This window comes from Populus trichocarpa, chromosome 10, assembly GCF_000002775.5.
Source record: "Populus trichocarpa isolate Nisqually-1 chromosome 10, P.trichocarpa_v4.1, whole genome shotgun sequence".
In the NCBI taxonomy this organism is placed as follows: domain Eukaryota; kingdom Viridiplantae; phylum Streptophyta; class Magnoliopsida; order Malpighiales; family Salicaceae; genus Populus; species Populus trichocarpa.
In genome coordinates, this window is record NC_037294.2 from 14,479,069 (window position 1) to 14,622,027 (window position 142,959).

Sequence of the window (142,959 nt, forward strand, 5' to 3'; positions counted from 1 at the left end):
ATTTGATAAAAACAAAGTAAGAAACATCGAACATCAATCAAACGTGAATTTTGAAATCACTGCCTCGTTATTTAAGATCACGAAATTGAAAATTACACTGTTGTAGAGAGAGAGAGGAAATTGGAGAGTTGGATGAAAAGAGAACCTGATCGATGGCAGCCTTGGAGGCGGAATCGAAGGAGGAACTATGAGAGTCGTTCATGGCGTTTTTTTGATAAAGAGAGTGGTTTGAAGGATGAGTTGAATGGTTAAAGCATGGTTAATGGAGAAGGTCAAATTGAAAACAGTTTTGTCAAAGTAAATGGAGAGGGTGGGGAGACTCGAAACGTGAGAGACAAGGGAAGAGGGGAAGGTCAATGGAGAGTGTGTGAGACTAAATAATGGCAGTGTTTATTTTGAGGAACGTTGCGCGAAATGGAGGGGAAACTGAAACTCAACGGCTAGAGAGAGAGAAAATTTGGAGTTAACGGAAATGTTTGAGGAACTCGCTTTGATTCGCCAACATGGTGCTTATTGTGTGTTTTGGACCGTCTTGCGACTTGCGAGAAGGAAATGCACTGCCGCCACGCGCTATTATTTGTCAAATTCTGCACCGAAATGAGTTTAATTTTTAATCCAACAGAGTTTAGTTTTTAACTGGCTATTATAACTACAGTCTACCAACGATCAGATATTTTTTCCTATAAAAAAAATTATATATATTAAATTTTTTGACGTCCTTTTATATGTAAAAAAATTTTATAAATTAAAAATTTATGTGAACATGTAATTAAATAAATTTAAAAATCATAAATGAGAAAAAAATTACTAAAAAACAATTAAAAAAATCAAAAATCAAGATATTTAATATTACTAAACAGAATATTTACTCGGTTATACTTGCTGAATTTATTTATTAAAATTAATTGTTTATTCAATTAGACAATAATATAAATAGACACACGTTAGATTGATTGAAAAAATATATATAATGCATGACAATACATATTAGAAATATTATTTATTATAAAAATAAAGTTTATTTATATTAAATATTAAAAAATTATAAATGAATAAGAATATTTTTTTCAAAAAACAAATACACATGACTCCCTTAAAAAACATCTTTATCAAAAAAAAGTTAAATAGAAAAAGTCACATATGATAGATGTTAATTGAAACATGAATTTAAAAATTATTTAAGAACAAATATACCAAATAAATAAAGCAATATTAAATAGAAAAAAATAGTATAGATGTTATGGCTCAACACGTCAAACATGTACTCCGGGCTATGAATTCAATCGGGATCACTAATTTTTTTTCTTGGATTTATATTTAACCTTTAAAAAAACAAAACAAAAGAGAGCCAAAACTCAGCTAAAGCTCTCAAGCATATGGCCTAATGTGTCTGGGTCATTGCAAGGAAAAGCGCAGGCACGTGGGTAGACCTTTAAGCTAGACCCGCACACTTGGACTTTATTTTATGTTTTATATATTGTAAAGGGGTCGGTGTCCACCCTTATTTTAAAAAAAAAAATACATAGACGACATGTCATCTACGAGCCTAAATTCAAGCCACCCAATGGTGGTCGGAAAGTCAAGGCAGACCTTTTTTGTCCAAAAAATAAAAAAGTTTTAAGTTATTTTAACCAAAAAACACACCCCCAACACCTTTGAAACATCCATTAACAAATCCATCAACTCAAAATACCAAAAAATATCCAAATTCACGAAATCAAACCGGGTTAGATTTATCTTTCTCGATTTATATTTGTTCTTTTAGGTGACATTGAGGTTTTAAACAACCACCATAAAAAACCCTTTCATCTCATGAAACTCGTGAACATAAAAAAAATCTATTTTGGTGGACGGAAACGGCTTGAACAGTGATATTCTCTCTTATCGACGGAATCTAGCAACCCCTCTTACCTCATGGAACCCACGAACATAAAAAAAATCCATTTTGGTGGTTGAAAATGGCTTGAACGACGACCTTTTCTCTCGTCTCCGAAACCTGACAACCCTTCTCTTTAACAAAAAACTGAAAAAAATACTATAAATAAATTTTTATACCAAAACTAATTTTCTTGAAATCTAAAGGGATCTAAATTATCTAATTTGTGTTGTTTTTAAAGTTTGAGAATTTAAGTGTATTATTTTAAAAAACTATAGCACGTTAGTTATGTTTAGTGTCTTTTTCATTTCAGTCCTTCTTCTTTTAATTTTACTCTTGTTCAAGAAATAAAAAGCAATTAGTTTTTAATTAGAATTAAATTATCCAAAATAAAATTTTAAAAATGAGAATAAATTATTGAAAAATACATAATAAGTCAACAATGAGTTGTGAATGTATGAACAGTATCGGCTCAGCAATGTTTAACCATTACCCTATCGTTCTTTACTTTAATTGGATTGTCTTTGCTGTCGACATCAGTGTTGGTGTAATTAATCTCCTACGACCTAATTAAAACCCATCCATAATAATAATAATAATTTTTTTTTTTTTGAAAATCTCACCTATATGATTGGCGATTCATTTTTTTAACGATAAAGGATGTATTAGTATCATTAATCGAAACTACAATTATCTTTTAGAATAACCTTACAGATGCATCCCTTGTTTTAATATAATAATTTTAAAAAAATAATTTCTCATTAAAAACTCAATAAATTGAGTAAACCTCCACGATCATTAAACCTGTTCTTAGATTTACAATTGATAAATCATGAATTATACTCTAATTACGTTAATAACAAATAATTTCTCGGTAATTTTTGCGTGATTATGATTAGATTAAAATTAAACTACACGTACCATTTGAAACCTCTTTTGATACATCAATATCAATAATCTAATCTAATAATATTTTTATTTTTATGTTTTAAAAGTATTTTTATTTTGAATCAATATTTTTTTTATGTTTTTAGAATATTTTAATATATTAATATCAAAAATAATATTTTAATATATTTTTAAATAAAAAATATTTAAAAAAAGCACTTTAAAATTTTATAATAAAAGATGAATAGTGGCGTTAGTTCTAGCCTTTTATGACGGGATGGGATAGAGAGAGATCTCGGCTTGGGCAATGCATTCATCATGTTATCATATAAATGACGGAGGCGCACTGCATATATAACCCGTGTCAAGTGATAGTGAGTCGGAAGTACTTATTACACTGGGCACGTGACATGTACGAGCCTTTCCTTTAAATTCTTACTCATGATCACTCTCCAGTCTCCACACCAGCACAAATCATGATGGTCGCGCAGCATGAACATGCATTGTCTTCGCCTATGTACGCAGCGCTCCAAGCTTGAGGAAGTGTGTGTTTGGTATTGCGGTAGCTGTTGTGGTTGTGGTTTGAAAAAAGTTGTTTTATAAAAAGTACTTTTAATTGAGATTGGTTCGAAAAAATAGGTGTTTGGTTAAAACTGTGATTGAAATTGAGGTTGAAATAATTTAATATGTTTGGTTAAGAATGCTTTTGAAATTAAGGTTATAAAATAATTTACAAATATATATTAATATTGATGGTTTACATTTAAATATTGTAGAATTAATTATTCCTATTACATCATGAAATAAATAATACTTTATATAAATTTTTTTTTATTATTCTATTAAATAATTTATAATTCTATTACGTACAAAATTCATTCGATAAGAACTATAGTTTTTATACGTGTAATAAAATTAGATAAAATATTATCTGGTATAAAATTGATATTACAGTGCGAGTAAATTTAATTCACTTTACACTAATTTTTTGAAAAAAAAATATTGTTAACATCATAGTGCAAGTGAATTTAATTTAATCTAAACTAGTTTTTTTTTTTAAAAAAAAATATTAAAAAACTTAACACAATTGAAAAAAAAAAAAAAAAACTGTCCACGTGAACAGTGCAATTCACGAACAATGCAGTGAATTGCTGCTAATTGCACTGTACAGTACAGTGCAATTAGCATGCACAGTAAACACAAAGCAGCAAAATGCTGCTTCTTCTTTTCTGCGTCACAGACGCAAAAAACATGTGGGGTCCATACACAGTAAACTGTGTATGAATTGTTACCAAACGGCTGCAGACTGCGTTTTAATTAAAACGCAGCTGCAGCCGCGTAAACAAACGGACCCGAAAGCAGATGCTTATCAGTACAGATGCAACATGTCTGTATGAAAAGAAAGGAGGTCCAAACTATGTTATACCCAAACTATATTAACCTCTTTAAGGTTGTCTTCAACACGATTGGATTGTTCGAGGTTTCTGCTGGTTACTCATGAGATTGTTTGCAATAAAATAAAGTTACAGTGATTTTGTGCATCTGGGAACCATAAGAGGTCTTTCAATTTCATAAAATTTTTGCTCCAACGCATTTCAACATTTTTGCCTCCTGCCATGGGCTGTTCGATCTAGGAACCTTATTAAGGATATTCCCTATACACTTTGTTCCTTCAAGAGAGTTCTATTGGTGTGTTGTATTCGTGCACAGCCAGGATGCTTGCTGCCTGCTGACTCTGTCCTTTGTTTTTTGTAAATCCAGTTTTTCCACCGAGCCTCTTTTTTAGCAGTTTTTCCTTGCTCTTCTTTTTCCATCGTACTGATATTTTTGGATTACCTTGCATATCAACTCAATTTAAAAATACATTTCCTCCATCATCGGCGCGTTTAAGATTTTCTTAATCATCCAAAAAATTAAAAGGAGAAAACAATCAGAGCTACTTTTGGGATACTTTCTTAATACATGCTCGGTAATGCAATGCAAGTCTTATACAGGGTAAACTGGAAAAAGCATCAACAAGTTTTGAAAAGCTATGTGTTTACTAAATATATTGAAAAAATTATATTTAGTATTTTATAATTTAGTTTATATTTTCAAGAATTAAGGAGACTAGGACTTTTTTTGGATTTTCTCCATCAGATTTGTTTGGGTTTTGGTGTTTTTTTTTTTTAAAGAACCAATTCAACCCAAAAATTTAAGCTATTAGGTGAAGTCCTAGAATATGATTTATATTATTCTCTAACATATCTCCTCAAGTGAAAGCTGTTTGAACTTGAAACTTGCACAGACTAATATTACTTGTATTTAATTTTTATCAAATAAATGGGGATGATGAGATTCGAACTCGTGACCGCTTGATCATCAAGACTCTAATACCATATCAAAAAACCATTTCAATCCAATAGTTTAAGTTTTTGAGTGAGATTCCAGGATATTATTTATATTATTCTTTTATATTTATGTCTTCGTGATGGCAAATGGGTTGCATCCACTCGAGCTTCCTTGAATTGTTCTGTTTTTGTTTTGGTGCCCTTGTTGGATATCTGTTATTCTTTGTGCCATTGATTTATTTTGGAAGGATTTCATCGCCTGCTGTCCTTGAATCTGCATATGTTTTAAGGCCCGATTCTTCTTCAGTGCCTATAAACCCCATTGCTAGTGCTATTTGTCTATCAAACCAGACAAAAAGTTAGTAACATCAACCTCATCCACATTGTTGACATCGTTGTCAAAGTCAATTCTTTGGTCACATTTTGCCTAAATGTATCTAGGTTAATGGGGAAAAAAAAGAGTCTTTGGAAGCTAGATGAAATTTCTGGTATGATGGATGAACCTTTTGACATATTGAAATCAACCAGTAACCAGTGATCCTTTAGGCTTTAACTTGCAACTCACTCCTTTACGGGTCAATCGCAAAATTATAACCCCCATTTATTGAAGCCTAGTCTTAAAATAATTATGATCTACAGAGAACCTCACAATCAATACCAAATCTTGTTGGAAACTTATTTTAATTAAATAAATTATACATCAATAAAAAATTAATCTCAAAAATTATTTGGTTTTACTACTCAAATAACTCTTGTTTTTTTAAATGTAATTGTTGATTTATAATAACTAATCAAAGATAGATAATAATGATAATTATTTTTTATTTTTTTAACTTTCAAAGCCCACTATACAAAGAAGAGATGAAAGAAGAGTTTTTAACTTAAATTTTTTATATTGTTACATGCTTCTCCTCACTTTATTTTTAGTGTTTCTTTTTTTATGCTTTGGTTTTTCTTTCAAATCTAAAACTTAGATTTATTTTGTTGAGAGATATTTGAATTACATAATATTTGATTCAAAAATCTTGTTTAGAAGTGCATATAAATTAAAGTGGTGGTGTTGGAATTTTGAAAGATATATTACAAATATCCTAATTATACAAGTAATGAGCAATAAAGTTTAAGAATAAAAAATTCATCATTGAGAATAACAAAAGATTTATTACTTTAAAATATTTCAACAAGTAATTATTCTTCTTATTTTAACTTAAACGTAATTAATTTTATTATCAACATGCATGCATGCTATGATTTTTTATTTTTTATTAATTGCCAGTTTAAATATATATTTAGTATGCATGCTAAAATTCTATTATTATGAATTTTTTAGTTGAAAGTATGTTTTTCTTTAGTTGTTCTTCTACGTACTTATAATTTTAAATATTCTATGTTTTTATTGAACATGTTTTATTTAGTATACTTTACGATAATAAATTAAATATTTTTTTAAGTAGTATCCAAAACTATAATTTACAAATCTCAATACTCCCTATTTTGCTTTACGATCTCAACACGTTCATCAACCACCGTTTAGAAAGAATAAATCCCGTGATTAATTGATTTTAGATGACTGAGTTGTCAATTGTACGTGTCTCAATTCTATCTATTTGACATGATAAATTACAGGTTGTTTGTGTCTCGTCCATTGTTAATATGACAAATATTCTGATGACTTGCTTGATTTATTTTTGTTTTTCCAAGTCATGCATGGTTGGAAGGCGGCTGGCAAGGGGTAAAAATGAAGGGAAGGTTGCAGCTATGTTTGGTGTTTAGGGGAAGACGATGGGTGGAATGATAGCTAAGGTTTTGTGGCCAATGTTTTTTTATTTAATGGGAAATTTATAATATTTAATATAATGATTTTTTAGTTATTAAATGAAAAATAATAGCAATTTTATAAATAATCAAATATTTTTTATTGATTTTTTTTTCTGAGTATGTGTTAGGATGCTTATAAAGTTTAAGATTTAAAGTGTGATTTTTCAAAAAGTAATTGTAAAATAGATTATGTTTTAAGTAATTTTCCAAAATATATTTATACACGGTTCAAAGTTCTAAAGAAGGCATTTCAGGCCCCACAAACTTCGGGCTAATCCTGCTAGACAAATTTAATATCATCCATGTTTAGGGTAAATTTCAACAAGCCTGGCCCAATAAATGGTTGCATTAGCACGGCGACAAGCAGTCGATTCGAGTCCGCTGCATGCGTTGCTCATTTTGTTTGATGTCAAGTCGTATCCTTTGAATTCTTCAAAATGTATGCCATAGAATATAAGCGCGTGAAAATTTAATTTATTTTTAAAAAACAATTTTTTATATTTTCAATCATTTTAATATACTAATATTAAAAATAACTTTTTAAAAATAATAAAAAATATTATTTTAATAAACTTATAAGTAAAACAGTGTTTTTAAAAAGCCGCCCCTATTATTCTCTCTCTTTTCATTTTGCCTTTCGGCAATACTAGTTGAACAGGCCTAGTTCTATCAAAGGACAGTAGGACACTGATGAGATCCTCCGAAGACATCCACGATGTAAACCAACGAAATCTGCTCAGTAAACCAGGGAACGCTTAACACTTAATATCACGGTTGCCATGGGACTTGAATTAAAACTTTACCTGCAATCAACCCTTACCGTTTGGCTTAGTGTTTACGGTAGTTTTTTTTTTTTTTAGTTAATAGTCCCAACATGTCGTTTGGTTATAAAATGAGCGGTAATTTTCATGCATGAGCCCCACTATTATCTACATTCAAAACTCAATTTTGTTGAAGCAAAAACTGCATGCTTTTCGCAATGCTACGTTTCTCTTGTTTATTGCAACTATGTTTATAAACACAGTATTTTACAGAGGCGTCGAAGAAGAAAAAGAAGAAGAAGGCAGCTGGAACATAAACAAAGCACGGTGGAGAGCAGCTTACCGTCAACCACTTCTCCTCTCCTTCTCCTTCTGCTTCGTATTTTGCATTCACCATTGTCCGAAGAAGAAGACCAGAAACAGAGCACAGTTCACGACAGCTCCCTCGTCTCACCACCGGCCTCCGCCGTTTCTACTGCCAACCATTACGCTTCCGCTTCCCCTTTTCTTTCTGCTTCGTATGCTGCATTCACCATTGTTCGAAGAAGAAGACCAAAAATAGAGCACAATTCATGGCAGCTCCCTCAGCTCACCACCGGCCTCCGCCGTTTCCACCGCCAGCCACTCCTCTTTCTCTTCCCCTTCTCCTTCTCCTTCACCTTCGTCTCCTGCAAGCTCTCCACTGTTCATGGTCGGACCGGGTCCGACCTAAACCTAAATGTTCGATGTCTGAGTCTGACCCAGTAAAATAAAAAAATCCAAAAAAAATCTCAAATATTGTGTTTTATTTGAGAAACTAGTGTTTACTACTATTCAATGACACTACATAATTATATTAGAAGAAGATCGCAATCTCAATTTTGTTTCTGATGATATTTTACCTGATGTTGTTGCGCGCTCAGGAAGCCATGAAAACTATAGTACTTGTCGGATGGATTTCGTAAGTGATGGAATTGTAAATAGTTTAATGGAATAATAAAAAATACTTTATATAAAATATTGTTTATTTCATGTTGTAATAGCAGTAATTAAATGTACAATATTTCAATTAAAATCTATCAATATATATATATATTTAGTTATTTTATAACTTCAATTTGAAAAACATTTTTAATCAGATATATTAAACTATTTTTTATTCAACCTCAATTTCAACTATTTTAACCAAACATATATTTTTCTAAACCAATTTTAATTAAAAATAATTTTTATAAAATAATTTTTTTCAAACTGCATTACCTACCTTAATAAATACACTCTTAATTTTGACGTGAAAACACCATATCAACTGCTAAACGCCCTTTTTCGCGTGGAAAGGTGTCATGGCTCGCGAGCTGATACGCATCTAATTACGCGCACACAAACAAAAATCCCAGGCCCCAGGTCAAAGACTCAAGTTTCCCTGTCAAATAAGGCACAAATGCCATGAAAAAGCATGTGAGCTGTTCCCCCACGGTCCCACCCAAATAATACTCGTCAATCAATAAAGTAGCACTGTAAAAAATATAATTATTTTTTAAAATATTTTTTATTTAAAAATATACTAAAATAATAATTTTTAATTTTTTAAAAATTATTTTTAACATCAAAACATTAAAATATCTAAAAATACTAAAAAAATTTAACTTAAAATAAAAAAAATTTAATTTTTTTTAAATATTTTAAAAAACAAAAATAAACAGGACATATAAAAAATCTCTTGCACCAAAACAAATAAATAAATAAAAATTCAAATGCACCCTGGATCAGATCACCCCCTCTAAAGAAAAATGAAAAAAGAAAATACAAGTGTAACAGCATATTTTATCAAGCCATGAAAATGAAAGAAACTTATAGCCATCGTTTTTTTAGTGTGGTTGGTGACAGTGTATAATGTTTTTTAAAGTATTTTTTAGTTAAAAATATATTAAAATATTTATATATATTAATATTAGTATATAAAAACTATAAAAATAACTAAAAAATATCAATAAAAAAAGCCCAGGCCCAGGCCCAGGCCAAAGACTCAAGTTTCCCTGTCACCTAAGGCACAAATGCCATGAAAAAGCACGTGAGCTGTTCCCCCACCCATATAATACTCGTCAATCAATAAAGTAGTACTATACTACGTGAACAATCCCTAAAAGCTGAAACAGAACGAAAACATCCCCTGCACCAAAACAAATAAATAAATAAAAATTCAAATGCACCATGGATCAGATCACCCTTAAAAAAAAAAAGGAAAAAGGAAACTACAAGTGCAACAGCATATTTTATCAAGCCATGAAAATGAAAGAAACTTACAGCCAACGTTTTTTTAGTGTGGTTGGTGACAGTGTATGATGTTTTTTAAAGTATTTTGCAATTAAAAATATATTAAAATATTTATTTATATTAATATTAGTATATAAAAACCATAAAAAATGACTAAAAAATATCACGAAAAAAACACTAAATTAATACTATATATCTCCTCATTGCATGATTCTTTCAAATAACACAAAATGACAAGAGGGCAACGGTCACCCATTGGTCATTAATTAACATCCTCTCACTCTATATCACTTTTTTTGTACCTTATGAAGCTTTCCCATCTCTCCAAAGCGGTAAAACCCCCTCTTGAACACTTACCACGGGTTAACTGAAACAGTAAGAAAAAAACCTCAACCATAAACATTAGTCAACACTGACATTGTCCATGACCTTCTTCCTTCAAGTTTCAAACTTCTCTAGCTGTTAAAAAAACTAGCATTTATTAGGCACGAACCCAACTAGATGGTTAACCAGATCATAAACGACACGTGTCCCCTGCTGCTGCACGTTCCCAATAATTGACAAAGACGAAGCCGTTGGTGCAAAAGCAAAACAAAACGTTCCTTCCGAGTCTAGCGGAACCAAGTAGTTTTTCGCCGGTAACGGTAACTCCTTTCCATCAGGAAAATGAAAAGACACCGTCGGCACCTCCACGTTCCCTTTAGAAGACAAATCATAACACGTGTCAAACAACGCTATCCCATTAGTCGACGGCAAGTCCCTCGTTCTCTTTACAAAGGCATCACGCAGAGAGTTGTAAACGTCCGTTTGCAACCGAGTAATGGCCGTTCCCGAGTCAACAATTACCCCTCCATTTCCCGACTCATCAATTTGAAACGCCGATTCAGGAATCGAAACCAACTCCCCACCTACACTCAGTCCCGTTAATCCAACGTAATAAAAGGTATCAAGATGGTGGTTCCGGAGCAACGGAGCAGAGACAGCGTTAGGAGGGAGAGTTGAGTTGAACTCGAGAGTTGAAGCAGACTCAGAATCACGATCCACGAGGCAATAAGAAAATGACGTCGCATTGATCTGAGAAGGGAAGGACAACGAGCCGCCGCCGAGCCCTAGCAAGCCAGCGGCTCCTACGAACAATCCTTCATTATTATGTCCACAGCCGATAGCCACGTTATCAACTGGGGCTGAGCCAAGAGTAATAGTCTCAGTAACAAAATCACCAACGGTGTAAGACCCGTCCCCATACGAAACCTCGTAGAGACACGTGTCATTCCGGCATTCTGATACGTCGAGGGACCTGCATTGCCTGGTGTTGCAAGATAGAGTTGAGAAGGAAGCCGATGAAGCCGGCTCAAAGATGGGGTCCGCTTGCTGATAACAATCAGCGCAGGGTGCGCATTGTACCCAGTTAACGTCACTACCAGTGTCGAGTATTAAATAAGCTTGACTTGGTGGTTTTCCGATTCCAACTCGGGAGAAGTACTCACCACTTCCTTGACTCGTGCCAGATATAATCGGGCTCTGTAGATCCTCAGGTTTGAATTCTGAATCAGTCTCAAGTGGTTTAAGATCTGACGAGGAAATGGAATTGATGGCTAGATCTAAACGAGTCACGAGAGATTTGACTCGGGCAGAGTCACGCTGGAGGCGAGATAAGGTTAGCGACTTGTAGCCAGTGTGCGTGGTTTTTTGAATGGAAGTTCTAGAAAGCAGCTCTACTGTAAGTTCTGACGAGGTAGTTTCTTTCTCTTGCTGGTTAAACGGTGACATTTTAGGGCCAGAAGAGAAAATGTTTTTCGTTCTTTGAATGGAGGCGGCGACATCAAGGACTGTCGTTTCGGAAGGATGTGGTGTTAGAATTCGAGAGCAGGAAACAGGTGGTGAAGCGAAAAACAAAGAGAAGAAAACGTAAAAGAGAAGCCCCATTTGGGACAGTAATGACAGAGAGCGGCAGGACAAGACAGCAAAGCGAGAGGAGTAAAGGAATGCTTGTGCTTGCTTGTGTGATGCATATAAAAAGGAAGGGGTTCACGTTTGGCTTGCTGAGGAAATTAAAGACAAGCAGGGAGAGAGAAGCTTTGAGTGAGATGGGGTTTCGAAGGATAAATTTTAAAGAGAGGAGTATTCTATGTTTTTTGTGTTGTCTTTGACAGGGTGTTTTGTTTCGTGGTTCCATTAGCTTTGCATTTTTTGTTAATATCTGTGGGTCCGGTGAAAGAGACATGTCTTTTAAGCCCAGTCTGTGCGCAAGAATTTGAGGATTTAATTATAGTAATTAGGGTTTCATTGCGATTAGCATGATTAATTGGTGTCTGTGACTCATCTATACGATGATGCTTTTTGATGTCCACTGCTTTACTCTTTTGACCACTAATGGGCTCTGTGATTTTGGTTCGCTGGACCACATCATTGAATGACCCGAAGGAAAACTTTTTGGGCCTACATTGTAGCTTTTGTGGGTCAAAAGGTTGTCTTCAAGTCGTCTCTCCCCCCTCTCTTTCGAAAAGAGAGTCCTGAAATTTTGCACTCCCTTCAATTATCATCTTTAGAAGCATAATATCCATGAAAACGTGATCCGATTGAGCATCGGTTCAATCATTCCGTGTCATTTAATTATTATTCAGTAACTTGGTGATTTGTTTCCTCAGGATCCCCAAAAAAATTTCTAAACAAAAGCCAGATCGGTTTTTGAAAAGTACTAACATGTTTGTTTTTTTTTTCCTCTGAGTGTTCTCATCTTATTTTTCTTACGTCTATCATTTTTTTCTCTTTCCTAAAGCAGATGCAGTATCGAGTTAGCGTGATTTTCAATGTCACAAACGCACCAAAGATTTTTTTTTTAATTCCAATATTATAAAAAAATTCTTTGAATTTTCTAGATTAATTCTGTTATTCAATAATGTATAGGGTTTTTCAATGAATAAGTTTGAGAAAATATTCATTAAATTTAATATGAAAGCTTTGTTTTTCAATTTAATCAAATGAGATTATATTTATACTCATTGATGTAATGGAAATCTTAGGGAATTAGTTTGATGATAAAGAGGTTTCTTTCCTTAATTTTTCATGTTCAAATCTTGAAATTATCATTAAAAAAAATATTTAATTTTTTTCTTAATATACCATGTCAACGTGGGATATACACCTTTAAAATAATTCGATAAAGAATTTATCTCAATTAACACACAAACATATCCAAAACAACCTTAGTATAGATAGAAGCCATGAGAATTACTATAAAGTAATTTTTTAAGAATTACTTTTTAAATTTTTTCATGTTTTTTTTATTATTAGAAAACCCAGTAAATAGAAATTATTTTTTAGATAAAGAAAACCTTGACTTGGTTTTCAGAAAAAATATTTTTATTTATTTATTTTGGACAGAATATATTTTTTCAGATTTAGATTTTATTCTTTTAATAAATTTGAAAATACAAATTAAAACATTAAAAAATTATTTTTCACCTTATTTTCTATGATATAACTAAATAATAAATGATATTTTTTAATTTATTTTTCATGATACTATCAAATATTATAAAATAATTTATTTTTTAAGAATCTATTTTCAACAAAAACCACTTTATAAAAAGAAATTATTTTCAACAAAAACAAATCTTGCCTAAGTTATCCTAAGCTACTTCTATTAATAATAGCATCCCTCCTTGCGCCGCGGTGTATCCATCACTATCGGAAAGCTACTTCTTCCATTAGACTAGGTAGTGATCGCTTTTAGTAACCACGTTGGGAGAGAACGAGAGGGGAGCATTGGTGTATGAAGAGTGAGGTAAGAGTTAATCCTTAATCAGTGAAGTGGTCTCAAGTTAAATCAAAAGTGTTTTCAGAGTCATCCAATGGGCTGGCTTAAGTGCAGGCAGGTCACTTCTACAACGACACGAGACCACTCATCAATGGGTGGACCGTGGACATGCACAATCGTTGGTCTCACTTTTCATAAATCCTTCTCCTGTGCCTTCAGTGGCAGGGCTGATTTGCTATAACTCTTCCTTCTCCTTCATTTAGTTAATCGGAAGAATGATGACGGGGTAAAATCAAGTCAATCGGATGCTACTTCTCCGGGTAAAAAAAAAAAATCCAGTCATAATTGTCAAAAAAACACGATGATGATGTTAAGAATCTAGGAGGAAATTACAGTCTGTTTGCTGAATATGACAACACAAAGCAGTACAGTAGTATTATGGTGGGCTTTGTTATTTAAATAGTTGCTTGCTTAGAGAGCGTGTCGCATGGATTTTGCTTGTACTTTTAGTTTGGAAAAACATTAAGCAGGGGTTTGGTATAGTTATAAAGAGTTTTTTAAAATGTTTTTTTTTAATTATATTAAAATAATATTTTTTTTAATTTTAAAAATTTATTTTTGACATTAAAACATCATAATGATAAAAAAACACTCATAACAAATAATTTAAAGCAAGATAAAAAAAATCATATTTTTTTGAGTGATGCATAACCGTAGTTCCAAACACTCGTTAAATTGATGATTTTTTAGTGTTTTTTAGATGATTTTAATATACTAATATAAAAAATTAAAAATTAAAATAAATTATTTTGATGTATTACAAAAAATAATCTCTCTGTAATCCGTAACACCCACTTAATATAACAAAGGGTATGATTGGATAACAAGCATGCCAACTTTTAATTTTTTTAATTAAGTTCATGAATTTTAATATATTTCATTTGAATATATTAACTTTTCAAAACTAGCAATCAAGTATTTTTCATCCATTATTTGTTGATGTGTCCTTTATCCCATGCTACTAAATTGTAGCTTTACCTTTTCATTCTTGGAGGGAACTTTCTTTACTCAAATTATTTTGCTCTTTCCTATTTTTATATATAGTAAATACTCAAATAGAGGACACATCATAAAAAAAAATGGAGCAATAAAAAAAACTGAACAAAAAAAATACTTGATTGAATTTTTTTAAAAAAAACTGGTATATTTATTAAAAGTTGGTGTACTTTATAGTGGCGATTATCCCACAACAAAGGCATCGCTAGCAAGCAGCTGATAAGTAAGAAAAATAAGTCTTGCAAACTCGTTCAGATACATTTTGCCATTATTTATGTATAGAACCTATAGGTGGAGGAATCGGTAACAATATTCCGGAACCCACCAATCGTGGATGCTATCATGATGAACACTCCGACGAATATGCAAGCCTGAAGACAAAAAGAATTACTGCTATTAATTAATAAATAATTCACTGGTCAATTTGTTGCTTTAATTAGGAAAGGCATGGCATGACATGACATTTTGGATTGTTCTGCCTACCCAATTTATAAACCATTTGGTGCTGAATCTCTTGGGTTTCTTGATTAGTAGCCACATCACGCAAGGGAGCTGCAAGAAAGCCCAGAATGGATAGATTATCTTGTCTGATTCTGAAAGTAATCTAGTGATTATCGCAATTACCCTAAGAGAGGCTTACAAAATATGAAGTGGGGGCAAAACCAAATCCACCAAAGAAACCAAGAAGATCTCCAAAGAATGGGAAGGTTACTCCAACAAATAGTGTAAATGCTGCCAAATATCAGGGACATGTATAGTTTGTAAATTCAACGGATAACAAAATTAAGAGTCAAGCAGCAGCAAACTTGAGATGATTGGAAGATGCATATGTTAATTTAATGCCAGAAAAATAACAAATCTCACCAACGTAAGTAGAGCGAGTTAGGAGTCTTAGTGCAATTCCTGGTGGGAAATTGAGTCTTTTCATCATCATCCTCTCTAGCATGTCAAAAACAGGCATAGCATAGACCTAGAAAAGGTTTCTGTTAGGTCCAGTAGAACATGTGCGTGTGTGTGTGTGTTTTTGAGAATGTGAACACATGTATGCTGTTAATTTCATGAATATAGTCTCTTATACCTGGTAGCTACCAATGACATGAACTACCACCATTAAATTAGCGGAGGCGATGAGCCATGCGGGTCTTTTGAGATCAGTAAGCACATTATCATCAACATCTTGTCCAAATGCCCAATACCCTATAATGGCAACAGGAAAATAGCAAATTGCATTGATAAAGTAAGCACCCAGTGCACCTTTCCACATTGGTATTTTGGAAGGCTTCTCAGGAGTTGATGGAATTGTAGCTTGGATTTCAAGAACAACTGCATGGCCAGCAAATGCAAAAGAAATTTCTCCCAGTGCATTGAAGACACGAAACATGTAGTCAGCTGCGCTGGTGCTTTTGTAAGCATAGCTCACATTATCAATCTGGCCATGAGCCAAAGAACCTGCCCATGCTATGGTTGAATAACTGCAATCAGAAACTCAATGGAGTAAGACAGCACTGCACAATGTTAATCAATCAACCAGTAGTTTTTTCATGATTGGTGCCCTTATGGTCAGAAATTAAAACTTTTTGTCCAAATTCAACATAAGAATAATAGGAATGAAAAGGTATACAAAGTTCATGTCTTGATGTCCACTAAGCATGTTTTCCTGTTTGGTTTCACCTTTTGACTTTGATAGTAATCTGTATGCGTTCACTATAAGTGTCTGCTTTACTTCAACATCGATCTGATTGTAAAATGTTGATGAACTAGCTTGCCTTTGCGTCATTTGTTTAGTTTTTTTGTCACCAAAGTTCCATCAAACGCATAAAAAAGCCTCCGAGTCTAAAGTCTAATTAAACCCATTTCCTTCCGCAAGATTGATTAACTTATCCTCATAATGGCTGTCACTCAAAAAGTAATCAGTGAGACTGATATATTCGATACAAAAAGGGATCCGAGTTACCCTACCAAAAGCAATGAATAGCAATGGCCCTTTTGAGGGACAAAGATCAGAAACGCGTGACTTTCTACTAGTCATTGTTCCATAGTAAATCGGCAAATGCTAATACAATAACGAGTGTGGCAATTGTCCAATTCTAGCCACAAATTTATTGCATGCTCGATAAGTTTCACAATCTGATGCAGGTGAGTCTGATAAGGCATGACTAGAATCGTCACAATTGTTCGAAGTCATGCTCCTCCAGTAAACCATGCAAAAACAATAGATCTCCTAGTCATATCTTGTGTATGGTAAACCATAGAGATACAATATCAGAATCAATGACTTATGGTTGAAACCACCACAGCTATTAATTTTAGAGTAAAATGAAATACTATCTAATACTACTGGGTCTAGATATTAGCTGAAAGAATTTCATATTTTTCCATTTTGTTTCAAATTCGTAGGCCGATGGCAGGTGGGCGAGGGGAGATCAGGCCTTTTAAATTAAGGTCAAAGATCAGGCCGATGGAAGTCGGGATGAGAAAAAAAAAAAAAAAAGGAAAGGAAAAGAGTGACATATAATCCTTTTTCAAATGTCTAGGTTAATTATGTATGATGAAAAAGGGAAAAAAAATGGTTGATTATCTATAGCTGTGTCATTTTTTAACCATTGTTAAGTTCTTTTTGTATCTTAATCTTTGGTCTCTTGAAACATTGCCAAATGACTACGGTTCAAGTTCTTGAAAATCTCTTCACATGAGGTCTTTTGGTGTGTTCATATTGCGCCAAAATGAAATTCTACTCACAGATTAGCTTACAAGCTAACCAAGTCAGCAGTGTGCAAGGCTTTTCAACTAGTATTTTATCTAATTTTTCTTCAATTTTGGGAAAGAATATTCTTGCTCGCTAATTGACAGTTATAGTTCAAGTAAAATTCCTTTATTTTAAATGGATGGTGCCTTTCATCTTTGTGTTAAGAAATTGTTTGTCACTCTAATTAATTCTAATTAACGAACAGTTGAACCAAAAAATTCTAATTGGAATGACACAGAGTCGATTAGCATGACACTGTGCAAGGCCGACGCACAAAACCTATCAAGAATATTCATATTTTAACCTGATTATTTAAAAAAATATATTTTTAAAAATTTTGAATTTTTTTATTTTAAATTATCTTTTTTTTATATCTATATCGTTTTAATATATTAATATCAAAAATAATTTTTTTTAAAATAACTTATATCACAGAATTACCACGGTTATGTTCTGGTTATAAGCAAGGCGTAAGGAGATAAAAAATTTAAACCAAGTACCTGAGTGACATGACTGCTGCAGCTAGTGAAACGCCAGCAACAGAATTGAAATTAGGAAGCTGGGACAAGAAGAAATGAATGCCACCAAAGATCAAAATCCAGTAAGACTGCCTTATTGGTGTGCAAGAGGCGCAGGTCATCTCCATGAACTTCTTTAAACACTTTCCTCCTGTGACCATGTACACAATATCACAACCAACTTGAACAATCAGTTGCTGAGGTAGGACAATCCATGGTCCCAATTTCGGCCCGAAGGCATGTCGACCTAGGTCGATGTAGCGATCAAAGCGAGTCCCGGGAACACATTCATGGAGTTGGATCATTTGCCACATTGTGTTCAAGGTCATGCACCAGGATAACGCTAAGACCATTATCCCTGGACCCCTGATCAAGAACAGAAATATAATTATTTGTCTTATTTACTGCGCGTATTAAATAAGAATCTGTTAAGCTGTGTTACAGTACTGACAAACATACCAGCCTAAGTAAGCCATGGCATAGGGCAGACTGAGAACACCTGCACCGATCATGGCTGTGACAGAGTGGAAAGTTGAGTACCACCATTTGGCTCGGCGAGCAGGGTCGCCTTCTGTCCATTTGCTCATGGACTGATCTTCCTGTTTAGATTTCAAGAATGGAAAAGAAAAATGGTTACATTTTTTCGCAATAATAAGCATGCAAGTATATGGGAAACAAGGGTATAACTGGTTCTGCTCACCTTGGAAGGAGAAGTTGAAACCATAGTCACAGCCAAGAATAGCTACCCCTTCAATATGGGAGTTGAGTGATCAAGATCATCAGCTATTTATTATAAGTAGTGGTTTGGTGACTCAAATATGATATATATTTTTTTTAATGTTTGGATTTTCTTTATATATGAATGTGTATTAATCGGGACAAAATTTTATTTTCAAATAATTTTAAAAATATACCTTCATACTGCCCTAGGCCACTCTTTAAAACAAATTTATCAGATTCCTTGGATTTTATATTTGAATTCATAGAATTAAAAGACAGATCAAATATCTATAAACAGCCGAGTGTATAGGCATAAATAAGAAAAAGAAATTTACTTGGGGTTTGATTAAGGAGCTTTCCCTTGGATTTTCTAGTCCTGTCAGTAAGTGTAAGACATTCAATTGTAATGGGGAACCTGTTTGTATATTTAAAGTGACATGAGACTATGAGAGCCCACCATCCACTGGTTAAAGTGTTAATGCCAACTTGGAAAGAGTAACTTGTCTGATAAACATAATGAGTCTGTAATCATGAAGAGACATTTTTTGGCTGAGTACATCGGGTGCTGTGATAAAAATACTCTCTAGGAATCAGAGAAGTTAACTATGCACAGCCCCAGTACCTTTCCTTTTCTCTTTGAAACTGGGACCATCTCAGGGATTGTGGGATTTGTAGACTTGGAGCCAATAACAGGGAGTTTTTGTTGGTTGTTGGTGATTTAGATCAATCCTAAAATCATTGCCTTTGAAGGAGTTTCTTTGTTAAAGGGCCATGGTTTCGGGTACAATGATTAAAGGGATAAGGCTACTTGCTATGCACAGTCTGCCCGTTGTCACGTTCTTCTCCTGTGAAGTGTCCCCGTTGGCTTTTGGAGACGGAAAGGTACATCGCATATCAATAAGAAAGTATATTGTTTTTTATTCTGGGCCTTTCCTTTGTGGGATGTTTTCCAAAGAAAATAGTTTTCATTAAAACAGGGCCTGAGGCCCAGTACAGATACAGATTCCGAGGATCGTCTAAGCTCCAAATGTGACTAATTAAGCGCAGGCTGAAAAAGAAACCCAACAGTATTTCTCACAAAAAAGAAAAGAAAAAAAGAGAGAGAAAGAAAGAACACATCGGCTTTACCTAGAAAGTTAAAATTCTCGATCGTCAGGAGCTGAGCTTGTATGTTTCCTTTTGATTTAAGGGAAAACCCACCATTTTTGTACTATACAATGACAGATAATCTTCTATTGCTCTCAAGTCTCCAGATGATTGAAAGGAAAGATTCGACTATACACATTAAACGAAAACTACTGTGATATATATCGTCGAAGATTATGCTAATTTTATGTAGATGTAGAAAAATAAATAAAGACTTCTGCTTCTTTATAAGGGTGCTCCCCTCGGAATTTTATGTCAGTCTTCCTCGCTCAAATTTCCTTGGGAAAAACGAAGCTTGCAAGTTGCAGACACCATCATAACAGATACAACCACAATAAATATTTTCTTTTACCATTAAAATTGGGTTCAGTGCTCAAGCTCTGTCGCACAGAAGTGATGGCAATTCTTCTTCTTCTTCTTTTTTTATTTTATTTTGAGAATTTAACGGAAGTGTTGACTTTCGTACATTAGACAACTTAAATACTACCATAATTTTTCATCCGAGAAAATAGGAAACTCGACGTGGGAACGTGTCATCTTTACTCTTCCATTCATCGATCCATTGCCTAGCTTACAGGATTTGAAGGACAAATTGGAAAATTATCATTCAAAATCAAAACAATATGTAAATTAATAAAAGAGCAAAAATTTGGATGAAATAGTATATTTTTATGTTATCATGCCTTAGAAGTTTGATATTTATTAAATGTAGTTATTTATAATCGCTTTAGAATAGGGATATTTAGTAAATGCCGCGCTTTTAAAGCGCGACAAGGTAAAACTCAAATTATCTAACTCAATTGGTCGACCGGTTCATGATAGTGAGTGAAATCGATCGACCAATTCTAAAACAATAAGGAAAATCTCAAAACTAATAAAACCCAAGGGCCTCAGCAAGATTTTTGATATCTAAATATCTGACGGTCCATATAGTGAAACAATGGTTACTATAGAGAAAAAAACATTCAAAAAATTACGTGAAAATTTAAGCGCGGTCCAGCTATCAGATCAAAAGTTATGGCTTTTTTGATATGTTATTCTGGTCTAATGGGACCAGAGCTCATCTTGGGCTTAAACATGTCCTACTTATCCATAAATATATTTGTTAAGTCATCCAAATAATTTGTGGTATGTTCTTATTTAGTTATGGCACAGCCACACCTAACTATAATTATTTGTTATCGCAGGTCGACTATATTATTAACATTGAAAAACATATGACAATTATTGTATAAACAATATCTTTTTGAGATTTTAATTGAAGTTTATTTTCTAGTTTACAAGCTTGAGAAAAGATGTATATTTTGACTCATAAAATATATTTGAAAGAAAAGGTTCATTAAATAATAATTTTTGTGTGAAATGATCGACTGGTTCGTACAATTAGATCTAATTGATCGACTGATTGAGTTAGATGATTAAAATTTTATTTTATCGTGTTTCAAAAACATGATATTTATTAATTCTAAAATGCAATAACTATTTTATCGCATTTAGGAATAATAGTCTGCTATTTCATCGCACATTTCTCGAATTGTGTTATTTGTTTAAAAAAAAAGGTGCTAATTTTTTTTAAAAAACCGGGTTTGAATGGAACAACTTGTTTTCACTTTGACAGACGCTTTGCCATAGTTACTCAAGCCATGTACTACAACGTCAGTTAACACAAGAAAAAAAAATCAAAGAATAAAAATAAAACTCAAATGACAAAAACAAAAACTTAAGTGCATGAATTCAAATACAATATAAAAGATGGATAATAATATAGTTTAATTTAATTTTTTTAAAAAAAATATTAATAAGCAATATATTATATCGATTCAAGCTATAACTTATATTAAAATATCAAATTTATAACTTGAATTACAAGATTGTATTAATTTTATAAAAAATAAATCAGAATAAATTAACTAAACACCAAAAATATATCAATAATAAAAATAAAATACCTATAAAATTAAACACTAATAACATAATCAAATAAGGGGCTGTCGGTACTTGTTGACCCCTCAGTCCAACTCTCTGTTGTGCAAGTCCTTTAATTTTACCAACTATCGTTAGTTGATCGAAATGAAGAAGGGTTTAAACCATTTCAAGCATGCAATTTATAATAAATGATCCAAATTCCTTAAAAATTACAATAACTAAGCTAAACTAATAAAACCGCTTGGCTCAGCTGAATAACTTAAATCATGAAAAATCAAATGATAAAAATTACCCAAAATTTTAAACTTTTATTCCCATGGGCTTTCTTCAAAATCCAAAATATTAAAGGAAAAAAAAAAGACTACCAAAAAAGTTAATGACGACCCTCCCCCTCCCTGAAATGAGCGATCAAAACTTTCAAAGCTTACAACAATGTTCCTGTTTGTTTGCTAGAAAATAGTTTTTTTTTAAAAAATAAATTTTAAAAAAATGAATTATTTTCCGATGTTTGGTATTGTAATGAAAAATAAGTTGGAAAACACTTTCTAGTGTTTGGTTATGTCATGAAAAATAAACTGGAAAATAACTTATTAATGTTTTTTTTCCAAGTTTATTAAAATAATGAGAAACAAATCTTACAAATTAAAAATTTGAATGAGAATGAAATTGAAAAAAAATAAAATTTCATAAATTATCTCAATTAGAATAAATAATAATCAAAATAATAGAAATTTAATCTAAAAAATAAAAAAATTGAAAGATGAAGAAATTAAAATAATAATAATTAATATTTCATGAATTATTTTAAATAAAATAAGTAACAATCAAAAGAATGAGGATCAAATTTAATAGATAAAAAATTTCAATTAAAAAATGATAAGGGAAAAGCAAATAATAATTATAAAAATGAGGATCAAAATTAATATAAAAATTAAATTCTAAGGGATCAAATTAAAAAACAAATATTTAAAACAAAATATATATAGCAATCAAAAGTTTGAGGACCAAATTTGATATAATCAGCAAATAATATGATATTTTTAAGTTTTTTACAACTTTCAGAAAATATTTTTCGTTCAAAATAAAAGAAAAATATTTTCTTAGAAACCAAGCTAATTTTTTTTTAATTAAAAAATGTTTTTTATTAATTAATTTTTCTAATAACAAATAAATACATGAAAATTTAAATAGTGATTTCAAAAACTATTTTTCAGGAATAAAACGCAGCCGAAGTTAAGAATATTGGGAAAACAATAATAACAGGAAATAATATGATATTTTTAAGTTTTTTATAACTTTCAGAAAATATTTTTCGTTTAAAATAAAAGAAAAATATTTTTTTAGAAACCAAGCTAATTTTTTTTAATTAAAAAATATTTTTTATTAATTAATTTTTCTAATAATAAATAAATACATGAAAACTTAAATAGTAATTTCAAAAACTATTTTTCAGTAATAAAACGCATTCGAAGTTAAGAATATTGGGAAAACAACAATAGCAGGATTCCAACCTGCGGTGGCAATTTAAGAACTTTTATTACTTGACCACTCGGTAGAATATGGACTTCCTTGTGAATCTCGCCAAGATACTATTTAATGATAATATTTTAAAATAGAAGCAGCCCTTACACCTTCTGCTGAGCTTCTGACCAACACGTCACTAGAAAAATTGAAAAAAATAAATTTTAAATACTATTTTTTTCACTTAAAAAATATAAAAAAACAAAATAAAAACCCAAATAAACCTGCTTGTAGCATAAAATCATCTTAGTTCAGAATTTATTTTATTTCGAAAAATATCTTTTGTGTTCATTAATCCTTTCATATTATCTATTTCTTCCTTTTCTACTTCTTAAAATAAAATAATAAATAAATTTAAAACAGACAAAAAAATAACTAATTAATTAGTTCTCAAGAGTAGAAAGATCATTTAATTTATCTTATAAAAATAAAGAGTGATTAATGATTGAGGTCACGCGCTGATTTCCGAAACTATAAATGCAACCCTAACATCCTCAAATACCAGATGTCCGTCCAATCACAACACAACAACAGCTGCCGCGTGTTAAAGCCCCAGACGAAAAGCATCTTTCCTTCTCAACAGGAACTGAAACTCACGCTCCTTATAGGCTTATAGTTATACTAACCAGAACTAACCCTTTACACGAAATTTCAACGACAACTGTGTCTTCGACGAAATTTCCCACAGCAGCTCAAGTTTCTCTCATTGTCAGGAAATCTTGTTATCTTTTACTGGAAAACATGACCTCGGTTGCTCAGGTAATTAGTCCGTGAAGTAAATATTAATCTCTGTTGATTTCGTTGTAACCTGGATTTAGAACTTGTTAATCACAGATCTTCTTTCATTCTTTCTTTTTGCTTTACCAAGGGTTTCACTAAGTCCCTTGCAATGACCGTGCTATCGGAGATCGGCGACAAGACTTTTTTTGCTGCTGCGGTTAGTGTTATTTATTTATTCTCTAAGGAATTTGGTGTATTTTCTTGATCTATTACCTAAATTAATTCTGAACCTGTATTTTTTTAAAGGATATAAATTACAGAAAGTTGCCCCTCTTTTTTTTCCTTATGGTCAAGTGGGAATTTCTTGAGAGAGAGATTAATTTTTGGGAAAAGCTTTATGCGTTGAATTTTATTAAACGATGATTAATGTGTGGAAAGTAATGCTGTTTTTTTTAATTAAAGAAAAAGGAATATGCTTATGATATAATTTAATATGGATAGTGGTTTTTAAATTTGATAAAGGGATAAATTCTCTTGAGTTTGAAAGGTTCTGTTGCTCACAGGACCGTTAGATCAGGGATTAATTCTTCTTTTGTTGTTTAGATTATCATTACCGTACCTTTCCCCTTCTTCTTTTTTGGTACGTTACTTTATAGGATCGGGTGGGTATTGTTTTCTCCACAAAGTACCTGCCTGGGTTGTTTATCGCCATGTTGAAATAACTGAGACTGTGTCTGTAAGATGGAGTTTCAGCAACTTATTTACGTTCGCTGTCGATGATGCTTTTCTGTTGAAAAACCGAAAAAACTTGCATGTTTTGTTTTCTTCATTACTCTTGCCCATCCCCATACACCTGCTTCTTCCTTGTCTCATTTAAACTTGGTAACCTTTAGTTGCTTTCAACCACTGGGATGGCCTTTGCAGTTATGGTCATAGAATTCTGAAAATACCAACAAAAAATAAAGAAAACGATAATGGTAAAGAAAATTTAAAATATATGCTTGATGGTACCAAAAGTACGAAGCAAGATTAAATCAAATTTACTAGCAAGTTACATAGTTTCAAGGACTTGCTGTATTTATGGACAAGTTGGAGTTTGGAAAATGAGTATCTTTGATAACTTTCTGGCAGTACGAATATAAAAAATCAATCCAATTTAACAGCCTTTATATTTGTAATTATTCATATATTTTTGAGCTCTCCAAAGCTTGTGTTTTGAACCGAGTGAGCACAAGAGAAGTTGAAAAAAGACAATGATTGTAGTTTACAGCCAATTTGCATCGTGCATACTGCCTTCACTTTTAGTAAAAGCTGCCACAAAAATTTTTGTGATGATAGATACACGGAGAAGGATTCAAAATCTCATTTGACTTGTTTCAAAATGACATTCTTTGCTTAAGTGGCCAATGATGGTGTTTTTTAAGTTTTCACTGCTCATTTCACTTGAGGATTTCATAGTTTCTGTTCGAGAGTGTCTTTTATGCTCCGTAGTTTACTTAGTATAGAGAATCAGGCATCATTCTGTCATGTATGCTTTCTCCAATAACCCTTTTGCATAGTCTTCTGATTAAAAGCTAGAATTTCTATCACAATTTCCCTATAACTAGTTATTTATAATTCTCTCGCATTTTGTACCTGCTTGCCTTACTTGTGCTGCTTGTTTCTAGATCTTGGCCATGCGTCACCCAAGAAGACTTGTTTTGTCAGGTTGCTTGGCAGCTTTGATTGTAAGTGTTTTCTCTTGTTTTTTTCATGCTTGATTGTAGATTTGACAAAATTGCCCTTTCCAAGTGCCCAATTGTTAATTATAATATTTGTTGATTTTTAGGTGATGACTATCCTTTCTGCTATCGTTGGCTGGGCTGCTCCAAATCTGGTAAGCAGTCTGTTTGAGGCCTGGATAGTTTTGTTTGTTGGTTAATTTTGTGTTTCTATTGGGGTGCCCTTTTTTGATGTTGTGGTGGAGCAATTACATTTCTGATAGATGCAATTGAACTTCTTAAACAAGTAATTGATATATTTTGCATCCTCGATGTCTTCCTTGGGACACAAATTTCCTGGTAGTACACAAGAAAAGCCTATGTATAGCCTGTTGTAAGCTGTAGTTCGTGTATAGTTAGCTCTCCAGGCTGTCTTTGGTTATGTTACTCGATAAGTCCATAGGTAGCATTGACAAACATAGCTTATTAACACCCCCTCCCCTACCGCTCACCTTTCTCTAGTCATCTATCCGTTCTGCAGTATTTGTTTAACTGCACGTATCTATTTAAAGTTGTTAAGTGAGACTGCCTTGTTACTTTCTTTTACATCTGTTCATTGAGTTTTCATCCATGTTTGCTGATCTAGATCTCTCGTACTTGGACTCATCACATAACAACAATACTGTTTTTTGGATTTGGGTTTTGGTCATTGTGGGATGGATTTAATGACAAAGGGTAAGGGTTTGATCTTCTTTCTTTGTTAGCTTTCCTTTTCACTCTTCTCCAGCTTCACAATTTGTTCTCATTGGAATTTATTTCTATTGTTTTGAACAGGGAGGCTGAAGAATTGGCAGAAGTTGAAGCTAAATTGGTTTGTTTCTTCCCTCTGATGATATTTACATTTAACTGGAATGGTAGTTCACTTTGCCTCTGTTTTATCATTAGGATGCTGATTGGAAAGCTAACACAGGAACCACCAAAGGTGGTAGCAAGGTATAATAACTGTGCTCTGTGTACTGGATAACTAGCACTTCTTACTTGCTTATCTGATCGTGAAGGCAATAGTCTTCTGTACTGACCTTGCTCTTTTCCCCCCCTTCTATTTGGGTTTGGGTTGACTCTTGATGTGGGGGCACTTTGTTCAATATTCTTGGCATAATAATGTTTATTGTATTATTTCCTAAATTGTTAAGATTTTCCAGGTTTTGAAGAGTTCTAGAAGAGTTCAGCACTCAGTCTAGTAAAAAAAACATAATTCTAAAGACCTTGTTGTCTATAAGGTTAAAATTTCATAGTCATCGAAGATCGGGAAGGCCTTTAAAGAAGGTTCGGGAGTTATTGTGCAAGATTGTCTTTATTTACTTTGTTGTATTTGGATTCTTTTTCCTATTTAGATTAGGACTTTCAATTTAATTAAGATTTTTACTAGTTAGGAATCTATGTTGGATGGATTCTATTAGTTAGGTAAGTTTTATATAGGAATCCTTTTTCTATAAAGGATTTTACATCTAGAACTAATAAAAATAAGGATGTCTAGTTTATTTTTGGAAGATTAAGATTATTATTCAGACTTCATAAAATACCAGAGTTTATTCTCTAAATTTCTCTATAGCTTGGGTTTGTAACTTTAGGGTTTAAGAATCCTAGCTTTTATCCACGCTATAGCGTCAACTCCACTTTATTGTTGTTTTTGGTTGCTGTCCTTTGGAAAGAATTTAGTCAAACAATTACAATATTTCCTTTCCTCAAAAAATGAACAGAAATGTGCAGTCAGTAAGAGAATATATGTCTTTTGTTGTTAGGTATCTTATTGTCCTAGAGCGGATTGGATTTATGTGTATTTAGCTGGTGGAGGTTTTTGTTTTTATTTTTTATTATTTCCTTTCTGTATTTAATGCAAGTAATTGCCCATTGTGTGGCATCTCTAAACATGGACCACAGAGCTGCTTATATCTGAATTTCAAAATAATAGTAGGCTGGGGTGCAGCTTATGTGCTATCAGGTGTTGGTACCAGAACGTGGCATGTCTAATGTACATTTTTCATTAATCTTCAAACATCTGGATTGATAATAAATGGAATCATTAACTGGACATTTCCTATATTTCATGAGACAAATGACTCAGTCATGAGTCATGCCTAGATTGGTTATGCGTACCAGCAATGTAGTTTCATAGCTGAATGTTTCTAACTTTGTTCCTTGAATATGCTATGCTTGTTGGTTTCAAACTTTTTAACTGTTTTATTTCCAGGACGATGATGAGTTGAAAAAGCGGAGGCGGCCATTTCTTTCACAGTTGTTCTCGCCAATACTCTTGAAAGTAATGCTTTTTTTTTTCTTTTTGAACTATTAGATTTGGAACTCTGAAGTACTACTGTTGGTCCAGGAAAAAAAAATCTTATTTGACCTTTGGGATAACTAGTTTTATCATGCGTGTTCTGCAGGCATTTTCCATTACATTCTTTGGTGAATGGGGTGACAAGAGCCAGGTAAGAATCACCTTCAGGACCGATACAACCTATTAATTTATTCTCATGGTGATGGTGCTTCATTCTTATTTTGCACCATGTTCGATTGCTTTTCAGATAGCCACCATTGGCTTGGCTGCTGATGAGAACCCATTAGGTGTAGTTCTTGGTGGAATTGTGTAAGTTATAGTGTTTTCTCCATGCATTTATTGGAGTCATGCTATTTTTCTTGTTTGAACTTACTATATATACCACCAAGTTTATTGTGATTGATTGTTTTTCCTTTTCTTCAGAGGGCAAGCATTGTGTACTACTGCCGCTGTTTTTGGTGGAAAGAGCTTGGCATCTCAAATATCTGAGAAAATAGTAATTATTGATCTTTGCATTTTTCTTCATAGCATATTCAGAATGTTTTTCTCTACATTATGTATGCAAGCAATCTTTGATGTCAATGCTGTGCCTTTTTGCCATTCAGGTTGCATTGTCAGGTGGAGTTCTTTTTATTATTTTTGGAATCCAATCCTTCCTATCAACGGTTGAGTAGACCCATCATCTAACTAGCAGTAAGTACTTTCAATTCACTTAGATACCTCATTCATGGTGTATAAGATGAGAAGAGGAGGGGTGGGAGCTGGGGTACATGGGCAAGCTCTATAATATATTTATTGGAAAAAAGAGAAGGAAATGTTGTCCAACAGAATATTAGGGTGTTTGGGAGTGAGTTTCAAACTGTTTTTCATCAAAATTTGATTTTGTTTTGCTTTAATTTTTTTTTTTTTGTGTTTTTAGATCGTTTTGATGTGCTGATATCAAAAATAAATTTTAAAAAATGAAAAAAACATTATTTTGATGTTTTTCTAAACGAAAAGTATTTTGAAAAGCAACCGCTACCATACTTGTAAACACCCTTTTAGAATTGGTTGGGTGGTAATATTTTCACTAGTGTGAGAAAATGTTTCCATTCCAGGAATCACCCTCACACAGAAATGTGCAGGCCCCTTGCTTGCACATGCACACACAGAGTCATGAAAAAAGACTGCAGCAAACGTAGATGCAAAATTTACCTGTCAGATCAGGATGCAAGAACTAGTTTATGATGGGCTTTGTCATTAAATTGGAATGCCTTTCTATCAATTAACAAATAGAACTGTGAGAACAATGGCTTCAAGTGGCTACACAGGCATGACACTGGTTAATAGGTGAAAAGAAATTTGCATTTTAATCTGTACTATTCAATACTCTAACAATGGATCTGTTTGTGACTGCTTGCATTCAGGGATTGAAACTGGTTAGGTATAACTTTCAAACATCAAGAAGGTGATCGTTCTCGAAGGACATGACAAGATTATTTACAAGAGCAATTGCTCAAAACAGAAATTCCTGATTCGAAGAGCAGTAGCATATTTGATTGTCAAAATCAATGGCGTGTTATATACTCTACTTAAATGATATTTTGTTGGATCTTGATATATCTTTACTTGAATGAAGTACGAGGCACCAAATCTTCCTGCTCGCAGTTGATTTTCTGCATGCAATTTTTGAGGTTTCCTGTTGATTTGTTAAAGCAGATAATATTTGGGAAATTTGTCTCATACAACCCAGGATGAATATAAGACAGGGAAGATTCTGTACTCGGTGCTGCAGCTAGTTGTGAAATAGTGCTGTGGCATGTGGGTGCCTTTGATCAAAAGGTTCAGTGACATCACTGCCACGATGGCTCTAATTAGAAGAGGTTCAAATTAGATTTCTGCAGCCAAAAAAATAATAAAGGATCCAAAAGGAGGAACAAGAGATGTTTTGTGAGTGCTCATTTGGTAACAATCAGGTTATTAAATGGAACGGGTCATGATATATTGAAAACAAAACAGTACTGCTAGTTCAATATAGTTCGAGAAAATCAAATGTGATAAAGCTTCGGGGAATCGTGTGTTCAGCACAACATCCTGTTTACGACATGGATGACAACCACAGATTGCAGTTAATGTAACAGCTGCAGATCAGTCTCTTTTTATTCAAAATTAGCGAATCCTGCCAGTTGCATCTGAACATGGACGAGACCGATACGTTAAATATGGGCACTGCTATGTTATATACATCTATTGCTTTAATGACACTTTTAACAGGAAACCATGTAATTTCATCAAGACAGCCCTCAGCATCCACCACTGGCAGGTTCGATTGAACTCAGAAGTCCATTGCCCCTCAGCTGCATGCAGTGCTCTTCAGCATCAGCCTGAGTGCAAATAATCACCACTGACAAGCCATTGTAGTGTGCTTCTTGCATAATGTTAACAGCATTGTCAAGGGTCATCCCGGGGATGACTTTCATCAGAACTTGAACAACATATTCACGTTTATTGTAATTGTCATTGTGCAGTATCACACGATAAGGTGGTGCCATTTTCTTTGATTTCCTGAAGATTATTTGAAGATAAACAATATTTACTCAAGTGAATGATTGGAGATCGATAGACAGTGCAAATAAGAAATAATAAATCAACACCACTGTGTTCACGTAAAGGGTAACCCTAATTTGTAATTAAATTTAAAATGATAAAAAAATAATATATATATTTTCCAACTTTCATCAACCTGAATTGTTTCCACAGGAATGCACCTGACTCGGGGTCATCAGATATCAAACTTATCTCTCCTCGTATGCTCGAAAAGGAAGCATTGAGTTGTTTAATCTAAGATCTCATAAAAAAAAAAAAAGAGGGGGGGAAGAAAAGTGGTGCTGGTACGTACCTCAAATCAAACTCAGATTCGCGACCAGGAGTGGTTCTCTCGATAACGGGTTTCTCCAATATCCCTCCTCCTCCTCCTTTGCCTGAGACTGTTGCTGATATAGACATGAGAATCCCACGGCTGGCACATGGTCCTCTACAAACAGAGTTCTTGTCACCTACTCAAAAAAAAAAACGGAAAAATAATAAATACTGGCAACCAAGTTTATGTCCTAAAGACATCCCACCCGAGACCCAACTACCACTCTACTCAATACCACCAGTTAAAACACGAACATCTCGCCGGAAACCAGGATTCATAAAAGAGATGAAATGAGATTTACGGAAATTTGAATTCAAAATCCCCACCAAAACTCAGAAAACTGATATCCTCTGTCCCTTCTTAATTAATTATTAATTATTCAACACGAAAGAAAACAAAAGCAGCTGGAGAGTAACAAACTGCAACGACCAGCTAGCTAGCATGGTGTTTGTTCTTGTACAAGTAGATAAACAAATAGCAGCAAGAAATACAGCTCGTAAACCGTAGCCAAAAGTAATAACTGATGGTCGTTATAAAATTGAATTTAGAGAAATAAATTCGAGTAAAATAAAAGTAGTTAAGGGAAGAAAGAGTAATAACTAATAAGTACCGGGTTTAGGGTTAAAGACGTGATTGGGTGAGAGAGCTATTCTCCCACAAATCGCAGTCTCCATTGTCGCCCCCTTCTCCCTCTCCCTTCCCGAAACGAGAAATGGACCCTGTTTTTTTGCCTTTCCTTTTCTTTGAAAAAAAAAATAGTAATTGTAAAAGATTTTTTTTTTCGTTTTGGAAAAAAAATGGGCAAAACAAACTGGTGGTGGAGTTGGGTTGTGACTTCTGCAGACAAAACATCTCAGAAAAATAAAAAGAAAAAGAAAAGAAAAAGAAAAACTCGTGTACGGAATGTATAAGCATGAAAACACGTCGTTTTGGCACTCTTATGAGCAAAAGTTTTGTTACATAGGTTTTACAACTAGTTCTTTTTATTTTTAGTATTGTTATTCTTTTCCATTTCTTCTAAGCTTCTCGGTTAAACATTATTTTGTTTTAATATTTTTTTGCTTCCTTTATGGTTTAATGGTTAGAGACGTAGGGTCTGTCTGATAATATAATATGGTATTTTTTTTTTAAAGTGTTTTTTTAGTTGAAAATATATCAAAATTTCTCATATGAAAATGATAAAAAAAATATAAAAAAATTAATTTAAAACTAAAATAATTCAAAACTATAATTAGATCGCAATGTCAAACAATACTTTAAAAGTACCTTCAAACCAACTATTTTTTTCTGTGAAATTAAATTTTGTCTATTTATTTTTCCATGTATAATAATAAGACAGATACATTTCACAAAATGATAAATGATAATGGCAATAAGTATCGTGAATCCAGTTATTAGCTAATTATATTATACCATATGTAAAAAAAAAAAAAAACAAAACACAGCGAGATGGGTACATTATGCAATTTGTATATACAAATAAAAAAATACATTAATGAAGTTTTAAGAATATTTGAGCAATCTTTAATGTTTAGTGTATAAAAAAAATCAACTTGGAGAAAAAAATAATTCAAAACAATTTCCGAGGATTTGTTATCTTGAAAAATATATATATATATATATATATATATAAAATGAAATTTTGAGGATTTTTGTGTTCTTTAATGTTTTGAAGATAAGAAAAAAATAACTTGGAAGGAAAATAAATGTTATCTCGACAACACCATTTGATGCAGTCCATAATGATGTTAATGCTAAAATTTGTAAAAATGTATTTCAAAAACAACTATCATAAAAATGTAAAAGTAAGGTAAAATAACCTAATTTTAGTCAAATATTTTACCTTTGATTTAAATAATATTATAAGGATATAAATGATAATAAAAGTTAAATAAACGAAATCAGCGAAACCATACTCGAATTTTAAAGGCCCCGTTTGTTTGCAGAAAAGTAGTTTCCTTTTGGAAAGTGAATTCCGGGAAAGTATTTTCCGATGTTTGGTAGTGTAATGGAAAATAAGTTGGAAAACACTTTCCAGTGTTTGGTTATGTTATGGAAAATGAGCTGGAAAATAACTTATTAATGTTTTATTTTTTCAAGTTTATTAAAATAATGAGGAACAAATCTTACAAATTAAAAAGTTGAATGAGAATGAAATTGAAAAAAAATATAATTTCATAAATTATCTCAAATAAAATAAATAATAATCAAAATAATAGAGATCAAATCTAAAAAATTAAAAAAAATGAAAGGTGAAGAAATTAAAATAATAATAATTAACATTTCATAAATTATTTCAAATAAAATAAGTAAAAATCAAAAGAATGAGGACCAAATTTGATAGATAAAAAATTTCAATAAAAAAATGATAAGGAAAAAGCAAATAGCAATTATAAAAATAAGGACCAAAATTAATATAAAAATTAAATTTTACGAGATGAAATTGAAAAATAAATATTCAAAACAAATTATATATAGCAATCAAAAGTTTGAGGATCAAATTTGATATAATCAGCAAATAATGACATTTCTAAATTTTTCACAACTTCCGGAAAGTGTTTTCCGCCCAAATTTTTCAGGAAAACACTTTCCTGAAAACCAAGCCAAATTTTCCTTTGACTGGAAAGTGTTTTCCGTTGACCAACTTTTCCAATGGCAAACAAACACAGGAAAGTTTGGAAAATGGTTTCCCGGAAACCACTTTCCGGAAAACAAACACAGCCAAAAAGGAAAACACTTTCCTAGAAACCAAACCAAATTTTTCTTTGACTGGAAAGTGTTTTCCGTTGACCGAAAAGTGTTTCCGTTGACCAGAAAATGTTTTCCGTTGACCGGAAAGTGTTTTCCATTGACCAACTTTCCTAATGGCAAACAAACACAGGAAAGTTTGGAAAGTTGTTTCCCGGAAAATGAATTCCGGGAAACAAACATGGCCCAAGTTACAATACCGGAAAAGTACAATTTGCGAGGTTAACCAGCTAACAAGGAGACCTTGAGTAAACATACCTCATGGGTTGAGAAGTAAATTTCTTTTGTATAGAGTACTGTCATAGAGGTCCAAGAGTTCTAACAATTAAATTTGGAAATGTTCGTGTCCATCCCATGAGGCATATGTTAATTGCTACTGATCAATTCACTTCAGTAACAACACGAAATAATCAGGAAGATCAATAAACATAATAGGAAAAAGAAGCTCCAAATTAAAACCTTAACAATAATTTACTTTCTAGAATAGCAGAAATGACTAGCAATGATGAAAATCTCGATCACATGAGAGCACAAGCGTGAAAACTTGCGTCATTATATGAAGTGGAAGCCAGGCAACTTTTTCAAAGATCAAGTTCATGAAGGTTTCTGCTACTACACATCAGCCTTGACAAAGAACATTATCAAAGAATTATCTATGTGAGTGATAGAATCGTTCTCTGTTACAAAGGTGCATTCTGCTCCCTACTGAATTGTAGTTCTTATTAACTCATAAAGCCTCCTCCAGGCATGTTTGCTGGCCCTTGTGAAGAAACTTGTCCTTGAGAAACTAATTGTGGACGACCTGGACCTTGAACATAAGTTTGACCCATTCCTGTTCCAGCCATTTGCTGTTGCTGCAATTGCGGAAGCTGCTGCTGCTGTTGCAGCAGCGACAGCTGCTGTTGTTGCAGCAGCGACAGCTGCTGCTGTTGCAATTGTGGAAGCTGCTGCTGATGTTGCTGCTGCTGCAGTTGTGGATGTTGTTGCTGTTGTTGTTGTTGTTGCATCTGCTGCTGCTGCTGCTGCTGCCGTTGCATTTGCATCTGCTGCTGCTGACTGGATATTTGTGGCTTAAACACAACCATATCCTGGTTCCACATAGTTTACATTAAGTTATAATGCAAGAGATACAGGTAAACGGTTGATTCATCACCTTATTTTGATGGCTTAATCATGTCTTAACAACAATTAAAAGGAAAAGGCACATTGACGTGCATGCCCCCAAAACAAATATGTAGCTAATTTTTGTGACTGGTAGTTCTAAAGAATTTCGAGGTACTGAGAAATAGAAGTGCAAATACATCTTACCCCAGGAAAAAGCATCCCTATCAAGCGGCAGGCTTTGTCAGAAACAGAGAGAAGCAATGTCTGAGATGGTAACTGGATTACTGCACACTAGGGAAATTAAGAACGATAAAATCAAAGTCAGAAAAAAACACATCAAATAGACATGTTTTTTCCATGAGAAATGAAGCACTATCCTGAACTAATTAAATCTAAAATAAAATAGAAATACAAGAATTTGTAACTAACTGTTTTTCATTCATTCATTTTTTTTTTTTTTGAAGAATTAGGACAGTCATCCTCTTAGAGTTGTTAACATGAGAGTTTTAGAAGGTTCGATTGAGCTAAAAATGTAATTAGTTATAAGAGTTTACAGAATTTCATTAAAGGAGCTTCATAGAGGTTTCTATTATTTCAATTAAAAAAAGGGTTTAAATTATTTGAACATTAATAAACTGCAAAATTCCATGCCTGTCAGACAACCAAGCTGACAAGATAAAAGGACTTTCAACCATGTGTAAGCAAGGAAATAGGTCCCCACATTCCTACGACTATATCCATTCTACAGTAGAATAATAACAACTTTCGATGACATCCATGCATTCGTGATTCACCCTCAAAAGTAGTGAGTGCAAAATTTCACTCAAGAGATCAGGTTGAAAACAATTAAAATATGTGAACATCCTAAGCTTGACTTGATAGCATTTGTGCAACTACTATCATACCCCTGATATGGCTTAACAAAATCAGAGTGCCTAAGCAGGCATTTTTTAAAGAACAATATGAAAGGGGAGAAATAGGAGAGGGTGGAAGAATGCAATGAAGGGTTGTTAAAAACAATACGTGAAGTATGGCATTGATTTGCTACTTGTTTCTCATGAACTAATTTGGCAACTCTGTTTAAAAAGGGCAACTTCTAATCCTGCGATTCCACTCTTTTAAGTTTCTGCTTAGAGAAAAAATAATATAGAGTGTCTTCATTATCTTTTTATCTTTGGTTCCAATTCACTTTAATACAAGCAAATTTCAACCAGGAAAGTAGTAGCATGCAATGAATGGTGAGCATCAAGATCCAAACAAAAAAGTCATATCACTGAAGTTAACATTGAATGCAGAAGGGAGAACTGATGGATGACATAAGAATTGACAGTAACTTTTCAAGAAAATATCAAATTGGAAAGCATTGGGCTACCTACTAATCCAGAAAAAGAAATTAATGAAACCAGACAACTTACAAGCTTCTTCTCTTGGAGTTGTCCAAGAAATCCATGCTGATTCATGGCCCGAAAAACTAGAAAATCAGCCTTTCCGACATATTGCCTTTGTCAAAATAAACCAAATTAAAAAAAAAAAAACATAAATACAACAAATAAATGCAAAAGAGACATGCTGAAAATCTCAAGTAAGACGCAATTACTTGTTATTCATGTGGTCCTGAGATATAAGCCGAACTATTTGCATTGTCGGTGGCCAGTTTGCTGCAAGCCTGAGAAGCACACAGAAAAACTAAACCAGTTTACCCCATCTTGACAAATATGTGTGCTAACAAGGGAATCTAAAAATATTAAACAATGCGAGAAAAAATCAAATGATCACACAAACACTCAAAAACTTCATAGTTTGAAAGGTCTAGATCAAAAGTTCAGAAGTTGGAGTCATCTATCTTAAACAATCGAATGAAATCTCACAAATATTCTGTCTATTCATGAATAAATAAAACATTCAATTTTAATACAACTTATCCAACTATAAGTTTTACTTAGAATACAGTTTTGATTTTAATACTAAAGTCTGATCCTTAGCACTTGAGCAATATGTACCCTGATCAATGAGGCTGAGATTTAGGTAACTCTCAAAACTAAACATGTCCCATTGCCAATAGTGTTTTTAACATGGTTGGATGATTAGATAGACAAAATACCCTCAAAACTAAACCTGTCAGTAACAAGATGCTGGAACATATAGCTAAAGGGCAGTGGTATGAAGGACCATCTACCTTCAGAGTAAAACTCGCAGTCCCAGACAAATCATCTGATGACCATGTGATGATTTTCTCAAATGTAAACCTGAATAGAATTAGTCCCATCGTGTTTTTGTAATTCTTTTTAGTTAGTTGATACAATTTTCTTTTATCTAAAAACTGTGTACAGTTAATTTGTGACACGTATTAATATACAGCCAACAAATATAAAATCAATGCATCTTCTGGAACAACCAAAGATAATTTAAAAGTTGTTCCCAAAAATGTAAATCGAAGATGTAAAAGACTTTAGGAAGTGGACAGTGTAGATTGTTTTTCTACTTAGACTATATTACTATGCCTGAACTTACGTCTCCGAGGCCGAAGCACTCCTATAACCCTGCATCAAAGGAAAAAAGTATAAGGTCCATGTGTAAAACTATGTCAAATGTACCAAGATTAGTTACTATTAAAAGGAGACTGAAACAGCATTATGTATTAAGTGGAGATTTCTAAGCCATTTCAAACATACTTCTAATCTGGTGATAAAGACAGGCTGCCCTTGCCGTTGCCCAGACAAGTTTCCCTGTATGAAGTTCAAATGTTCAAAAGAAATTACTAAATTAATGAGTTCATAAAGACACGTGTTTGACAGTTCAAGAAATCTACACTGATATTGATTAAAACTTTTTAAGTGAGTTAAATACAATAATTTTGAAGACAATAATAATAACAAAGAAGAAAGAAATTAAGCAAAATCTAATCGACTATTTTATCATCCAAAGGACAGTTAAGTGATTTCATACTTGCTATTCCATACATGATCAAACATTCCCATTACATTTTGGATTGTTTTAGCTGTCTCATTACCCACTCGAGGGTGTCAGCAAACTATTACCAAATCTAACAAGATGAGACTCAGGTAGTTGTGATTAATTAGAAACTATCAACAAATTTTAGTTTGAGGTGTTCAGCAAGAAAGGGGAAATCAAAGGGTTTATATGCCTTAACTGATAGTAGAGGTTATATCCTCAATGATGGCACTGGAACCATTTTTCTACTGGCTTTGGAGTATTAAGGTTATCGTGCTTTGACTTTCAGAATCAATATTAGTCAGCAAAAAGGGAAATGAAGAACTTTAAGAGTTATCCTCATCCTAAAAGGATGATACAAGTCTGATTTTTGTTTCACATAGAATAACAGCTGCGAAGGGCTCTAATGATTTTTCAACCATTCCCCATACCAAAAAAGAAGAAGAAGAAGCAAAGGGTAACGTATAAATTTTCATCAGATTAGTGACTTCTGAACATAGGTTACACCCCAACCCCACCCATGACCACCTGTTTCAAGGATCATGACAGATTTGTCCATCATTTGGTGAAAATTTGTGTGATGGGCAAACTTTCCAGAAGGCACTATTGTACATACTACAAACCAGTTCATGCCAAAAGTCCATATGCTTAGAATAAACAACTTTTTGACGAAAGGCAATAAAAATTATGTTCTTTACTTGAAAATAAGAGTGAAATACTTTCATCACTGGCTTGCAAATCCACTATAATCTTGAATAACAATTTATGTACACTTAGTTATCCCAAAGAAGCAAGCAAACTTACCTCCCAGACTTTGACATATTTTGATTGTGGTGGTTGCAAGCCCCCTGCTGTTTGTTGTGACATTGACAAATTATCTGCTGAGTTATTGTTTGCACCAAGAGGCTGCATCCCGGATTGTACTTGTTGAGACATTCCAGGGGTAGGAATCATCGTGTTCAAACCAGAAGAGACACCTGATGGACCCAGACCGCTCATTGTGTTTGGGTTTGCACCCATCCCACTTTGTACCATTTGTGCTCCTGAAATATTTCCTTGGCTCATGCCTGGTGCTGATTGGCCAATGCTAACACCTGCTTGAAGATTACCCATTGGTTGTGAAATCCTCCCAAGGTTTGAATTTCCAGACACATTAGAAGTAGCAGAAGTGAATGATCCAAGACCAGAGTTTGGCCCAATTTGCGTTGTCCCAGTAAGAGTCCCTGACCCTGTTATCGAAGAGACACCTGGTTGCCCAGATGAAAATACAGTTGGGGCAGCAGGCACAGAAGATGCCATTCCACTCGAAATCATATTTGACATATGCATGGCCACAGAAGTTTGATTTATTGATGGGAGACCTAAAGAAGTTCCTCCACTTAAGCCTGCAGAGTTCATCACTTGCCGTGCTTGAGAGATATTGTTCAGAATGCTCACATTTGCTGCAGCAGGAGGCCCAGGACGTGCAGACTGAGTCATCACACTGACATTTGGTTTCAAGTCCTGCACATCATCACCACTTGTTGCCATATCTTGAGTAGTAGTAGATGGTGAAGAAGTCTGCAAGATTGGAACTCCTTGAGATGCAGGGCGTGGAACAGAAGGATTATGGGGGAAAGTAGGTCCATTTGCCATGGAAGTTATAGTACTTGGCTCCTGCAAATATAAAATCACAAAAGCTATTAACCATGCCCATAATGCACAGAATCAATGCTATCATGGAAACAAATTTATTTCCCTTTAATAAGAGAGCAAAAACAAGATTAAAGGATTCACTAGACTTACAACTTTCACAGTTGCAGTGGGAACATTTCCAACTGAAATTGTTGGTCGATTTGTGATAGATCCATTCACTGAAGTTTTGAAAGAAAGTAAGTCTTCCACCAGGAAAAATATCAAACAACGAATTTAATATTGGAAGTAACCAAATAAGCCTAAATCAAGTGGTCAATACCTGAAATACCTAAATGCCTAAGGAAAAAACTGGCCATTTTCTTATGGTTTATTTCTGATGTTTCAAGTGCAATAAGAATCAATAAATTAGCACTAAGAAGATATCATCTTCCACAACAAATATCTCAGGACTTCATGGGAAAAAGCAGGTACAGGCTTGAATCTTGCCGAAATCCTAAGACCTGTGAGAGGAGATGTACTTGAAGCCTCTCATCACAACAATGTATCTTTAACATTAGGGAGATGAAAATTTTGAGGGATAACAAACTAAGAGCTTCTACATGAGAACCAATGTTACAGGGGGTTAAACATACACTGGGTAGAAAATGTTGATTGACGTGATTGTTATATCTTTCTTTCTCTCTTGTACAAAAATCATGTTAGGTGAGGTGCTTCAGAAGAGAAAAACACCAAGCAAAATAACTTAACAAGTCATGCCAATATTCAATCACACTCAATAATAAAAAAGCAGACCAGACAGCATGAACAACCTGACGGAATAGAAGTTGGAGCTGGCCCAGTTACAGAAGTAACTGAAGCAATATCCACTTTTACAGGAGTTTGATTAGAAGTCAAACTTGTAACTCCAGGAAGACTCAATGCAGCACGAGCCTCCATAAAGTTCTCTGAGATTAACACAAGAAAATGAGGATTTTTTACACTGTCAACAGGTGGATCTGCTGCTCGGCTGTTGCGCTTCCCCTACATTGTAAAGTGTGTGTTAAATAGCGTACCCCAGATAAACATTAGTGAATTCCACCAATTTCAGAAGAGCAAAGTATGCTGTGAAAGGGTATTCCAAACCCCATCCCCCAAATTATTTTTGTTATCTTCCCTCCATGCGAGAAGCAACAGTGCCATAAATGTGCTTTTGCTAGCATCAATACAAAAGAAAAGAGACCACACAAAAGCCTCATCCTTACAGCATTGTAGATTGACCTAAGTTTTGGAAGCTGTTTTGGACAAATGATTGAAAGAGAAACCGAGCACTGCAATGAAACCAGGGATCAGTTTTCACATACCAGTAAATTTCAAAAATATAGAGCACCAGTAGATTGGGTAAGAAAACAATATCAATGTACCTGAGGAAATGATTTAGCAACTGTCTCTGCATCAGATAGACGACTTTCATTCTGTGCATCAATATTTTCAATCTGCTCCAAATTTTGTATTTGTGGACGATATACTGGTGTGGGCAATGGGTGTGGGTTACTTGCAGCAATAAGAATACAGTTCCTTTGCTCGTCTATATTTGATTGAGTTTGGCTTCCATTTGGATCAATAGGGAACATCTGAATAAGACAATAAGGCATAAGCCTAGGGAATATACTTTGCAATTGAAGTAAAAAAAAATTCCTCAATGAGAGTAACAAAATAAACAGGTTTCATGAATAAACCTGTCACTGACTCCTTTGTGTGAACCAACATGAAGATTAACAGCAATAAGAGAAAATGCACTAGCCCAGGACTTGGGTCAGGTCTGCCTCATTTCATTGCACTAGCCATTGGCTCAACACAGTGAAAGTTTGGGTAAAGCCACAAATTTATGTTTATTACCAATCCTCTAAAGCAATTGGGACAAAGTAGGACTGTTGCACTACTTTAAACATTTGAATAAAAAAAATGTGCATATGAGAGGGTCCAGAGCAGAGCCTAACAAACCTCTTGGATAGTTTTTTTTCAAAAAAAAAATATTCCATTAAGAGAAAGTATAAATTAAATTCAATGCCATTGAAGATGGTTGTCAATACACTAATCACCCTTTTTTTTCCTCTTTTCACAATAGCCACCCTTATTTCATGCTATCTGGTTGCAAGGCAAACTTTTGGTTTTAAAATTTCATGGCTGCTGTCATCTATCTATTTGGGTGTGCTGTTGGGGGCTGACAAGTAGTTTCAAAAACAAGAAGATGCTCAGTACAAGTATAGCACTACAGGCACAGCCAATGCAATTTGCCAAAGGAAAAAAAAACATTGAGATTTCTTCAAGCAAAAGAGCACCATATTAAAGGGATGATAGTTCAACATGAAGATGCAACAAACAAAAGAAGAAATCCAAAACGAAAATTGGTTGAATCATATGATAATAACCATGGAAGTAAATCTGTTTTTTTTTTTTTTTTTTTTGATAAAAATGGCAGGAAAACAATGAATAGTGCCGGAAGTAAATAAGACATCTTCCTTTGAAAATCAACACAGTAGCATTCCACTCCCATCAACACTTACAAAAAGACTATTCTAAGAGCTCCTGCAGCTGTTCCCCGAAATATAAAAAAGATGTGATTTGACAAATACTGAAAAGAATGAAAATCAATAATAAATTCTATTAGAAGGGCAGAAAAAAGATAATAACAAGAGGGCATCCCCCTAAACAGAAAATGAAAAACAAGACAAGCATTCCAATTCCAATCCATTAAATGTCATCTAAAGAAACTCCTCTAGGAACCACTTTAACCATGCTCCATAATACATAACAGTATTGAATTAACAATAATATTTTCCTTTTTGAGAAGAAACATGACAAATTTTGATATAGCAAACCCACGTTTTTTTCCAACCCTTTGTATTGATGAAAGCCAAACCCAATCCATATTTATGTCTGTTAGATTGAGTAGCCATGCATGAAACCTTACATCAGTGTCAATCTCCCCACACCATGGCTTACATTATTAAATAAAATAGTAAAAAACTCAAATTTCTAATGAAAAGGGACCTCAAGCTTCTTCCGCGCTTTCCCTCTTACAGGGAAGGAAAAGGAAGCAGAACTATTATAATAATAAGCTTCTGTTCAGGGTATATCATGAAACACAATAACCATTAACTGGAAACAGAAGGTGTTAAACTTAAAAAACCAAAAAAAAAGAAAAGAGTAGAATAGGAGCACGGCATACCATTAGAGCTTCAGAAAGCCCTTCTGCAATTGCAGCATCATTGAAACCACCACCAGCAAAGGGAATTGCTGATAGCCACTGTAAGAAGATATCAACATCTCTTGTCCAGCCACTCCGTTGTACTAGGCAAGCTTCACAAAGAAGTGGATACTCTGTTAGTTATCCCGTTATAGTAGAATAGGAGAAGAAGAAAATCATGTTTCAAATTCATGTAGCCATATAACAGAGAAGAAATAACCACTGCTGCCATGCATATTGTGAGATTGGTGTAACTCAAGCTTTGAATATTTTGCAATAAACAACGGTAATACAAGAATCTCTTTACTAGATAGCTATATTTCCCAAATTAAACACATCTCAGACAGTTTTTATGACTTTTTGGATATAGAAAAAATTAAAGAGACTTAAAATAGTTCATATAAATTAAGTGCAGAGTAGAAGTTGGAAGGAAGTTTGATATACAAACATCAAGTACATGCATATGAATCTCTTTAGAAATTGGGCCTTCAAGTTTCAACTGCAACTCCAGAATTGCAGAACGGAATTAGTTCAAAGATTTCTAATTACTTGAAATTCAAATCAACAAAATCTCGTATAAGCTTCTTCTGCCAAAAAAATCCTCTCAGCAAATACAAGAAGAAGAAGCCAACAATAACATGAAATCAGCCTTGTTCCTCGAAAAAGTAGTCCAGCGTTAACATGGAAAAACCCATTGGCCAAGAAAAAGACCGCATAATATGAATCAATCAAGAAAAACACAAACCAGAATATGATCCATGAGAATTAAACGTGACAATTGAGAGCTCAACAATGGAAGTAGGGACCTTCTGTATTTGAACAGAAGAAAGACACAGAACAATTGTCAGTAAAATCTGAAATTTACACAAAAAAGAAAAAAAAAAAAAAAAACAATACAAGCATCAAAAGGAAACATAAGTTCAAACGAAGCATCCCGTCGGATTGATTGCCATTGCTCAGGCCTACAAAGTGATAACATTCTAAGATTCATTCAAACCAGTGTAAATTGAGCAAGGTAACTAGCCCTAAAACCGGAAGACACCTTTCCTATCTTTCGGAATCGAATCAGTAAGAAACCTTGTAATGTTCTTTCAATAATCAAATCACAAACCAGTGTTTACAATTAATTTAATTCTAAAGTTACAACTTACAACATTTATCACTGTCCAAGTCAATGAAGTTAAAATTTGACAAGATAAGATTTTTACTTACCTGCCCTAACAATTCGTTGCCACAATAACACCTGCACAGAGTGATTGGGCCGTTGAATAAAAAATTCAAAACAAAACCCTAATTCACAGTTTCAAACTTTTTTTTCAAAGAAAGTGCCGCACGTACCTGATGATCTTTTCAAGGTAATCAGAAACGATGATCGACCAGAAAGGGCCCATGGCAGCAGTGCCTTCAACGGCCACGATCAACTGTTTCTCCGCCATTCTAACGGTTGCGTATGAGAGCTTACAGTGTTTGTCTTAAAACGCAGACGTAACAATGTTTGGTAACCAAACAAAAACGTAGGTTACTGTTCATGAATCCCACGAAATTTTGCGTTTGAAACGCATGAAAAGGTAAGTAGATAGAAGCTGCTTCCTGCGGCTGCATCATGCTGCACTGTTCACTTGCCTCCCTTTACTGTCGCACTGTTAATTTTAGTGAACAGTACTAGTGAATTTTAATTCATACTCAATAATTCACGTTAACGTAAACAGAATTTTTTTTTTTGAAAAATCAATATAGTTAATTGATTTTACTAACTATTCACGTAAACATCAACAATAATTTTTTTAAAAAAAAAATTAATTTAAGATGAATTAAATTTATTCGTACTGTAATCTTAATTTTATTCTTAATAATATTTTACCTAATTTTATTACACGCTCAAAAAATCATGGAAACTGTAGTTCTTGTCGGGTGAATTTTGTATGTAATGGAATTGTAGATAGTTTAATGGAATAATAAAAAAAATTATATAAAGTATGATTTATTTCATGATGTAATAGCAATAGTTAAATCTACAATGTTTAAATTAAAAACCATAAATATTAACATGTATTTTTTAAAATTATTTTATAACCTCAATTTCAAAAGCATTCTTAACCAAACACAATAAACTACTTTTTGTTCAACCTCAATTTCAACCACAGTTTTAACCAAATATATATTTTTCCAAACTAACCTTAATTAAAAATACTTTTTTATAAAATAATTTTTTTAAATCATAACCACAATAATTACCGCAATACCAAACTTCGCGTTGCTGAACTGACTGAAGACTAAAGATTGGAGGGCTGAGTTGTCAGTGAATTGAAAGAGAAAAATTACAATTAATGAGTGGATTATTTATTAATATCTTGATTAATTTATTGATTTATTATTTTTTTTTTTTTTCAATTTAGTGACTCAACTACTATTTTTGTTTTTAGATATATTTTAAAAGTATTTTTAACTTTCAAAAATGCTAAATTAATAGTTTTTTATGTTTTTTTAAGGTTTTAAGTGTTGATATTAAAAATAAAAATTAAAAAAATATATATTTTTAAATGATAAGTTGTTTTAAAAATTATTATGCATTATAATCTCAAATACCCTTGTATATAGTGTTTGAAATTATGATAGTGGTTGTTTTTCAAAAAGCTTTTAAATTAAAAATATATTAAAATAATAATTTTTTAAAATCATATTTTTAATATTAATATATCAAAACATTCTAAAATTATTAAAAATTTATTTAAAAAAAATGAAAAACATTTTTTGAACTAGAAAATAAACACATTTTAAACGAAGAGTAGTTATGGCTAGTTGGACAAGGCAAGACTAGAGATGCCTTTGTGTCTTTGTTTTGTAGTTGATTTTAATCTATTTTTTTTTACAGTAAAATTTTGTTTGAAATTGCGTTTGTGTTTCAAACAGTATTTTATAACAAATTATTTTTTATGTTTTTTAATTGTTTTGGTATACTAGTATCATAAATAATTTTTTAAAATAAAAAAAAATATTTTAATATATTTCCGAATAAAAAACACTTTGAAAAGCAACTATTATCACACTTTCAAACACCCTCAAGTCAGAGCAATGGGAGGCCTAAAACCAATTCGTTTTGGTTCATGTTTTACATTTTATTCAAATCTAAAATTGAAATTCAAATCACAGACAAAATTGAATTCAATTATATTATCTTGAATACTCTTACAGGTTGAATTAGCAATCTTAACTATTTTGTTATTGATTCATAAATTATTTTTTTTGTTATAAAAATTTGTATTGTTGTTATAAGGATCCTTATATTTATTTTAAATGACATAAAACATATACATTTTTAAAATATAAATAGATCCATCTCATATTATTTTTTATCAAAAAATCTAAATTTAAATATATATTTGTTAAAAAAATATTCAATCAAATTAATCTTTTCGCTGGAATGTTGAAAAACAGTTCTAGAAATATCTCAATAAAAATTCTAACATTTTACTCAAATCAAACTTAAATAAAATAGATATCAAATCAACATAAATCATATTACTAAATAGACAAGTTAGTTACTAACATAATTTTGATAGTCTTAATAATTCATAAAGACACCACAATTTTTAGTTTTAATAATTTTAAAAATATCACTACACAAAATAAGTTTTTAACAATTACAAAAATAAGTTCATGGAAATTTTCTAAATATTAGTTCTAATTTTCATGCTTAACTTGAATTTTTTAATAACATATTATGAGTTTATTTCTTCACTAACCATTTAAAGCATAGCTATTCTGGATATTAAAAAAAAACATTTTAATAAGATTACGCTAATCTACAAGCAATTTAACTGCTTAAAAAAAAAAATCCCCTGATCCTTTTTTTTTTTTTTGCTTCAATTATCTCATACGGCTTTCAAACTTGATAGTTTGTATTAATAATATGCAATATTATTCATTGCACAGGTCTCTTTTTTTTTTTTTTTTTGATTTACGTGGGGTGTCCGGGCCAGCTTACGCGCACCACGACTATTCCCCACGGCCCACTGGACATCCTGCAAGCCCAGGAGCAGGTAAGGCACCGCGGGGGTGACAAGCGTGCACATAGAGGGTCGAACCCGGGACGGGGGCGGAACAAGTCACACGATTGACCACAGCAGCTAGACCCTCAAGTGCCAGGTCATCTCTTTTAATCTAGGCATTGCATGATACAAGGGCATTACATGCCCATTCGATACCCGGTTTGTGATCATTAAATGCTCTATCATGTAAGACTTGTAGCTAGAGTTTTAAAAACCGCATGGTGATCAACCTGATTTAATATTTGTTTAGAAGTGTGGTTGTGATTATTTTTTAAAATATTTTTTATTATTTAAAATTATTTTTGAGATCAGCGCATCAAAACGATCCAAAACATGAAAAATAAATTAATTTTTAGCAAAAAAAATATTTTTTTGGAAACGCAAGCCAACCCGCATTTCCAAACGTTCTCTTTAAAATCCGAGTCAACGTTAATTTTTTTTATATATTAAAATAATGTTGTTTTGGTTAAAAATAAATAAATAATTAACAGACTGCAACAGGATTTTTGACCGGGTCTTGCTAGGTCACCGGATCAACCTGTCAAATCAACCGGATTCTAACTTCCTTTAATTTTTTTAAATCCGGCTTGGTTCTAGCCCTAGATTAACTGGTTTCTAAATCAACCTATCAAATAAAATCAAGTTTTAAATTGAGTTTTAAAACTATTCGTGTATCACCTCCATCAGCAAAGCAAGTATAGTATGCCACAAAAATTAATGAACAAACAAAGGATATAGTCACAGTGTCAAGAGATTGACATATCTTTGTTGGATTATAACACTGATCATCCAAAACAAACATATTTGCCTTTTCCGTTTCAGTAGAAAGCAACCTCTGATGCAATCAGCATTAACAGGAACAATAAAGTCCTCTTTTCTACAGTAATGTAACTTGAGAAGAATTCTTAGAAACATCAGCACTGGGAAATTACACGCTGTATATGTTATGATTGAAAAATATTATATTTATAGCTATTTGGAATAGTATTTTTTTTCTATAAAATATAAAATAGGCACGAGAGAGGAGAGGAAAAAAAACATATTAAAGCTCTAATTACGATATTATTATTATCATATATTTTTTTTTCAGCAAGACAGATTCAACAATACAAAAAAAATCACTAATAATGACCCATGTGGCCTATATTTTTTACAAAAACAAGCGAGCCACCCGCTCACCATCCTTAGGCGGCAAGTGTGGTGCCCCGAGTTATCGTTGATGATTTTTTTTAATGTGATTTAATTCATCTCGCTGAGATCTTTCTAATGACACATGTGATATCGTAATTGAGACTTTAATATGCTTCAAGGGTATTTTTTCTTTTTTTCCTCTCTCCCAACCATTATAATTTTTTTTTATATATAAAAATTAATAGTAGTGACAAGTTATACACATCACATATCTCATTCACGACATTTGTAAAATATACTATCTTGTTATTTTTTTTTTTTTGACAATTCACCACCATTTTAAAAAGAAGGTGTTAATAAGCCAAAATTGCCGAAAATAGAAGAAAATAGCCGAGTTGAGATTAAAGTTGTGTTTGGTATTATTGTGCTTTCGGTACCATGCTGTGAAGCAACGGTGCCCTTAATTGGAAAGATGAATTGAAAAAATATCCTTTACTTGTAGACCAAACTGATACAATTAAAAAATTTAAAGATAATTATCTAGGTGGTATCTCAGTAGTAAGAGCTTGGGACTAAAAGATTTGTTCTCTCTGTCATCTCAGATTCAAGCCATGTGGTTGCTCATATGATGGCTACTGGAGACTTACATGGTCGTTAACTTCAGGGCCCGTGGGATTAGTCGAGGTGCGCGCAAGCTGGTCCAGATACCCACGTTAAACTAAAAAAAAAAAAATTTAAAGATAGATTTGCAACTTGCTTCTTCCTACAAGTACAGATTAAGTCATTTTATCTTAAAGAAATTAGTCTGGTTTCGATGTGTCTGGCCTGCTTAATTTCCAAGAAAATGGTTTTGGTGTAAAAAAGGCTGTTTAAAGATATTGATATTGTTAAAACAAAAAAAAAAAGTCTAAGGAATTGGATTATTAGATTAATGTTTCCACGCCATCATCAGGATCTTGTCAGAAAAAAAAACATAATAAAATAATGCAATGTGAATAGTAATAAGATCCTAGCGGTAGAGAATTGGTATAAAACCCGAGGATTTTATATGTTAATAACAATAATAATTATATTAAAAAAAAAAAAACAAGGTAGTTGTTATTAATAAGAGCCGAAGACTTTACAACTACAATTCCGCGGGAGACTTGGGGGCAGCCTCACCAGATTTTTTCCCAGATATTTCTTGTAATCTTAATAGGGAAGAAAACAAATATCAATAATAATAACAACGCCTTCCTTGACAACGACTCTTCAGTTATAAGTCCATCATGCTCTTTTCTATATAGAGAAGATGCTACAGTAATGCCTGTCGTAGCATAGCTGTTAAATCCCAAGCTGGTTTTTTGGGTAACGCACAAGAAAGATAATTTAAGTATTTGTGTCTTGTTTGTAGTCTTTTGTTTTTCCTTATCTCGGTTTTGTTTTCTTGAGTGCTTGCAAAGATGATGCTTCAATATCGAGACCTGGCCAAGCTTAAAACCAAAAAGGTACTCTCTTTCTTTCTTTCTCTTGATTGATCCTTTTTTTTTCCTTATTATATCACGTGGGTTTTTACTGGGATTTAGTTTTGGTTTGTTTCTTGGTTGGAATAAGTAAATGGGTTTCCTCTTTTTCAATTTTCATCATGTGAATCACTGGTGATGCCAATTATTGGTTCTCGATAACTTCATGTCAGGGTGGTTTTCCTTATTTCGTGGCTTGACTGGGGTAGAAAACTGAAATGCTAGTTTGATGCTTAGGGAGTGAAATGCAACTAGACTGGAAAGGGACTTGAATTAAATAACCGGACATTTTAGATTTTATGAAAATTGAATTTCATTGATTTCAGGAAAAATCAACTTGCTTTGATTCTGATGATGCTGCTTCAAGAAATGAAGAGGGTTCCCTGGAAATGATTTTAGCATAGAATAAATTTTTGTAGATGTATTTGCAGTTGTTTTATGCTATATTTTGCTTCTATATTTCTAGGTTTCTAGCCATTGCGATATATAATGGCTGCACAAAATGCGGTTTAAGTTATAATCTGTTTTTTAAAATGTGTTGGCAATGGAAACAGATTGTTTTTGAAGATGTAATCGCTGCACGTGATTCTGCTACACTAGAGCATCTGAAAGAGTTAAGCTCCAAGCGCAGGGTAATTGAGGAGTCTATTAATCAGACTAGTTACATCACCGAGGCTATTGCTAGAGAAATATCCGGTGGATTGACTTCTCGTTGCGAGCAGGTAATCTATTAATTTCTGAATGAGAGTCTGGCTAAGCAAAATGGACGTTTTTGTCTTCTGTATTGTGTGAAACTAGCCCTTCCTTTTGTGTGTTATCTAATTGCCAAACTTTCTTCAAAGTGATGACTGTTGTGTTCCCTGTGTCTTCGATGAATGAACTCAAGCTTAAAAGTAATCTTAATATCTCCTAGTGATATTGTAGTTAAGAGCCATATTGGAGATCCTGAATTTGTCAGTTTGGTTTCGAATCCGTGTGATGTTATATGATCCGGTAAAAATGTAGTTGTAATAGAATTAAATGATTCAATTTGCATGTATTTTACAGTTGTCGTAGTCTCTGTAGCATTTCACATATTATTCTGAGTTGATAACTTGTTGAAAATATCTCAGGAACGTCTCAGACTGGAACACTATTTACCATTACTGGAAAATTTCATTTCTCATGCTGATTTGATTAGCAGCAACAGCCAGATGGTTCAGTGGACTTCACAACTCAAGATACGATGGAGTAGTGCTACTAGCTCGTCATCTTTCTTTGACCTTAGAGGTCCAAAGTTTTTTCAAATCGATAATTTGCGATTTGAGCTTGTTATGATCCATTTCCTCTATGGAGCGACACTACGGGAGAGGGCTTCGGAGTTTCTGTCAACAGGTGGGTATTGCTGACCACTACTTATCACATCTGCATGACTCTGTTGATTGATATTCTATTCACTACCTTTTTTATTGTTGTAGATTTGAAGCAATCAGCCTTCATTTTCAGAGAAGCTGCTGGAGTTTTTCATTACCTGGCTCATGAGGTTATTCCATCTTTACAGTCACCAATATCTGCAGAAAGACCTTCAGAAGCTTCCTCGGCTTTGTCTGCTGCTATGAGTTTCATTTGTTTGGCTGAGGCCCAGGTTAGCTCTTTTTTTTTAGAGGTCATTTCACACGAATAACATGAGAATAGACTACAAGAAATCTTGAGCATCAGATCATGGGATTCAAGTGTGGCCCATTGATCCCACCAATCCATTGGTTTGCACTTTACTTGTCATCTATTCGTGGAGTTTTTCTTTATAATTAGTTTCATCAGTCGATAAAAGTTTGCATATTGATAACTGATTATATGACAATGTGATAGGCGGTGTATACAAGGAGGGCGGAGGAAAAAGGTAATACTGGTTTCGGTGTTCTGGCAAAGCTGCACTATGGTGTTGTGGAATTGCTCAGTGAAGCCACAAGTGCTATACACTCAGGGACTGGAGAAGGCAAGACTATTTCATCACGGTTTTTGGTATGTATGTAGTGCATGGTAGTGTCAAGATTGTTTGCATTGTTCGATGAGTATACATATGCATCTTGGTGGAAACCATAAACCTTTTTAGTCCTATATGGTCTCTTTTTCATCAAAAAGTAACTAGCTCGCACAGAAATATTGGCAAGTGGCTGGAGGAAGGAGACAAAATAGCCAAAGTTAACTGAAAATCCTCTTAAGGGGTATATTCCTGTTACATGGATTTGCTATTTGCTAAATGTTAATGGATGCTTTCTACGTGTTGTTTAGGAGTTTATATCATCTTGCAAAGCACTACATGAGTTACGAAGTAAAAAACACCTCGCAGAAGGTTTAAGGAACGACGGCCAAGTTGGTGTTTCTGTTGGAGTTCTTTGTGATGCACTGATCAGTTCAAAAAAGAAAACGCCAGGGGAGGATTCATGGAAAGCTGTTTTTAAGAATGAAATTGAAATTGTTGCAAATACACTTAGGAAATTTGAAAATGAGAACGAGTTTGTTTGGCATGAAAAGATTCCTCATGGGGATGAGCTGCCATCTCCCCAAGGTATCAAAATTGTGGAGATTGTGCCCTTTAAGCCTAAAAAATGGGAGAGAGAACTTGCTTTCAAATTGTAGTTAATGTGCAGAGAGTCATTGTATAGTACCTCTAAGACTGGTCTTCTTTTTTTGTGGATGCAAAGGTAAACAAATTTCTTGACGTCCTCACCTTTAATGAGTATAAGGCGAGAAGGGTGTTTTTTTTGTTTTGTTTGGTATGGGCTCAATGCCGAAGGTGGTTGAGTTGTTTGAACAAAGGTGTTTGTGTAGTGTTTATTATTGGTTATAAGATTGTCACTGGGCGGTTCTTTCTCTCTTAGATTAGAATTGTGCAAGTGTGCATGACCTTTATTTCCATTTTATCCGTGGGTTCAGAAATCAAAAGCTGTGTTATTGCTTGATTTTGCGTTGTGAGGTGCAAAGCTGTGTTCGCGTCTTTATGGAACAATCAGGGGCCACTGTTGGTTTTATCTTCGGAGTAGTATGTGAGATTCCGAGTAATGCAAGCAAAAAAAGAAGTCAATAAAGAACAGCAGCTCGCATAGGCTCGTCTGTAAAAACATTCGAGCTCAGGTTAGCCCTTCGCCACTAGTCTCTGCATGTGGTATTTCTTTCATCTGGAAACCAGATCATCTTTGGTTCCATGGAAGGGATGGTTGCCATACCCATTTGCATGGTGGCGAGCCTTCTTGGGCTTGAGTTGCTCACAGCCATTCTTTCTCACCACATTTTCCTCCTTTGAAAACCTAGCAGCAATTTTCTTGGATCAAGGAACTTGGTGCTTGTATGCATCGTGTTCTGAGTGTTTTAAATGAGTTTCCCCTGCCTTGACAATTGTTTGGGTGTTGATCCGTGCAGTAAATCATTGATGGCCTTATCTTCGAAAACGAAAAAACTAATAAGTAAATCTGTAAATGAATAAACTAATATTTAAAATCCAATATATCTGGGAGGAGCTAGGGCTTTGAACCGAATTGTCTGCCCTTCCTATAAAATCTAGGTTTCGAGTAATTTTAAACTCTCTCTCTCTTTTCTTTTAAATGAAAAGGAAAAAATAAATCATATGGTAATTTTAAATAAATATTTTTTTTTATAAAAGTGACTCTTAATTTCAAAAAACCAAAATAAAAGTTAAATAAAATGATAATATATATAAAGACATCATTTTAATAAAATCAATGGTATAACAAAAACATTGAAATATAATTACCTAAAACACTAGTATCTTTGATACGTGTAATTAAAAAAATTCAAAAAACAAATTGGCATTTTTTTTAAAGCATAACAATATCCTTTAAAGTAGCACATTTTTTTTTAAAAAAGGAAAATGACATTAATCAGACACATTTTTTTTTTTTAAAAAAGAAAGAAGATAACTATACTTTAAAAACGTAACAATGGCAAGCAAGCACCTGTTAAAAAATGATGGGTGATTGCTAGCCACGTGGCAGAAACAAACCCATGCGATTGAGAAGAGTCGTTAGCCATTCACGGAAGAAAGTAAATTTAATGGAAGAATTCGCGGGAAGAAACAGCTAAGCGGAGGGGAAACAAAAACTTCACTAATCTAAACAACACTCGTTACTCTGCCTTAACCTTCTTTAAATTCTCTTCTCATCGCTCTTCATCAACGCAATTGTTACTCTCTTTTCTATAATCCTTATAGAAGAACAGCCAGACCCCTTTATCCATTTAAGCTATTCTCACCCACCCGTCCTGATAAGATCATTCAAGTTACCCCGTCTCTGAAGAAGAGAGCACAGTTGGGTCCACTTCTGCTGCCACTGCCACTGCCACTGCCACTGCCACTGCCACTGATGTGTTCATGCTCACTTACTTGGAGGTGACATTTTCCGTCTCCTTCACCTGGTAATCCCTTACCTTCTGCATGATTGGTTTTTTTTTTCCAGTTTTATTCTTGTTAACAATATTATCCATCTCTTTCTTTTAATTTTAGGGGAATAGTTGTTTATGAGAGGTGGGTGAGGCTAATGTTTTGGTCGACCTCTTCCTGGTGGGTAACGTGGATTTTGGAATCCCCGGGCTTTATGATGCTGCCAAGGAGGTCCTTAAGAACTTCCAGGTACTACTCCTAATCTTTGAATTATTATGTTAAGTGCTTATTGCCTGCTTAATTTTGACCTCGTGCAGTTTGCCTTTTGGTCTCCAGTATACACATTTTGTAGTCCATTATCCATTAAGATTTATGTGGGATGGCATTTTACAATTGTTTTCCTCTGTAATTCATTGTGGGAATGATTGTGAGTGATGGAAATTGGTTACAATGTTAATGCAGCTCAGTGATCTTCCTGAAGTGGATTGCCTATAGATCTCTCAAAGTCTAGATAATCATTGCCACTTAAAGACACTTTCTCGATCATCCAAATGCTAAGCCTTTGCCGCATCCATTTTTAGCAATGTAAGTTTTTCTCGATTGCAAATTTTATCCCTCATTTCTGGCTGTATCTCTTGTACAAGCTTATATCTTGAGTACAAGCAATTTATTCAAATAGGACATGAACATTATCTGCTGTGTGATCAAGAGAGAAAAGGAGATCAGCACAGAGGCTTGCAAAGCATCTACATGGACTTAACTGATATCTGTTTTAAGTGACGTTTTTTGCCCTCTCCATAGGGGGTCTTCTATGAAATCTTTATGCCCATCCAAAGCATTACATCATTATGCCATTCTCATGGAAGAAAGTATGATTTTTCTTTGCTTGTAAGAAGAATGTCTTATTTCTAGTGCTTTAAAAATTGACCGTGCAAGAAGACAAGCTAGAGAATTGGAAAGTTACTCTTCGCTCTTTCAGTGAAAATAAATTCCAGGTTGTTTCTCTTTGTGTGCACGTCTTTGTGTATCGCATGCCTGCTTGCTAAGAGTGCCTTCATGCGTGCGTGCATTCCTGCATATATGCATGCTTGTCAATTGAGGCAGCCTAAACACTTGCCAAAAGCATAGAGTAACTTTTCTTGATTGGAGTCTTTTCTATTGTCAGATTAGCAGAGCATGGCTTATGGTTCCATTTTCAGATTAGAAAACTATGGTTATGTCGCATAAACAGGATGGTGTTTAGGCTTCTAAGTCTTGCCAGTGCATGTGTTCTCTCTACTCTGAACCTTCTTCTTGACATTGTTATGACCAAGCTATGCACTGTTACTTTTAAACTAGTTTGAAGCTTTGCAACCGGACATGCAATGCTATGATACAAAATAAGCTGTCTTTTCTTAGTGATGATGATTTAAGGCATCTCCACATTCAAACACAAACAAACCCCACATCTTTCAGGTCACATATCTAGAACCTGGTCAGAGTTTTGAAATTAAAGCTAAAAAAAGTTCTAAAGTCGGAGTTAAAGCTCCTGCAGGGCCAGTTTTAGGTCCTCCTTGGCAGCATCATGAGAAGGGGTTAGAGGTTTTCGTGCTTGAAGAGAACTACTAATTACTTGCATTGCCCCTGGTTTAGTATCTATTTTAGTATTTACTAACATTCTGGTGTTTTGTATGCTATGCACTCAGATACCTCATCAATTCTCCACAAGGTCAATTAACACTCTACTATGAGCCTCACTGTGTATACAACAAGGATTTTCTTGAGAAGGAACGTGCCAACATTGTTATCACACTCGTCATAAAACAGCTTCTGCCTAAATTTACTTTGGTTTCAGGACTAGAAGATGCAGTTCAGCTTGCAAAGTTGGTGCAGGCCAAGTATTCAACCTGTTCCTTGATTTTTGCTGCTTCATTTATATGCTTTCTGATAACATTTTTTTATCAACTTCTTGTCTTTATTTTCTAGGTTCATTGCACCAATGAAAAATGGAGACCTCGATAGCAAAGGGTTCTTGCCACAATCATTCAAGGTTTGCTTTCTTTTATCTAACCTCGTCAGTTTCCATTGAAATAAAATTACGATGGGGGTACATAAATTTGGATACTGCAAACACGATATGGGAATTACTGTAGTTAGCGCTCCTAAATTGAAATTCTTGCACAACACAGAGGAAGAATTTGAAAAGAACAACAAAAGGAGAGAGGGATGAACTATACGTGTAAAATCTATTGTATAGAATGTGATATAAAAAAATGTTATTTTATACGTGTAAACTTGTTCCCAATTGAGTTCTGGAAGTTCAGGAGCCTCTTCTTGAATCCATTTCTTGGTTTATCAAAGACAGCCTAATTATGCTGGAAAAAGTTGATTGTCATCAGTTCTCTGCCCATAAGCTGGTACCATTTCATATTAGGCAAGGCCGCGAAGGAAGAAAATGGAAAATGAAAATCTGTTCAACCAATTTACTCGAGTCAAGTTCTATTAGAAAACGAAAAAATTGATAAAATATTTTTTTTTTCTTGTTTTTAATTTGAAGAAAAAAGAAGGCAACATAAAATTCCTTATCTTTAATACACAAAATTTGAGCACCTTGAAATATTTAAAATTCACGCGGGGAATGTTTAGTAAATCGATTTTTGGTTTCTTTGTTGTGTATTGCGTCCTTGTTTCAGAATCCTGAATATTGTTTGTAAAGATGAAGAGAAAATGACTTGTGCAATGTATTCATTCTAAGAACATGCCAGATTAATGTACAATATCGCAATACTGCCAACCTAAGATGGTATAGAAACAGTTGTGATTATATCATACGGAAACTGGGTTTTTTCTTCCCAGTTCGTACTGTTCGTACGTTCGGATCACTGGTGTGTTTCAACTGGAAAGACTTTGATATGCTTTTGTACTTTCTTCTCTGAAATTGTGCTGTCTTGTCATTCATCAAAACATAAGTATTTTTTCAACGGCATGAAGAGATGTAATAAAATACCTACTGTTGTGCACAGCTGTTCATGATGGAAACCATTATAGATGGTACAGCTGTTCATAAGTATCTGATAACTAGACCCGCAACCTGTAAAAAAAAGAGAGAGGCATATTAGTTAGTGGTTTATTTTGTGCTAATTTCGTTCTTAGGGGATCAAATGCTGTGATAAATGCGGGAAAGCAGGGGGATTAAACAAATTGCAGGCCTCCTTGTTCGTTTTTCTTTCTGGTTTCAGATCTATTTATTAATTTTTTTTCATACATAGTCCGTCCTTAGGCTCACACGGAAAGGCCAATGGACCGACAAAAGGTGCTCACACGGAAAGGCCAATGGACCAACAAAAGGTGTCAACGGGAATGCCCATAAGCACAAGCGCATGCATCTTATATTAAAAGTAGGGAGCCTTTTCATTAAGATTTGAGACGTCTTCTAGCGCTTTGAATTTTCCAGATTTCCATTAGAAGAAGTCTCAGGTCCAATTCCAAGATCGAAAAAAGCATTTGGAGATGAGAATGTGAACTGTTCTATGTTATGCTACGCAGTCAGGAATTATCGGGTCCCTCGTATGGCAAAAAAAATAATATCCAAGCGACCAACCTTAATCAAAGTATAAAACAGAGCCATCTTTAGCCATGAAGCTTCGAGAATGATATACACGTATATATAAATGTCCAAATACACATCAACTATATTCCATTAATGCATGTTGATGCGATGGCTTTGCTCCATTTGTTAATAGTCAGCACCTGCCATTTTATTTGGCTCTTGCGATAAAAAATAAATAAAATAAAATCACCACTCATCACAGCGCAGGGCGCTGAGAACCCCGTAAAATTAACACACAACGGCCATCCAGTTTTAAAATTTACGGGGTTTTAGTATGTATAACTACCGCAGCAAAATTAACTTTTACTGGCATTGTCTAGAATTCAAGGCCATTTCAAAAGTTATCATTATTGACATCTTGCTTGTTGTGCCGCCACGTTGTATACAATAAAACTAGCTTTCATACCCGTGCGATGCCGCGGCTTATTTTTTTTTGCATAAAAAATATTAAAAAAATAAAAATTTAAAAATATTGGGTTTTTCTGCAAAGTTATACCTAAGAATCTTGAGTTTGACTACAACGTCTGACCTAAGAGTAATATTTATAATATTAATAATAAAATTAAACTTGTATGACCCAAGTTTAAGTGAGTCTGGCTGTAACACCGGACCCAAGAATACTGGATGTGGGTCTGGCTATAAAGTCGTGTCATAAAAGTATGATAATTAAATTGATTAAAAAAACAAAGAACAAAAATTAACAGGAAGGAAAAAACTAATGAAGAAAAGGAAAAAAAATTGAATTAATTGGGTCAACCTTTTAAACCAGGTTATCCCGTAAAACCTGGGATTTGCGTTATGAAAGTTTGATAACTAAATAGAAAAAAAAATGACGGGTTTACCTAGAATTAACCGAGTTAACCCGTCAAGCCCAGGATACGTGTCATGAAAGTATGAAAGTCTGATAATTAAATAGAAAGAAAATTAACTTTAACAAACTAAACTAAATGAAAAAAATAACTCGTCAAATCAGGTTAACCCATCAAACCCGAGATTCGTATCATGAAAATCTGATAACTAAATAAAAAAAAAATTAACATTAACAAACTAAATCAAAAAAAAATTCATAAAAAAATTAAAAAGAAAAAACAAAAGGAAAAAACAATTATATAATATAATACAATATAATTATTATTATTATTATAATTATAATGAAAAAACGTGGGGAAATTTTCAAAAAATGAAAAAAAAAAGTGAGGAAAGCTAAAGCTAAAGCTAAATTCTCAACCAACTCAATATTGAAAAAAATAAATTTAACAAAGATAATTTTTTGAAAAAAACATGTGGGGAAAACACCGTAGCCAAACGAAAATTATGTAAGGGAAACACTGTAGTAATCCATAGTGTTTTTTTTTTTTTAAAAAAAGCTACAAAGCTAATCTCTCAACCAGCTTAATATATAAAAAAAACCGACAAAGGCTATCTTAAAAAAAATGAAGAAGTCAATTTTGGGTAAAAGAAATGAAAAAAAAATGTACAAAAAAGGAAACAAAAGCGAAAAAAAAAACACGTGGGGAAAGCTACAGTGTTTTAAAGAAAAAGACAAAAAAATAATAATAATAATAATAAAATATGTAAAAAATGATAATTTTGGAAAAAAAGAAAAACTACAAAGCTAAATTATCAGCCAGCTCAATATTGAAAAAATAAATTCGATAAAGATAATTTTTTTAAAAATATATTGGGGAATTGTTTTTTTAAAAAAAACTACAAAGCTAAATTCTCAACCAACTTAATATAAAAAAAATAAAATCTACAAAGATCATTTTGAAAAAAAAAAGAATAAAGAAATCATTAAAAAAAAGAAAACAATAATCCATAATGTTTTAAAGAAGAAAACTACACAGTTAAATTTTCAACCAGCTCAATATTTAAAAAAATTTAGCAAAGATAATTTTGAAACAAAAAAATTAAGAAAAAAAAAGAAACAAAAAAAAGAAGAAGAAATCAATTTTGGGTAAAAAAAAAACCATAAAAAAACATGTTAAAAAAAAACAAAAGCAAAAAAAAAAAAAAAAACTGCTGCTACAGTGAAAAACCTACGCGTTTTAGAGTTCTTATTAATATATTTTTATCAGCATTTCTACAAACTTTAGTGCTGCACAGAAACTCTTGTTTGTAATAATGTTTTTTTAAAAGTTTTGATTTTTTTATTTTAAATTAATTTTTTGATATTTTTAACATTTTTATGTGTTGATGTAAAAAATAATTTTAAATAATAATAAAATATTATTTTGATGCATTTCTAAACAAAAAATATCTTATAAAATAACATCTATCACTGTCTCAAACACCCTTAAAAAAAAACATTTTAAAACGTGGCTGGCCATGCATTTTTAAAAGTTTAATTTTTTTGTTTAAAATTTATATATATATATATATTATTTTGATATGTTGATGTCTAAAATAATTTTTTTAAAAATTATTTAGACGCATTTCATAATAAATTAATATTTGTAAAAATATTATTCTTGACATTCAACAAGCAAGGAAGGATTGGGAGTTTAATATTTGAAAGTCCAATACAAATGCAGAATAATGAAAACTATTTTTTGTTTTGTTTTTGTACCCACTAAATCAACAGGAAGAGAATAATATTCAGCAGAAGGCAGTTTGACGTTCGAATGCCTCTATTGGCTAGGTGTTTCCGTCTATCTGCTTAAATATTCAGCCGTGTCGCTGTCTAAAAAGTAATCACCCAAAAAAAACACGAGCTTTTTAATGGCTCTTTTTTGTGCCATTATCCCCGTCCCTTTTCATTTCCTTTTCTTTCTAACAATGGAGGAGAGAGCATATCATATTTTTTTGAATCATGCAAGGAGAGAGCATGATAAGTACGTGAAAGACTATTCATTCTTTATGTTTTTAGTAAAATAATTAATTAATCCCTTTAATTTACGATACTTAAATCTTTTAATTTATTTATTTATTTTATTTGCAGCTTAATCTCCGGTTATTTTTTTATAACGATTTAATTGTTTTTGTTCAAATATCCTTTATTTTTCATCAAAAATTTTAGTCTCACCAATTAAATAAAAAAAACTAGAAATGCTCTTTCAAACGATAATTCAAACACTTTAAGAGAATTAATAATGAACTCTAACCAATAAACCAATTTACAGTTTTCAAAATCATAAAACTTAAATTATAAAACAATGAAAAACACATGGACAAACTATAATTTACTTTACTTAAAACATTCAAAAAAATCTAAGAGTAATGAGTAAAACATTGTTCACCAAAAAACTAGATATTGTGGATCTGAACAGTATTTTTACTATTTTGCCACTTATTATAGAAATCCATGCCCTAGTTGGAGGGGTATTATTGTTATTATCAAATGATTTATTAGTTATTACACTGAATTAATTAGATCAAGGTGGTCCTTTTTTATTTTTTGAAGTACAATATAATTATTGATTTAATATTGGTTGCAAAAAGAGAACTGGCACCTAGGTTTTAGGGGTATTTTAGTCTTTATAATTTGATTAATTTGTATTTCTCTAGTTTTTTTTAGGGGCAATAGGATCAATTGCTAGAAAAAAAATACTACAAAAAGGATGGGGGAGTATGAATAATTGTTGCGGGTTTCAGAAAGCGCATATGACACTGTCAGGTTACTGAAAGCATACTTTTAGAGGTGACGCGCGTGGTTTACATGTCTCTAGTTTGATACTAATGACATTTTCTTTTTATTTTTTGTTTCCTTTTCTTTTTCTCTCCTTTATTTTTTGTGTTGACTCTCTAAATTTTCACAGCAATCCTTAAATTATTTTTTTTTCTTAAGACCAAATTTGATTATGCTATTTTATTACTATTTATGTTATTTAAAATAATTTATAAAATTAGATTTTTTTCTCAATTTCACTTCCCATGAATATTTTCACTTATAAGATTTGGTGTCTACCTTTGGTTGCTATTTATTTTATTTATGATGATTTTTAAAATAGATTTTTTTTTACAATTTTATCATTGAGGATTTTATCCTAACAAATTTGATCCTTAGTTTTTTGTTTTTATTTTTTTTTACCTGATTTTTTTAGATTAATTTTTCTTTTACGATTTCATCTTTCAATATTAAATTGGTTAGATATTAAGTTTTTTAATTGAGTTTGAGTCAAAATTTTAACAGAATCGAGGATTTGAGAGGCTAACCCTAGGCTTGCTTTTTTTCTTTTCTTTTTTTAAAGTTTATTTTTTCAGTTTCATTCTCTAGTGTTTGTTTTTGCTTTCTATGAGATTTTTAACCTCAAGTTTTTTTCTCTATCTTTGTTAAATTTATTTTTTAAAAAAAAAAATTTTGTTTTTTAATTAAATTAATTGATTTTATCATTCAACGATAAATTGGTCGGGTGTTGAACTTTTCTATCGAGCTTGAGTATAAAATGTAATGACCGATAAGTTTGAGAGATTGACATAAGTTTAAGAGGTTCATCGAGTTTGCTTGTTTTTTTTTTTTTGTTTCATCCTCTAACATTATCTTGTTTTTTTTCTTTGTCAAATTTAGTTTTTTTTAAATAATTATTTTAGAATTAAATTAATTAAATATAAATATGAGATATTTATTTCATGGTTTGTTTTTGCAGTAACTGCTCTAATTAACAGCACATATAATTTCTTTCAATTATTCGAATCTTAGGTTTTTCACACTTCTTTTAAAACTCTATTGCTGGATAAACATATCTTTTTATGTTTGTAAACAATTTTATAGCCGGCAACAGAGCGTGCGTCACGTAGCTATTTCTAAAAGTATGAGCATGGAGTTTTTATTTTTTGTTTGTTTTTTATAGAGAGAGGTGACACAGGTGATAAAAATGCTTTTAATATGACTGATTAAGAAATGACATTGTTCTGATTTCTCAGTTAGGTCATTGGAATATTCCAAGGTCCCATTATAGCTCCACTTCGCCACATAAACCAAGAAATGACTTTATTAGTTTTAACAAACTGCAAGAGTCATTTGGCCTTAAGATTCACTGAAGAGACGCTTTCTGCCACAGACCATCCCCACCGCCTTCTCGGCATGTACTGTATATATTATTCTGCAGGTTCTAACTCCAAGTCCCAGGGTTTCACGTCTATCTTTATACAATATGCCCAGAATCGATCCACGCTCAAATAATAAGATATCACTACCCGTTGATTTAAACAGTGAACACTATACATGATCATACAGACCAATAAAGAGATGGAAATGGCCAAAAATGTACAGCAGGGAAGTTCTATCTGGGAAGAAATGTATGCTTGGTCGGTCCCGCGTGTACCTAATCCAACCTCTTTATTAAATTAACATTTGTTATTGTTGATTGACATGGAATCTTGGACAAGGTAAGATTCTTAGGTATCGGAATATCTTCACCTTGCCTGAAGATAATTTAAACAAACAGAGAATATACCGGGACAACAAGGTCATCATGAATTATAATATGCACATTTCAAGTTTTTATTTTAAACACCATCTCACGTAGATTTATTCATGCGAGGGCAGAGAAAACACAATTTCACATTAGAAATATTAACGTTGATAAGTCAATATCATATTCTAACCAGAAATCAAATTATTCTTTAGCCGTCGGATCTAAAATTAGTGTTCATATCACTATATATATCATGTAAGCAAGGACGTATTACAAAAAAAAGTTACCTTCTGATCTTGCGTTAGTCGTGGAATATGTTAGGACAAGTAGTATATATCCCCATAAAATATGCCCACATAGAGCACAAATCACACCATGCAATATTATTTTCTCCAATCAATCCTCAAGCAACCAAAAACACGTTTAATATTATAGTGGTACTGTGGTTGACTAAACTTGCAGAATTGTTTGAATAATACCACTGTGATTCACATCGCTAGCCGGCTTGGCAGGCAAGCAAGATCTTTTTGTAAGGCTTGACGAATCCTTGCATCTCACGACACTTTTCCGCTCCTTTATGTTTCTCGTTTTCATGCCAATCCCAATTCGAGCAATGCTGGAAAGTGGAAACCTTTTCTTGAATAGTTATCTCATTGTGCGCCCCTTGCTTTCGGTTGAAGAATAAAATATTCTTCCATGACACTAATTTTGGATAAGTTAGGATTACTCTCTCCTTAGACCTAAAACTCTTGCGTGGAACCTTTCAATATCGATTCAATTTTCTTCTGTTCGTTTTTTTTTTATATATATAAAAATTGTTATTCGAATACAAGACCTGGAGACATGGATGCAATTTGAACTGCAAATTTGTTTAACAAATTACGGCTTTACAATCAAAAGTTGGATCTCTATCATAATTACCTTCGGTTCTATATTTGAACGTATATATTTAGCACTTGCTTTTATATAATAAGGTAAAATTTTGCGCAAATGATGCAGAAAGCATGGCACTGTGCTTATCACATTCTCTTCTTTTCACATTTTACCCCTCTAGTATGAAAGAGAGGGGAAAAAACTACGTAATGTGGGCAGTGCTGCATTTTCCTGTTACTGTTGGAGGAAGAACTGGCATTTACGCATGCACAACAATCAGAGATATTATTATTATTATTGCGCATCCAACTTGTAATTACTGGTGTTTCTTGAAAGGGAAGACTTCTTACAAGTCAATATATATTCCTTTTCTTGTGCCGAGGACCTCCCTACGTTTTTCAATTAGTGAAAAAATTGAAAGAAAATTGTTTCATTTCCGCCATTAAGCTTGAACTTGTAGCGAGAGGAATTAATTAAAGAGATCCTCATTGTCTTCTTCGTAAAACAAAGTGGTCCTCACAACATAAGTTGACCATCCTGTTAATTACCAAGCATTATCATGGAAGAATCAGGCTGTTTTTAGAGACAGGTACAGATAGAGAAAATCATTCAGCGTTTCGAAGAAAACTTGTAAAAAATTGGCTTCGTTATGTATTGGCTTTGTGAAGATGGTAATTTTTAAATTGTTTTTTTTTGCATGAAAAATCATTAAATTAATAATTATTTTTTTGTGTTTTTAATGATTTTAACATGTTGGTGTAAAAACTAAAACTAAAAATACAAAAATATCATTTCAATATATTTTTCATTCAAAATTATTTATAAAAACCACCGAAATTCGTATGGTGAAGTGAAATGCTTAAACATGCATGTGTTCAGCCTTTGCGTTGTGTTTTCCATGCCTGCTGCATTGCCTTCTGAGCTCTAAATTACAGATGTGGCTTATTTGTCTGCGTCTCCGATATTTTGGAAACCTCAGTGTGGTAAAGTACACGGATCATTATTCAAAATTTGGGCTGACGAGTTGCCAAAAAAAATAAAAAAATGGCAAGGAAAATACAATCCAGAAAAACAAGTTGCACAACAAAACTCCGAACGATGTCTATGTCACATATAGAGGCCTTTGATCTAGTCTTTGGTTACAAAAATTTTACACCTCTCATCTTATTTTTATTTTAACTTTACACCATTCACGCTATGATACTCAAAACACTGGGGATGTCGTGGTAGTATGCGTGGAGGAAGATGTAGCGGGGGAATTATTAGAATGAGCACCCCCCCTTTCACCATGACTGCCCCTACCTTCTGACTGCGAGTGCTCAGATTGTTTATGCTGTCGATTTTGTGGGACAGCGGGTGGTGGTGCGGCTATTGGTGCATAAATTCCATTGGCCGCGGAAATAGTGGAAGTTTCTCCTGCTGTTGTTGTGGCAGCCACTGCTGCATACTCAGTCGGTGGAACCCAGATGCCACCAACAACTACAAATTGTGGTGCCTGTTGACTGCTGTTAGTGTGGATTGTAGGGCTTGGTCTTCTTGTATGCAAACGGTATTTCTGAAACAAATGAAACATAACAAGGATCAATACTTTGTTTGATTTCACATACATCATACAAATATAACCGAAATTGGCTGGCCTTCATATAGCTGCCATAACCAAGGGGTATATTGTTAAAGAAGTTTTGTGTTAGACATATACGTACTTCATTCTAATTCTGTGTATGGATATCCTTATCTTGAAACTGTTGGGACAAATTTATACTTTACCAAATTCAGAATTCATACGCAAATAATAGACAATCTCGTCAATGAACCCAATTACAAGTTCACTTTTACCACTAGCATTCAGACATGCTTTCTGTCCAACTCCAACTTTTTTTCTAATGTTGTAAGCGGAAACAGCCTGTATCATAAACTAAGCTATGGTGATTCAGATTGTAAACCTAACAGATTTTGATAACCGTATGCCATTTTTCTAATTGAAGATTAATTTCATAAATAACAGTACATGCGTAATCATAGGTATCAACCTGTAAATGACTCTTAACTTCATCATTAGTAAGTCCATCCACCTTCATGAGCTCCCTTATTTGCTTTGGAGTTGCAGCTACATTGCATTAAATCGAAACCACTTATCAAAACACAATTCAATTCCATACCACAATAAAACAACAAAACCATAATCTCCCCTAAAAAAGAACCATTCACTCACCATGTGAGCCACCAAGCTGTTGAAGAGAATGTAAGAACCTTCTATGCAGCTCAGGTGACCAACATCTTCTTTGCTTTCTTTGATTTCCCTTTTCTTTGTCTTCCTTTTTATTGCCTCCACCACCAGTTCCTCCTGTCACAGCACCCGCTATTGAACTTGTTGCAGAAGCCGGCACTGAAGGCGGTGCCTTAGAGATTGCCTGATTACTACTCTTCCCAACACTTTTCTCTCTGTGAAATGGTTGGAATGCACCTCCAGCCCCATTTCTTTTCACTTCTGTCACCGCTGCCTTTCTTGGCAAATCCTGCAAGAATCAAACACACAAAATAAAACCCTCTTCTTTTTTCGTATCATTCTCCTAACTCAAAAGGGTGGTGGTCATTATATTACCTGTTTTTGAGGTGGATCTGGGGATTGATTCCACAACTGGACAGATCTAAGCCAATCGGATTTCTTCTTGTGATCGTTGTTGCTGATGCTGCTGTTACTCTTGTTTCTCTTATTATCATTCTGTGATTGTTGTTCTTGATGATCATCATCATCATGATTATTATCATTCTCTTCGTCATCGGAAGAGTGAGTTCTCTTAATAGGAATAAATTCCTCCAAAACAGGCCCTTCACTCGATGTCTGCTCAGAGCATTCCGATTGTCCATGCATATTATGATCCTCAGTTGTCCCTGATAACTCCCTCTTACATGCCTCGATCGCTACAGCAAACATACAAACTTCAAATTTCCAATCTTTCTCTAACCCACCAAGAAATGTTCAAGAGAAATTGAGTTAAAAGAAGCACAAACCTTGAGTAACAAGCTCTAGACACAAAGGAAGCTCGCGTTCAAACACTTGAATCTTGCGTCTTTCTTCTTCTAATGCTTCTACATATTCATGACACCGTTGCATTTTCTCTGCAAAATCCATTATTTTTAATCTGTTCAAATATCTATCTATCCAGTCTTGAGAAAAGGCAGTTCCTTTTTTACTTCCCGTTATTATTCCTGTTAAGGCTGATGATGATGGAGGTAGTGGGGTAGATAGATTATAAGTAGATGTACAGGTGGGGTGATCTGGTTACAGAGCATAGATAGATCCGAAAAAAACAAGAAGAAAGGGAGAGAAGAACACTGAGACAAGAATATGGGATCTAAGTAGAATCACAAAATGGAATCAAAATGACAGCCAAGAAAAAGAAAAATACACTCCTTTTTATACACACACACAGACACGCAGTAGAGCGTAGCGAGAGAAAGAAGGGTAATACTGGTATCGAGACTAACAGAGAAAGATTGATGGATGATTAAAAGATACATAATACGGGATTAGCTAGGTTGTTGTAAGGAATTAAGGTTGCAATAAGAGAGAAGGAGGGGAGGGGAAAAAAGTTACGAAGGTAGGGAGATCGAGGTCGGGGCGTCGCGTACCGAACGAATCTTGGATATGCGATGTATAAATATATTTATTTTCCTTGTTTAGAGAGAGAGAAATTAAGATAAGGGGAGGGAGGGAGGGGTTGAATATTCGAGGGTGCGATTCCGTTTTCGTCTCCATTGCTGGCAATTATGTCAGCTTTTTTGTCCTTTCTATATGTTCTGATAAGATCAAAACGGACCTGTCTTTTCCTTCTTTCTGTCCCATTTTCTTCCTAAATTGGCTCTTCCATGAAATATACGTATATTGTAGTTTTTGCGTATGTATAACAGTATAAGATTATAGTTAGGAAAGATCCTTTTTTTTTTTACAATTCAACCACTGGAAAAAAAAAAAACTAAATTTAGTGATAGAAATACAATCCATCGTTTTATTCACACTTCATTAATAATGCAACCAACAGTGCTGCAACCATCGTTTTACACATGGAACGAAAAAGAGAAATGTATTATATATGGTATAATCGACGAGAAGAAATTTGCCTCTCATACCCATTTTATGCATGAGTAAGCGTGCCTTTTTATGTACCTTCTTGTTATTATTAATTAATATGACACTGTATTTTTGTACCGTCGCACTCGGCTTTTCAATGGACACCAGAGCTTCTTCTTCTTCTTTTTTTGTTGCTAAAATGCAAGAAAAATCTTCAGGAAGAAAAATGGAGTGGATATTAACTCAAGGCAAAAGATAACAAAAGAGCTGTACGAGTGTTTAAAAAGTACAGGAGATATTATATTTTAAAATGTTTTCATTTAAAATATTGATATGGATATTTTATTTTCTTTTAAACGAGGAAGAGTTGTTGATATTCTCTGGTATCAATGGAATATTCCAAGGAAGGAGGGGTTGTTGAGGAAGAAACGAGAATCCTGCGAGCAGAACCTGAGCGGGCGTGCATACACACTGACGATGCCGCGTCTGCTTAGGCCTGTGGACATATTAGGCGATCCTTCTCATTAATGCGGCTTTTCACGCTCTGTCAGGGCCAGTCTTCACCTGCTTAACCCTTTCCTCGTTTTTCTGCTTTTCATTGACCATTACTTTCCCGAACCGCTCCTCCAGCGCGTGCTTCAAGCACCCGCCCGGGATGGACCACGTTCCCTGTCCTGCGACTACACGGCTGCTTTTCCATACCCGTGTAATCGTGTTGTGTGGTGGTCGTATAGCAGCGTGGGCGTTTATGCTATCCTTGTGACTAAATAAATAAATAAATTAAACACTGATAATTATAGTATTTATGATGATATAATTATCTCTAAATCTCTATTGCAGCCCTTCTAACCTTTGTTGTGGAGGGTAAACTGTCTTCTCATTGTTGGTCCGAGTTTGGTGCGTCAATTAACAATTTATCATTACCCGATTCCACGTCATGGAACGACACTGATTGCTCATCGAAAGGCCTCGGATCTTTGTCGATACAAGATTTAGGAGCCCACCTCTTGCGCGATACATTGGGCCCTTTGGTAACTGGTCCTTATGAAAAGCCCATAATCAGTTTCCTGTCGCGAGGATGTCTACAAAAGCCCTTTTGTTTTTGCTTGACTTTGGAAGAATGTGGTGAAGTAGTAATATTTTCAAATAAATAACAAGGGAATCCGCTTCCGGGGCTGAGGTCCTTTTTGGGTGCCTGATGTTGCCAGCATTGAGTTTGTTGGGCTCCGTATCTTCACTCTTTCGTGTGCGTTTGAAACGTGGATTTTTCATAAAATTTAATTTTTTTATTAAAAATTATTATTATTGTTTTTTTTTATATTTTGAATTATTTTAATGTGCTAATTTTAAAAATAATTTTTAAAAAAAATAAAAAAAATATTATTTTAATGTATTTCGATATGAAAAATACTTTGAAAAACAATTGCAACCACACTCCCAAACATGTTATCTAACATACCATACCGTAACAATAAATAAATAAATGTATATATTTGAAATTATTTTTTAAAATATGTCAAGGTTTTTTAGAAAGTTTTAATGTTAATAAAAAAACACTTGATGATGTATTAATTAAAAATACAGTTAAGAAATATTCTTATAAGACTATTTATACCAAACACACATTAAATGAAATCAAATTAATTACACCTATCATGATGTTTGTTATACAATCAGCGCGGTTTCCAAACACTATTAATTCCACACATTAGCATCGCGCACAAAAATTAATTCTCACCAAATCTTCTCGGAGACCAAAGTCAGGTGAAATTCAGATATAATAATCAGGTGAGAAAACCAATCATGACCAAATTCTTTAGGCTATATCTAAAGAGGAGAAGTGAGAGCGGCAGAGATGGGAGTAGCCTCTGCAGCGCTGTGCAAGCGACTCGTCAAGAGGGCGGTTATGAAGGCTCACAGGGGCTCCATTGACCTTTTTCCAAGTTTTCCTCTCTCATACAAGACGAATATTTGGCAATCTTACTTGCATCTTTCCTACAGTTATTTTACAAGCACACCAAATACGACAAAGCATAGCCATGACTGAGCTACAGTCTTCCCTCTTAATCCCCTACGCACGCATCCTGGATTTTGTCATTTATAACACATGTATTTATAGGTATCAAGCACTTTTATGTAGTTGTATTTTTGGTCCTTCAAGCTAATCTTTGCTCGTTGAACATGTATTACCCTACGTCTCGATCAATGTCTCTTTAAACGACAAAAGTGGTGGCTGGCGAGGGAGAGAGAGTCACGCCTTCCGTTCTACAGTTAACATTGCTCCATGTCTACGTACGTACTGAAAATCATTATCATGCACTCTCACTTTTGCTGGGAGAAGGAGAGGGACAGATATAATGTTTATGCACCCCAGAAGAAAAGGCAGAGAGAAGTAGGGGAAAAGATCAGGAGCTCGGAAATCGAGCATTTTGGAGAGCAGAGAGAGAGAGAGAGAGAGAGAGACGAAGGAGTTCTTTGCATCGTGTCGGTACGCTATTCAATGCATCTTTAATCTTCAATACCTCTCCTCCTCTGCCGGTTGTCTGTCTCCTTCGTTCCCAAACACGCCATCAGACCAGCAGAAGTGTCAATTTCCTCCGCTGCATGCGGTGATCTTTTAAAACCTTGTTCTTGTTTTTCGTTTTCTAGGATTTGTCTTTTAAAACTTCAGAATTATTATTACACGAGCCATGTTAGTGTGAATTCACTTTCAAAATCTTTTTCCTTTTTTTAAGGAAAGAACGCATTAACCAAAAATAAATATTCTTTTTAGAAAATTTTAAAGAGGTATCATTATACTTTGTTTTCGAGCATTTAGAAGAATAAATCCTTTTGAATTTTAATCTTGGAATTTGAACACAAGAAATAATAAAAAAATCTTCTTAACCATCAAATCCAAGTTTCTAAAACCATATATACAATGCCATTTCGAGAGAAAAAGCATGGTATTATCTTTAACCTTATGAACAGATAATCACCATCATAACTTTTACTATAATGAGTTCCAAAGAACAAACTAAACAACAGATGAATTAGTATTGCTCCAATATATATAAATTCATATAAACTCAATTCATACATACGAGATAAACCAACCATAATCTTAAATATCTCAATTAGCCATTCAAACTATTTTAATTTGCACAAACATTGTCTATATATGGAATAAACCAACCATAATTGTAAATATCTCAATTAGCCGTTCAAACATGACAGTATCAAATAATCACGTGATTAAAGTGTCTACTGCCTAGCTAATGGCTCTCAATGATCTTGGTGAGGATTTTTCATTACAAAATCCAAGTCATTAACTGTGAATTCCAATATCTTCCTACCAGGACACCATTGAAGATGCGGGTCTTGGGTTCTAAACGATCCAATAATTTCGTTGATGCGATTTGGATCAAAACTTTTGGTGGGCTCTCTTGCTGGGCTCCAATACGATTTTTAGATTTTTTTCCATGGATGCTCTTGCACACCAAATTATGCTGCGCTTTACTTGTAAATCCTGGGCTGCTCAGGACTACAACCACGGAAGCGGTGAAGCTGAGAACCATGAAAAAGTAGACTGCATCAACAAAATTTAGTTTGCCTCTCAAGAACTGAAGGGCTGGCTTTATATTGAAGTCGCTTTTTCAATCTTTTGAGCAATATTGCTTCCTTTACGGTGGCCTCAAAAGATGGATATCTGGATTCACTTGGTCCACAATCCATACTGAATTAGGTGGAGCAAATAATGAAATTGGTCTAAAGTTTTTGCAAAAAAGAACTCAAAAAGGAAAGGTAAATGCTTATTTTGCATGATTGAATTAGGAAATAGAACAAATAAATGTTACCAATCAGCAGTAGCTCGAATGGTTTTGCAGAAGGTTACAGGTGATGTTCTAAATACACACGATTCATAGTAAAAAAAGACCACCTCTGAACCTGGTTTGGGTCCCCATTTTCGCTTGCTTTTCCTCGCAAGCAATATATGGAAGATGCACAAAACAAAGGCACTCTTAACGCCGAGTTTCAGCCCGAGCTCAGCCAAAATCAAAGACTGGAAAGTGAAAAGAATGCTGACAGCAAGATCTGTCCCTGTGATATCCATGTTAACCCATCTGGAGTGAGAAAGTCTAAATATTCTCCCCCCCTTCTCATCATGGATGCAGAAGAACAGCAAAAAACCACAATCCACACCAGGCTATCCAAGTGAACGTTTTCTCATCCGCAGAACAAGATTTCTAAGTTTAATCTCAACCCCACATCACATTCGGTGCTCCCTTTCCCAACTTCAGTTAGAGCTTTGGATTCACTTGGTCCACATATATTGCTCTGAAGATGGATATAATTAGAAATAGGCATTCCCGGTTGCAGTTCTGATTCTTTTGATGGATTCATTCCTCGGCCAGCAATGTAAATGTTTTTGGACAATGAGAAACTTCTAATTATAACTTTCATTTTCTTCATTGCTTATTCTAGTTTAGAGGCTTCGGAACAGATGTAGTACTATTAAGCTTCTTCCGATAGACAATCACAACCTTCACAAATTTCTCCATAATAGTTTTATTTTAATCCAGTAACGTACCAATCATTCATTGTTTAATCAAGATTCAATCATAAAAGATCATATGTAAAGAATGGGTTCAAAACCTAATAGGCCCTAGGGTATCTTGGATAATCAGACTTAATCGGTGTAACCTTGCCTCGTTCGCTCTGGATCAAATTGAAGACCCGTTCTGAATTTACCCTCTTCGGGATTATTAACATCAGGATCATAAAACCCTTCAACCAATCCATCAGATGCGAACACCACAGGCACGAACCTTTGTGCTAACTCTTCACCCCCTGGAAGTAATAACTATTAACCGAAATCTCCATTCTATTTTCTTCCAAAGAATCCCTGAACCAATCATGCAAAGGGGTGTTTTCCACCACCTTCACCACATGTCTATGTCCATTATAATATTATATCATAATTAATGTGCTTCACTCTTTGGGATTTCACACACTTGAAACCTATTTTTCAATGTCTTGACAAAGAGAACCTCCACATGCAACATCTAGAACTTGGAACCCTCTGCAAAATCCCAAGGTGTGTTTATTTCAAGGCAAAATTTTGGAATGTTTATCTATCAACAATTGCATCTATTCTAGAGCCTCTCAAGAATAGAACACAGAAGAAAGCCCCCAACACAGTATAAGGCTTGGAATCCCAATAAGAACATAAACCTGCAAAGCAAACACTTCTATTGTACATGAAAAGCACACAGGCTCTAACCAATGTCCACACACAATCAAGAAAAGATCAAATGCAAACAAACATGATTGACATGAAGATACTTTTCTTTTTCTTTTTTTCAAAGCTAAAACCAACACAGAGGACGACAACAACAGCAAAGCTTAGAAAAAGAGATCAAAAGCACAGAAGAAGGTCAACAAAGCAAAATCACAACCCGAATAGCAAGTAACAAACCAAAAGGAGACTGAAAAAACAGTCTGGATAAATCTAGAAAGGCAACTAACAAACCTAGAGAGGACAACCTCACAGACAACCAAACAAGGCCAACAATCCTTCCCAAGCCAAAATCCAAAGCCCTGAGAGAACCAAATCATAAAAGAACAAAGCATCAACAATCCAAAATGAAACAGATAATAAACAAAACAAAAGAGCCAATGAAAGCAATGCAAAAGTGAAGACTGGAAATGTAAGAAATTAATCACCATGGTAGAACGACGCGGGACATAGAAAGAAGAGAAATAGAGAGGCTGGATAGTTTTTTATAAGAGTATAACCCCTAAGAAACAAAACAGTTATATAGTCCCTCGCAAACCCATGCCGATCCAATCCCAAAAAAGAGGAAAACAACAATCAAACCCTCCTACCACAAGTCTCCCAAACAACCACACAAACAACTGACATGAAAAGCATAGAAACTACCAACGTAGACAGAGATTAATAAGCCAACTAAACCAGAAAAGAAACAGAGGCTTATCCGGCAACGTTGCAACGAAACCAGAACAGGGAAAAGAGAGAAGAGGCAGCAGCAAACCAAAGAATCTCGCCAGAACAAACAGAATGTCAAATCCAACCAAAAACAATTTCCACTCTCACAACGCACAGTAGACGGCAAAGGACATGGCAAATGGGTGTGCATTTAATGCACAATCATGACACACCCACTAGCTGTAGAAGAAAGAGACCAACAACACCACAGACACCGCAAATAAGGAGAGACTTTTACGGCAACAAAGAACAACTACCCATCTCTAGAGCCTTGCCAAGTTTATCGCGAGATTGAGCAAAATTTTTAGGAAACGCATCGAGTAAAAGTAGTCTAGATCCACAGTGTTTTCCTGATCGCTCCTGTCTCTCTCTCTCTCTCTCTCTCTCTCAGTTTTTTGTTAATGCACAGTTGCACCTTACAAGCGGGGCAATCTTTCACTGGAATCTTAAACTATTACTATAATTTGTTTGCTAAATTACGCGGTAATTTGTGATCTGTTCTTCGTTGGTTATAGTGTTTCCTAAATGGGATAATTGCATTTTTCATATGCCAAATCTTCATCTTTTCTCAATCGAGTTTAATTTTTCGTTTTAAGATAAAAACAAATAAAATTAAGATATTCTATAAACTTGATGAACGAAATGGAATCTGACATGCCTACTATTATTAAAGGAATTGAAAAAAACAGAGGGAAGAGAATAGTTAGAATAATATTGAAAGTCTGACTGAACTAATTAAAACAAACAAAAAATTTCAAATAAAATAAGACAATACATAAACTTCATGAGACCATATTAAAATCTATCCAAAAATTTATCTCTAACATTACTTATGAGATTATCAGATCGTGCAGTATCACATGCATGTATCCAACACTTGTAATTCAAACCTTATGGAGTAATTTTCTATTTCTTTTTATAAAATAAATGTAAATGAATAACTAATGAAATATTATTAATTATAGATTGAGTAACATAAAAAAATTATTATAATATTCCCCTTTTCTAATTTTTTCAACACATATAAGACCTTAAAGTAAAACGGTTCCTTGCAAATCGACAGAATAAAAAAACCCAAAATACCCACCTCATTGCTTTCTATATTTGCCTTTCTTGTTCCAACTAATCCTCGCAACACAGAGCAAAAATCTCTCTCTCTCTCGCACCCCCTCCCTCATCTAATAACACCATCATATCGCCATGCAAACTCCCTCCTTCGCCTACATATCCTCTATTGAAAGTGCCTATATAGAAGCTGATGACCAAGGAGATGAGGAGTCCCTCTTTCTTTCTCTTAGCCCTCCTGGACAACAACACATTACTAGACACCCAAATCATCGCCGTTCTTCAATCCATCCTAGGAATATTCAAGAAAACCCTAGTAATTTTGAAAGTGGTGTAACAATAGCTCTCCATATTGGTCCTCCAACAGCCGGAGCTAGGACCAGCAACCACCCAGATAATCACATTGGCTCTCTAGTTGAAGGACAGTACTGGATTCCTTCCCCAGCTCAAATCCTTGTCGGCCCGACCCAGTTCACTTGCTCTGTCTGCAATAAAACATTCAATAGATACAACAACATGCAGGTTTAATTCGTTATGATATGTTGACATGTTTCTCATTTATTGATTTAGTATCACACGCTTACATATATAGGTACATGTAGCTATAAATATATATTATACCTTCCTCCTGTTGTAATTTCTTTTTGTGTTTGTTGGGTCAATTTTTATTTTATTTTTTATGATTGCATTCTGGTCTCATTTTGCTTCATTTCTACTACTTAATTTGCATTTTAATATATCAGATGCATATGTGGGGGCATGGATCACAATATCGAAAGGGACCCGATTCACTAAAAGGACCAAAACAAGCTTCTTCTACGCTAAGACTGCCATGTTATTGCTGCGCTGAAGGATGCAAGAACAACATAGAGCACCCAAGATCAAGGCCATTGAAGGACTTCAAGACTCTACAAACACATTACAAAAGAAAGCATGGTGCAAAACCATTTGGATGCCGAAAATGTGGCAAACCTTTTGCAGTTAGAGGAGACTGGAGGACACATGAGAAGAATTGTGGTAAGCTTTGGTTCTGCATATGCGGGTCTGATTTTAAGCATAAGAGGTCCCTTAAAGACCATGTGCGTGCTTTTGGTGATGGCCATGCTGCGCATACCGTGGACATGTGTCATGATATTGATGAAGAAGAAGATCAAGAGGACGATATTAATAATATGGAAGATTAACATTATGATAACAGTGAAGGTCTATATATATATATATATATATATATATATATATATCTAGAATTATTTAGAGTTTTTTTTTTTTTTGGTAAGAATTTCCATAATTTGCCAGTCATGACTATTTTAGTGTATTGCTCATCCGTGGGAGAGAAAGAGTGGGAGAGAGAGAGGATGAGGACAAACAGTACAGTGAAAGCTAGGTAGGCAGTATTTAATGTTAAAAGTGTTAGCTCGATTGTCTTATTAAAGAAGCCCTTTTTTTTCCACTTTTTTTATGCGAATAAAATAGAGAGAGAGAGATGTCATCAGTCGTGGTCTGGCCAGAATCATCAAAGGTAGTCAAGTGAGTAAATTCAGTGGTGAGTGCAGATAAGAGCAGACATGCAGACATCTACAGTAGTCACATATTCTACTATTCACAGCTTGGCATATGCCACAGATATTGCGTACTCTCTCTTTCTCTTCTCTGTCACATATTCATACAACGCAGGGAGAAAGAGAGTGATATCCCATATGGGTTCAGTCCCTCCGAGCTTCGACTACCACTACAAACACTTTGATCGAGCCTCTTTTGTCAGTGAGAGAAAGAGAGTAACGAGGGACCACTGAATTTTACTGTTTTTGGGGTTTCACCCAAAGAGCTACCTTTTTTCCTTTTCAGATCAACCACAAACAGATCACCACGACGCAATTTTCAGGCCTCTGTTCTTGCCGCTTTTAACCCTAATAATGTGTCAATGCATGCCCTAGCTGCCTAGGCTTTTTGCACTATTCATCATCATCAGTTTTTTTTGTCTGGACTCGTTATCCCTTTCTTTATGTCTAAATTATTCCCTTATGTTTTGTCTCAAATCTTTCATCCATGCATGCATGGGTTATTATGTATATATTTGTTTGTCATTGATTTTTTTTTAATTATTATATTGTTTTAATATAATAATGTTAAAAATAAATTTTAAAAAATAATAAAAATATTATTTTCATACATTAAAAAAAAAACTTTAAAAATTAATATCAACTTACACTACCAAACATGCAGTAAAGGTATTAGACTATTTTTAATTTGATTTTTGGTCACTCCACTTCTTTAATAAAAAAATCACTCCTCATCAATTGACAGCAAGGTTCCCTCCATATCTTAACAAAAATATGAACACGCACGACACATATTTATAAGAAATAAAGACCCTCATTTTAATTCTTCTTCTTCGATTTATACATATTGAGTATCATAATGTTTTTTTGACGGTAAAGCCTATATCCATGCGTTGCATAGTTTCTGTAAATTAAAATAGATAAATACCATGTCAATAAAACATCAGAGACCAGACTATTAAGTATAAATTAAAAAGAAAAAACCATTAATCTGCATATATATGTCAAAAAAACTTAAAGTAAATTTCTTTTGTGTCCATCACTCCAATAACGTCCACTTTATAGATTTTTTGCATGAATACAATCCATATTTATCAAAATGAATTAGAAAGAGCAGATTACGTACAGGCCATTAATAATCAAGAGATCGAAAGCCAATGAAGAAATTGGCTACGGAGCTATAGGAAAACCAAACCCTGACAACAGCCTTAAGAAAATCCCATTAATAAAAAAAGAAATTGGTGTCACCCGAAGTCAGCAGCAAAATACTCCCTTGGACGCACGAAAACTCACTTCAATACAGTAACAGTAACTAAATTGCTGAGACCGTCTCGCAAGCCAGTAAAACCCATGATCCAGGAATCATAAGTTCATAACAATACAGGCTTGACTGAAAGACAGGAGAACACGTCGACACGAGCACCCCTAGGTGAATTATCTGCAATACATATCAAACAAACTCCATGTTATGAATATCTATTAAATAATATTTTCAAGAGATACTGACATTATATAATAGCAATTAATGCATGGATGTGTGGCCACATCATTCTGGTTTCAGGTATTAAAAAACGTATCCAATTCATTGAAAGCTGAACTTTGATCAGCAATAAGGCTTGAGGTACCTGTCTTCAATTATAGTGTAGGTGCGGCAGCTAGTAACATGGATTTAATTTGAGAGCGAAATTTCCTACAACAATGATAGTTTCGATGGTGAATTTGCGATTGGATTGTTTTCTTTTCTTTTAGTTTTTTTTTCAATTAATTTTTTTATTAATGATGTTGTCTGGATCGGCTTGCACATACCTTGATTAATCCTAACATATCCTGGAATTAACGACCATATAAGTATCCAATAGTACTAAGATTTATAAGATTTAAATTGGTAATTTTCAGAAAATAAATTTAGATTATATCCCTAAGATATTTTTTTTTTAATTAATTGAGACCACAGGCCTGGGGAATCCTTGGGACACATGCAAGTCGTGTTGGATAAAACTCAACATATCCATTGGTTGACATTTCGACAAAGAAAAGGTTGGGGACAAAAATCAGACTTAAAAAATAAGGTTAGAGACCAAGTTTTTTTTTTTTTTACACAGAAAATAGGTTAGTTTTTACTGATTAGCCTTTCTGTAAAGACTGAACTTTCCTTAAATCCGAACAACATGACATGACATATCATGCTAGGTAAATTTAGACTATATATTGGTTTGTATTTAAATGATTCAATTCAGAATATGCTGTACATAATTGCAGGCTACTAGACCCCCCCCCCCCCTCTCTCTCTCTCTATATATATATATATATATATATATATATATATATATATATAGAGAGAGAGAGAGAGAGAGAGAGAGAGAGTTGCATGTGATGGACATATATATCGAATGCGCTTATAACAGTAAATACCAAGTGCAAATCAATACATATAAAAGATCGATGCAGCCCTGTTTAAACCCAGCTATGTATGTCATACGGGTAGTAAACATATATAGCTTAGTTGAGATGCCGATCGGCTGAGGTTCATAGGGACCCCGAGCACGAATTTGGTTGCATCTATCCGTGTATCTTCCTAGGAAAGTTTTACTGAGTATTAATTGTATCTCTATGAAATCATCTATCTATCTATAGACAGCATTTTGAGTATCGTTCTCAATGTCCCATAGGATACTACTGTTGGGTTTTATCGTTCTCAACGTCCTTGGAATCTCTCTTTCCTATTATTGTTTTTTTGTTTTTTTTTTCTGTTTTCTTTTATATCATTTGTTACGGGAACATTTTATTTTCCTATAAAGCCATTCAAATTTTCAAGGGTCGTCTTTTAAATGATCACCTTTTAATTAATACACTCAATTTTATATATATAAAAATACATGAGGATCAACATATTTTTTTAAATAATTTTGAGCATGAACCTTTTTTTTTAAGATCCAAGGCATGTCCCTTTTTTAGAAGATCTAATTAAGGCATGGTGTTAAACATGTCATCTAATCTAATGTTAGGCTGGATGATATGGGTTTAGTTCGTTTCCAGACCCAATATTGTTAAACGTGGTTAAGAGCAGAGCCCAAATGGGTATAGATCCGGCAAGCTACCAGACCCAATATCCTTGGATTCAGCTACATGTTGAGCCCAAACAAACATGGATCTAGTGAGCTATCAGACTCAACATTCTTGGATTTAGCTACACGTTGAGCACAAGCAAACATGGATTTAACGACGTACTTGAGTTCATCAATACATTGAGCACAAGCGAACATGAATCTGATGAGCTGTCAAGCCCACCGCCCGTGGGCATGGCATCGTGCCAAGCCCAAATGGATATGGGTCTTGCAATCATTATAGACCTCATGTGGGGTCATATAACTCTATTTATATATTCTTATGATTTTTAACTTAAAATATTAATGTCAAGGATATTCATTCCTACACTTTTGGGTGTATAAAAGCTTTCTAAGGACCTACCATATTTTCATCGCTATTAATATTGTGTAAGAGATATTTATCCCTTATTAATATTGTGTAATAGATATTTATCCTTTATTAATGTTATTAGAAGAAAAAAAATGACTCTCCAATCCTCCTCCACTACAACAAAAACAAGAAGGTTCAGGGGTTATAAACACCCCCTTAAACACCCAGGTAAAGAGGTCAAAATCTTCATTCTCTGCTGCATATACATTTTCAAAGCATCTCTTTCTAAATTATTATCATTTTATTTCTTAAAAAAAAATACATATTTAAATATATGAGAGTCCCCACAACCATGTTAATTATTTCATTCTTTTTTTCTCATGTACCTGTATATCTCTTGAGACCACGTGGGAAAGCAAGTGTGTGTAAAGAACCAAAAAAAAAATCGTGAAAGCATTTTTATTGGTATAGACTACAGAGAGATCGTTACCATGTTTTTTTTTTTTTTTTTTTGTTCAGATGCAGCTAGGCTTATTCATAGCAGAAACTGCGGCTCTCTCCTGCTCGGCTGGTTTGGGGGGAGCCCATCCACATACGATTAACCAAAACCTACAAAAAAAGTCGGTGTTTCACTGTGAAAACATTGTCATCTTTGAGTAGAAACACGGTAGATTTACACAATGTTTTGATCTAGTAAATAATAACAGGCCTTTTGTTTTTTTAAAAATACAATGACAATCCTGACCCCCTTTTTTTTTTATCTGGGGTCATCGAATATTTTTATTTTCAATTCACGATCTCAAAATAAAATTCTACCATTCCATTTAATGAAAAAAATATATAAATTTACCGTTTGAAAAAGATTAAAAAAAAAGACCAAAATTAAAACAAACAAAAAATAAGACTTCAGAAAAATCGTGTCAACACCCTTTTCCTCCTTGTATTTGAGATTTTTTTAAAATTTTCATTTTTAGTCCCTTGAGTTTGGAAATTAAATATCTCGATTCAAAAATTTATTTTTCTTGTATTTTATAATGAATAAAAGAAAAGGTTGACAAACAACCACTTTACAATAATAAAACTCGGGATGAATTTTGTTTAGCTTTTTCCCCTTTTATCTTGTTGAACAAAATATATCAGCCATCAAGATTTTTTTTTAATTGGGTTGATTATTCGGTGTTACCTAATAAAATGATGATTTAATACTAGAAATGAGTTTTTTAAGATTCCGGGGTGTTTCTTAAATGTTTTCAATTGAAAAAAAAAGATTAAAGGAGTCATCGTCTACTCTCTCTCTGTTTTTTTTTTTTTTTTTTTGTAGGAGAATGATGGTGAAAGACCTGCTTGATGGAAGAATTAAGAGAGATCGAAGGTGGAGAGCTAGGACTAAAAACTAAAGCAAGGATTACAGGACAGAGTTGTCAAATACAGCCAGGCAACTCCAAAAAATGAACTCACCAATGGTAAATGTTTCGCCTTCAACCATGGCACCAGGTCCGTCATTGCCTGTCAGACAATTAGACTAGATTTAGCGGATCTCTTAGGATGAAAATTCAACACCATACGAAAAAGATCATCAACTAAACTACGAGGAAGCTTTGCAGACAGAAAATTCAGTTCATCTGCGAATTATACAAATATGATGCATTTGGAGGATTCCATCTGTAAATCCTTGAATAATAAATAATAGGTCAATGAATTTTTTTTTAAACATTGGAGAAATTAAAATGGATTAACAATAGGGAAAAAGAAACAAAAAAGGGAGAATAATGGACCCAAATAGTTCAGATCGAGGCTTAGTTGAATTCATTTGAATTTGTAGCTTGATATTCAACCAGTAATAGAGCTGTGAGAAATTAGTCAAATAATCCAGTAAGATGTTGTTGTCAAGAGATACTTACGATTGTGTAAAATTAATGGTTCAGAATGAAACAGTCCCTACACCATGCCCGACAAAATGCCCACTACGCCAAAACCATATTTTTCAGCATGCTCACTGAGACAATAATCCAAGCATAGTGTTATAAAAGGTTTCAGCCGCCATGAAATAACAAATATACAAGAAGGAATTTTTTATCCTAACCACCTATGGGATTGGTCACAAATAAGTTAAGTTCAGGTGGTATTTTAGCAGATACCTCCACGCAAAATCTGTTATTATACCATTAATGATTGATGAAAATAGTATTGATGAATGAAATTGATCAGCCAGTAACTCACAACTTTTGAGTTTTTCATGAATTTCCATACAGCTTCCATCTTCTATCCAAATGAACCCATTACAGTTGATCAGTCTGAACCCAACCATAACACTTGGTAACGAACCATCCGATCTGAAGAAAAGTAGATTTAGGTATTGCTGTTTTATTTGAGTATCAAACTGTGAGAATTAACATCCCACCATGACTCTGATGTGGTACCACAGCCACAATAAAATTGTTCTCTTCTGAATCCAACAAAAATAAGAAAAGGAGAAATAATACCTAATTCTCTTTCCAATTTTCTTGAAACTGGCACCATCTGTGCAAACAGCTATCCCTCTTTCCAAACATTCCTCAGTCACCTGCAGCAAGAGGTATAAATGATGCCTGAATAACATTTCCAGCGAATGCAAAACAGGAAGGGAAAAAAAAGATATATCTATTATAGTATCTCCATAAAGGGATGTGCAAACTTCTTTGACAGAAATGGCAAGCAAGAATCAGTTGCCAATGTCCAACTTTAAAGACGTAAATATAGTCAAATAACCATAATCACAATTTGCAAAGCTATCAACAAAGAGAAATAGCTGATATTCTTACTTTTACAAAATATAATTTACCTTCACGGGACGCTTATGTCCATCGCTGACATTCCCACAGAAATGTTTTTGAAGTGTCCTTATGATAAAGAACCAACCTAATTGATGATAAAATGATGAACCAGGAACTTACATTTAAGTTCCTCGTTGATGATAAAATGATGAATCAGGAACCTGCATTTAAGAAGACAGTCACATCAATGTAATGTTTATCATGTCATCATCCTGCACAGAGACAATTATTTAGCAACGATCTACATGCGTGTCATACAAGCAGCAACAAACAGACCTGTAGCTGACGGGTATTCCATGACACATGCACTCATTAACTGATGTGCAGAGACTATTTTGGAATCCTCCATAACCAAGAGGTGAAGGATAAGCACCAGCATCACCAGCATCGATGATCATTTGGCACACTGCTTTGTCAATCTCGTTCGTTGTAACTGATGGCTGATAGAGATGTACAAACAAGAAAAGGCCATATCAAAACCATAGAATCTTACAAATCTCAGGTATCACTAAGAATAAACAGACCCAAACGATAATATACACACACACACACACACTATGATAAAAATAAAATAAAATAAAATCCTCCGAAATTATATAAAAAAGGAACCATTTCTTAAAGAAATGTCAGGGGAAAATGAGAGCTTTTATTTCCCTGCTCCAGTTCTATTATACCTTAAGAGCATAAAGCAAGAGAACAATCCATTTCAATGCATGGAAGTTAGAGAATTTCTGTTCACAAGAACAACAAAACTTCGAAAGTGTTCAAGGGAGAGCAAGTGGAAAGATTAAAATACCTGCCTGCCCTAAATAAGATAACCACACTATGTTACCCGAGGATCGAAATCCTACCTCTTTAAAGCCTTTATGAGTACATTTCTTCCCAGAAACAAAAATTAAATTTGGAAACTGTAGATCAGAGTTGCAAAAGTGTTTGCATTGCTAAGCAAGCATAAAGTCATTTGCGAAAATTCCCATCAAAGCATGCTCATTCATAACACCTAGAAAACAAGTCAATTGACAACTGGCCACACCAGTCAAGCAAACGCTTTGACTGTTCCATGAAAGTTGAAGAAATTTGTTATTATGATTTGATGGATAGAAATTTGCTTTCCAGAAAATGATTCGTCCAGCGTGACAAGCATATGAAAACTTGAAACACCCTGCAGTCGACACAATGCATCAGAAATGCTAACAGATTAAATTTTGAAGTCAGAAAAATCAACTAAAATTCTAAGTATAGTAAGAAATGGGACATTTTGATCTAACACCAAAATTCACCATGCAAGCATAGTGACGACAAACCTAAAAAACTCTAGCCTTGCATAATAGAAAATGTTCACTAGCATGAAAAATGGATCCCATCCCACGTGAATCTATTTAACATTGTATAACTAAATAACACAACATAGACTTAAACATTACTAGACAAGTCGTCTAGTATATAGTCATAAATTTACCAGCATTCTCCAAAACGTGAGCAGCAAGCTCGCAAGCAGCCCTCATTTTAACAATCCATTCAGAGTCATGAATCTGATGCTCACTTGAAGTCTCTGGCAACTCATTTGATGGAGGCTTTGGAATATCACCAGGCATTGACAACCGTGGCGATACGCTTCCTCACCTCAATGGCGGCCTTTTTCTAAACTTAGTCGTCTTTTGAAGCTCTTGTTCTCTACGGAAATTAAAAAACACAGCAAAACCAATCAAGAAAGCAAGCAAATAATCATAACACAGTTAACACTTCAAATTCTAAATGGTGTACCTCCTGGTTCTCATGGCCTCTTCTAGAGGTGAAACTCTCTTTGAGAACACGACGAGTCGTCTGAGAGTTTGTGCTTTTTTTCCTGGATTTAGTGATTTGAAAAAGTATTTAGAAGGAGAACTGCATCTTTGTAGAGTGAACTTAGTACAAATGAATCAAAGTTTGAGAATTTTACCGGTTGGGGGGGAAAACGAAAGCGCCCCCCCCCCCCCCCCCCCTGAAAAGAGTTGGATTTGACCATGATGATGATGAGGAGGAGGGGGAGAGAATAGCAGCAAAATCCATTCTCTACAGCGGACAGAGAGTGTGGAGAGAGAAATCAAGACAAACCTGGGGGAGAGAGAGAGTGGAGCTGGGTTATGGGTTAATGGGTCAGAAGGTTGGTCTTTTAACCCATTTTGATATGGTCTGATCGAGTTTTGGGTCTTTTGTTATTAAGCCCATATGTGCGATATTTGGATACCTTCAACCATGAAAATCTGAGAGCTAATCTGGGACAAGTTATAGATAATGGGTTGAAGCCCAGGTGTGTCTGCATTTAGATAGTTTTTGTTTTTTTTTTTTTGTTGTTGTTCATCACGAGGTCAGCTGTACTTTCGCCTCCTGCCTCTGAATTGCTAGATTGAAGTTCAAGGTTCCAGAATTTGAATCCGATACCTTCAACCAGGAATCTGAAGTCTTAACCATCGAGTCCCTTAGGACCTTCCTTTCCCATCTTTTGATAGAGAATGTGTCGATAGCAAATTCAAAGAAATTTCACTCAGTAGCATTCGATATTAGATGACAAGTGTAGTTTCATTGAGTTTTCTTCTCTCTTTTTTGTGGGTGCAAGTTTTTTTGCAGTTTACTTCACTAACCGCACTAGTCAGGCCAACAAAAGCAGAAATATGTATTTTTTAATTGTTCGGGCATGATATAAAAGAAATTTCTCGAGTGATTTCTATGCTATGATAGAAACGCAGGTATAGAAAATGAGCTTGTCATTTATGTTTGTAGACAAAGTCCATGTCTCAACTTTCGTTGGCCTCTTAAGACAAAGTCTTGGGATTGATTGTAGAAATTAACGAGTGCAGCTACGTGCCAAAAAAAACCAGCAATTCCGAGACTAAAATCTTTGAGATTCCCAGTCAATTATGGCAAGATTATTTTTTAAAGACATATTTCAACACCCATTTGTAAATAGCCAAAAAGAATTTGAATTTTTCAACTGAATTTAATGATGACAAGACAGTCACGAATGTTTGGCTTTCCATGTCCATATCTGAAAGAAAAGTAGAAGAAGAAAAACGAATCCGTCAGGCATGGAAGGAAAACTATGGTTGTCGCTAATATCCAGCATGGTTGAATGCCCACTTTATTAAAGTTGATTTCCATTGTGAAGCCACAAATTAAGCTCAGTGCAAGTGGTAGGGGGGGGCTTGCCCTACCCTCTAAGGATACGCACTGGAGATTCAGAATGGAGAAATATATATATTCCTAAGTTCAAGTCTTATTTCTAAATTAATTTTAATTGGGTTTGGTAAGTGCTCCGGTTCCACGTTAATCCGTGGAAAATGAAGAGCAACCCTTGGTCCAGTTTTCCTCATGATGTTATATAAATTTGTGGAGCTAGCTAGATGCGGATTTATTGATTTGAGATTCATTAGCATGCAAGAAATTAGCTGAATCACATATTTCCGGAACGTGGGAAGAAAATGGCAGGAAAATACTAATCCTGCCAGAGGAAACTGCGAGCAGATTAGCATGATCTTTAGCTGTAAGAAGACTTGGAATCAAATCGGACTAGTATCTTTGAAATTCTTAATTAAGTTATGGAAATGTCAATGATCTTGCGTGGTTCAGAGGGTGTTTTGCATAAAAGTACAGTATCCCATTTATTTCTTTTAAAAATCCCAGCTTTGACTACAATAATGTTGTTGACAATACTCATGATTTGACGTTTTTCAATACATTTAGCAATGTCAAAGCTCTTCTTTAATTACAGAGACCTTAAGAAATCACTGGGCTGGGCCAATATTGAGGGGTTTAAGTTGCCATCTTCGAACAAATATTAATATGCCAAAATCAGGGTAAAGGTTGGGATTTGAAAAGAATTATACAATACAATTTGTCACCCTTATTCTGTCTAATGCCACACCCTGTATCCGCCTGGTGATGGGGGAGATTTTTTATTATTATTATTAACATGGTTCTCTAAATCAGTTTATGTGCATCTCGACTAATTTTATAGACTCTAAAATTAACGATCATATACATTTCCAATAGTTATTATATTAGTAACAACATGGTTGAACCAATGCAAAATAATCCAAATACTGCTAGCATTTTTAAATCATGAATCTGGGTTATAAAAAATGCGTAGCAATCCATTTGGAGCACCTTCTCAGTAACTCCTGTCCTTGTCATGAATATGTAATTTCTTGAGCGTGTACAAAACAAGAGCCGTGTTAATTTTTCATTTAGATTTAGAGTGTGTTTTGAAAGTGTTTCTTAAAAGAAAATAATTAATTTTATTTATTTTAAATTAATAAGTTTTTTATATTTTCAAATCATTTTAATACGCTGATGTCAAAGTAATTTTTAAAAAATAAAAAAAATATTATTTAAATATGTTCTGGAATGAAAAGTATTTTGAAAAACAACCGCCAGCACACTCTCAAACATACTTTTAAAATATTTTGTATTGCGGTGGTACAATTGTATTTTTTTTAAAAATAAGTTTTTTATAATTTCAAACCAATAATTTTTATTATTATTTTAATGTGATGATATCAAAAATAAAAATAAAAAAAAATATTATTTTAATATATTTACAATTAAAAAACATCTTAAAAAACAACATTCATCACAGAAGTAGACTATAAATCAAATTGGTTTAACTATATTTGATTTTTGAAATATCCGATTGTAATGAATTTCATCCAGTCGAACATTCATGATCGGATGTTTTATATACTAATCAGATTAGCGTTTTCTGAAATTGCGAGCCAGAATTTTGAACTACATGGTTTTCAGAGTTTTGATCCATGACATCTTTTTTTTTTATTTGTCATTATTACGAGGGGGGAAAATCAAAATCAATGTTTTTGAATTTCTTCAAAAACACTTAAGAAACCATAATATAGGATACTACACAAAGCAGGCTCAAGGAACTTGAAAGTAGCTGCAAATCATGTTTGGAACAAAATAAAACATCACCCTCAAAATCTCCGCAGTGCTTCCAGAAAAGCATATGTTTCACAAGTAAAAGGTTTTGCCGCTCGCCAGCTTAGTTGTCCTTCCTGGCAAATCAAAGATGAGTTGTCTTCTACTTGTTCCACAAATCTCCGAAATATTTTTGTGCCACAAAGGCAGGCTAGAAGCGTGTGTGAACATGTAATGAGATTAGGGGTAAAGTGAAACACTTTTTAATTTCGACAAGATGTGATAATGATAACCAGCCAATTAGCCTGAGATTTTTTGAGGATAAAGGTGATATCCACACCTGTTCTATCTCTCGTGTCTCATGAAGCATATATATATATATATAAGGCAATGTGAACAGAAACAGATTTACAGTTATCCATTTCTAAACTTCCGTCTTTAAAACTTTGCTGTGCCTAATTTCAAGCTTTATTCAGCTTTTTGTCTTGTAATTATAATATAATATACAATTAGCCTTTTGCAACTTGCAGCAGCAGCGGCTACACCTCCTGACCCCTCCTCCCCTCATTCCCCCCCTAACCTTCCTAAAATTCACAAAATGCCAGGAAGAGAAAAACACAAAGTAAAACCAAGAAACTAAAAACAAAATTACAAAATGTTACAAGGCTCCAACGATCCTTTGTTTCTTACTATACTGACGATCTATTGACAAAAGCTCCATATCCCTTATTGATCTCTTCCCATCACACCCATTTTCCATCCCAGGTACATTAAAAATATTAACCCCAAACAACCTCACCATCTGAACCGGTTGGACCTGGTTGGACCCGCATCTTGCTTTCCAATCAATGTAAAGCTGGTTATCAGGTCCAGTTGATCTTTGAAAGCAAACAATGTCACCAGCTTTCAAGTTCTTTTCTTTAACAAATCGGCTCCACCCTTTTGTCAAAACATAACTTTGGCTACTATTCCAATAAGAATAACGAAACCTCCACACTTTGCCGCTCACATCTTCCAAGTTAAGCAATACACCTTTAGTACTATTGCTTGATGTACTTTGCAAAGGAAAATGCTTTTCCGCATGTTGTTTTGGTATCACAAGCCGATTCAATTTCCCAACATCACTCGGAGTCACAGCTTTCTCAAAAAGCTGTTCACGCGCTTTCAACACCCGACCACAACCATGATCATAACTATTATTCTCGTAGTTTGCTGTATTCTTGTATTGCTTCCCATTTCCCCCATTGTTACTCCTGTGGTTCCTTTTGCTTTGCTCTAGCTCATCGCTGTACGTGTGTTTCCTCAACATGTCAACGATTTCAGCTTTCGAATGAGCGTTCAGGAAAGCAGCCTCTATTTCATCATCTTCGGTCTCATTAACTTGCTTGAAGTTAGTCACGGCATCCCTTCCACGGAATCTCTGAGCAGCAATATCATAGGCTCTTGCTGCTTCATTTTCTTCATTGAACGTCCCGAGCCACACACGCTGGTGCTTCTCGTAAATCTGTGCACCCCAGCGACCATTTGGTTGGGGGACAACACCTTTGTATTTAGAAGAAGGGAGTTTTCTCGATTCAGCTTCGACACCTGATTCCGAATCAAGAATAACACTACTATTGCCGCTCCTAACACGGCAAAGTGACTCAGGTGGTGATTTTGTAGTGGTAGCAGTTGGTGGGAAGGGAGGGAGGGAGGTTGGTGTAATGGATATGGAGTTATCAGCACTACTAGTTGTGCTTTCATCTATGCAGCTTCCATCCATATTTTTTTTCCTTGTTGTTGTTGTAAAAGAGGGAGGAGCAAGAGAGAAGGAAAAGGAGAGAGAGATAGACGAGGTGTTTTTGTTGACTAAAGAGAGAGGCATGAATTGGGTTGTGTAGGAGGATTAGAGATTATATATATAGAGATGCTAGAGGAGTGGGTTGGCTAGTTAATTTTTTATTACTTTTATTTTATGAGTTAAAGAAATTAGGGTGGGGTGGGTTTGGGCGGGTGTAGTTTAGGAAAATAGGGGGGGAGATGTGGGTGAGTTGGGTCAACCCAAGATGGTGGTAAGTCACGAGGAAGATTCATTCATGCTAGAGGAGCTTTAGGTTTAGGGTCATGACCAAGTATGTGCGCGTTGTGGGCTGCGTATGTAGAGTGGGACCCATGCCAACAAGTTGATGGGGTTCACATGACTGGGGACCGTGTTTTTAGTTGAGTTCATTCCCCCTGAGCTTCGCAGCTACTGCTGACCACCAAGCATGGTCTCCTCTTTCTCCCTATTGATATTGTTTTTACACGTACCAGGTCATAGCGCTAGCTTATATCTTATCTGATAATCACCCGACTGCTACTTGCATTCCATCAAAAAAATCTTGTCTATTATTTCTTGTTGTTTTTATCACGCCAGTTGGAATCTAGATATACACATTGAGAATCAGATAGAGATAGGGTTCGGTTCGGCTCGCTCGGTGTGCTAGCTAGTGGGCCTTGCAAGCTCAATGCTGCTGCTATTACTTGTAGTTACCAAGGCAAGGGAATGGATAGACACGAAGGACAGAGGCTCGCCCAACAAGAAACTCCCAGAAGGGGGGGATCATTTCATACGTTGCTTGGTTTGATTCCTTCTCTTCCAACCTTGGTTTGTCGTATTGGCTAGGTTCACCACAGTATCTCTCTAATCAAAAACCTCCTTCGTTAATATCATCATTCCATCAATTTGCCCAACCAACACTTGACATTTTCTGCCACCAAGTGGGTTTACTCTTGTTTGTTTTTTACCTCAGCTCATAGCATCTCCAATGAAAGATTTTATTTAGAATAGACAACGTATTGTTAATATGATTTTTTTAACAGTATAAATATAGATTTTTTCTTTTTTGCCCTTATACACACTATAATGATAAAACACCATTTGAAAAAATCAATTATATTTTAATATATTTGACACGCATCAATGTTAATAACTCGATGCGACCCGGTTAACTTGTCGGGTTTAAAAACAACCCAAACAATTCTCAATCAATCTCATATTAAGGAATAAGATTGAAAATAACTCGAGTCAACCGAGATAAATTTGCCAAACTTATGACACGAATAATAAGATCAGGATAAATTTGCCAAACTTATGACACGAATAATAAGATCAGGATAATTTCATATAAAAATAAACTGAAAAAATATAGATTTAGAGAAAATCAAAGCAAAAAAGCTAGTAAATCTTTTTTATTGAAATGAATAATGTTTTGTAAGGTTTTAATATTTTTGGAAGATACATAAAAATATATTTTTATAAGAGTAATGATATCTTGATATTTTGCTTTGCATGAGTGTGTAAAACAAGCATTAAAAAATCAAATTAATATTTTTTTTATTCTTCATTTATCTATACGACTAGCACCTTACAAGTTGGGGTGCCCCGTTTTTTAATCCAAGGGTTAAAGAAAAATACATCTTTTGCGAGACCCCGGATTTGATATATTTTTGTGGGCAGGAGATTCTGGCTAGCCCCACGATACAATGTAGAGAAACAAAGAACATGAGAAGTGGTAAATATAGGTGCTTTTGTACGGATGGGTCCCCGGTCTCTAGAGGGCCCACGTGGCAAGTTGAACATAACATTTTACCGTTGGCTATGGTTCTGTTTCTTTTGGTTTCTAAGTGGGTCCCAATTAGAGAGTCCACTTGATTTCATAATTCCACCAATCAAAGGTTAATTAACAGGAAATTATAGTAGCATTACTAGTTTTAAGGCGTCAAAAATACAGTGGTTTTTTTAATAGATGTACGGTATTCCCGTGTGGTGATGCGAAAAAGCTGTCTCTCTGTTATATTGCCGCTCTTTTACAAGTGGGCACGTGTGAATAAAACGGAGGGTTGTCAGAGAGAGAGAGAGAGAGCATTATAACTCTTGCGATAGAGATGAAGCTCCCGTTTGTTTGTTAATTTTTTTATTTTTTTAATTAATTTTTTTAATTTAAATATATTAATATTAAAAATAATTTTTAAAAAATAAAAACAATACTTCCAATAACTCCAAACTAGATTATCTGTAACGTACACTACCAGTCTACATTTATTGGATTGATTTGAGATATCATTTGACAATTTCAGCGGAATTGTGTGGGTCACCCATGAACTGCGTAGACCTAGTCTACCAATTAAGGTTTTTCCTCCTTACATCGTAAGTTGTCCGGACAGTGGAAATGATTAGTATAGTTACTCAAATCCAGGGGTGGACGAGTTTAGTTGTAGGAAACAGGTGGGTACAGGAAACGAAAGAAAAAACAAAAAGGTAAGAGGATGATCTTACGGTGGGTTGTTGGCGTGCCATGCCCGTGATGATATGCACTTATTTTGCGTATTTAAAAATTGTCAGTACCCCTAGGCCCTAACCAATTACTGAGATCGCCTAGCAACTTAAGAACCAATCAATTCACATGATTAATCTCATGAATTTTTTGTACGACTTCATGGACTTAATTTTATTTTATATTCTTCTTTTTAGAGAGAGAGAGAGAGAGTTGGTGGTTTTTTTTTTTTTTTTCATTTAACTTCACCATATAGTATACAATGCTAGTTTCAATTTCTAAGTTCTTAGAAGTGTTCTATATATATTAAAAAAAAAAAACTCTCTTTTCACCAAGAAATAGCTATTTGCCCTTAACTTTGTCGTGGTTGCTTGGTTGGAAAAATTTTATTTTATAAAAAAATTAAATATATAATTTTTTTAATATATTTTTTTTTAAAAAACTAAATGGCAAATCAAAAGTCCTTTGCATATCCATTAAATGCATATCCATGAATTTAATTAAATAAATAAGAAACAATACATGTCTATAAATGCAATTAAAATAAAGTCTTGACGCGTCTATTCGACTCGCCTCACCACGAGCAGAATTATTTTTTTATAACACAAAAGAATGAATACGTGAATGTTGTTAATGTGTCTTTTGATATCAAATAAAAAAATATAATTATGAATCAAAAAACCGATACTAATATATAATAAAATAAAATAAATATCACATGCGTGAATAAAAACGTTTAAGATCTTAAGATAATTTTTAACATAGTAGAAAAATATGACAATGTTGTAATTACCACACTAAAACATCATTTTCTCAATTACCACACCGAAACACCATTTTCTTTTATATTGTGTATATTATTTTTTTTAAAAAAAAAGTATTAAAAAAAGACCAAGTAATTACAAACAAAAAATTTATAAAAGAGTGAAGATAAGAACAAATTTATTTTGATATAAATAGATCAAGCTATAGCAAAAAAAAAAACATCTTAAGTGTAAAGAATAAAAAATAAAACTAAAAAAATATTATAAAAAAACAAAGAAAAGAAAAAAAATAGTGATTATAAAAAAAAATAGCTGAAAAAATCTAAGTAGGATTTTTTTTTAAAAGAATTGCAAATTTGCCATCATGTCATCAGTAATCATATCCTCTCCTCTTTAATTGATTATTGATCATGTTTGTATCTTACTGTCAAGTCTATGATAATCCAGGTACCCAGATACTTTGCAGCCCACTTGATCACATGAGTGGCCAATAAAGTTAAATACGCTTGCACATATAGAACATGACAATGAAGCCTGACTACTATAGTTAATATGGCTACTTTTTTTTTTTTTTTTAATTTTCCGGATTAGCTTAAAGAGATTAATCAATGTTATCTTCCTGTTATCACTTGTTTAATTCCACTGGACAATCTGGTAAAACACTCTTCAAGATCTTAATTCCATCAAGGACATGATTAGCGCATCTTGATTATACACTAATTACCTCTTCTTGATCATTATCAAATTCATCTATTTGGCTGCTTTTAGTAATTAATGGGCCATTTTGTCTACCATGATTTTTTTTCCCTCTTAATTATCTGACCATGCTTATCCCGAAGATCCTTTTCACATCCTATAAACGCTTTCCTTTTTTAATACGATTATATAATTTTAATTTGCTGCTTTCTTGAATCTTATGTAAGCCTATTAGAAGTACACTAAATTCTCACTTTTCTCTTATAAATTAACGGACTTAGGTTCATCTCCTCAGAGATATAATTAATATCCTCAATTTTTTTTTTAAAAAAAAAATCAAAATATACGTCACACCCTTATCACAAGACAACCAAACAACATTTGATGATAAAGAGAAAGAGATAAAAGAGGATCTAACTTACTCATATGTCAGCAATCCCCATTGGGTTAGCGCCTAATATGCCTCAAAAGCAAGAGCACGTGTTCATCTATCTCCAGGATAAAAAAAGAAAAATATAACGTTTGTGATTATCTCAAATGAAACATAACATATATATATATATATATATATATATATATATATATATATATATATATATATATATATATGTGTGTGTGTGTGAATGACATGTTACCATTTTCCCACTCCCTAGGGCTTTCAGTCGGAGATGACTTAGGATGTCTACGCCACATCATACCCACCGAACCCATGCCATGCCATGTTAATTTAATTAGAAACAGAAATAAAGACGATACACGTATGTGATGGGATCACAACGCATGCAGGGAATCTTTGATTTGGATGCATGCTTAATCTGCTTTGGGATTTAGATTAAGCTACTAACCATTAATTATGTTCTTAGTTGTTACTGATTAGGAATGCCAGAATGGGGCAGACAGGAATGTATGCATGCATATAGTGATTTAATGCCCGCGAGTTTGGGTTTGTATGTAGTTGATGACATCACTGCATCAAGAAATCTGAGGCCATGGCTCTTGGAATGTTGGAGGAGGAAAGGAGAATTGAGGTCATTTTTTACTTCTGTTTTCTATGGATGTTTGTAGGAAATTACACCACCAATTTCTCCTCCTAGTTTCAACAAAAGTAGAGGAAAGAAGCACCTCTCGACGTGAAGTTCTTAAACAGCTGATCATCTAGAAGATGGGCTCGAAAAACTGAAATTTTACTCAAAAGAATTAAACACTAATTAATTAACAAAAAAAAAGATATACTCTATATATATGCCGATGTTTTCATGAGAGATTCCCTGACTTGATAGGCAATTATCCAGCCTCGACAACCGTTCATTGCTGTTGTTGTTTGGTGTATAGAGATAAGTATATGGTCTTGGTTTTCAGTCAATGAAATGCGTAAAAATCAAATTTGAATTTGAACCGAAACACTATTCCATTCTTGGTTTTTTTAATATAAAAATGTTTTTATGATTTTTTGTTTTATACTCATTTGATATATTAAATAACCTATTATTAATATTTTTCCATCAATTTATTTAAAAATATTAATAAATATCGTTTTAGAGTTTTAATAACATCAAACATTCAAATCAAATAACATGATCCATAAATCATAAACATAAGATTTATTAGAAAATACGACATGACATTGGAGATTTTTTTAGAAAAACAGATAAAATTAAAATTAAAATAAATATTAATTTTATGTTTTTTCAAAATAAACTCCCAGACACAATTAAAAACACCCTTCTCTGTTTGTTTTTGCATTTTAAAAATACTTTTGAAAAAATTTGAAATTTTTTTCTTTACTTCAAATTAATATTATTTTAGTGTTTTTAGATCATTTTGATGTGTTAGTATCAAAAATAATTTTAAAAAAATAAAAAAATATTATTTTAATATATTTCTAAATAAAAATTATTTAAAAAAATAACCACAATCATCATACTTACATCTTTTGAAGATTGGTATTAAGATTCTCGTGTCTTTTCTTTTATAACAAGATAATTTATAATGAAGTTGATGCATACGTGTCATGGACTATTTCCCCCTTGCATCGAGCATAAAGTAACTCATCCAGTACCTAATCCCCAGCCTCCAGCTTTTGCCACTTGCATCAAACTGAAAGATTAATTAAGTAGATAACCTCTAATTATCTGCATTAATAAATAAAAAAGGTGATTTAGCACCACATTAAGAAAAACTACGGTAATTTGGGCAAAGTATAACTAAATAGTTTATTTGGCCTTTTGTTTATTCCTTTAATATTCCTCCAACTTGTTTTGTTTGTTTGTTTGTTTCAACATGTTCACACGCACGCACATTGCAAAAATTTGAATAACAACAAAAGTTAGGAGAAGAAACATCAATAATTAATTAAACAGATAGAAGGGTTAATCATGATTTCTTTGACCGTTGCTTTGATTCTCTACCGACGTGGACAATGACCCTTCTTTTCGGGTCAATCCACGTGATCTTCGTCTCATAACTCTAGAACGTAGTGGTGACCATGATTTCTAATTTTCTACTCCTGTGGTAGTTTCTTTCTCAACTACTAGTCATTTTATTTCCCCAGCAGACGACATGTCAAGGGTTAGTAATGAAACCGTATGTCCTAGACTCCGCCCCCCCCCCCCCCCCCCCCCAAAAAAATGTCCTAGACTCGATAGAGAAGTAATTAAGTCTCCATGGATAAAAAAGCGAGGCATTTATTGCATAATCTACTACTTTGATATGAATTTTTTTTATATAAATATATGTGTATGATGTATATATGTATGAATGTAATAATAAAATGTTCATCTAGCAGTTAAGATATTATTATATTCCTGTAAAAATAAAAATAAAAATTTAATTTTTAAAAAGTATATTTATTGAAAGAGGTAACCATGAATTTCGAATGAAACTAACTTATTTTTTAAAATGGTGTGAGTGAGATCTGAGTAAGAAAATAATATATATATATATATATATATACACACGCGTGTGTGTAATTGGTTTTTTCGTCTCGACACAGCCAATTGTTGGTCACAAACTGAAAATTCTCAAATCTACCCATGGTCGAACATTAAAAACTTGGTCAAAAAGGAATTATTCTAGTTCTAGAGCCTGTAGGGAAATATTTTTGTACGGGGAGTCCTAGTTGAGCAGTGGTGTTCGCACTGTGGTACAATTGCAATTATTATTTTTCATGTTTTTGAGTTTCAAATTGATTTTTTTATATTTTAAAATTATATATGAGGTTGAAAATAAATTTTAAAATTTTAAAAATTTATTATTTTAATAATTTTAAATAAAAAAAAACACTCTTAAAATCACTTTCTAGTTTCTATCACAGTTTTCAAACAGACACTGCAACTAGGCGGAAACAATTGTTTCAAGGTAAACCAAAAAGGGGTACAGCTAGGGCAGCTAATAGGCTAGGCTGTAAAGTGGGGCAAGGCATGGAGCCCACATCATGTAAACACTAGAAGTTGCTTTTGTTGACTGTTTATATGTTGCAGTATTTTATCGTTTTTAATTGAAGTAGCTGTTAATTTTTTAAAATATATTTGAATTAAAAATATATTAAAATAATATATATTTTTTAATTTTTAATATTTATTTTTATTATCAATATATATTAAAACAATATATATAAAAAAATTAATTTAACGGGGAGACACATCAAGCAGCTAGCATCATCCCATTGGTCATAAATGGGCCCACCACCTCTGCATGCCACATAACTCTTCCCATTGGTTGAGGTGTGGTGTGTGTCAGAGAGAGCCCTTAACAGGTAAGGGGTGGTTTCTGAGAAGATAAGGCACCACTTTGTGCTCTCTCTCTCTCTCTCTCTCTCTCTCGTCCGTTATCTCTTCTGTTGCTTCACAGTATTCATTAATTATTAGCATGTTCTTCCATTAAGCTACAGTTAGCTTAGCCCCTGCAAACAAGAGGGGATGTTATGGGGGCGCAGGCGATAACGATTATAATGATTTATTTTTTTAAAATTATTTTTCACCCTAGCATATAAAAATGACTTGAAAATATAAAAAAATCAAATTTTAATTAGAAAAAATTACACTGCCCAGCCAAACACAATCTTCCAAGTTTGAATCAAGTACTACATGATTTTCATTCATTTTTTATTTTTTTCTTTAATGTCATGGGCAATTAGGTTTTAAATTTAGGACCCTACAGGTTTTATCACTTTTTTTACGGCAAAACAAGAGAAAGAGAGTTATGAAGTCAATATTTGTAGAGTTTAATTGAACCTGCCAATTGCATGCATTGACGGGGTCTCATGCGGTTTTACCTGGTCAAAATCAACTCTTTAAATAGTTTAGACGACGGTCTCATTCAGGCATCGTTTTCTCGCTTTTGGAGACTAGTGCGACTCCTCTGATTGATTAATTAGCCATGCATGCATTTTAATTTCTCTTAATTATCTCTTCATTTTATGAAACCAGGGACAGATTTTTATTTATTGGCTTAATTAAGAAGGACAAAATATCAAGTGAAACATATTGCAGAAGAACAAATAAAAACACTAAGAAAATAACTTTCCTGTCCTTAATTGGGGTTATAAATTGGGTTAAGTCCCGCATAATACTCGTAATTTCTCTTGGGCCCCTAACAATCCTTGTTGGTTTTGTGCATGGGTTAGCAAATTAATTAATAAATAAACAAGTGAGGTGGACGTATCTGACCTAAACAATGTTTTAATAAACTAATTACCCTTTAAATCACATGCATAAAATCGATCCAATGTGATGCTAAATACAGAGCTACGATCTCCAACTCAAGAATATATATTGGGCCCTCCTTGTTTTATTTTATCAGTGGAAATAAAAACTCAAGCAGAATATAAGGTATAGTGTTGCCGACATGGCACGCATAAACTAAACATTTACGTACGAAGTCAAAAATATATATGCGTCCACTTGGTAGCAGCTCGCTGGTTCTACTTAGTATACCTAAAAACAACAGCGTTCTTGTTTTCTTCTGCTGCAGATAAGCATTCAAACCAGTTGCGTCTTATTCTGCTAGCAACTAGTAGCCCTAGTTGTCAAAGTATACTATATTTTAATTTAATTGAAGTATTATTTCATTTCAAATTTAAAAAATTAAGTAAAAGCAAGATGATCTCAATTAATTAATATAAGAAGAATTCACTGCTATTTATGTGCAAGCTCATGTGGACTTTCAGTACAGATCACTCAATCACAGGCTAAATTTTCACGACGTGGGGAATAATTAATTTAGTAGGTTGAGATTTTAATATTCAGGTATGTGTCTGTGTTTGTACAGAGCCATTTAGTTAGGCGGTGGGTGTCAGGGGAGAGGAGCCTTCTTCTCGTGCATAAACCGAGGTCAACCAAGTCAACACATTTTTAAAAAATATTTTTTTTCCTTACAAATTTGTAGAAATTGTGGACCTCTGTGCATGCGTTTACATTCAAAATAAAAATAAACATATATGCTAGTGGCTGTTTTGGATCTTATAGAGCTACGTCCTGGCATGGGTGTGATTCTTTGAAATTGGATTAATTAATTAATTAATTAATATGGATTTAAGAGAAGTACAAAGACTTTAGTGTTATATGTTGTTTTTAAAACAAGGTCATTAATTATTGGTGAATATTGGAGGTTTTCTCCTGAGGTTTTTTTTTTCATAAAAAAACTCTAAGGGATCTTGTCTATATATTCAATTAGAGTAATCATCTCTCTCGTTATATAATAATAATAATAACAATAATAACTGAAAGTTAAATTTGTTCCAAAAAAAATTAGAGACCACTGAGGAAATATTATAGACATAGACATAAATAACTATTTACTAGAATAATATAGTTAATTTTTTGCCCATTCAACGAAAAATAGTGAGCTTGCTCTTGGGGTAATTGGTATTTTCAACAAGAGACATAATTCATTAGGCAATTGTTGTTCGGGACGAGTCGATTTTTTTTATTTTTTAGAGCACATTATGAAAACTATATTATGCTCAAAAGAAAATTTTATTTAAAGGTTGATTAGGAATAATTTTATCTTTTACATTGGTTAGGAACAACATTAAGATTTCCATACCCTTCGAAGCATAAAAATATTATAACTTTCAACCAAGAGTTTTTGAGTATTTTAAGGCTGTTTTTTTTTTAATTAACAGGTTAATAGAGTCGATTTGGTATTTTTATATTTTTAAAGAACAATATAAAAACTTTCATACTCTCGGAAGCAAAAGAAAACAAACTTGCAATCAAGAGTATTTGTGTATTTTCAAGCTATTGTTTTGTTATTTTTTTTGTAATCAAGAGTTTTGATCAAGGGAGACTTGGTCTCTTAATAATTTTAATATAAAATAAAAAAGTTGTCGGTGTGTGCTTCGTGAGTAGGCATGCAATGCTCACACCATTCAGGTAGCGCTTGCACAACTCTTTGTGTTTTTTTCATTAGGTTGTGCATGTAGCCGACATAGCAATTGTTGGGTTCCATTTGACTTTTTTATTCTTCCCCCTCTTTTCTCTCTCTTGTCCTTGTCAAAAAAATGAATGTGTATTTTCATTTATTTTTGCATTCAACCCAGTCCTCGTTCTTTTTATTGCTATTTGTTTTGTTTTTTATTTTGATTTTTTCCTTCAATTTCATCCCTCGTGATATGGTTTCGTTTAATTTCTTATATCAAATTTAATCTTTATTCTTTTGATTTATATTTCTTTTTATCTATTTCCTAATTGAATTTTGTTTTTGATTTCATCTTTTAGCATTTGATTCCAATTTATTTTTATATCAAATTCAATTTTTATTCTTTTTATTGATATATATATTTTTTGTTTTGGAGCCTTTTTATTGCATTTTTTGCATTGATATTTTTTAAGGTTTGCCCTGTATGAGGTTGATCATGATAAGCTTATGATGAGGATCACGAGTTTCTAAAGATAACACGAGTTGACTTTGATCTTTTTTTATGTTTTTTTAATTTCACCCTACATCATTTAATTTATTAATAATTGATCTTTGTGTTTTTTTTTGTTTTCCTTTCTATGGAGTAGTCTATATTTTGTTCGGCGAGTTAGCTTAGATTTTTTTCTGTTTTTTTAATTATTTTTTTTATTTTCGCCCTTAAATATTGGGTTGTTATATAATTTAGCTTTGTAGTTTAATTTAGACAGGCTTGGGTTGGTGTTTTTGGATCCTTTTTATATATGTTGTTGATTTTTTTGTCAATTTATTTATTGTCTTTGTATTTTTTAATTCGTATTATTTAAATATTTAAATATATAGCTGATTTTATTAAACTTAATAAATTCAATGACCTAATTTTTTTTTTTACCTTAATAATTTTTTTTTACATTAATTGAAAAAAACCTGTGCAGGCAGTGGCGAAGCCAGAATTTTTTCAATGAGGGGGCAAATTACTAACAAATATTTGATATTATATATTATACATACATATATATAAATTAATTTAAAATATATGTACCAACTCAAGCTAAGCAAAATTAATTTAAAAATACTTTTAAAATAAAAAAACTTATGTTATAATTATTTTCTTTGAGATTTTATATTTTAAAAATGCTTCATAATGATTTTATTTTTAATCTCATTAAAAATATATTTCTCAATATATACAACAAACTTTTATTTATTTATTTCTGAATCTTCCAATGACTAGGAAAGTTCTTGGCAACAATTCTATGATGACATATGGTACATAACATCTAAAATCATAGCTTAAAAGGATTGTTATAAATTAATGATGTTCTTGCTGACTTGTTGTTTTGTACAAGTGGATTAAACATAATAATAAATGTTTTTTTTAATTTATTTATTATGTTCCTAATTTTTTTAGTTGTCATGTATTTTATTTTTAATTATTAATAAATTTATTATCATTATTTTTCATATGAAATTTATAATAAAATACTTATCAATTTATCAAAATTCATATTTATTAACATATAATATTTTTGGAGCTTCATAAGGAAGAGATGAAGTCTCTAACAGTACAAATATAAAAAATATGAGTGCTAGACAAACCAATTCTTTTCTCAAACCTATCAGCTGTCTCATTCTAAATCCATCAGCTGCCTCATTCTATACCTATATATATATCTCAGAACATACATAGAATTCTTGGGATATTAAAAACAAAAAAGAGAAATGAATTTCCTTTTTTCATCTGACTGGTGTGGGGGGCTTCGATCTGATTGGGGGTGGGGAGGGGGGGCAATTGCCCCCTCTTGCCCCTATGTGGCTCCGCCACTGTGTGCAGGCCTACAATATAGCGTGGCCCGTATCTAGTAGCATCAAAGTCAAGTCCGCATGGTTGATTTTTCTGCGAGGTGTGTATAAATGGGGATTGATCATAAGCAGCCTGGGCGGTGTCTTTTGATGGGTTCCTTCATTATTTCGGGCACACGGGAAAGCTAGCTGGGGCCTCAAGCCTTTTTTCAATATAGTCTTATCATATGCCATGATTATTCAAATATCACAACAAGTATCTGATTTAATATGTCAAAAACAAACATAAAAACTAACGAATATGCTTTTAATATTTTGAGAAGCGGATAAAGTAATTCTTCGATATTTAATAATATCTTGAGAGGTCCATGATAAATATTAGTTAGCACAGCACGTACCAGCAATCAACAAAATCAACTCCATACATACCACAGGTACTTGCACAGCTAGCCAGGTATAATTAAGCAATGATTAGTCTACCCTCAATTAATTATATTTGAATTATTAGTTATATATAGTCAATTTTCGAAACCCCAGTTGGAATCAAGTGTGGAAACATCGACTCATCAGGGAGGGAGGGTGAAATTGAAAACAACATTGACACCTCTCACGGTCGTATCAGCTACGCACACTTGCATTAAGATATACAGTCCCCAACTATACAGGGCTTAATCACCATGGTGCTTGCTCAGGTGTGTAGAGTATTCAACTTAACGTGCTATAATATTGTGTTAAGAGAATCATTTGAATTCTCAAGGATTTGTTGTCGAATTCTACCATAAAAAGGGAAAAGATTAGGTCACTTGATGCGGCTCTGTCTCTCCGAAAGGGAATGATATATATATTTACTCTGTATAAAAAAATAAAAAAAGGAGTGAAGACTTGATGAAGTTATGCTCGTCGGATTCTTTTTCAAGGAGCACAAGTAGCCGAGAAAAAAACAGCCATGAAGGAAGGTGACAAGTGAACACTAACGTGGGGTCTAAGCTTGAGATGATATAGCACAAGTGCTGATGTGATGACAGGCTTCAAAGTCCAAAGTTAAGGCTTTTTGACATTTTGGGCACATAACATATGATATGTGAAACCATCAGAGATTCCCGCAGTTTTTATTTGTGAACTGGGACGTACGATTCTCAACAGGACAACACTTCTGCTGTTCTGCAACCACATATTTTCTTAAAACCGCGTCGAAGATATCATTGACGACAGTGAAATCTCAAGCTTGTACTAATACGATGAATATTAATAATAATAATAATAAAAATATTAATAATCGTTCCTCCGCATCCCCATGACCTTCCATCCCTCTTTCTTCAGCTGTTAGCTAGCAATCATCACGTGGATATTAAAGTTTTTGTTTTTATATTTTCAAAATATTTTTGAAAAATTTGAATTTTTTTAAAATTAATATTTTTTTATTTTTTTTGACGTGGTGATGTCAAAAATAATTTTTAAAAAATAAAAAAATATTATTTTGATGTATTTTTAATTAAAAAACACTTTAAAAATAACCGTTAACACATTTCTAAATACCCTTTTCATCGATTTCTTGTTTGAGTTTATCATTGATATTTATTAAAAATGTTAAATGAGTGCTACTCTACATGGTAACGTTTTTTAATTGTTTATGATAAATTTCGAATAAAAAAAGGAGATGTTAAGAACATTAAATGACTCTTAACAAGTATCCTGAAAATACATGTTAATCGAATCCTTTCACTGTAATACATGGTCACTGATCACAATTTCACACATGAAAGCTTGAGTTTTTTACCATGAGAAAACAGTCAAGTTCATCCACACTCATAGATTACTCTGAAATTGTGTGTGTGTGTGTAATCATATTTGTTTATTTTTAATTTAGGAATCATTCTCGCAAAGAATATATACACGTGTCATCTGAGTTTAAATTATACAGCACTTAATAAAAATAAACAAATAGGAATTTAAGGTTTGATCAACGGTGATTTCTGCTATAACACAGATAAACAGCGTTACACGTCATAGACACCAGCTCTACAAGAGAGTCAACAGTTAAAGAATATCTCATTGAAACGGCACAGCCATCAGAAAACAGTAAACATTATTGAAAGTGTTTGCCTGGAGTGGAGAAAGAAGATCTTTAAGAAGCACGCACAACCCATCCGAACGATGGATAGCTTAGCCACGGTGAATACCAGAAACAGCTTTGTGTAAATTTGTCGCGGATATTACAGGATGGAAATGCCAGTCCATAACAGATGAATTAACAATGCTTCAGCTGAAAATAATTACTGAGAAAATAATCAGCCAAAACGTTTATCATCCAACGCTACCAAAACTGGGACCAATTGGTATAAATGTGCAATGCCCTTTTCATAAATTGAAGTCGAACTCACAGCATGTTCTCATAAAATGCTGCAAAGCCGGTATGATACATCAGGATGGCTTATCCAGTTTGTTTTGTCAGTAAGAAAAAAAAAAAAAATTCTCAGATACATTGCATTGTATAGACAGTGTGACTTTACAAGAACCCATCTTGTTTCCATTGTTGAAAGATTCCAAATAGACGAAGTCCTCTTTGTGGAGTGGATGCCGCTCACATCTACTTGAGCATTCTGCAATAGCTGCATCCAGGGTCCCCTCTCTATGCTCTCTTAGTGAGCTGAAGAATATCAAGATCAATACTATCTTTTTCTAAAAGACTGTTATTGGGGACCATAAGGCGATGGCAATCCTTTGGCATGTTGGCTCTCCATTTCAAGAAGCATCAAGGACTTCTGCCTCTGGTACCTGTTTCTCTTGGCAGCCATTGCTGGGAGAATACAATTGTATGAATTGAATTTCTAATGCCAATCAAGACACAGGAAAGAATGCATGATACCTAACCAACTAGCTAATGAAACAAAAATGACAAATTTGATAGAGAGCACTTAGTTGTCACATGCAAACTGAATGGCTCCCCAATTCTTTCATAGCAGCAACTACAGTTTTGGAGTCAACTTTCAGAATGGTTGAAGTCAGACCAGGATGAATGAAACTACGGCAAAAATATCTCCTTCTCCCTTTTCTTTTTGGTTAGGTATGATAATATTAGATTTAAAACGGAGTTAAGTGAGGATGAGAAAGCATCCGTGATGACAGCTAATAAAGCCAAATTGAAGGTGATAGTCTTATTGTTACTGACGAGTGAAACTCCGGAAAAAATATCTCCTCTTTTTACCTTTTCTTTTTGGCTAGGTATGATAACATCGAATATAAAATGGAAATAACCGAGGATGAGAAAGCGCTTGTAATGACAGCTAATAAAGTCAAATTGAAGGTGATAGTGATAGTATTATTGCTACTACACACTGTGCTACTTACGAACAATTAAGATCTATGTGGATTGAGTTAGGAGGTAAAGATATTTCAGATAGAGACAAGTGTGAGAGGAAAGTTGAGCTTCCTTGCCTAACAAGGATGAAACTCTTTTGATGATGAGAAGATTTATATCATGGGGCATAAGACACCATTGCTTGTTTGGATGGATTTCTCAAGACTCTGGAAGACAAGTCACATTGGACGGATTCTAAGCTCATATTGTGAAAATAGCCATCGAAGGATGAAAACTAAATGCACTGGTTTTATATCTCTAACTAAAACTCTGGGATCTGGGCAAACAAAAGTACGGACTACAATACAGTAACAACATCATCTAGCAGCAGAAGTTCACTGACTAAAAATTTATCAGTGGTGGGTACATGCAACCTTTCTCCTATATGGAGGTTTGTGCTTTGAATGACATCTCACTCCCAAGTCCCAATCCTTGTTGAACTCCTTTTGCAGTTTAATATATTATATACTGCTTCAAGTATAATCCCAGTCCCTGATTCCAGATCCTAATTTAATCCATGAAAGTTTTTTTTTTTAATTCTAATTCTAAAATAACATCTCCAAGTGGTTGTTAACATAGGAATTTTAAGAGGTTTTTATCAGGAATAGATAATTCCAAATGATCAATGGTTTCAAACTATTCTACAATAAAAGGAAGTCAAAATAAGGTCCAAAGGTGGAGTGCGGCCTCGAATTTGACTGGCCTCTATAAGAGTGAAATCTAATCAAATTTGACTGGCCTCTATAAGAGTGATATCTAATATGCTCCGTGTAATGCATGCCTTAAAATTCAACAACATATCGTGCCAGATGACCTATCAGACCAGCTGACAGCCATAGCATAATGCATGTAATGAAACTAGAAGATGACAAACTTGAACATCCTCGAAAAATACTTACACATTAGATCGTGAGGTGGAGCAAATTCATAATCATGTCTACGCCTCCTGATGCAGATTAGGTATCCCAATACAAGCAAACAAACAAATACTAGGCAGGATAAGCCTATAGCAATTTTACCACCAGTGGACAAGCGACCATTATCCCAGAAAAGAGAGCATTGTGGCAAAGATGGTACTCCACACAACCCTTTGTTACCTGATAGACTGTAAAACAAAGTGTTTTTCCGGTAATGAGTTGTTAAAGAGACATTAACTCATCAGGGAATAAAATAACAAAATGACCACTGGCTCATGGGTACTTTTGAAAGGTAACAGGGGTGAGGCATTGATTCAATTTCCATCTTAAGCAACGTTAATCTCCAAAAAAGGAAAAAGAAATAGAAATAGCAAATAGGTATATTCCAGAAATTGTGCGAGCAACATGGAGCCAAACATTCAGCAACTGAAAGTAAAGAGTTGTCTGTTAGCATCTTTTGATGCTGCAAAGAGTAACCTATACTTCATACATTAATATGAAATACTAATCACCATTTCCAACTTGAACTGAAATGAGATCTCACATCAAAATGGGAGAGTGGGTGGATAAGACTTCCTAAGTAATGAGAAAGTGACTGCGAAACAGGGGTATGCATCGCCTTTTCAATAATAGCATAGGTGAAATTCATGCGGATACCAAATTTTTTGGAAGGATATGGCTAAAAAGGAATAACACACGCAACCAACAGACTAGTCATTCAGGGTTGAAGAATATGTGAATTGAATTGTTACATATTATGATTGCCCATCTTGCTAGATAATCAAATTGATTGAAAAACAAGAAATTATGATTTGTGAACCATCAATCAACGACAGGCAACTCTCTTGCACAGACTAAGACAACATGAATCCAGTAAGATCTCATAATGCAATATCACAGACAACTAAAGACTATGGACCTACAGTATATGCTTACTATTTTGGTAAATGTAGTCCTCTAAAGAGCAAGGTATTTAGGCAATAAGTCAAATAGCATTAGAAGTCTTTCAATTTCATACTCTAGAGGATTTGAGGTGAACATAAAATATTTGACATATCTTAACAAATTAAATAAGTAAAAGTAGAATCAAGAGATTTAAGGATATTGCACATAGGTTCAAATGCAATTGCACGACAGTCCAGCCAAAGATTTTATTGCTAGAAAATTAATAATATAATAAACTAAAAGAATCGTGAAAGTTAGAAAGGAAGCATACTCAATAGCTCCACCATGCACACCAATTGAATAAAGTTCCTCTGGTACCCGCCCTTCCAATGAGTTACCATTCAACATCCTGGAAACAAAGAGATGTCGAGGGAATACAATAATGGAAAATAATAGGTAATCAACACTAGAATTATTAACCATTTGGATTTCTAATGCAAATGCTGTGGGTATTTAAATAGTTACCATTTGGTGTTTCTTCAATCAATTTGCTTATCAAATAAAACAAAAAGGAAAACAATGTGGCACATCTACCAATAAGCAAAGTTGTAAAAACTAATATACCGAGGGGATTATCCACAATGGAGCTCATGAAGTGGTTGCAACAAAAAAACTCTAGTTTCTTTTAGGGGAGAGGAGGGAGGTTTGTGAACAGGTGGAATTGGTACTTTCTAAAAAATGAAAAGAAGAAAATTGAAAGAGCAATATGTAAAGAGGCAGTCTAATCGGAAATTCAAAATAGATTTTAATGAGTAGATATCAAGCTAAAATAGAGCTTCTATCTTGTTTTGTTTCAGTGTTGGCTTGATATCATATGATTTTTGACACCAAAGAAAAGTTCAGCATTTTAAAGTAGTGACAGAATTGGGAGCAAGAAACAACTTTTTCCCAGTCAGCTTTTCTGAAAAAGATAAAAAAATTCTTTTTCCTTCTCAAATATAGAGAAATTGCAATCCTTTAAGATGTGATTATTCATTAAACCAACGCAGAGAAAAGGAATCTGGGATTGAAATGTGACAGCATAGATTTCATCATAAGTTCAATTGCCTACCAGCCTCCAAGAACTGGCAATGTGGAAGCATTGCAATGAAGACAGAGAAAAAAAAATGAAGGTAAAAGAGAACAACTACACAGAGAATGAGACATCCTCCCAGAAATGAACATGAATACTACCAGAAAACAACTTAGGAATGTATATGGCAGTTCTGTTAAAAAAATTACTTCCATAAATAGTTGCATGAATAATTGCTTGGTATTATATACTGCTCATGAGAACCCACATTATACTTCATCTTGACCACTTGATGTTGGGGGAAATAGTAAAAGGGCCTTGATTTCTTTATCAACAAAGGCAAAGAGGAAAATCTACTAGAAGAGCTGTCAAATATAGTGATCAAATCCATCTCTCCAGTACCCAGCAAAGTCCAAAAAACTAACACTACATTATATTCTCAACAGCAGTTTTCAGCTACTATTTTTAACTTCCCTTTATATGCTTCTAACAATGCAGCATGTGCTGTCTTACCCTATTGTTCAATGTGCAAGTAAAAATGCACATGAACAATGGATTAAGCCAAGTCTTAGATTGAATTACAAAAGAAAGCACTTTATTCTTGGATGATGAGGACAACTAGTATATGTTACCACCAATGTGTCAAGTGATTTGGTTTCATTTGATGGGGTTTTCCGCACCATTTCTGGCATAAGCATTTGATGGCAAGTGTGCATACCAGAGTTAATGTTTTCAATTCACAGTTATACAAAACTAGCATGAAATAAGTTCTTTCAATTCGTTCTAAACTAATTCCAAGGAAACTGGAAGGGTTCATTTCTATTTACATCTGGAAGTTGGTCAATCTCTTCTATGGTGAATACATCAAAACATCACATTTGAATTTAAAAGGTAAAATATCCATCTTCTACATCCGAATTAAATTTCTTAACAAACTAAATACAAAACAGATACTCCAACTCAATTCTTGCTGAATTTCAAAAGGAGTGGTATCATTTATCTAAACATGAGGTCAAATAAAAAAATCCACAGAAACTAATATTTAGTAAAATTATTTCATGAATAGTTTTTTCAACTTATGACACTATACCATTCATTAAAAGCATGAAAATCTTCTCCCTACTGGTATATATGATAACTGCTAACATCAAGGCATGCAGGACAGAAATCGGTCAAACACTACCACATTTAAACTCAAGGAGTTGACAATAAAACTTGAAACGAAGAAGAACAACAAATTTTAGCTTCAAAATCCAAATATCAAACAAACTTTCTCTGTGTGTGTGTGTGTGTGTGTACGTCTGTATTATTTTGTGTGTGAGTGTGTGCACGCACACATGTTTATGAAAAATGCCTCCAGTATGTATTAGTGCAAGAAAACTACTTACACAAGTTGCAGATGAGTTGCCAAAGCTAGACTTTCCGGTATAGGACCTGAGAATTGATTGTTTGACAAATCCCTACAAAGTAAAAATCAGAAGTGATAAGGTATAACATAATGGAATGCCAGAGTAAGTTCATAGTGGTTGTTAGATAAGTTTCATAGTGTAGACTTGAAAAGGATGGTGGAACATCATTTAAATCAGACTCTAACTTCAGTCACAGAAGACTTAAAAGTTTGTGCTACACTATAAAGCTGAATAAATTAAGTGAACTGACCAAGATGATAAATTAATATTTTAAGACAAAAGGAAGAAACAAGGATAAATATGTAACAGAATAGAAAACGTTTTCCAGACTCAAAGAAGAGATACTCCATAGGAAGTATACTTAAAACAAAAACAGGACACGCACCCATGTAAACCAGAAAAGGAACACTTAGAGCACCAGAATGAGAGGACTCGATAGTATTTTTTTCCCTTTCCCCACACGAGGTACGCTTCTTTTCATGAATGAATTAGTTCTAAAATATAGACTTGAATGAGTGTGCACATCCAATGTCTTAGGAAAAGGAAGCCTTCTAGATGAGCTGGCAGAGAGACAGCCCTCCCTCTCAAAGGGGGTTCTCAAAACCTTCTTGGGCGGGCACTTGATGAAACAAAATGCACTGGGAACACATGCTCTAATCAATTTCTCTTTATTTATCAAAATAATCAACAACGCAACAAAGCCTTAATCCCAAACTAGTTGGGGTCATTTAGGAAACATATAATTAAATTAGAGGTACTAAATCATGAAATGCACTATAAAACAACTTTTAGCTTATATGAGACCAGAGCTTGCCATACATATTAAAAAGTAGGACTACAAAACATCAACTGATATAAGGCATATAAATGCTGTAAAACTTACAGCCGTACAAGAGATTGTTGACCTAGTCCTGATGGTAGAGTTCCTCCCAAAGAATTAGTACTCAAATTCCTGAAGATTTAAAAGAGAGTGGTTAATTACAATGGATGAGCAACAGTATAAGCACAAGAAACCACAGAAGGGTCGATCCAAGTTTAAAAAAATTTATGCACAAGTCACTAAAATTTTAGAACAAATTTTGAGGCAAGCAAGGCAGGGGCCATGACGTAAACAATTTGCAAATGAAAGCAAAAGTCAAGAATGTTCTAACGTTTAGATTATCTACTCAGGAATAGGTGACTAAATTTGATGGACTCTGCAGAGACAACAATAACGATGCTACAGGTTGCATGTTTGCATACGAGATCAACTGGAAGACAATTAATTTGTTATTTTATCGAGAAGTAAGGATCCTTTCGCATTAATTAAAGCTATAAAATGGAGTTCGCTTAGCAAAAAATCCTATAGTTAAATGTAGTTCACTCAAAAGAAATCCTAAAAAAAAAAATTTAATAAATTTTCTGATAGAAATTGATCGGTCATGATAATTAAAACTAGTATCTGCACCAGTAAAGAGCAGAATGAAAATGAAAGTGGTTGGAAGGACAAGTGCAAAAGCTGGAAACAAGTTGTTAGAGATGTACAAGAAAACATGTCACTTTAAAAAATAAACCTAATGAATCCCGGCATTGCAGTAGAATGTTGAGAAAAGACGCGCTCATTCCATGCATCTATCGGCAACATGCCAATATTGTCTGCTAGATTTAACCAAATAAAGTCAAACATCTCCAGCGTGTAAGGAATTGGATGCTGATACTTACAGGGTTACCAAGTTCGACAAAAGAGTAATCTGCTCACTTATACTCCCTTTCAAGCCTTGACTTCCAAGATCACTGAATAAAATAACCCAAGTAATAATTATAATTATTAACATGAGATTAAAACTCATATTCTGAAACAAAGAATATTCAAGGAATACAATCTCTCGAATGCATCAAGGCATGGACAAAAGCGCCCTTTCTTACATTTGCGATATCACGAGTGCAGTTTCATCTTTGTTGGGATGGCATGTAACTCCTTCCCAGGCATCCCAGCTAGTAGGAGCACAAGGATCCCCATTCCATCCCATTCTATCAGGAACTCTCAACGACTCTTTCAATGCTCTCATGGCCACCACTACCGAAACAAAAACACATTCACAGTTGCTAATTTCTAATTCAAAAAAACCAATCACTCCAAAATCACACACGTACCTTGCTCCGGCGCGGTGGAGAGATCATTAGGAATCAAAGCATAATTCTCAATTCCACTAACAATCGGAGCGCCAATCACTGGCACAAACTTCACAGTCAACACAGTACTGCTCAAATTATGCACTGTATAACTCAAACTATAAGCTGCAAAACTCCCAACTTCCTCGAAAACGTCGACCCTCTTCACATTCTTCTCATTCACCACCACATCAAACACTCTCTCCGCTTTCTGCTTCACACTCGAATCAATCTCTGCGAAATGAAACCACAACACATAATCCAATTTCGCATCGACCGACAGTGCGTACTCGAGTATTCCATTTCCAGTAACCGCCGTTTGGTAAAGCTTCGCAGGAAAAAAATTCGGTGGCTGATTGGTGCCGGTTATGGTTTCTCGTGTGGAGAGGGAGTGGATTATTTTTGTCGTGTTTAGAGTTCGGAGTACGGAGTCGGACTGCCATGCTCGGCCGAAATCATCAGTGTCGTTGCTGAACCCTGGGCCCCACTGGTTGGACCCGCAGGATAAACGGCCGTAATTAACGAGGATGAACTTATCGCCGATTGTTGCGGAATCGTAAGATGACGGATCGATTTGACGGACTTCAAGGGATCCAATGACGGGAGGGTCAGTGGCAATACTGTAAAAACAAACATCCGCTTCACCGTCTTTGACAAACGCGAAGAGATCGGAGTACGCGCCGTCACGAGCGAGGTTCTCCGGCCAAGGAGAACGCCAGGAAAAGACGACAGTACCCTCGACGGATGCGTCGAATGAAGGAGAGTGGGACTTGCCATCATAGTTGTCGTAGACAGTGAACGTACGGAAGTAGTAACGGCCGCTAGGGAGAGGCAAAATGTAGCAGTTTTTTTTACCGGAAGAGAGGGGGAAGAAGCGAAGATTTTTTTCTTGAGGATAGCGGAAGTGGAGTGGCTCCGACACTACAGAGATGGCTCCTCCAGTGAAGTAACGGTCGGAAAGCCATATTGTGTTGAATGGATCGGTTGTGTTTGTAGAACCGCCACAGTCTATGAAGTATGAAGCATCTGTAGTAAAATCGGAAAAAAAAGCAGTTAAAAAAAAAACCTGAAAGTTGGTTAAAGTAGTTAGAGAGAGAGAGAGAGGAGGGGAGGAATGAGTACTACTTACTACCAAAGGAAAAGGAGAGGGAAGGGGAGAGGAGGAGAGGGAGAGAGAAGATGAAGAAAAGAAGAGACATGGTATGTGTGAGAAAAAGAGAGATTTGGTCGGAAATGATATCGTTCGGTGTTTTTCTGTTGGTTAATGTTGTTTGTTGTCTGTTGTTTAGACATGGAGGAGTGTAAAAAAGGTGTTAAAGAGAGGGAAGAGGGAAAAGGAGGCGAGATTAGTAGGGGAGTGAAGTGGGGGAAGGGACGAAATTGAGCTGGATTTTTATTTATTTTAGCTAAATTTGGACTTCTAGATTGGTGGAGATATTGAAAATCTTCTTGATGGATCAAAGTAAGTAAAAGTAACAAAAAGAAAAGGGAGATTTGGTCCCAGGAGAATGAATTTTGTTAAAGAAGGGTCAAAATTAGTTGGAATAAGTAACGACTAAGTTAAAATAAGAGCAGGTGATGATGGTATGTATATTTGAGACGTTTCTCGTGAACAAATTGATTACCGGTTCAATTTGAGTTGAACATGCTCCTCTTTCTTCTTCTTCTTCTAATATTAAAATTGAAATTTTTTCAATTTTTTAATTAATATTTTTTAATATTTTTATATTTCAAAAATAAATTTTAAAAAATAAAAAATATTATTTTAATATATTAAAAAAATAACACTTGTACCTCCCTCCCTAGTCCCTCCCAAATATCATATCCCTGAACCTCCTAAATGTTGAGCAAATGGAGGGGGGGTTAATCAGGGCTGGCTGCAGGAACTATCGTTGAGAAGAGATTGTCATCTGTCCCTCTTAGAAAGAGAGAGAGAGAGAGGAGATGGCCGGCAATCGGCGAGTATGGACTGACACTGGATGTGATGGGAAAGTTAAGTAGGGACAGAGATGTGGTTCCCAGCTGAAACCTACCTTACGAATAGGCTATCTTTGATGCAAGGGGTCATCTCTAGTTGGTCCTGGTTATTAATGCACAAGTCGCCTCCGTTTCCAGCCACACCACCTCAGCACTGGCAATGATATTTAGTGCCTGTTTGTCTTAGTTTTCTCACTTGTTTTTTTATTTTATTTAACCCTTTAAAAAAAAAAAAGTTAGAAAGCTAAGCCAAGCAGCCCTTAGATAGTCATTAACATTGTAAGAATAATTTTAAAAAATATATTTTTATTTAAAATATATTAAAATAATATTTTTTATTTTTCAAAACTTATTTTACAATAAAAACCACAAAAAAAAATTAAATAAAAATAAATTAAAACACGACTTAACACAAAAATAAATATCCATGCGTACGTGTTTGACATTGAAACTAAACTCTAAAAATGCTTTTAGAGGGTGTTTGGGAGTGTGGTTGTGGTTGCTTTTCAAAGTACTTTTCACTCAGAAAAGTATGCCAACAATATTTTTTTATTTTTTAAAAATCATTTTTGAGATCAGCACATCAAAATGATTTGAAAACATCAAAAATATATTATTTCAAAACAAAAAAAAAATTTAAATTTTTTAAAAAGTGCTTTCCAACAGCAATGCCAAACGCACTCTTAGTACTGGTTGTAGTTACAGCAGTGAAGGTGACTGTAGAAAAATATTTAATATAATATACAATTTATAAGGAAATAGTGATAGAAAGCACCATCGGAGACTCTATAAAAAAAAAAATCAAAATCTGCCGGTCTCTCGCAAAAACAAAACTGGGCCAACCAAACCAAACAAGGATGGGTGAATGTGGGCATTAAAGCCCACCTCATCCCCGCCCCAAAATGGAGCTTTAATTATTATTTGAAATACACTGATCCTGTATAAATAAAACCCTATTAAACAAATTAATTTTTTTCGAGGAATTTAAAAAATGTACTCTCTGTATCAATATTAGTTACGCCAACATAGTGCATTATAAATTTTCTTAACCAATCAGCTTAAAGTCTCCTTCGTCAAAGTCTGGTACTTTTGTGTATTTAATACTGTTTGTAGAGAGTAATAAAAGAAGCATCCTGCAGTGCAAGTGCCACTTCGTGATTTCGAATTGAATTTATTATTTATAACTCGTTTGTTCAACGGAAAATAACTTTTTGGAAATTATTTTTAATTATTTTTATATTTATTTGTTATTAAAAAAATTATTCAATAAAAAACACTTTCAGCCAAAAAAAAATTTGATTTGGTTTATAGAAAAGTATTTTCAAGAAACACTTTTAAAAAGTTGTAAAAAATCTATAAACATCATATTAAATTTGATTTTTAAATTTTTTATTATTATATATTTTGTTTTGAATTTTTTTTTAACTCCACCTCTTAAAATTTAATTTAATTTTATTTTTATATTAATTTTGGTCTTCGTTTTTATAATTGTTATTTGCTTTTCTCGTATTATTTTTTTAATTGAATTTTTTTATCTATCAAATTTGGTCCTTATTATTTTAATTGTTACTTATTTTATTTGAAATAATTTATAAAATTATAATTATTGTTATTTTAATTTCATCATCTTTCAATGTTTTTATCTGTTAGATTTAATCTCTATTATTTTGATTGTTATTTATTTTATTTGAGATAATTTATTAAAAAAAATTTATTTTTATTTTTATTCAACTTTTAAATTTGTAAGATTTGTCTCTTATTATTTTAATAAATTTTAAAAAAATATTAATAAATTATTTTTCAACTTATTTTTCATGATATAATCAGAAAGTATATTTCAAATTATTATTTTTCATAACATTACAAAATATCAAAAAATAATTTAATTTTTAAAAATTTATTTTAAAAAAAAAATATTATTTTCCAGCGAACATTATTCATTCCATGTATTCACGAGTGATGCTTGGGTGATGGATGATGTGTTTCAATCGCTGTCTCTTCTGGTGGCATGTTTATGTTTCGACTACTGTTCCACTCGTGACTGACAAGCGTCGATTAATTTGTCTCTTCTGCTCCTTTAGCGGTGGTTGATCAGACCCATCACTAGACATGGAATCATTCGGAAACCACACACAAACAGACATCCCCGCGGCTTTTTAATTGATGTTTAGTTTCAATATGCATATCATTACTTTTAAAATAGGCAATTATTTTCCCAGGGACTCATTTGTTATAAAAAATATACTAGATAAGACTCTAGCTAGTAGCTACATCGCAGGCTAAGTTAAAGTTTTCCTGGCATGAAAATTAAAAAAAAACCGAAGTGATGATAATATTTTTAAATGAACAAAAAAATATATGAAACTTGATTCATTGATTCGAATGTATTTGATAACCTTAGCTAATTTAACAATATAATTATATATAAAAAATCAATAGTGATAAGAAAAGGACAACTCATCGAAAAAAATAAATGATTGCCAATATATAAAAAAATTAAAAAGGATCTAAAAAACCGAAATCAAGTCGGGTTGATCTTTAAGACCCGTGATTCAGGTCATGAGACCATGATTAGTGATTACTCTATAAAAAACAAACACTGAAAAATCATAACATAAAATTCTCAATCGTCTAAAAAAATAAAATAAATAGCAATTAAAATAATGATGATCAAATATGGTAAAAAAATCAAATGAGGGATAAAATTGAAAAATAAAACACATCAATAAAAAAAATAGCAATAAAATAAACAATGACCAAATTAGAAAGAAAAAAATTAAACGGAATCAAATGCGAATGGATGAAATTAAAAAATAAAATCAACTTTAAAACGCATTAAAATAAAAATAAATATCAATAAAAAGAATTGATATTAAAATTAATACAAATACAAATTGATATGAGACATTTATTTTTTTGAAGGGTAGACACAAAACCCAGGGTGAGGAGGAAGGAAAAAAAATTCATTGAAACTCAACCACCGTGCCATCGTGTTAAATGCGCATAACCAGTAGAAAGAGGTTATTGGAACGCTTCTAATATTATTGCAAAAAAGCGGCATTTAGCAACCGCTAGGAGGCATCTCACGCGCCGTCTAAAAAATACGGGCGTGTTGCACTCTCTAGCAAACGCATTGCACATGTTAGCCACTTTTAGTTTTTAAATAATATTTTATATTTATTTAAATAGCAAATTACATTTTAAACAACTTAATAATAATTAAAAAATTAAGATGAAAAAATAAAAAAATAAAACCCGGATTTCAGTTTTTTTTTTTTGTTTTTTAAAGTAATCAAGACATCATATCATGCTTTAGAAAGTTAAAAGAAGGAATTTCATACAAGTCCCCAGCCTATGTATCATTCTTGAATTGTAATCCTGAACAAATTTAAACCTCAACACCGGTCCTTTTCCGTCTAACATTATTGTGAATGTTTAGTGACTTAATACATAAAGCTAAATAATTTAGAAAGAAAAAACACTAATAGATATGGATGGGAGGCCCGGATCCAATTGAAAGATATTTTATACACTGGAAATCCAATTTTACGTCAAATACAGAAGTTGAGGCCCCCACACACATGTATAGTTGCCATTAACAGTTCTTCCACTTCATGTCGTCGCTTTACAAATATGATCCATCTAAATGGACAAACCACACGTGAATATGTGTTCGCTAAATTTAGTGTAGTTTTATCGAGACATGAAATGTTATATTTAAAGTTTAAATATTTTTTATGGCCCAAACTCAATCAATAAATTTAAAATAATACAAAAAACCTACAGTATAGTTATTAAACTCCATCCATTCTTGCTGGTTAATTTAGAAAACACATGATTCAAAGATCGACTAGGAATGATTTTTAAATTGAATTAAAAAAAAGTATTGAATTGAGTTTTAAAAACACACCTAGTCAAACTTGATTAAAAAATTAATTAGATCAACATCAAGAAATTATCTTGGAGATTAGTTAGTAAGAAAGTTTCACATTTGCTCGAAGTCTATGCCCTCCTCCTGAAATGAAAAAGAAAAACTTTTTAAAGACATGAAAATCTTAAAAAAAAGAGTTTTTTGAATGATTGTTTTATTTATTAGATAATAAATATAATATAAATATTTAAAAAATTGACCTCAACTCAATCTGAATAAAACCATAAATTTATACTTTTGTATCACACACACATGCATGAGATAAATATGTTGGTATTAAAATACACACGCGAAGCATGTACATTTTTAAGTTTATTGAAAAGAAAAAAAAAACTGAAGAGAGGGGGCAATTTTTTAAAAAAAACTTATACATTTAACTTTTTTATTTAAAAAAACCCAGGTCGAGGGAGAGCGGGGTAAAATAGCATTAGAAGCTAGAATACAAAAGCATTAAGGCCCCGTTTGTTTGCTGGAAAGTAGTTTCTTTTTGGAAAGTGAATTCCGGGAAAGTATTTTCCGATGTTTGGTAGTGTAATGGAAAATAAGTTGGAAAACACTTTCCAGTGTTTGGTTATGTCATGGAAAATAAGCTGGAAAATAACTTATTAATGTTTTATTTTTCTCAAGTTTATTAAAATAATATGGAACAAATCTTACAAATTAAAAAGTTGAATGAGAATGAAATTGAAAAGAAATATAATTTCATAAATTATCTCAAATAAAATAAATGATAATCAAAATAATAGAGATCAAATCTAAAAAATTAAAAAAAATAAAAGGTGAATAAATTAAAATAATAATAATTAACATTTCATAAATTATTTCAAATAAAATAAGTAACAATCAAAAGAATGAGGACCAAATTTGATAGATAAAAAATTTCAAAAAAAAATGATAAGGAAAAAGCAAATAGCAATTATAAAAATAAGGACCAAAATTAATATAAAAATTAATTTTTAAGAGATGGAATTGAAAAATAAATATACAAAACAAATTATATACAGCAATCAAAAGTTTGAGGATCAAATTTGATATAATCAGCAAATAATGACATTTCTAAATTTTTCACAACTTCCGGAAAGTGTTTTTCGTCCAAATTTTTCAGGAAAACACTTTCCTGAAAACCAAGCCAAATTTTCCCTTGACTGAAAAGTGTTTTCTGTTGACCAACTTTTCTAATGGCAAACAAACACAGCCAAAAGGAAAAACACTTTCCTGGAAACTAAACCAAATTTTTCTTTGACTGGAAAGTGTTTTCTGTTGACTGGAAAATATTTTCTGTTGATCGGAAAGTGTTTTCCGTTGACCAATTTTTCCAATAATAAATAAATACAGGAAAGTTTAAAAAATAATTTCTTAAAAAATTAATTTTTAGAAACAAACATGGCCTAAAAAGCATTAAATTCACCTGATCAAATCGATGAATGAATGATTCTCAGGATCCAACAACGTTTTCCCTCTCAGGTCTCAAAAGAAATAAAAATCTAATGGTCTAATAAAGTCTAGCAGGAAACTCTTCGGGCAAGTATCCTTGGATGAGGCTTGTGCTTCTATCCCTATACACAGCCTAGATTGACCTACCCACGGCTCACTACTCCTGAGACAGCATGTGAAGTCGCTGTCCAATAAATTAACGTGGATTATTTATATTAAAATAAACAAACGGTAACTGATTTGAGTAATTTCCGGAGCCGTTTGTAATCGTAACACCCGTTTCATTGAAAAATTGAATTTTGTTTTATTTAAAATATTTTATTTAAATTGGTTTTATATATTAATATTAAAAATAATTCTTAAAAATAAAAAAAATAATTCTAATAAATTTTTAAATAAAAAATATTTTAAAAAACAAACAATGTAACATCTCTCGTAAAACCTTATTATGTCTTGGTTTGGATGCCTAATTTTACAGCCTAGTACTTAAGTCCCACAAACATCATAAATCTTCACCGTCTATTTACAGCCCATCTAATCCGATGAGTATCAAAGGACAGCAACGCCCAAAAGAACCAAAAAAATCCGTTTGATATCAAAGGAGGATTAATAGAATATCTAACCCATGTTTCTGGTATTCTTTTAATGTGGTTTTGATATTCATTTATATTTAAATGATGACTAAGTATATATGCAATATGTAATTTCTTAGATTTGGTTTATACAAATGATACAAATCAAGATTGAATTATACAAATTCATTTTCAGACCTAACAAAAATTAAAAACATATAACCAAAGAAATCGAATACCAAATAAATAAATTAATTAAATAATGGTGGGTTCGTTTGATTTTTTTTTTAATGTTTAGTCGAATTCTAATTTTAAAGAATTTCTTAATGCCCATCCATCCATCCATACATACATACATACATACATACATACATCTAGCTTTCTTTTCAATCTAACATGTCCACGAAGTAGATTCTCTCAGCATGCAAGGCTGATTAAATAAATAAAGGGCGAAGGATATCAAGAATTCAAGATCAAATATCCATCAAATGATACGGCTTTCGAAAGAAGGCAGCTAGTCCATAGACTCCATGCGGTGCAATAACTAGCACGGGATGAAAACCCCATGTCCCTGACCCTCAATCACAAACAAAAACAAGGGAGACGCGTCTTTGCCAGCCTGGCTTTAGCCCACACATCCTACATCCTCACTGAAGATACCTAAACTACCCCCGAACCACTCTCTCATATCACCATCTCCTCTTCCAACTATACTCTACTATTATCAACCAAGATTCAAACACCATGTCACTCCTCTCCATCTTTCTCTTCCTAAACGCCGTCGTCTTTTCCGCGCACGGCTTATCAAGCGCCGAACTCCCCGCTTTTAGAGAAGCACCAGCATTTCGAAACGGCAGAGAATGTCCCAAAACGACGTGGCTTTCATCACTCAACAACTACCACGATCCTTCCATTATTCACATTGCAATGACACTCGATGCCACCTATCTCCGCGGCTCAGTCGCTGGAGTCCTATCGGTCCTCCAACACGCCGCCTGTCCTGAAAATGTAGTCTTCCACTTCATCGCTACTCACCGTCGTGCAGACCTCCGACGCACAATCACCTCCACATTCCCTTACCAAACCTTCCACCTCTACCACTTCAACACTGACCTAGTCAAAGGTAAAATCTCGTCCTCCATTCGCCGGGCCCTCGATCAACCGTTGAACTACGCGCGTATCTACCTCGCAGATCTTTTACCGATGTCCGTGCGGAGAATCATTTACTTCGATTCTGATTTAATCTTGGTCGATGACGTGGCAAAGTTATGGAACATCAATTTAGGTGCACACGTACTTGGTGCCCCAGAATACTGCCACGCGAATTTTACGAATTATTTTAATTCTCGATTTTGGTCCAATTCAGCGTGTGCGGCGTCGTTGAGAGGGAGGAGAGCGTGCTATTTCAACACGGGGGTGATGGTGATAGATTTAGGGAAATGGAGAGAAGGGAAATACACGGAAAGATTAGAGTACTGGATGAAAGTACAGAAGAAGTATAGGATTTACGAGCTGGGTTCGTTGCCTCCTTTTCTGCTTGTTTTTGCTGGTGACGTGGAGGGTGTTGGGCATAGATGGAATCAACACGGGCTAGGCGGTGATAATCTTGAAGGGTTGTGTAGGGATTTGCATCCTGGCCCGGTTAGTTTGTTACATTGGAGTGGTAAGGGCAAGCCATGGCTTAGGCTGGACTCTAAAAGACCGTGTCCGTTGGATTATTTATGGGCTCCTTATGATCTTTATCGTCATTCATCATTGTTTTGTGATAGCTAGAGATGGTGCTGAAATCTTGATCAGAGGTTGAGGATTTATGTTTGTGTGTGTTTGAGAGAGGGAGAGTATTCATTGTCAGGGTGTCAGGACAAAAGTTTACGAGGGAATTTTTGTCTGGTCTATGCAAGAGTTAAGACCATTAGGGGGTTACGGCCGTTAAGGGGAAGTTAACGGATGTGATTTTATGGAAAAAGGAGTGTTGGATTACTTTAAAAATTGTAGAGGAAAAGTGAGATCTTTGGTTGGATGTCATGGGGATTGATGGTGGTGGTGGTTGGTTGCATGGTTAGGGAAAGGTGGCGGTGGCGGTTGCGGTTGCTGTGGGTTTTATCATGGAAAATGGCTTTCAAGGGGGGTTTTGGAATTATTGCTTTTTGTATAGTATAATAGGAGTGGAAAGTGAAAGAGGTATTGCTAAATACCAATAAGATGTTTCCACTTTCTACAGTGTTTGATTAATGTTTGTCCGCTGATAAAAATTGTCACCGTCGATGTGGGCCTTAGGCTGTCGTAGGTAATGGATGGCATTATTTTGGCTAGAATCTTTAAGTTGTTTAATTTAAAACCAGTTTTTGGAACCTTTTCTTTTCTTCTTTTTGTTGATTTGCTGATCAACCAAAGCTTTCCAGTTTCAGGCAGGGAAAATAAAGAGAAATTGAACCCTTCTAATTGATTCCGGGCTGGGTTTTCCTATTTGTTTAACATGTTAAACAGTGAATCTAGTACGCAGAGGTCAGATTATTTGAACTACTCTATTTTTTTTTTTTTTTTTTTTGAGAATATAATGACCACGGGGTTTGTATCACTTGTGCACCGCCCATCCCGCAATGCTTGAAATTAGGCTCACGGGGTATATAAGATCAAAGTTATGATAGGTCTTCATGCTCAATCAACTATCCAGCGCGTAAATAAAATTTGCTTTTATCCGGATTTTCATTCGAGCCCAAGCGTATCATACGGTTATTGATTTGTTCTTCTAGAAGCTCTGAATGAACAGGTTTAAAGTATGCAGGATAGTGTATACCTTCTACTCTCGATGCAGGCAGCCCCGCACTGTACTGGTAATTAGAGATATGGGAAAAAGAAAAATGTTTGAATTCACGTGGATTGAATTTGAGGTTCACGTCAGTTTACCTCCACCATTGATGGACGCTGCTGCATTTTGCTAGAAAAAACATTACAGTGGGGATCTTACTATATAGGGAATTGAACGTGTGTGGTTGAAGAGGATTAATCAAAGAAATGGCAATTGGCACGAATCAGTTCTGAGAACAGCACAAAAGGGCAATTCAAAGGCAATTATGGACCCCAAATCTTGCTATAAAAGGTTTAGAATATGGAAGCAAACAGACTGGCACCGCCCCACCCTGTAATCCGTCGACATACTCCGTGCCTCCGCAACTCTGAACTCTCGTTTTTCTAGTCTCAAAAAATAAGACCAATCACGATGCCAATGTAGCAAAGAATTCAACCATGCTTTGAACCGGGCTCGTTTCAGTTTTCATGGACGTGGGCTTATTTCTTGCTTTGCCCTTTATATATGGGCTCGGACCTTTAGTAAATTAGGCCTCGATCTTCTCTGGCACCCGAGCAGACTTGGACTGCTCAGATAGATAGACCCAAAAGGAAAAGGAGAAACGCCAGGGGCTGGGCTTGTCTTTCACCAGCCTTGTAGAAACCAAATATCCTTTTCTGGTATTTTCCAGTTAACTATGACTTACTTCATGTAAAATAATTTGTTTTAAAAATATTTTTTACATGAAAAATATTTTTTTAAAAAATATATTACATTTAATTTCTTAACCATGCAAATAAAAGCTACTTGAAAATAATTATTTGATAGTTTATCTATATGAAAATAAGAGTTACAAAGGGGGAAAAAAACAATAATTAACTAATGGTGGAGTCCATGGGGAAAGATAATTTCATAAAATGTTTTCATCTCTTGATAACTATAAGCTGCTTTCTTTTGTTTCAATTTATTTTTTCCTTTGATGATAAAATAAATGTTTTTTTAATAATCAAATGTTTTCAAGGGAACCAAGTACAAGAAAATAAGAAAAATAAATTACTGAAACATATTTTACATGAAATAAACATAGTCGATCCACTTCTAAATTGAAGATTTTTTTGAGAGTTTTTTTTATTTGGTTTCTCCTCGAATTTGATAGAAATCAAGACAATATATTCGATGCAGACCCATTTCTGACCTCGGCCAAATTTCAATAGTAAAGTGTTTATTTATTTATTTACGAGATAGTATAAATATAAACAAATATTTCTGAATAATGTGCATTAATTGTCAGAGGACAGATCATGCATACCAGTCCAACCAGCTTACAGATAAGCAGAAGCCCAGCCCAATTGTGTTTGCAAGTTTCCACGTGTCATCTGTGGTGTAGGTTGCCCTTCTGCCTCTTCCATCCTCCCAAACCAAACCGTTACTAACTTACTGTCCACACAAAAATACCTGTGATACTTGTCACTATAAAACCAAGCCCAAAAAATCAAAGGTAAAAAAAATGAAGAAAGAAAGGAGAGAGACCAGTGGTCAAAATTTGAAGAAGATGATTCAAGGGAAACCAGTGACTTGATACTTGATGCAGAGACTCAAGTAAAACCTTTTCTATGTACAGTCATGGCCACTGTGGCATCAGGAAGTACAGTGTGCCCATCAAACTCCACAGCACTCACAAGCCAAAACCCCCATCTCCATTTCTTGGGAAAAAACTTAACCTCAAACCCTATTCAAGAACAACCATAACTTCAAAACCGAAAACACTTGCAGTTGTTGCATCATCAGGAGTTGAGTTCTTGGATGCAGTTCACAATCTTTTTTTGGGTGTGGATGTCGGATTACCATGTACAGTTATGGAGTGTGGTGATATCATATACAGAAGCACTTTGCCAAAGCCAAGTGGGTTGACACTTACAGTTCCTGGTGCTGCTTTGGCTTTGGGTACTTTGTCTTACCTTTGGGCCACTCCTGGTGTGGCGCCTGGGTTCTTTGACATGTTTTTTCTTGCTTTTGTTGAGAGATTGTTTAGGCCCACTTTCAAGAAGGTTAGTGCAAGTGATGATTGGTTTTGCTGCTTTTGCTTGATGATTGTTGTGGTTTCCTGATTGCATGTAACTTGTGATTATTGGGTTGGTTTGTGGTGACAGGATGACTTTGTTTTGGGGAAGAAGTTGGGCGAGAGAGCTTTTGGAGTGGTTATAGGGCTTCGTTGACAAAGAAGCCTTCTTCCAAGGTATAAAGTGTTTCTTTGTTGTCAACAACTTCCTTTGATTTATTTATTTTTTACAGAAATTGACTCTGGAATAAATTGTCTCATTGTGTCTAATTTGGTATTTTGACTAAAATTGTAGTGGTTAGAAATTACAAAATTATTCCATCACATTAATTTAACCAATTTCTGCACCTTCTTTATCAGTTATCCTGTCTAAGCTAATATATTCATACCTTCAAACCCTCTGCAAACATCAGATGTTTGTAGAGGGTTTTTCCACTGATCGTTTCTTGAGATGATCGGATGATTAAAAGGGAAAACTAATAAATCAATTCTTTTTGTGCTTTTGATGTTTTGCTAATGGTTTGTGTGTGCTGCATATGCACCTTAGCTATCAATGTTTAAGAATGCCCCAAGGAAATTAATATAGCACATTAATTTGTGGTTTTTAAGGTGCCTTATCAGAAGGAAGGTGACTTGGTATTGAAAAAGGCTACCGAATACGGGGCAGTGGAAATTTGGATGAATGAACGAGTTTGAAGAGCTTGTGCAAACAGCTGTGCTGTTTTTGTGTACGGATTTCTTGAGGTGTTGCTCTATTACGACTGCTACTACCATATAAATTAACGGTAACTTTATCTCAAGAATTAAGAAAATCAAGCTGATAGCCTGTTTCTTTTCTGGTGACTTGAATTGCCAGTATGGAACTGCTTTCAGAGTTCTTCAAAGAAAGGAGCTGAATATTGGCTCATATGGCGGTATGAAGGAGAGGCCACACTTTATGATTTTATGCAGAGTAAAGAGTTCCCCTATAATGTTGGTACATTCTCTCAGTTGCCTTCTTCATTTATTAACTCATCACTTAGATTTTAATGTTTTATGCTTTGGAGGGCTGTCTTTGAGAACTTTGTAGTTGCAATTGCCTAAGTCAAAGACTGATCCTTCCCATTGACCCGCAACAACTCTCAGTCATTAGTTGGTATAAGGTTTTCCTATTGTTGATGTAATGTCATAACCGGGGTTTAATATCATTGTATTTCGCATCCTGAAAAGGAAAATTATCATTTTTTCTCCTCTTAACTGATTCTTGGATATAGTTGGTTTGGACTTGATTGCACTAAGGTGCTTCAATTTTAAATCGTAGCTTATTCAGATTATCAGCACCAATTTAAGTAATATTACATACATGGTCAGGTAGAAACAATGATACTAGGAGAGGCTCAGGACTTGCCTAAGGGGCTGGAGAGGGATAACAGAATCATTCAAACTATCATGACACAACTTTTATTTGCGTTGGATGGTCTTCACTCAACAGGAATTGTGCATGGGGATATTAAACCGCAGAACATTATTTTTTCTGAAGGTAATGACATCAAGATTTCTTCTAAACATAAAAGGTTAAATTCAATCTAAGATCAAATGATTCATATTTTCATGTAAAACTGGAGCAGGGTCTCGTACATTTAAGATCATTGATCTTGGAGCTGCAGCGGATTTGCGAGCGGGAATCAATTATATTCCAAAAGAATTTCTTTTGGACCCGAGGTACTTTCTTTCTCACAATGAGCTACAATTCTTTCTCGCAAAGCAACAACAGCTACAAGATAATTTGGTGATAATTTTATGAAGGTTAACTATATGATAGGTTGAATCTCCAACTTCTTCATGAGTAACTGGAATTTGTACAGAGACTCATTTGTTGATCAATTCAGTCTGAATCATGCTTGTCATCCATTTCATATTTCTGGAATTTCATTCTTCAAATTCCCAAGAGGAGCTTTCCTTTTCTCATGTTTTATGTAACATTTGAATTCCTTTATGTACTCTTTCTGTCTATCGCCACGGCACTTCACAATCAGAAACTGGCATTGTTAACTAAATTTTTTAATGTTCAGATGGTTCTTCAATTTTACATCATTGTTTGATATCCATAGGTGCAATTGACATACAACATCTAATTTCTTCACATGATTTCTGCTTTCCAATCTCTCCCGGTTATCATATTTTATTCACGATCCATCCTTTCTCAGATACGCTGTACCAGAGCAATACATCATGAGCACACAAACTCCATCCGCACCCTCAGCTCCAGTGGCAACTGCACTTTCCCCAGTTCTTTGGCAGGTGCAAATACCAACCACAATATCCCCTAATTTGATTGTCATGAGCCTGGAATCCTCTCTCAGTGAATTAATCTGTCTTCTGATGCTTTTGATAAACAGATGAACTTGCCTGATAGATTTGATATGGTCTGATCTTCCTACAAATTTAGGTTAGCATTGGTTCAGTGTTGCATTGATTTACTATTTTAAAATATGACAACAAGAAACTGTTTGAAATGTTCTTATTTATAATGCCACTTTCAATTGATCAAAATTGAACAAGCTGGTTGTGGAATATTCAAATTTTCAGCTGGTCAAACTGCATATGAGAAACTCTCCTTTAAGCATTAGCCCCTGAAATAGAAAAATATTAGCAATTCATGCTTCTTCGTGTGGTTAATTGGTCAATCATAACATATGGCCAGTTTGGACTAATTGTGATCGAATTTTTAGCTGTTTTCAACTTTTAACACCTCTTCTTACAGGCTTTTCCTGGACTACGTTCTGATAGTGGGCTCATACAGTTCAACCGTCATTTAAAACGATGTGATTATGACCTAATTGCATGGAGGAAAAGCGTAGAGACACGTGCCAGCTCTGATCTTCGAAGGGGTTTTGAGTTATTGGATTTAGATGGTGGGATAGGATGGGAACTTCTTAACTTTGATGGTCCGATATAAAGCAGGACAAAGAATAAGTGCAAAAGGAGGTTTAGCTCATCCTTACTTTGATAGGGAAGGACTATTAATTTTGTCCCTCATGCAGAATCTCAGGCTGCAATTATTTCGAGCAACCCAACAGGATTATGGAGAAGCTGCCAGGTGGGTTATTCAGCTAATGGCAAAATCTGGAACAGAGAAGGAGGGCGGCTTCACAGAAGCTCAACTTCAAGAACTCAGAGTTTGTTTCTGAACTAAAAGAAAAATTAATCTTAACTTGATTGTTCACTGAAAAACCTTTGACAATTGCAGTTCTTTATTTTTAGGAAATACAAGAGCCGAAAAAGAAGGCAAGCCCTAAAAGGAATGCTCTTGCTTAGGTTCTTCGGCTGCAAAGGAAGATCTTAAAAACATTGAATGAGAGCATGGATGAGCTTAACCAACGAAGGAAGAGCCCATGGTGGAACCGGTGGATTCCAAGAGAAGAATGAGAACTGTACATAGATTTTTAATTAAACCTTGTATCTGCATTATTATATGTGACTACTTTGGTGAAATAGAAAATCAAGTTCAAAGATGAACTTAGCTGGAATCTTTGGAGAAACGTACTTGTAATCTTTTGACCGCACGTGTAAGCTCCTTCGGGAATGATAAATTTTATAGAAATGATTTGATTAAATGAAGTGAAACTGCTGTGAAGCATTCTAAAGTCTTCACTATCCCTGCTCAAGTACTTGAATATTCAGACACGATCTGGGCACGGCATTTTGAATGTATTTTTCCGTAGAAAAATTGAATCATGATGCTTGCTTTATAGTTTAAAGAAATGGGAAGTGAACGTGCGTTCTCAGTATTGATGATTATAGAGAAAAGTAGATGCTGCTATTGAGCATCGACCTTTTCAATTTCTTTCTTTTATCACCGCTTTTGACAGCTTCAGATCGGGCCTATGCCAATTCTGTTAGGTTCCTCAAATTATTGTTTTTATGGGATTTTGAGTACTATGTTGTGTAGGAAATTAGGAACAGTTAGCTCCCAGCTCCTAGTAAAATAAGAAACATTCACTTAAAAGTTTTCATTCTCGAGTTTGACTAACTTAGCTCCTTTACTGAAAGGGTTCTGTACTCAAGCTGGCTTTTTTACGGGCCTTACCTTTTCGCAGCTTGAAGACACCAAGGCCTGCAAAGAATACTGGGGCTATGCTCATCCATGTTGAACAGCACTGACTCTCTCAGAACAGATCGAACTCAGAAGTCCCGGTCAACGACAGCTGCTGCGAATAAAAAAAAAAAACAGAGAGAAGCTGAGGAAAAAAGGTCCACAAATTTTATTTCTTGATGGCACATATATTGCCACTGGCACTTGATCACATTGCTATGCTCCCATTCTTTAGCCCAGTAACATCGTTCCGACTTCCGAGTCGAATCATCTGTATATGAACTTTTTAAAAGAATAAGATTCCTCATTTGTTTTTCAGGTCACATGCATGCTGCCAGTCGAAGAAGGTTTTTTGCATGGGATAAAAAAAAAGAAAAAAGGTTCACAAATTATTTACCAAAAAACATACAAGTAAAAATCACAGCACAACTTCAAATTAATAGACACTAATAATAAGTAAAATTATGAAAATCTATGTAGCTGCATGTATTAATGGTAGCATCACTTGATTAAGTTATTCATGTCTATACTGTTCGAACATTATTCTTCAACTTTAGCTCTTAATTTGTTCATTCTTCAAGCAATCTGAGATTTAATTTCCAGTTATGATCGGAAACATTTCCCTAAATATTCTTACGTGGTAATGGCATCGGCTAGCTAAGACTGGGCAAGCAATTGAGTCATCCAACATGCTAAAATCATCTAATTTTAGAACGGACAGCAATAACCTGGCTGGCCTGGTTAGTCAACTAAGCAAAGACACTAGCTATCGCATGTTAAATACATGTTCGTACATAATTGATTCAATGATATTTAGCTTATGATTACACAGAGGGTTTCTTACAAACTTCCTAAGTTTACGTCAGAATTTGAATTGCTGGAGAAGATACAACCATTACATATGATCAGTTTTTATTTTTATTTCTTGTTTTGTTTCAATTGTAGTATATTGTTGAGTCCATCTAAGTTATGGCCATTTGAATGATATTAAACTAACTTCCAGGTGAGGAGAAATCAAGTACGTACAGCAACATGAGGGAGAAGAAAGTTGCTTGATAAATAAATAAATAAATAAGCATGTCAAAGTAGAATAATACATATGGTGGTGGACCAGTTATTAATATAAAGTAGTACTATGGTTTCAAAGCTTATTGAACGAAGATAAGAAATAATATTGATGTTGAGTCCATCACAGGCAATGTTATTGTAAATCACGAGACCTTCACGTGCAAATCTGACCACCTTGTTCAGCACAACAAGGCTGTTTTTATGTATGTATTTAGTACAACAAGCCCAGCAAAAAACACTTAAACAACACCTGTAACTCTTTGTTTACAGTGCAATTAGAATATTTAATCAATCACCATTAATAATTGTATCTAATTTAGTTGAATCCATGGTTTTGAATAGCTGTTTTCATTGCATGCAGTCATGACATAACGGACTATCACATACATATTATATAAAGATTATGAGTGTATATAGTGTGCAGAATATTTCGAACCTGCAAGGTTTAATATGTTGATGATACCTTGTCTAAAACATGAACTCAACTGATATGACGAGACACAAATATTTACAGTTGGACTGAGGAATCTCAAAAGATATTTATGACATATTTACTAATCATCCTATGATCACCCAAATCATTGAAACAACTAGGCTCATGTGTGTTAGTTATTAAACTTATTTATCAAGATTAGTATTGAAGAGTTGCATCTATTAGTATTAAAGAGTCATAACTATTAGTATTGAAGAGTTGCATCTATTAGTATTAAAGAGTCATAACTATTAGTATTGAAGAGTTGCATCTATTAGTATTAAAGAGTCATAACTATTAGTATTGAAGAGTTACATGTATTAGTATTGAAGAGTCACAACTATTAATGTCTATATATTGTATGAATCTCATAATGAAAAAGTGTGAGAGTACCATTTTCATATGTATTGTATTCTACCAAATTAGAGAGTGTGCAACCTAAATCCTTTTCAATTCTATTCTCTATTTCTGCCAAATTTCCAACAAAATTGGTATCAGAGCCCGAGAGACAACATGACTTCCAACAACAACTATTCCCAATTTCATATGCCCCGCCTTACCAAACAAAACTATGATTTATGGTGCATCCAATACAAAGCACTACTTAGATCACAAGAGTTATGGGAGCTGGTTGAAGATGGTTATACTGAACCAAGAGAAGACGCTGTGATGAGCAATGCAGAGAGACAAGCACTGAGAGAATCAAGAAAGAAAGACAACAAGGCGTTATTCACAATTTATCAAGGGCTTGATGAAGCAACCCTTGAGATGGTGGCACCAGCAAAGACATCAAAGGAAGCATGGGAAATGCTAAGTAAAACTTATAGTGGAGTTGAAAAAACAAAAAGAGTTCGGCTACAATCTCAGAGAGGAGATTTTGAGAAGCTGAACAAAGAAGGCAATGAGACAATCTCAGATTACTTTACAAAAGTAATCACTTTGGTTCACCAGATGAGAAGGAATGGTGAAAATATTGATGATGTTCGTGTGATGGAGAAAATTTTGAGATCACTGGATTCAAAGTTTGACCATGTGGTTGTAGCAATTGAAGAATCAAAAGATTTAGAAGAATTGACAGTAGAAGAGTTAATGGGATCACTGCAAGCCCATGAGCAGAAAATTGACAGAAGAGGAGAAGGAAGAACACTTGAACATGCTTTGCAGACACAGCTAACTTTGAAGAATTCAAATGAATCCAACAGAGGAGCATTCCAGAGAGGCAGATTTTTGCATAGAAGAGGAAGAGGAGGAAGATCATATAGAAATCAAGAATTTCATGGTGCACGAAATCAGAATTTCAATGGCAGAGGCAGAGGCAGATTCAGAGGAAGAAGTCGTGGAGGATACTCAAACTGGAGACATAACAATGCAGGCGTGCAATGTTATAATTGCAAGGAATATGGTCATTTCGCCTCTGACTGTTCACAATACAGATTTGAAGACAAAGTTGTTAATTTTGCTGAGAAGGTAAGTGATTCAGAAGAACCTGCACTGCTGCTGGCATGTGGAAAATTTGATGATAGCAGATCTAGTACCTGGTATCTAGACACCGGAGCATCAAATCATATGTGTGGCATGAAGGAAGCATTTGCAGATATTGATGAGAGTTACAAAGGAAAAATCACTTTTGGAGATCTTTCTCAGATACCTGTTGAAGGAAGAGGCCGAATTCTTATACAACTCAAGAATGGTGAGCAGAAATTCATAACAGAAGTATTTTACGTTCCAGACATGAAGAGTAACATCTTAAGTCTGGGACAATTTCTGGAGCAAGATTTTGAAGTGCAGATGAAGAATAAGAACTTGAAGATTTTTGATGAAACTGGAGCTTTAATTGCCTCAGTCAAGATGACCAAAAATAGGATGTTTCCTCTTGACTTAAATGTGTGTATGTCAAACTGTTTCAAGGCAGAAAGTTCAAATCTGACGAACTTGTGGCATTTGCGTTATGGACATCTGAATTGTGGATCATTAATGATGATGGAGAAACACAGGATGGTTCTGGGAATACCACAGCTCGAACACACAAACGATTTGTGTGAAGTGTGTGTGATGGGAAAGCAGCACCGAAAATCCTTCCCAAAGAAGAGTTCTAGAGCATCTCAGCCTCTGGAATTAGTGTATTCAGATGTGTGTGGGCCAATTACACCTACAACAATAGGGGGAAACAGGTATTTCCTTACATTCACTGATGATTTTAGTGGAAAAACATGGGTATATGTGTTGAAAGAAAAAAAAGAAGTGTTGAGCAAGTTTAAGGAATTTAAAAATCTAGTAGAAAAGCAAAGTGAATGCAAGCTGAAAAATCTGAGAACTGATAGGGGAGGAGAGTATGTGTCTCATGCTTTTGATTATTATTGTAAAGAGAATGGTATAGCACATCAGCTCACAATGCCACAGACTCCACAACAGAATGGAGTATCGGAGAGGAAAAATAGGACTATTATGAACATGGTTAGATGTATGTTAAAAGAAAAGAATTGTCCTAAAGAGTTTTGGGGAGATGCAGTTGTGTGTGCTGTGTATTTGTTGAACAGATTTACAATAAAGAGGTTGCATATGCTTACACCAGAAGAAGCCTGGAGCATGAAGAAACCAAGAGTTGATCACTTAAGGATTTTTGGCAGCATAGCTTATGCCAAAATTCAAGATGAAAAACGAACCAAGCTTGAAGATAAAAGTCAGAAATGCATACTGCTAGGATATGGAGAAAATTCGTATGGTTACAAATTGTTCAATCCAGTAACAAAAAAGGTGATCATGTCAAGAGATGTGAGATTTGATGAAGAGCAAGAATGGAACTGGAGTACTGAGGAACAGTTGCAGAAATTGGTTGTAGAAGAAGAACAAATGCAGAATGATGAAGAAGAAATCATAATCAATCCAGCCCCATCAACTAGCAGCCCTGCTAGTCCTTCAAGTCCAGCAAGAAAAACAAAGAGCATACAAGAAATCTATGACGCAACAGAGAGAATGAACCTTGATGATGTCAACATGTTGTGTTTGTTTTCAGGAAATGATCCCATAACATTTGAAGAAGCATATCAGGAAGACAAGTGGAAGAAAGCAATGAAGGAGGAGATCAATTCCATTCAGAAGAACAATACATGGGAACTGACAACACTTCCTGAAGGTCACAATGCAATCGGAGTAAAATGGATCTTCAAGACAAAGAAGAATGCTGAAGGAGAAATTGAAAAACATAAAGCCAGATTAGTTGCAAAAGGGTACAAGCAACAATATGGAGTAGATTATGAAGATGTTTTTGCTCCAGTAGCAAGAATTGAAACTGTGAGATTGGTGATTTCATTGGCTGCTCAGAAACAATGGAAGATATTTCAGATGGACGTAAAATCAGCATTCTTGAATGGCAATCTTGAAGAGGAAGTATATGTTGAGCAACCAGCTGGCTTTGTAGTAAAAGGAGAAGAAGAAAAGGTGTGCAGATTGAAGAAAGCCCTTTACGGACTCAAACAAGCACCAAGAGCATGGAACTCAAGAATTGATGGCTATCTTTCTCAGAAGGGGTTTACAAAATGCCCGTATGAACATGCATTATATGTGAAGAAAAACTTGCATGGTAGAATAATGTTTGTTTGTTTATACGTGGATGATATTCTGTTCACAGGGGATGATCCTACAATGATTCAAGATTTCAAGCAATCCATGGTAAAGGAATTTGAGATGACAGACTTAGGTCTTCTAGCATATTTTCTGGGATTAGAAGTGAAGCAATGCAGTAATGGAATTTTCGTTTCTCAAGCCAAGTATGCAACAGAAGTGTTAAAGAAATTTGCTATGGAAGATTGTGATCCAGCAGACAATCCAGTTGAGTATGGAACGAGGTTAACTAAAGAAGGAGAAGGAGATTTAGTTAATCCTACATATTACAAAAGTATTGTGGGGTGTTTGCGTTATCTAACTTGTACCAGACCAGACATTCTGTTTGGAGTTGGTTTAGTTAGCAGATACATGGAGAGACCAAGGAGTTCACATTTGAAGGCAGCAAAGAGGATCCTTCGGTTTATTAAAGGAACATTAAACTATGGATTATGTTATTCATCATCACAGAATTTCCAAATCACAGGTTATAGTGATAGTGATTGGGCAGGAAGCTTGGAAGACAGGAAAAGCACAACTGGATTCATATTTTTCATGGGAGAAACAGCATTCACATGGACATCCAAGAAACAATCTATTGTTGCATTATCCACATGTGAAGCAGAATACATTGCTGCTGCATCATGTGTGTGTCATGCAATATGGCTAAGGAAATTGATGGAAGATCTGCAACAGAAACAGAGTGAAGCCACAAAAATTTTCGTTGATAACAAGTCTGCTATAGCTCTTGCAAAGAATCCAGTGCATCATGAACGTTCAAGTCTAACTTAGTCCTTAATTTAATCATTCACTCAATTGGGTTTTGTGCGATCTAATTACATTAATTTTATCAAGGCTGGCAGTGTATGCTTATGGTGGAATCTTGGCCATATAACCTTGAAATCTCAGTTTCTTGACTTGCTCTTGCTTCTTTTTGCTTTTTACTGGGGATTGGAGGTTCCTGGGAGATTTTGAATTTGTCCTCCTTGATTTTATTTCACTGCAAAATGGAATCATGTGATTTGGATGCCCATGCAAGTGTGAGCACTACAGCTATTTATTTAGCTAGCTAGTTGGTTTTCCATGCACCCAATACGACCACCCTGTCAAATATTTGAGCAAGATTTCAAACCAGGTATGAGAATTGGATTCAAATTCCCATCAGATATCTGGACTTGAAATGTCGGTGAGATCCTATTCTCATCTGGTCTCCTGCAAGGTTTACATCCTAACATGATTTCAACTATTACAAAAAAAAAAAAAAAAAAAAAACCATATATGTGTGACCGTTATTCAATTCACTGGTAATTCTATGCAGGCAAAGTGCTACATTAGTCCTCTATCTAGCATTCTTTCAATTAAACCGTTGATCTACAATGTTTGATGCGATGTTACCCTTTCATTTAACAACAGTAATGCGCGTGATAATCACGAGCACAGCAGCTCCACACCCCTCCCCCCTCCCGAGAAAAATAAAATTAAAATCAAACCATACTTAACACTATTTTGTACTGAAAGAAAAAAGGACTCGATTTAATTGAGTTCTACTCCTTCTCTCTGATGAAATACCGTAATGGCTCTTCACTGCATGGAAAAAGAAGCGTATGGCCATCCCTCATACACATGGTCGACGTACAGCCAAAACACGTAGATATAAGCAGACAAGTCTCTCACCCCTCATCCAAAATCCTCTAGATAATGCAAGAAAGGTCCAGAACTAACTAACATTAATTTTTTTTTTTTAAAAAAGAACTAACATTAATTTAGGTAAACATCGAAAGAGAAAAAAAAATTTAATGCGTTAAATTATCCATGGAGGGCGACAATGTACCCGTGTACCATATGTTCCCATGTCCGCGCATGAAAGGATTTAGACATTTATGCTCGTGCTATGTTACAAGTTCGATTTAAATTTTTTTTAATGTAAAATAAAAATTAAATTGATATAAATATTCTTAAAAAAAGTAAAAGAAATTTGAGACTTGATTCATTGAGTCAACCCGGTTTAATAAGTTTGACTAGTTTAATAATATAAAAAAATAAAACCGACAAAAAAAAGTTAAAAAACCCTACCCGATTCCATTCGAGTTAATTAGAATGCTAAATTTGCAATTTGGTTCTAGTTGTAACACCGAGGTAACCCCGTTGAAAGCAAACTAAATAAAATTATGAAGTTCAATTATCAAACAATTCAATGTTGAAAACTAAAAAAAAATAAAATAAAAATTTGAAGAAAAACTACAGGAGTCAACTCACGTTAATCCGCTAATCCTGCTATAATAGACATAGGATTGAGATAACCTCATTTTAAGAAAAATGCAAAAAAAAAAAAAAAAACACGAAGATTAATTCTTAATAAATCAAATATTAAATGATAGAAATTTAAAAAAATAAAATTAAAAAAGGACTTAAAAAACCAAAGTCAACCCGTGTTAACTTTTGAATGATCTAAGTTATAAGCTCGAGACTAAACTCATAGAAGGCAAACTCTAAAAAACAACGAAACAAAATTCTCGATCAATAAAATACTGAGGGATTGAATTAGAAAAAAAAATCAATTAAAAAAATATCCAAAACCAAACAAATAGCAATGAAAAAAAATAGGGACCAAATTTAACATAAAAAAATTAAAATCAAATATTGAATGATGAAATTGAAAATACAATTCAATTAATAAAAAGATAAAAAAAAAACTAAAAAAATAAAGACTAAATTTGATATAAAAATTAAATGAAACCAAATAATAAGGAATGAAATTGAAAAATATATAAAATAAAATAAATAACAGTTAAAATAATGATGATCAAATTAGATAAAAAAACAAATGACAGAACACCTTTATGTTTTGGCATTCGTCACAAAACTCGAGAAGAATAAAGAGAAAACAGGGAGGGGAAGAAAAAAAATCTACTAGAGTCAAACCGATGCGCTTGACCACCGGGAACAATATGTCAGGATGCTTTCAACGCCACGACGGAAGGTGAAATTTTTTCATCTTATGAGACCTCAAGAACAATCCAAAGATCAAGACTATCGATCCGCATGTTGGTGTATACTTTGTACGTATTAACTATTTTTAATTTTAAAATTATATATTATTTTTGTTAAAATATTAAATTATTTCTCAATCAACTTGATTATAATTAAAAAACATAAAGATAAAAATATGAAAAAACTTCTGGATACAAGTTTAATTAAAAAAAAAAACAATTTAATCATTTCATTGTACTTGAAAATATTAATAAATTAACTTATTATTTATCAATATGATAATAATTAATAAATATTATAAAAAGAAATTATTACCTTACTAGTTCAATAATTTTATTTTGAAACGGTAAAATAATTATTACATTGTTTCTATTCATAAGTCGCTAAATTTGTGTTTACCGTGAAATTCTTAAAGTATACTGTTATACTGAAAGGAGTCTCAAAAACTTGTTGAGATGAGCTCATTATAGCCTTTAAACATGCTGAAAGGGCACTTTATACTGCATTGTGATGTACGATTCAACTCTCTTCTATTACCTTTTTAGGTGGATCCAACAACAACAACAACAAAAAATACAATTTATAAAAGAGAAATTAAGTAGGATTCTTTGTCAAACTATGATCACATCATCATTTACAAATTGAAAAGCAGCCCGTCAGCTAAGAAATTTGTCACCTTACTGAAGTCATGGTCACCCGTTGTGCAGGTGGGTGATGCCTATTTGCCTTCACAGGTTAGGATACGGTGTAGATTATAGAGCATGGCAAGGCAAGAGAAGAGGCTTGTTTGGATTCTTGTTATCATTTTACTAGGGAGTGTTTGGATATGGTTCCAACTGGGGCTGCGGGGCCTAGATGTATGGTATTATTGTCTGGAGGGTTCAGGGGCACAGCGAGCCCTTTCATGCCCCATCGTTGGCTCTTTACTAGACCAGTGTTAGCTAGGACCACACCCATCTTACTATATAAACAATCTCCCCTTCTTGCACTTCCATTTCAAGCCACCTCACAAACTTGCAGCTCAAAAAATCATTTGCCATTCAATTCAGTGCCCGCCCTCCAAAAAAAAAGATTAAAAAAAAAAGTTCACTGAAGATGAAGATTAATAGCGCTAGCATGGGAAGCTCGAAGAGAAGGATATCAAGCAAAGGACTAGGTGCTGTCCTTAGAGAACAAAGGGCTAGGCTTTACATAATAAGGAGATGTGTGGTCATGTTAGTATGCTGGCATGATTAACACTGTCAATAACTCCTCCTAGCTAGCCATAGTTTTGGTGGGGATCTCTCTTTTTTTTTCTTGGTGGAGTGTAAATAGCTGCGGCAGGGCTGACATTCTTATGTGAGAGTTCTTGACAAATTTTCTTATGGCTTGGCCTTATGAGGCATAGATAAATATTAATGTATACAAGGGATAGTATGGATCAAAGCTTTGGTATATCATCTAACAAATTATTGCAATTCTTGATGTTGTTTCTCTATTCTTTTTAGTTTAATTTCTTAGTCTTGTACTATTATTTTTCCTCGTGGCAATTAGCATGTTCTTGATCAGCTTTGCCTTATAAGTTAGTACTGGTCTGGCTAATCCTTTTAGTTCCCTTTCTTTTGCTCTTTATATATTTTCCTTTTGCTTTGGCATGAATGAGACACAGCCACTTCAGATACGTGTTCTTTCTCAAGTTTTATTTTCTTTGATTAACCTAATTACTTCCTTTCTCATGCATGCTTGACACTTCGTGCGTCTGAATCTCTTGAGGCACAGATAGATTCGTGTAAAAACAGTTGCTCCGTATGCATCTCTGGAGAAGGAGCTAGAGCGGGGGGATCCTCTATTTTCTTGTCTTAACCATAATTACTATTACCTACACACACACACACACACACACACACATATGTTAGAATTAGGCAGCTGCTGCTAGAATATGTAGCTTAAGATCGTATAAAGTTCATAATTCAGATGAAGGAAAATTGATGCACCTGAAGTTGTATTCTTCTTGTCCCAAAGTGTATGTACACGTACGTAATCCACAACCAAAACTTCATTATAATAAAGATGACGGGGGTGTGGAATTAATATCGAGTAATTAGCGAAAGGGTTATATTTTAAAGAGATAGGATCACGTCAATTTGACTTTTACCTTTTTTAAAAAAAAAAAATGATTAGATTTTGAGAGTTACTCTCACATGTTCAAGCACAAAAAAAGTTACACATCTTTTTGTAGCTTTGGACGGTCCAAGATAAAGCAAGTTCAGATGCAATCAGCTGGTAGATGTGTAGTAGGTCCATTAATCATTGGAAGTGAGGTTTAGCTGTGATGGTAGGCCTTACTATTTAATCATCATATATTATTTGACTTGTTTTCTTCTATTATTGTATGTACAAAACAATGTCACGTAGGCCAGCAATTGTTTAATTAAACATAAAAAAAAAATGACTCATAATTGATACGGATCCAAAACTTGTATCTATTTGTGTATTTTAAACTTAAATTTCATTATTTTTTTTTAAAAAAAAAAAAACCAATGAGTCCCTTTTTTTTTTTACGAGAAGTTGTGATAACTGATAGTAACCCATTTCTATATAATTATTGAAGTTTGTTCACCGGTCTCTGTCCTGATCTTGCCTTTGATTTTCTTGTCTACAACCAGACAACAGTGGTTGATATGATAGAATAAATAAACTATTTAATTAATTTAGCTCTTTTGAAAAAAAAACTATTATTGTAAAATGAACGGCTAGTTTTGTAGTTTCTTGAGATTACTGTAAGGTTGCTTTTTATAATATTTTTTTTATTTTTAAAATTTATTTTTGATATTAATATATTAAAATAATTTAAGAATTAAAAAATAAATAAAAATCCGATTGGCCGAGAAAACAAACGGTGCTTTGTGGTCAAAACTCATTATTGGGTTACAGCCCATATTCACGTGCGACACGTGTACGGTAAAAGATGAGGAGTGGTTGCATCCAACAGTAACGGTACGAGTGAATGCTGGATTTTGTTCAGCCTCTCTCAGCTCACTGCTCGGATGCACAGAAACTGTAACCTGTGTACGATTATCATGAGGTGGATAACACGTGTAACATTTTTGTGGTGTTGAATTTGATAGTGACATTCTAATTCTCAAAATATCTCAAACTTTGAATATTCTGCGGTAAATTTAAGTGAAGTATGAGATTGTTTAGCATATTTCTATGTTTTTAAAATTTTTTATTTATAAATATATCAAAATAATTTATTTATTTATTTTTTAAAAATTATTTTTAACATTAGCATATTAAAATATTAAAATAATTTAAAAACAAAAAAATATAAATTAATTTTTTTAGAAAATGTAATTCCAACTGCCCTTCTTTTTGGATTTGAAATAAGAACAAAAATGTGCGGAAAAAGTACAATTATATGAGTATGAATGTCTAAAATCTCATAAAAAGAAAAACCATTGATCTAAAAATTGAAGTAATTCATTATAAGTTCTCGTGCTATAACTTAATTATGTTTACCAACAATTAACAAAAGTATCTGCTGGTTAGTTTCCTTAACTAAAAATCCAATGATCAGGCAAAAAGTAGAATCAAACGTTAAATCCAGCCCACAGGCACCAAAAGGCAGCATTCTTTTTTCCTTTCTATTCTTTGTAATTGCCTTGACATGAAATGATAATGATTTAGAAAATAATATAAATTTTATTTTAAAATTTAAATTTTGAGTTGAATTAGCTTTTTAATATAATATTAGAATCTCGATAACCAAGCAGTCATGAGTTCGAATCTTATTATACTCATGATAAAAATTAAACATAAAATACTGTGAGTCTGTACAAGTTTCAAGAACTTTTACTTAAAAATATATATTAAAAAATAATATAAATTATATTTTAAAATAACTGAAAACTTAAATTATTAAATTTCTCCTCATCCCCATTCATTTTGCTTGCCAGTAGTTTGAGACAAAATGAGACATACCGAGATTTGAAGAATCCCAATTACTGCCTCTGATTAACAAGACAAAAAAATCTTAATACCAAAAATCATACTATCTTCAAGAAATTAAGGACTAATGATTTAATTATGGCAGCAAAGGTGCTTCTAGCTAGTTTCAATTTCTATCACATCGAGTCTATAGTTTTATTTAAAAAAAAAATTAATTGAATAAATTATCTAGGAGTTACTTTTTAAAATATTTTTTATTTTAAAATATATTAAAATAATAATTTTTTAGTTTTTAAAAATTATTTTTGATATCAGTATATCAAAATGATTTAAAAATACAAAAAAAATATTAATTTAAAATAAAAAAATTAAAACTTTTTAAAAACTTTCAAAACACAATTTCAAACACCGCAGTCACTTGTAACATAAGCAATGCGTTTCCTTTACTTGTTATTTTACCCATTTCTGTTAAAGTTAAAATCAAACTCAATAAAAGGTCAAACTTTTTAACCAACCAATGCATCGTCGTTCCAAAGCTGGAAGTGGTCTCAAGAAGGGGCTTTGGAAGTGGTATAAAAAACAATTGTGTTTGAGAATGTTAATATGGTTATTTTTTAAATTATATTTTATTTAGAAATATATTAAAATAATTTTTTTTATTTTTTTAAAATTATTTTTGAGTTCACCACATTAAAATAATATAAAAATACTAAAAAAATTAATTTAAAACAAAAAAATATAGAAAAAGTTAATTTTTTTAAAAATTATTTTTAAAATATAAAAAACAAACGGATGGAAAAATACATTACGTCCACAGTTCAAATTATCAAATATCTAAAAGATTTGTTGTTTGAAAGGATAGCATTCAGGTTGAAAGTTTAAATCAAAATCACAAGGAACATCAGTGGCATGAAAGCGTTAAAACTCAACGGGGACACCATTTCAATGGAGATGGTCGTCGTGCATTATCCATTTCAATGGAGATTGAGTGAAGGTGCAGATGAGAATTGTCGTTTCTAACATTTAAAAGGTGTTTTTTGAGGGTGGTAACTAAAGATAGTTTTTATTTAAAATTCCATAAAACTCCTTTTACACTATTGCTCCAAAGAGGCTCTAATATGGCATGACAATAAGATGGATATATTTTTATTATTATTACAAGATGATAGCAGTTATTTCCAGGGTACGTGCCTTTCGCTTTTCTTTGTAGGTGAGAATATTTTGATGTTGTTTTCGAGTATTATTTTTTAATTCTTAATAACACAATTTAAAAATTAAGAAATAAATATTCTACTGCTATTTAAAAAAAATAGTACTGGCTAGCGGGTCAGTAACGTCAGGTGCACAGACAGCGATGAATTTTTCAAGCTTAATATTCTGTTGTCGGCCACATATGGAGGAGCCACCCCTCACTCCGTGAGAGGGAGAGAGGACACCAGGTTGATTGGTCATAAAGCAGCTTTTATGAAGCCCACGTGCACCCTCCTAATCTTAAACCCCACCTCCACCTTCCATGTCCGATTCTTTTTCAATCACCAGTCACCAATTCAAAGAAAGCTAGCTTAGCTAGGGCCGGACCGGGCCAGGGGACAGCCGCCGCCCCCGGTTTTTTCGGTGTTAGCGGCAGTTCTTCTCTTGAATGAAGCCTAGCTCTTGGTCTGCCTCTCGCCCCCCCCCCCAGGGCCCCTACACTATCAGTGGCGGGCCATTTTGAAATTATTCAAATAAAGTCATAAGGCCCCTCAACTCAGTTAAAAAAGTCCATTTTGAGCTGCTATCAATTAACTACGAACAAGTCAGGGGAATTTACACTGTGCATTGCCAATTACCAAACATTTGTCCTTCGGATAGATTGACTGGCAAATTAATGGTAAGTCGTTTTCCTGTCGTCCACTTGTGTAGTTGTGTTGCTAGACGACAGATCGCTTAGAAAAACAGGAGCTATGCTTGGGTGCATTCGTTTTTAGAACAAACTGGAAGACCTTGCTACCTGAGAATTTATATTTGTGTAATAAGTGATATTTTATTATTTATTTTAAAGAAAAATATAAATATAAAAAGAAGAGAAAAACTTCATATAAATATATTCTTATTATTTTTATTGGGTTATGAATTTTATATTCTTATTATTTTTTTGTGTCAAGTATTTTATTTTTTCTATCTTTTTTGTGTTTCATTTTTTCTTAAAAATAAATTTTATGAGATAACTAATAAAATACTATTAATTATTTTTGTACCACCGTAAAATGTCTCGCAATGATTGTTATTATCTACGTGAGATTGTGCTTGTACTTGTATTTGGTGTCAGTGTTGTATCAAATTTGACCATGTGTTCTTACAGTTTTGTCTTAAAAAAAGATTTTCTATATTTAAAATATTGTATAAATTCAATATCTATTTAATGAGCAGTGAGTGATAAATATCCTAATAAAATCGTACGTCATTGATGGTTCTTACTTTCTAAACATGAGATCGTTGGAGTTCTGATCAGGAACTTGATGATATCATCATAATTGTGCTCTTGCTTCAAATTTGTAATGTAGCTGGAACCAAATGCATGAACGTGCAAGGTGCAGGCATGGTTCTAGACGAAATAAATGGCATGCATTTGCGCCCCAAACTGGCCAGGGTGTAGAGGCCCTAGCTATCTGTCTTTTTCTTTGATCACCAGAAGAGAGAGTAAACCCTAACACAAGCACTGGACCCTGAGAAGAACACCTGTGCCCTATTTCTCATGCTTTTTCCACGAGCAGTTTTGGCTTCTATACTAAACAGGTAGGTACCCTACTTAAAGCGGCAATATATACCAGTTCCCCCACAACATACTGCCAAGCTGCCTGCCAAGGCAGTTGCTTGGATGGGTCTCTTTCCAGCTTCCCCACAAGCAACCATCCATGCTGCCCGTATACAAAACAACTGTGCCGATGAGCTTTAAACAGATGATAAGGTTCGGCCCGGCAGTCTCTCTCGAGCCAT

General features: G+C 33.8%; 13 protein-coding genes, 3 long non-coding RNA genes and 2 pseudogenes across 23 annotated transcripts in view; 7 read left to right on the forward strand and 11 right to left on the reverse strand.

The window, feature by feature from the left end:
• The window catches only part of LOC7466909 (uncharacterized), a 6,291-nt gene extending 5,762 nt beyond the window's left edge, over window positions 1–529 (reverse strand). Inside the window, exon 1 of the mRNA XM_002315916.4 lies at window positions 146–529. Within this exon, the coding sequence (XP_002315952.3) occupies window positions 146–202 (57 nt within the window). The 5' untranslated portion in view covers window positions 203–529. The remainder of the gene's footprint in view (window positions 1–145) is intronic.
• A 9,560-nt stretch (window positions 530–10,089) lies between these two features.
• On the reverse strand, window positions 10,090–12,018 carry LOC7466910 (protein ASPARTIC PROTEASE IN GUARD CELL 1). Its single transcript, XM_002315917.4, has one exon. It carries the CDS (start codon window positions 11,850–11,852, stop codon window positions 10,398–10,400), a length of 1,455 nt encoding a protein of 484 aa, XP_002315953.1. The 5' UTR covers window positions 11,853–12,018; the 3' UTR covers window positions 10,090–10,397.
• A 2,851-nt stretch (window positions 12,019–14,869) lies between these two features.
• Window positions 14,870–19,107, reverse strand: LOC7466911 (lysine histidine transporter-like 6). Its single transcript, XM_002315918.4, has 8 exons — window positions 18,707–19,107; window positions 18,466–18,605; window positions 17,989–18,372; window positions 15,821–16,214; window positions 15,607–15,712; window positions 15,383–15,474; window positions 15,226–15,294; window positions 14,870–15,113 (listed from the first exon to the last, which is right to left on the reverse strand). The coding sequence occupies exons 1-8, from the start codon at window positions 18,728–18,730 to the stop codon at window positions 15,015–15,017; spliced, it is 1,308 nt and encodes a 435-aa protein (XP_002315954.2). The 5' UTR covers window positions 18,731–19,107; the 3' UTR covers window positions 14,870–15,014.
• A 4,755-nt stretch (window positions 19,108–23,862) lies between these two features.
• Window positions 23,863–29,747, forward strand: LOC7466912 (GDT1-like protein 4). Its single transcript, XM_002314845.4, has 13 exons — window positions 23,863–24,078; window positions 24,188–24,256; window positions 25,707–25,766; window positions 25,868–25,915; window positions 26,386–26,474; window positions 26,574–26,610; window positions 26,685–26,732; window positions 27,991–28,059; window positions 28,184–28,228; window positions 28,325–28,386; window positions 28,501–28,573; window positions 28,683–28,770; window positions 29,484–29,747. The coding sequence occupies exons 1-12, from the start codon at window positions 24,061–24,063 to the stop codon at window positions 28,749–28,751; spliced, it is 687 nt and encodes a 228-aa protein (XP_002314881.3). The 5' UTR covers window positions 23,863–24,060; the 3' UTR covers window positions 28,752–28,770; window positions 29,484–29,747.
• A 344-nt stretch (window positions 29,748–30,091) lies between these two features.
• Window positions 30,092–31,804, reverse strand: LOC7489365 (ATP-dependent Clp protease adapter protein CLPS1, chloroplastic). Its single transcript, XM_002315919.4, has 3 exons — window positions 31,587–31,804; window positions 30,956–31,112; window positions 30,092–30,621 (listed from the first exon to the last, which is right to left on the reverse strand). The coding sequence occupies exons 1-3, from the start codon at window positions 31,648–31,650 to the stop codon at window positions 30,360–30,362; spliced, it is 483 nt and encodes a 160-aa protein (XP_002315955.2). The 5' UTR covers window positions 31,651–31,804; the 3' UTR covers window positions 30,092–30,359.
• Window positions 31,805–34,176: 2,372 nt separating this feature from the next.
• Window positions 34,177–44,192, reverse strand: LOC7466913 (mediator of RNA polymerase II transcription subunit 25). 5 transcript variants are annotated; one of them, XM_052456428.1, is made up of 16 exons: window positions 43,980–44,192; window positions 43,854–43,884; window positions 43,387–43,450; window positions 42,624–42,754; window positions 40,816–41,025; window positions 40,657–40,722; window positions 40,225–40,435; window positions 39,566–39,633; window positions 38,585–39,436; window positions 37,501–37,554; window positions 37,340–37,368; window positions 36,426–36,494; window positions 36,244–36,328; window positions 35,033–35,119; window positions 34,768–34,812; window positions 34,177–34,734 (listed from the first exon to the last, which is right to left on the reverse strand). In XM_052456428.1, exons 1-16 carry the CDS (start codon window positions 44,075–44,077, stop codon window positions 34,447–34,449), a joined length of 2,388 nt encoding a protein of 795 aa, XP_052312388.1. In that variant the 5' UTR covers window positions 44,078–44,192; the 3' UTR covers window positions 34,177–34,446. The 5 variants fall into 5 exon arrangements, with proteins under 5 accessions (XP_052312388.1, XP_024466535.2, XP_024466536.2 ...); XM_024610767.2 differs by having other exon boundaries at window positions 34,177–34,812; window positions 43,980–44,191; XM_024610768.2 differs by lacking the exon at window positions 43,387–43,450 and having other exon boundaries at window positions 34,177–34,812; window positions 43,980–44,098.
• A 4,793-nt stretch (window positions 44,193–48,985) lies between these two features.
• LOC7466914 (uncharacterized) lies at window positions 48,986–52,183 on the forward strand. Its single transcript, XM_002314846.4, has 6 exons — window positions 48,986–49,308; window positions 49,878–50,045; window positions 50,436–50,697; window positions 50,781–50,947; window positions 51,172–51,324; window positions 51,595–52,183. The coding sequence occupies exons 1-6, from the start codon at window positions 49,264–49,266 to the stop codon at window positions 51,940–51,942; spliced, it is 1,143 nt and encodes a 380-aa protein (XP_002314882.1). The 5' UTR covers window positions 48,986–49,263; the 3' UTR covers window positions 51,943–52,183.
• A 1,069-nt stretch (window positions 52,184–53,252) lies between these two features.
• On the forward strand, window positions 53,253–57,349 carry LOC18102577 (uncharacterized). 4 transcript variants are annotated; one of them, XR_002984217.2, is made up of 6 exons: window positions 53,253–53,733; window positions 53,822–53,947; window positions 54,161–54,283; window positions 55,384–55,575; window positions 55,664–55,727; window positions 56,947–57,349. It is a non-coding gene; the product is annotated as an uncharacterized LOC18102577 (long non-coding RNA). The 4 variants fall into 4 exon arrangements; XR_002984218.2 differs by having other exon boundaries at window positions 56,958–57,349; XR_002984216.2 differs by lacking the exon at window positions 56,947–57,349 and having other exon boundaries at window positions 53,255–53,707; window positions 55,664–56,691.
• LOC127905906 (uncharacterized) lies at window positions 55,983–56,936 on the reverse strand. Its single transcript, XR_008060443.1, has 2 exons — window positions 56,685–56,936; window positions 55,983–56,147 (listed from the first exon to the last, which is right to left on the reverse strand). It is a non-coding gene; the product is annotated as an uncharacterized LOC127905906 (long non-coding RNA).
• Window positions 57,350–64,593: 7,244 nt separating the features above from the next.
• On the reverse strand, window positions 64,594–67,196 carry LOC7489367 (transcription factor HHO3). The gene is made up of 5 exons (XM_002315921.4): window positions 66,530–67,196; window positions 66,120–66,439; window positions 65,730–66,033; window positions 65,548–65,624; window positions 64,594–65,072 (listed from the first exon to the last, which is right to left on the reverse strand). Exons 1-5 carry the CDS (start codon window positions 66,648–66,650, stop codon window positions 64,722–64,724), a joined length of 1,173 nt encoding a protein of 390 aa, XP_002315957.1. The 5' UTR covers window positions 66,651–67,196; the 3' UTR covers window positions 64,594–64,721.
• A 4,170-nt stretch (window positions 67,197–71,366) lies between these two features.
• On the reverse strand, window positions 71,367–74,118 carry LOC112328932 (uncharacterized). Its single transcript, XR_002984273.2, has 2 exons — window positions 73,102–74,118; window positions 71,367–72,803 (listed from the first exon to the last, which is right to left on the reverse strand). It is a non-coding gene; the product is annotated as an uncharacterized LOC112328932 (long non-coding RNA).
• A 533-nt stretch (window positions 74,119–74,651) lies between these two features.
• On the forward strand, window positions 74,652–75,838 carry LOC7466916 (zinc finger protein WIP6). The gene is made up of 2 exons (XM_002314847.4): window positions 74,652–75,165; window positions 75,387–75,838. The coding sequence occupies exons 1-2, from the start codon at window positions 74,779–74,781 to the stop codon at window positions 75,825–75,827; spliced, it is 828 nt and encodes a 275-aa protein (XP_002314883.2). The 5' UTR covers window positions 74,652–74,778; the 3' UTR covers window positions 75,828–75,838.
• A 5,143-nt stretch (window positions 75,839–80,981) lies between these two features.
• On the reverse strand, window positions 80,982–84,883 carry LOC18102578 (methionine aminopeptidase 1B, chloroplastic-like; annotated as a pseudogene).
• A 2,902-nt stretch (window positions 84,884–87,785) lies between these two features.
• On the reverse strand, window positions 87,786–89,218 carry LOC7466917 (AP2/ERF and B3 domain-containing transcription repressor TEM1). Its single transcript, XM_002315922.4, has one exon. The coding sequence runs from the start codon at window positions 89,202–89,204 to the stop codon at window positions 87,999–88,001; it is 1,206 nt and encodes a 401-aa protein (XP_002315958.2). The 5' UTR covers window positions 89,205–89,218; the 3' UTR covers window positions 87,786–87,998.
• A 14,409-nt stretch (window positions 89,219–103,627) lies between these two features.
• On the reverse strand, window positions 103,628–112,582 carry LOC7466918 (receptor-like protein 4). Its single transcript, XM_002315923.4, has 9 exons — window positions 112,216–112,582; window positions 111,069–112,112; window positions 110,841–110,991; window positions 110,637–110,708; window positions 109,819–109,887; window positions 108,915–108,986; window positions 106,786–106,863; window positions 105,552–105,757; window positions 103,628–104,091 (listed from the first exon to the last, which is right to left on the reverse strand). The coding sequence occupies exons 1-9, from the start codon at window positions 112,283–112,285 to the stop codon at window positions 103,985–103,987; spliced, it is 1,869 nt and encodes a 622-aa protein (XP_002315959.3). The 5' UTR covers window positions 112,286–112,582; the 3' UTR covers window positions 103,628–103,984.
• A 6,955-nt stretch (window positions 112,583–119,537) lies between these two features.
• On the forward strand, window positions 119,538–121,351 carry LOC7466919 (probable galacturonosyltransferase-like 3). Its single transcript, XM_002314848.3, has one exon. It carries the CDS (start codon window positions 119,745–119,747, stop codon window positions 120,771–120,773), a length of 1,029 nt encoding a protein of 342 aa, XP_002314884.1. The 5' UTR covers window positions 119,538–119,744; the 3' UTR covers window positions 120,774–121,351.
• A 1,820-nt stretch (window positions 121,352–123,171) lies between these two features.
• Window positions 123,172–127,447, forward strand: LOC18102579 (serine/threonine-protein kinase STN7, chloroplastic-like; annotated as a pseudogene).
• A 9,574-nt stretch (window positions 127,448–137,021) lies between these two features.
• Window positions 137,022–137,634, forward strand: LOC18102580 (small polypeptide DEVIL 4). Its single transcript, XM_024610310.2, has one exon. The coding sequence runs from the start codon at window positions 137,149–137,151 to the stop codon at window positions 137,287–137,289; it is 141 nt and encodes a 46-aa protein (XP_024466078.1). The 5' UTR covers window positions 137,022–137,148; the 3' UTR covers window positions 137,290–137,634.
• Window positions 137,635–142,959: the final 5,325 nt, after the last annotated feature.

Bases quoted from the DNA above. Each gene is read 5' to 3' on its own strand.
- LOC7489365 (XM_002315919.4), bottom strand. From the start codon at position 31,650: ATGGAGACTGCGATTTGTGGGAGAATAGCTCTCTCACCCAATCACGTC. The intron at 31,113-31,586 runs GTACTTATTAGT...TTTTTTGAGTAG, and splicing joins CGTCTTTAACCCTAAACCCG to GTGACAAGAACTCTGTTTGT. The intron at 30,622-30,955 runs GTACGTACCAGC...AATAATCTTCAG, and splicing joins GAATCTGAGTTTGATTTGAG to GAAATCAAAGAAAATGGCAC.
- LOC7466919 (XM_002314848.3), top strand. From the start codon at position 119,745: ATGTCACTCCTCTCCATCTTTCTCTTCCTAAACGCCGTCGTCTTTTCC.
- LOC7466912 (XM_002314845.4), top strand. The intron at 24,257-25,706 runs GTTAGTGTTATT...GCTTGTTTCTAG, and splicing joins AGACTTTTTTTGCTGCTGCG to ATCTTGGCCATGCGTCACCC. The intron at 28,574-28,682 runs GTAATTATTGAT...TTTGCCATTCAG, and splicing joins CTCAAATATCTGAGAAAATA to GTTGCATTGTCAGGTGGAGT.
- LOC7466911 (XM_002315918.4), bottom strand. From the start codon at position 18,730: ATGGTTTCAACTTCTCCTTCCAAG. The intron at 15,295-15,382 runs GTAAGCCTCTCT...GCTTTCTTGCAG, and splicing joins TTGCCCCCACTTCATATTTT to CTCCCTTGCGTGATGTGGCT. The intron at 15,114-15,225 runs GTAGGCAGAACA...TTTTGTCTTCAG, and splicing joins CCAAATGGTTTATAAATTGG to GCTTGCATATTCGTCGGAGT.
- LOC7466917 (XM_002315922.4), bottom strand. From the start codon at position 89,204: ATGCCTCTCTCTTTAGTCAACAAAAACACCTCGTCTATCTCTCTCTCC.
- LOC7466916 (XM_002314847.4), top strand. From the start codon at position 74,779: ATGCAAACTCCCTCCTTCGCCTACATATCCTCTATTGAAAGTGCCTAT. The intron at 75,166-75,386 runs GTTTAATTCGTT...TTAATATATCAG, and splicing joins ATAGATACAACAACATGCAG to ATGCATATGTGGGGGCATGG.
- LOC7466918 (XM_002315923.4), bottom strand. From the start codon at position 112,285: ATGTCTCTTCTTTTCTTCATCTTCTCTCTCCCTCTCCTCCTCTCCCCT. The intron at 109,888-110,636 runs GTAAGTATCAGC...TTAAATCTTCAG, and splicing joins TTGTCGAACTTGGTAACCCT to GAATTTGAGTACTAATTCTT. The intron at 106,864-108,914 runs GTAAGTAGTTTT...CTTTGTTTCCAG, and splicing joins GCAACTCATCTGCAACTTGT to GATGTTGAATGGTAACTCAT.
- LOC18102580 (XM_024610310.2), top strand. From the start codon at position 137,149: ATGAAGATTAATAGCGCTAGCATGGGAAGCTCGAAGAGAAGGATATCA.
- LOC7466914 (XM_002314846.4), top strand. From the start codon at position 49,264: ATGATGCTTCAATATCGAGACCTGGCCAAGCTTAAAACCAAAAAG. The intron at 49,309-49,877 runs GTACTCTCTTTC...CAATGGAAACAG, and splicing joins CCAAGCTTAAAACCAAAAAG to ATTGTTTTTGAAGATGTAAT. The intron at 50,948-51,171 runs GTTAGCTCTTTT...ACAATGTGATAG, and splicing joins TTTGTTTGGCTGAGGCCCAG to GCGGTGTATACAAGGAGGGC.
- LOC7466913 (XM_024610767.2), bottom strand. From the start codon at position 44,077: ATGGCGGAGAAACAGTTGATCGTGGCCGTTGAAGGCACTGCTGCCATG. The intron at 37,555-38,584 runs GTAAGTTTGCTT...AACTTCATACAG, and splicing joins AATATGTCAAAGTCTGGGAG to GGAAACTTGTCTGGGCAACG. The intron at 36,329-36,425 runs GTAATTGCGTCT...ATTTTGACAAAG, and splicing joins CAGGACCACATGAATAACAA to GCAATATGTCGGAAAGGCTG.
- LOC7466910 (XM_002315917.4), bottom strand. From the start codon at position 11,852: ATGGGGCTTCTCTTTTACGTTTTCTTCTCTTTGTTTTTCGCTTCACCA.
- LOC7489367 (XM_002315921.4), bottom strand. From the start codon at position 66,650: ATGGATTTTGCAGAGAAAATGCAACGGTGTCATGAATATGTAGAAGCA. The intron at 66,440-66,529 runs GTTTGTGCTTCT...TGTTTGCTGTAG, and splicing joins TCTAGAGCTTGTTACTCAAG to CGATCGAGGCATGTAAGAGG. The intron at 65,625-65,729 runs GTGAGTGAATGG...AATGCAATGTAG, and splicing joins ACAGCTTGGTGGCTCACATG to CTGCAACTCCAAAGCAAATA.